The following is a 144,179-nucleotide window of genomic DNA, read 5'->3' as shown; positions in this document are numbered from 1 at the left end:
TTCCTTCAACCCTCACAATTCCAACAAGCTTTATACCACACGAAAGGTCAGATGTGATAATAAAGGAAGCGGAATGATAACTTATTTAAACTTCACAACTGAGGAAGATATAATTATTTCCATTTCACAAAAGAGGAAACCAAGGTTCAAGGAAGCAGTGCATTAACTTGTCCAGGGTTGCAATTAGTGGTATGCTACCTACACTTGTTACCTATACTTCAACACACAAACATATATTAGAACTTTCATAGGCAAAGAAATGTTACTTCTTTATTCCCTTGTTCACTGTTCAAAAAATATTCACTGACCACCCATGATGGGTTAGGTGTCCCAAAGGCTTTAACTGTATTCCAATTCCAGTGGTTACACACCCACACCCACACACACACGCACGCGCACGCACGCACACACTGACTGTGTGGTGCTTTTGGAATGATCTGCAAAGAAAATGTATAATCCATCTGAAATATCAGGCTTAATACTTCAAAGATACAACCTAGTTCTTTCAGTCACAAATATTACTACCCATATCATCTATGCCTTTTGCCAGACCTGGACATGAAAAACTTAGAAGGAGCTCTAAAAATCAAAGAAAAAATGTGCTCTTACTGAGGACATTAAAAATGCTACACAAATGACTATTGAACAGTTTCTTTTACAAGAGTTCCACAAATAGTCTGCTTAATTACTGTAAAGTATAGCAAACTCATTAAGAGTAGGCACGTGGGAACAGGAAAGACTCCCATTTGAATTGCGGGGCCACACTAGTCACCAGTTGTTAGGGCCCTTTAATCTCGCCAGGCCAGAGTTTTCTTGTCTGTAAAACAAGAAAAATCATGGCACCTCAATTATAAGGTTGCTGTGGAGACTGTTGGACGTAATACAGATAAAGCATATGCAACAAAGCATGGCTCACAGAAAATGACCAACAGAGAGAGCAATAATTGTCATTGTCATTACGGCTCTGGCAGTTAGAAAAGCTGAACACATTTTATTTTAATATTTGCTTTTGAAAAGTAATCAAGATGAAGTTGATACCCTACCTTTTTTTAAAATAGTTTTGTGTTAGTTAATAATTTGAGCCTGTGCTCTGAAGTAAAAGTGGACAATAATAAATTATGCTATTCCAATTATATTTTAATATTCCCAGTATAAATTAAGGTTTTAGGTGAGCCAACAGAGCTAACCCAGAGTAACCTGTCTATTATTCTGAAATATGTAGTTGTCTTATCAATTCTACTTTAATACATTTTGCAAAAAACTCTACCGACACTTGTGATTACTATCATAAACTCCACCTTCAGAAGTAAGATTTACTTTTCCAACAGATCTGCTTTTTAAAAATTATCATTAACTAATTTACAGTTAGCACTTTATTTTCATTGGTCTTTTTTGTGATGTGTTAATTTTTAAAAAAGGAAATACAGAATATTATCTTTTACCAATTGCTAAATACATTTATTTTAAGAGAAAATTAAATTTTGTCAAACCTTTTGATTATCTTTGTCATTCCATATGATTTACTGCCATTTTTCCAGAATTTGAAAAACTATAGGCACCAGTGATAAAAATTTAATTGAAGAATTAGTTGCTTTGAAATACCCAATTGGTTAGTCTTTTATGTTTTCTCTTACTGACCTTTCCACATAGTTTTCTCTTATCTATAAAGATATTTTCAGTACTTCTGGTTGAAAAATCACAAGTCACTAAAAAAAACCTTTTGGCTAATTTGATTTAATATTTAATAAGACTAAGACATCTTATTATATTTTTCCTTTTATATGGAACTAGAAATTTATTTCCAGATATTAAAAAGCTATGATAAAATTTCAACTGCTCAATTATTAGAATTTACTAGAATGCTACTTAAAGCCCCTCAGTCCAGGTACTAACTTGTAACATTTCTACTTCAAATTACAAGTCAAACTACTGTTTGTCATGACTAAGTTAATATGCTATATAGATATTCATTTTAAAATAAAAATAAAGGTTGCTCTTTTCATTTAAAAAAAATCCATCCTAATCTGAATTCCAAAAGCAGGAATAACTAATCAAGCAAACTAGAATGTTATTACTAGGGTGCTGGCAAACATGCAGCAGCATTATATAATTATTAAAAGTCTATCACCTGTAAATTGTTTCTTCTGTTTTTTAATTTCACGTAGTTTCATGTAGTTTAGTGTATTTTCTCCACTCTTGTTTTATTAATTTTTTCCACTCTTATAGAAATCAGTTTTGAGTCACAACACAGAATATGTAAAGGAAATGCCAATTGACAATATTCCCAGTTAGTTTACTTGGAAACCCACTCTAATTAAAAGCCAGTTAAATCCTAATTTAAAGGACTTGATCACTATATGTAGATTTTACCACAGAGAGCTCACACTTTTATTGCTTTAGTCTATTGTTTCTTATGTGAGACACTGATTTTTATTAAGTTAGTATAGTTGAGATAGCAGGTAAAAGGTCAGGTTTAAAGAAGAAAAAAATTACCAGAGCCCCACAGGGTTACTCAATAACAACTTTGTGACTTGAACTTTCACTGGAGCATACACTATAACTATAAAAATCTCAAGTGATTTTAGTAAGATCTTATTAGTTTGACTTTTGAGGAACCAACCTTGGTTGGATCAATCTTTAGACTCCAGAATAGTTTCACTTCAAATGTATAATAATATTGGTCTTGACTGGCCATTACGTGTCACATTTAGATTCGTTAGAGGAGCACACATCCCCCAAGTTTCTGGAGCAGGCCCTTCTGAGTCGATGTCTTTATCTTATTTCACACATATCCAATTTATTAATGTGGCCAAAGTTCACCTGATTTGACAGAGATAACTTAAAACACTGGTTGTCAGATGGCATTGTGTTTAGATGGAGTTCTTTTCCTTTTTTGTTCTTTTTAGAATCAGGATTACTTCTAAGCAAAGAATTTGGATTTACAATACAAAGGAAGAAAATCCAACAGAGAAAATCCAGCTACTGCTACCTCAGCAGTAACAAAACTTTTATATGACCAATGCTATACGATCCTAATCACTTTAAAATTTACCATCTTATTGTCTCTTCCAAATCATAGAGGCTGAAGTAAACACACACACACACGCACGAACCAAAGAACTAGAATGCAAACTACAGGAATTCAAAGTGAAAAACCTAAATGCACTCTTCAGCCAAAATCTCTTGAGTGCTACCCACCCTGGAGGACTTAATCAAATCATATTCCATATTTTTTTTCCAATTAGGTTGAAAGCAGTTTGAATAAGGCTACTGCCTATACACAAATGGCACTAATTTTCCCATTTGGTTATAAGTCTTTCAACTTCAGCTGTTATGCCCCTGGCAAGGAAGTAGAGCCGAATTGGACAAGACTAAAAGATTTCGTGGGTTTGATGTGCTATGGATCATGAAGTCAGCTTTGCAAATGGCAGGGACACACTACTGCCTTCTCTGCTGGTGCTAACTCACTGGAACCAGTATAAAAGGGCTGCGGGGATTCAGACTCGGAATTGCTCTTCTGGTTCTGAATTCATGTGGACACAGTCTTACTGGGAAGACCTATGATCAGCCCACATAGCTTGTTTTATTAATTTTCTCCTCACAGTCTCAAATCTCCCAGTACTCGATCCTTTGTCAGAAGTAGCACAGATACAGAAATGGAAACTGGGCCCCAAACTACTTAGCATAAATGTCCCGAAGGCCAATAAAATATGTGTTTTCCCTTTGCTAAAAGTATACTTTGTAATTAATACAACCATTCTTACTTTACTCAAAGGATTGGTGCAATTTTGTGATGTTAAAAAACAGTCCCTTAAAAAAGAGGCATTTCTCTTAAAATGGAAACTACTTATTTAATTAACATTTATAATACATTTATTTTATAAATTGGTCTCAAACATTGAATAGCTTGGAAGATGGTATTTAAAAAACATAAGTGGATAGCAAGTCAGACAATACAGAGTAGGTTGTATATTTGTGATACAGCCATGATTAGGAATTTTCAAATGAGGTTTTTTTCCTCTTGTCTGCTGTATTTTAATACACTCAATAACTACATACTGACTAAAAAGTCAGTTACACAAAAAAGTAGAAAGTGATAGGAAACCTGATTAATGTGGATAAATTCTAATCCCAAACTCTTATTTTTCATCCCTTCCTTGCTGCAAACCAAAGCATGTATGTAGCATAATCAGACTTGGATTTCCCCTTCATTTCAATCCTCTTCAAAATTATTTTGATAATTTTCAGGACTCCTTTCCTCACACAAAATATAGGTGGAGGGAGAGCTGGGAAGTCTCATTAATACAGCATGTACATGAGGACACTTACATTGTACCAAAGAAATAACTGACTTGCTATCCACTTATGTTCTTTAAAAAAGGACACAGTCGAAAAGCCTCATTGAAAATATATTTTACAATACACAGATCAAATTTCATTGTTTCTTATTTAAGATTTACCTATTCTAGATTCAGCAAGGTTTTTTTTCTAGTCTACAGAAGTATATTTTAACAGAAAATAAACTTTCTCAGTCCTAGAAAAACTTTCGAAACACTTGGAAGATTACTCCTAAGGAAACAGTCCGTTAAAAAAATCTAGAAACGGCTGAAACATAATTATTGATTCTTTTGTTAATTTACTTTATAATTCCAAAATTTTATAAAAGAACTATCAAAAACAGTACTTTTTAGGAATTATACCATTATATGTATTCTAACATGTCTTTAAAAGACATTTTAACTTGAAGGTAGATTTTGTCCCTGAAATGCTAATAATTAGGGATTTAATCTATTGCTTTTTTACAGTTTAAATTTGTTAAGAGGCCCCACAGTGTTTGTATGTTAAAACTATCTAAATGCTGTAAATAGAGAAAAACTGCAACTATATGAAAAATTTAATGACACCCACTGTCATTAAATGTCAATGTTCCAAGCCAAAAACATCTTACAAATCTATTAACAAAGAAAATAATCATTAAAGTAAATGGTTTAAAGCACTTTAAATTGTCCCATACAGCTACCAAAAAATGTACCTATAACTTTAATTTTAAGGCAAATCAAGATAAAGATTTTTTTAATTTGAGAAAAAAATCATATGCAAAAACATTCTTCTATTTCATCCAATTTAACAGTGTTCACTTGAGGATGTAAAGAGTTACAAATGTGCATTCTCCTTAAAATTCTAAAAGTAGAGGGTGGGGCATAACTAGGTTTACAGTTGTGAGAAAATGAAGCACACAGTTTATTCTTGTATTGTTACTTATTATTGTATTATTTTGCATACAAACAACTGTAAACCTTTCCCCCTACCCTGTATAATACATAATTTTATGCTACATTTTTATTTTACTTCCTCAAGCATTTTTATAGTTTCTAGAATAGCTATCTAGTCATTACATTGTACAAACACAATATCCTTAACTTTTCTTTACACTGCATTAAAAAAAATACTCAAGTATAAATCATTTTATATCTCCCTGCTTAATCATGTATTTAAAATGTCAAAAAGAGCCAACAACCCATGTTACCAGTCAAGAGTTTTATCTCAGATATACACTTTTTCAGAAAGATAAAATTTCACTCAGAGAAATTTCACTCTGTACTTTTTAAAAGGGCTTCTTGATTTCTGCATACATTTACTTATCATGTAAGCAATAACCACATGTACAGTAAAGTCCAAATATGGGATAAATAAAAAATAAACACCATAAGCTGATAATTCCATAAAGTCTGATAATTCTATCAAGATAAATATAAATAATTTTTTTTATTTTGGGGCTTAAAATTTAACTTAAGATGTGTTTTACATTCTAAGATTAAGAAAGCTGCCCAAATTTTATAGGCCTGTCACATTTTAAAGCTATAGTTCTTACTTAAACCACTGATATTTCTATATATGTCTCTTAAAACCAAGATAAAGGCCTGCATTTCAGTATTAACGTCTGGAGACAATGAGAAATAACCAGGATTAGATTTGAAAAATAATTTAAGTCAGTCCATTTTTAAATTTCTGTCCATGCGAGAACTATTTTAACGCAAGGATAATAAACTCCAGAGAAACAAAAGGTCATTTCCTAACTTCGCTTCAAAATTGCTACGGATTCAGTGAAGGAAGGTGAAAGGCCCCACTCCAGAAACCAGAACTCCGGAGTGCTGAAGAGGGTCTGGCCAAAGCCTCAGCTCCGACCCAGGTGTAGGTCCAGAGCTGTATGTAATTCTTAGTCTCAATACAACTAGTGCAGGGGCAGAGGTGGTCCTGCAGGAAGCCCATTAAGGGGTCATTACACTTAAGTTTTCCTTAACTTCACCCTTCCACAGCGGCGCCAAGGGACCATTTCGGTTGTGTTTCTCACTACTGCCAGTCTTGCTGTAGGACCAGAGACTCTAATTTTAAGTGAAGTACTGCTGGAAAATCCCGATTTTATAGAGCATCGTTTTCCCACCTACATAAGGCGAAAACAAACTCTAATCCTACTACGTGAGGATTTAAAACAGAAGCCCTAACTTCTCTTCACTCTAAGAGGGGAAAGGTGAGTAAAAGTGACAGTAATATTCGAAATGGATTCTCTTCAAAGATTGGTAACTGAAAGCGCTCTCCCATAACCAGCTTCGGGACACACACAGTTCCTTCTTCGCTGTTTAGGGAAAGAGAGCGGACCTGTGACTTCGGAGATCGAGCCAGAGAAACAATCAAGAACTCGAGCTAGAGGAGGAGGCGGTTCTGCGCAGAACCAGGGCCGCGGTGCCCGGGGTGCGCCGGACTCGGCCGCAGCATCCCCGCACCCTCGTCCACCCGCGCGGGCGGCCCTCCAACCCGCGCGCAGACCGCCGAGTGCCCAGGCCCAGAAGCCGCTTCACAACTCTTCAAGGGGAGCGTCCCCGCCCCGCTTCCCGCACCTTCCCGCTTACCTGCGGGTCCTGTAGCTGGGCAGAGGCGCCGCCCGGCCTCACCCAGGCGCCCAGACAGCGGCCGCATCCTTCCCACCCCATAACTCCCGCTGCTCTACCGCCGCCGCCTCCCGAATGGGGTAGGAGCGGTCGCAGCGTCCAGGGACGCGCGCGTCTTTTCCCCACTGGTAGCTGGACGTACAACCTGCCGCCCCCAGCCGCGCCCCAAGTTGTGCACAGGTCCAAGCCGTCACGAAGATCCTGGGGGAATACCGCCCTAGCCCCCGGCCCCGGACAGGCAAGGGCGAGAGCCGACCGCCCCGCACCTTCACCTCCCACACCTGCCGCCGCCAGAGCCACCGCCGCCGCGGCTCCTCCCCAGCTCCGCCCCTCCCCCTCCCCCTCCCCCTCCCCCCTCTCCCCTCCCCCGGCTCCGGCGGTAGCAGCGGTCTGGGGCAGGAAGGGGAGGGAAGAGGTGCTCCGGTCCGCGATTGCAAACCTCGGCGCTGCGCCTCCTTCCTCCGGCCAGGGTGAGAGCCAGGTCTCTCCACTGCAGCACCAGCCGGTGCGGAGCGCCGGAATTTGGTGGGGGAAGAGGCAGCCACGACACTCCCCATGGCCGCTGCAGCCTTTTTCGGGTGGAGCATCTCTCAGAGAGCGCGGAGAAGGTGCCCACGTGTGTGAACCGGACTTAACCGGTGCACTCCCCGAATCCAAAGTTGGCAAATTGCACAGCGGAAGTGCCTCCTAAATCAGAACCCTGTGTTCGTAGGGATCTTCTAAAAAAAGTGGCTAGTAGCATGGGGCTTAAGGTGAAACTGGCAAGACAGCAAGCGAGAGATGGGGGTGAGGTGGCTTTCTGGAGTGGCCTTTCCTGTATCACGGGTCCAGGCCTATCTAGATACCGTCTCCACCACGAGATTTTTTCAGGTGGCCACCGCTCCCAGATTTGATTTTGCCCTCTTTTGGACAACCTGGGTGCTTTGAACCTCTCCACTGGCCCTTCCTTTGGACGGATGAGAGAGCTCTTTGTGAGAGGCATTGGGCTATCTCACAACAAGTTAGTTATTTTTATTGTACTGTGTGGATTCATATTCAGTACAACAGTATACAAGCAGGGAGATTTGTGCCTTCCTAATCCTTTCCACTTGGGTTTAAACTCCTTGAAGTCGGAGGCTGTAAGTTTTAGCTCTTCTCTGCAAGTTTTCAAGTAAACATGAGTGATACGTAGCAGGATGATCACACTATGTGACCTAGTCCTAAATTCAGGCTGTCCCACTTACCCATATCCTCTTGTAAGTCCAGCATGATACCTTGTACCTGGATTGGGGGGGCGGGGGGTGAAGAGCGAAGTGTGTGTGTGTGTGTGAAAGTAATTAATTTTTGACAAAGGTCAGTTTAATTCCCATAAAAAAATTTCCCGGGGTTGGGCATGTGACAAGGCAAGGTTCATAGTGATATTTTATTGGTGGTGGAATATATCCATATGAAAAATCATTTATTCAGTCAACATAAAAAGTCTTCACCGGATGTTTCCTAATCAATTGGTACTTCCTAAAGGCTCCTTTCCTTGGCCAACTATAGAAGGCAAGTCAAATGCAGTTGATATATTGCATAGATTAATTTGCATGAGCACTTGAGCTCAAGGAATATATAAAAGATTCAAGTTTAAAATCTTCTGTATAAAGTACAGTTGTCATTTCCTACACTTAAGTGTATGTTTTGAGTTGATAGGTAAATAGTGTTTAATAAGTAATAGTATTAAGTAGACAGCTAGGACTCTCACTTCAACCTTAAAACAGGTTGAATTCATGACCTCTGTTTTAAAGAAGTAAGAAATCTCCAAGCTATCTTAACTATGTTTTTTTAAGTTTTATTGAATTTATTGGGTGCCATTTATTTAAAAGTTATATGGATTTCAGGTGTACAATTCTAAAATACACCATCTGTATATCATACTGTGTGTTCACCATCCAAAGTCAAGTCTCCTTCTGTCACCATTTATCCTGTTTTACCCTCTTCTACTTCCTCCTATACCCCATTTCCTCTTATAATCACTGTGCTGTTGTCTGTGTCTATGAGGTTGGGTTTTTTTGCTTATTCCCTTTACCTTTTCACCCAACCCTCCTCCCCTCTGATAGCTGTCAATCTGTTTTCTGTATGTAGGAGTCAGTTTCTATTTTGTTTGTTTATTTTGTTCATTGGATTCCACACATAAGTTAAATCATATTGTATTTGTCTTTCTCTGACTGGCTTGTTTCACTTAGCATTATACTGTCTAGGCCCATCCATGATATCATAGAAGCTAAGATTTCCTTCTTTTTTTACGGTCAAGTAGTAGTCAGTTGTGTAGACGAACCACATCTTCTTTATACACTCATCTATGATGGGCACCTGGGCTGCTTCCAGATCTTGGCTATTATAAATAATGCTGCATTGAACGTCGGGGTGAACATATTCTTTGAATCAGTGTTTTAAGTTTCTTTGGACATATTTCCTGAAGTTGAAATACTGGGTCATGAGGCAGTTCCATTTTTAATTTTTAACAGTATCCATATTATTTTCCACAGTGGCTGCACTAATTTGCATTCTCCACATCCTCAGCAACACTTGTTCCTGTATTGATGATAACCATTTGACAGGTGTGAGGTGATATCTCACTGAGGTTTTAATTTACATTTCTCTGATGATTAGTGATGTTGAGCATCTTTTAATATGTCAATTGGCCATCTGTGTGTCCATTTTGAAGAACTGTGTATTCAGGTCCTTTGTCCATTTTTTATTGGATTTTTGTGATGTCACATTTTATAAGTCCTTTATAAATTTTGGATATTAACTTGTTATGAGATGTATCATTGGTGAATATGTTCTCCTATTCAGTGGGCTGCTGCTTTTTCATTTATTTAATGGTTTCCTTTGCTGTGCAGAATCTTTTTAGTTTGGTACAGTCCTATTTGCTTATATTTTCTTTTGTTTCCCTTGCTAGAGGACACATATCAAAAAATTGCTATGAGAAATGTCTAAGATTTTACTGCCTATGTTTTCTTCTAGGATTTTTATGGTTTTGAATCTTATATTTAAGTCTTTAATCCATTATGAGTTTAGAGTTCTGTATGGTGTAAGAAAGTTGTCTAGTTTCATTTTTTTGCATATATCTGTTCAATTTTTCCAGCACCATTTATTAAATACACTATCTTTACCCCATTGAATGTACTTGCCTTCTTCATTGAATATTAATTGACCATAAAGGCATGGATTTATTTCTGAGCTTTCTATTCTGTTCCATTGATCTATAGACCTGTTTTTATACCAATACCATGCTGTTTTGATCACTATGGCCTTTTAGTGTAGTTTAATATCAGGTAGCATGATTCCTTCAACTTTGTTCTTCTTTCTCAAGATAGCTGTGGCTATTCAGGGTCTCTTGTGGTTCCACATAAATTTTCAGAATATTTGTTGTAGTTCTGTGAAATATGCCATTGGTATCGTGGTAGGAATTGTATTGAATTTATAGTATGCTTTGGGTTGTTTGGACATTTTAATAATGGTAATTCTTCCTATCCATGAATACGGTGTATGCTTCCACTTATTTGTGTCTTCTTCAGTCTCTTTCTTTAGTGCCTTACAATTTTTGGAGTACAGGTCCTTTATATCTTTGGTTAAAATTCTTTTATTTAAAAAATTTAATGCAATTATAAGTGGGATTTTCTTAGTTTCTCCTTTTTAAGTTTTGGTTTTATTTTTTTATCTTCACCTGAGGACATTCTTTTCCATAGCTTTTAGAAAGAGAAGAGAGAGAGAGAGAAACATCGATGTGAGAGAGAAGCATCAATTGGTTGCCTCCCATAGGTGCATGGACCCGGGATAAAATATGCAACCTAGGCAGGTGCCCTGAGCAGGCATCAAACCCACAACCTTTCAGTTACAGGAGGGTGCTCCAACCAAGGCACACTGGCCAGGACCTTAGTTTCCCTTCTTCACAGATAATTATTGGTGTATAAAAGTGCAACTGATTCCCTGGCTGGTGTAGCTCAGTGGATTGAGCGTGGGCTGTGAACCGAAAGGTCAGGGTTCGATTCCCAGTCAGGGCACATGCCTGGGTTGCGGGCCAGGTCCCCAGTGGGGGCCATGTGAGAGGCAACCACACATTGATGTTTCTCTCCCCCTCTTTCTCCTTCCCTTCCCCTCTCTCTAAAAATAAAAAAGAAATAAAAATATTTTTTTAAAAGTGCAACTGATTTCTGGATATTTTCTTTATATCCTGCTACGTTACTGAATTCATTTATCAGGTCTTAGTTTTTGGGTAAAGTCTTTACAGTGTCATGTCATCTGTGAATAATGACAGTTTTACTTTTTCCTTTTCAGTTAAATGCCTTTTATTTATTCTTCTTGTCTGATTGCTGTGCAAGGACAGATGATACTACGATGAATAAGAGTGGTGAAAGCACACATACCTATCCTGTTCCTGATCTTAAGAGTAATACTTTTATTTTTTGCCCTTCGAGTATGACATTGGCTGTGGGTTTGTCATATATAGTCTTTAGTATGTTGTGCTATGTTCCCTCTATTTCCACTTTGCTGAGAGTTTTTATCATAAATTGGTGCTAGATTTTATTGAATGTGTTTTCTGCATCTATTGATGTGATTGTGTGATTTTTATCTTTCATTTTGTTTGTGTGGTATATCACGTTTATTTGCAGATATTGTACCAACCTTGCATTTCCAGAATAAAGCTCACTTGATCATCATGTATGATCTTTTTAATGCATTGCTGAGTCTGGTTTGCTAATATTTTGTTGAGGATTTTAGCATCTTTGTTTATCAGGGATATTGGCCTATAATTTTCTTTTTTGTAGTGTTCTTTTATGGCTTTGGAATTAGGATAATGCTGGCTTTATAAAATGGGCTTGATAGTTGTCCCTTTTCCTGAATTTTTTGCAATAGTTTGAGAAGAATAGGTGTTAGTACTTCTTTGAATGTTAAGTAAAATTCATCTGGGAAGCCATTCAGTCCAGGACTTTTGTTTGTTGGGATTTTTTTAAAAAATATTGCTTCAATTTTATTAGTTGTAATTGGTCTACTCAGATTTTCTGATTCTTCCTGATTTAGTTTTGGAAGATTAAATGTTTCTAGGAATTTATCCATTTTGTCCAGATTTTCAAATTTGTTGGCATATAGTTGTTCAGAATATTTTTCAATTCTTTGTATTTTTGTGGAGTCAGTTATTATTTCTCCTTTTTCATTTCTGATTTTATTTATTTGGACTTCTCTGTTTTTGAGTGTGGTTAAAGGTTGTCAATCTTGTTTATATTTTCAAAGAACCAGCTCTTGGTTTCATTGATCTTTTGCATTGTTTTTTTTTTAGACTCTTATTTTCTATTTATTTTTGCTTTGATTTTTATTATTTCCCTTCTATTCACTTTGGGCTTTGCTTCTTGTTCTTTTTCTGGTTCCTTTAAGTGTAAAGTTAGGTTGTTTTTTGGTATTTTTCTTGCTTCTTGAGATAAGCCTGCAATGCTATTAATTTCCCTCTTAGGACTGCTTTCACTGTGTCCCACAGATTTTGGGTTGCTGTGTCTCATTTTCATTTGTTTTTAGGTATGTTTTGATTTCTTCCTTGATTTCATTGTTAATCTATTTATTGCTTAGTAACATGGTTTTTAGCCTCCATGTCTTTTTGTGTTTTTCAGGTTTTTTTTCTTGTGATTGATTTCTGGTTTCATACCATGATGGCCAGAGAAGATGCATGATATGATTTCAATCTTAAATTTATTGAGACTTGTTTTGTGTCCTAACATGTGGTCTATTCTATAAAATGTTTTATGTGCACTTTAAAAGAATGTGTATTCTTGCTACTTTAGAGTGAAATGCTCTGAAGATTCAGTTAAATCCATCTGATCTAGTGTGTCATTTAAGGCTGCTATTTTCTTGTTGATTTTCTATCTGGACAATCTACCCATTGATGTCAATTAGATGTCAATTGGATGTCAAAATCCCCTATGACTATATTTCTGTCAATCTCTCTCTTTATGTTCATCAAGATTTGCTTTATGTATTTAGATGCTCCTATGTTGGATGCATAAGTGTTTATAAGAGTTATGTATCCTCTTGTTGGATTGCTCCTTTTATCATTATGTAGTGTTCATTTTTGTCTTTTATTATATAGCCTTTGTTTTAAAGTCTATTTTTTCCAGATATAAGTGTTGCTACCCCAGCTTTTTAGTCATTTCTATCTACATAACTTATCTTCACAATTCGGTCTGTCCAAGATTTTACCAGGAGTCTGAGTTTAATAGGGTGGGAGTTACTGGGAGGAGGGAGGGAGGGGCAAATGGATCTCCTGTTAAGGGGAGATGCTGGTCAGGCTTTAGGGAAGATGGGCACCACACAACTCAGTCTGTCCCGGATTCTACCCAGACTTTGGCAGGGTTGGGCCACCAGAATTCAAGAGGTTGGGGCCACCTGGAGCCATGAGGGCGGGATCAGAGGATCTCCCCAGTGAGGGCATAGATGCCAGTCAGGTTCATGGGTAATTGGGGGGAATAGCCTCCCCCCAAAGCCCAACCACTCAGTCACTGACACCCCCCTCAGTCTACCCATACCTCTCTATACCCCAGCCCAGGCAGCTGACTCCTCAGCAGGGCATGACCTCTACAAGGTGGTGAGACAGGAAGTCTGAAGGGTGGGGCTACTGCATTCCCCCAGTCCGAAGCCCGAAGAAAGGACATGTTCCACCCAAGATGGTATCTGAGGTGCAGGAAAGTGACTCAGCATAGGAGGTCTGGAGACTGTCCCCTTACCTCTATTCCCAGCACAACAAACTCCAGTCTCTCCTTGTACTACTCTAATCCACTCTTCCCTCCCTCTTTTGGAGCCATAGGTGAGTGGTTGGGAACAGATTGTGTGTGTGTGTGTGTGTGTGTGTGTGTGTGTGTGTGTGTGTTTGTGTTGGCCCTTTAAGAGGGCATTTGTTTCTCTAGCATACAAATCCTGGGTTGAAAATCCACTGATTTTCACAGTCAGATGCTATGTGGGTGCCTCTTCCCTGCTCTGGTGCTGTAGGCTGGGCAGTCTGGCTTGGGGTTGGAACTCCGCACTCCTCAGGGGGAACCTTTGCAGCTGAGATAGCCCAAGAATCTCAACAGCCAGTCAGTGGAATGGGGCCAGCCCTGTTCACCTCTCTGCCACTCCTACCAGTGTCAGTGTGGCTTTCTCTGCAAATCCTTGGTTAAAAGACTTTTGTTCACCTAGTCTTCAGTTGGTTATTCAGGTTCATTGTTCTATATCTTAGTTGTAATTCCAGTTTGGTCCTGGGAGAAGGCGAGTGTAACATCTACCTAGTCGATCAGTGTCTTGGATCCCTCTATCTTGACCATCTTGACCAAGAAATAATGAACAAATATCAATTAACAAGGTTACTGCTAATATAATGTTCCTGATACTTGTGAAAAATTGGCTTTCAAAGTCTATAGTCACAGTATAAAGCAAAAAGTAAATATTTTGCAAATTCTGAAAAATAGGCCATAAGATGTAAAAGACTATGAACCTTAGAAAGACTTCAGTGCTTTTAAATATGTATATATTTAGTAAACCTCTTCATAGAAAACTCAAAATTAAAAGCATTCTTTGAAGTGAAAAAAATACAACTCTAACTTCATCATGGGAAGCATAATATCAAATTCAAATAGCAGTTTTAAAAGTAATATATAAAAAGGAAAAATAGATTTTATTATAAGTGAGTTGCATAAGGCAAGACTTTGTTCAAAGTCCAATAGGAAAAGCTGTCAAATAAGCAAACATAAGCATTTTATTTGTGAAACACAGTTTTAAACTTTAATACAGCAGCCCAGAATAATGTTGTAGAACATGGCATACAGTTGCTTAACTAAAATTATATATCATAATATAATGAATAGAAAAGAGCCAAAGAAAGGATAATTCACCTCGAATAAGAAATATCAACCCAAACAAAAACTACTTTAAACCCATAGAAGAAAAAGTATCTTTTAGATTTCAGTTGGAAACAGCAAGCTGTTTGCCCTGAGACAAATACACGCATCACAAGGAACGCTAAGTTAATAAAATAACCATAAGTGTCCCACACTACAAATTACATTGGCATCTTCAACTTAAACTACCGAAATGTCTGGCCCAGGATATTTCTTGTACAACTCTGTTCACATTTTGCTCCCTAATAATGACAGTATTATTTGAAATTTGAGGCTTTCTATTTGTACCTATAAATAAATTAAGCCAAATTTTCTCCCAGCATCTAGATAATTTCTAAATATATGACTTATAAAGGTTAATTTATTGTTTCAGTTACTAATAATTTGTGTACCTTAAAACTGTTCTGTGTGACTCCACCTTCCTACATAAATGAAATATAGAACAAATGAGATTGGAAGAACTATAATACCATGACAAAAAATAAGTATGCATGAATTATGAAACAAGTCATTAACAGAAAGTCTACAAATGTATTCCTATTCCATTTTAATTAGTTTATTTAGAACACTTTTCCCCTATCAGCAAATATGAATTCTGGTGATTATTGGTATTATTATTATTTAATTGAAGTGGTACAAAAGGCATGAGAAAGAATTTCTTAGAGGCTTTTCTGTCATCCTTTAAAGTTCTGATGAGCTTTAATATGAAAGTTATCAGATAATTTCAGTTTAAGTGATTTACCTCTCTGATGACATTGAAAACTATTTTTAATGTTCTCTAGTGAAAAAACTCTTGCTAAAAGACAGTACAACAGATAACTGCAAAATGTAAACATTTGTTAAAACTAGATGGTGGGTATATGAATATCTGACATTACGTTGAAATGTTTCATAATTTAAGAATAAAATGGAAATAAGAGAATATGATGATAAATAAACATTGAAGTAACTTAAAAATGATTTGTGATTCTCCACCTGTTCCTACACAACCTTTATTTCTAGTTGTCTTCCATTCGCAGACATTTTTTTCCGGCTGCCATCTCATGCTTGCTCCTCTCTGAATGAGAGTTCTGACTGTATAGAGAAGTAGGAAGGAATCTTATTTGGTGGGTGCAAAGGGGGAAACTGATTATTTCTCAAAGAAACAAGACCATGCTTTTCAAAGTAAATATTGCAGTTAAAACAGTGACAAGCTAGAGCTGTTATCTTTTATTTCATGCTAAGTTGGGAATATCATTTTGCATGGTAGTGTCATTTTCTTTAAACTACTAGTTAAAAGTACATTTTATTTCTTCTAACTTCCATAAAGTAGAAATAGGGAAAGAAATATATTTCTAAAATAAACTGAATATGAAAAAATAAGCCATATCCAGTTTGGTTCCTGACATCATTTATTATAAAAGCATTTATAGAAAGCCCTGGTTTTCATTCATTCAAACATGAAATGACATATTCTTGGATTGTACAATTGCTGTTAGGTAAGCATACTCTTACTAAATGCTAAGTCAATTTCCATAATTTTTCAGCTTTTCCTATTCAATCCCAATTAAGGAATTGTCATGAAACTTTTCTTAATTAAAAATGTAATCAATAACACCAACTGCTAAAACATTTCATGAGTTTCTAACATACAGAAAGTTAATCTCTGGCTCAGAAATAAATCTACCTTCTGATCACTAGCCTTGTCCATCTTTGACTCACCCATACTTCGAAGAATCAAAGAATGGAACCAGTACCTAAGTGGGTTCACATGTCTCATGGTATGTCACCATCAATTTGGCATCGACTTTTAGCTGATGACAGTGTCATTTTCAGATTTTACAATCTCTGATTTCAATCTTGCTCCTCTCTTGAGAGCAAATGAAAACAATGTTTTTAAAGGGCTAAACTCAAATTTGCTTTAATTTAAAGAGCTAAATCATTTACATACATTACTCATAAACCCCTCAGCATTTACAGACACACCAAAACATTGTCACAGAAGCAGATAGCTATTTAATACAAAACTCACATCATTATTAATCTTATCCTAAAGCAAAAGATCAATTTACTTCCTCTTACTGAAGACACTGGTGTAATCTTCCTCTCTTTGTGAGTTTAGGTTCTAGCTGAGTAGTGAGATGGAGAAGCTCAAGGATGTATGTGGGATGAGAAAGTGCTGGGAGGAACTGCTCTCAAGTGCTTTTCAGTGGACGTATAAGGAATTGGATCCCCTACTAGAGTCTTACTACTCAGCCAGTATGCTCCACAGACTAACAGCATCAGTGCCATCTGGGAATTTGTTGGTGATGCAGAGTCCTGGGTCCTACCCCAGATCTACTGAAGCAGAATTGCATTTTAAGAGTATTTCAGGGTGTGTGTGTGTGCGTGTTAACATTTGGAAAATACTGAAATGCCAGAGTTGATATAAACTTTTCCTATCCTGTGGTTTTGGTTGCCTGGCTTTTCTTACTGGAGAAAGGCAGGGATCTTCAAGGCACTGACACTCCTGAAATTTTTGTTATGTCCTCAAAGAGGACGTAAGATTCTCCAGGCAAGGGTTTTTAAAGCAACATTTACAAATGGTGCATTGGAATCATAGAGGTAAGAATTCGTAGAGATGTAAAGTTCCCTTGAGAACTCATGTCATCTTTGCCTTTTTTTTATTCTGGAAAAATTTTCTATTGTTCTTCATGGCCTTCAGAACCATATCAAAGGCTCCTAATAGAGGCTAATGGAGTTTCAGGGGGTGAGAACCAACTGCATATGAAATGTGATTGTTTATTGCTATTTTCCTAAAAAGAGAGTTCTTAGTTTTTATCATGTCCTCAAAGGGTCTGCCCCTACCTGGTTAAGAACTGCTGATCCATCTTACTTCCTTCTAAAGCTTAATTCACTGTGTCATTCCTCTGGTGTCAAGTGTTTTATATATATATGTGTGTGTGTGTGCACACACACACTTGCATGTGTATATTTGTATATGTATATATGTATATATACACACACATATCTACTTGAAAACATTTCCTATTTTAATTTAATTCTCATTCCTTTTAATTGTCTACAGCAAGCTGTCAGCATTATGAGTAAAATGTTTGCACTTATGAAACTATTTTTTAAGTGCTAGAAATGTTTAAAGATTAACTTTAACTAAAGATTCTGGAAAGCCTGTCCCTTTGTGTCTCTGCCAACAGTAGCAGGGTGGCCACTGAAGAGTATCAAGTCCCACCTTTAATTCTATCCATCCTTTCCTTGTGCAAAAGGTATTGGACCAATTCCTTCAAGGAATGCATTTGTTAGAGAAAAAGAGAGAAATAAAGAAATGATGGACTCCATAATGAACCATTTTGAATAATGTAAGGTAAATAACGATAAGCTACTTCCATCAGAAAAAGAAAGTGCTAGTACATGCGGTCTAAGGAATTCTTGTCACCAGGTAAGCACACTAAAATAGAATTATTTTTGAGGGGTACAGAATGTCTTAGTTATCCCCTTACTCTGGCTTTATAATGGGTGCAGTGTAAAATGTGATTAAACTTTGGAATAAAGCAAGTCTCCTGTTTTATTTCTCACTCTGTCCCTGACCTTGGATTAAACCCCAACATCTTTATTCCTCAACTTCTCAATTGTAAAAACGACAAAAATACTGTAATACCCGCCTCATATGGTCATTGTAAAACTTAAACATTAACATATATGAGTTGATTGACAGGGTGGAAGGTCCACTATTTCTCTTCGTGTGTGTGTGAGTATGAGAGAGAGAGAGAGACAGACAGACAGGAACACCACCACTTCCGTTCCCTTTCTAGTCCTCTATAGTGGTGCTGCAGCACATCTAATGTGTTAGGTGCTGCATGGAACACATCAAAGACTTTCAGATGTCTTTGTGCTGCTGGTTTTAAGGCTGGAAAAATCAGTAATGTTTGGAACCACATCAAGGATACCAATCCATTCCCACTCTCCATCCAATGAATGACTAGTTAACAAAGACCATGCCAGTATGCATGTTGGATACAAGAAAAAACAAGTTCACAGCCAAGGAAAACGGCACATTCCTTAAATCCCTGTCCAGCTATAAGAAGAGCTAGGATCTAAGCAGATGTCCAACGGAGGCCCAAATAGTGAGTGTGTACGTGTGCTGTAGGAAAAAAACGCAGGTTGTCTTTATGGCCACTACTCACGCTCCATGAGACTGTCTAAAATGAGAACTGGCTGTCTTAAGGGAGACATGTTGACAGACCCATTTATGTTGTTAGGGCATATTTTTAATGGTTTTAGAAAAAGATGCATGAGAAGGTCTTTTTACCTCTGCTAGCTATTTTCTAAATCTTTAGTACCTGACATTTGCATGCATATATTCTTACAGCGAGAGACTAAGAGCTTACAGGGAAGCTCTTTCCGACAGGGCCCTAGCCTCCCTTCGTTCCTGCTGTGTTGCTTCATTGCCTGTTTTCCCACAAGTGAAAAACAAAAGAACTCTGCATCTCCTCTGGTAGCCTTTTAGGAACAAGCAGTGTGTCTTATTTGTCTTTGTTTTGTCAGCCTGGCCCATTTCCAGACATATGGCAGGTCCTCTATAAATGCGAGAATGAATACCCTGATGGCACATGTGCATTTGTCAAACTTGGTGTCCCATGTTAGGTGTTCCATCAAAAAACTGGAGGGAACGAGGGAGGGGGAGACAGACAGACAGACAGACTGAGAAACCCAGGGTTTAAAAAGTGTGACATTTAAAAAAAATATGACTTCTCGGAGCCTTTAATACTCTAACATGCATTGTATTCCCCAAACATTTTTGACTATAGAACCAACTTTCACAAATTTGGAGCTTAACGGGGTTCAGTTTGCAAAACTCAGCTCTAATCCCAACAAGAGCAATTCACAGGTACAGCAGTGGTTCTGTAATGCTTTGTAAATTACAGTGTGCAATATCCTTTCAACCAAACACCAAGAGATTTACAAGTACCAGATTCTCAACAAAATTTAACACAGTGGAATCCCAGCACAATGAAACAATTCAGACACCCCTCTTTGAGTGCATTGTGACAGGATTTCACCTGGGTTGGATATGAATCTGACCAATGTTATTTTACCCAGAGCAAGCTAGCACAAAGGGCAAAATAAAGGAAATGTGTGGCACAATATTTTATCAGACAATGGTGTCAGCGTAGCAAGCGGAGTAATTACAGCTCCGATTCTAGACATGCACTGTACGCTTTTCAAAGAGCCTTCACTCGCCCACCTGGGGAGGACAGTTTGAATTGATGGAATGCCCACGAGAAAGGTGATTGTGTGAGACAAACCCCTGCAGGTGGGGATCTTCTTGTGTAGCAGATTTTCCTCCCGTTTCTTTTCCACCCTCCCTGCCGCCCCTCCCCCTCTCTGCTGTCACCTCTCCCCTTACACTCCCTCCTGCTCCTCAGAGCACCAGAACACTGCACCATTTCTGCCTGTTGTTGTATCAGGGCTGGTAGATATTGCCAAATCAACACATAAAAGATTAATTTAATCGAAGATAACATTAAAAATACGTCACAACTAGTATGGCATGGGCACTGGCCAACTAGAGCTGAGGGCTTCCAGAGCTCTAAAGGGGGGCCTAGAAAAAATTAAAAAATAAAAAATAAAGTGAGGCCTAGAAAGCTCCCAGACCTGTTAGGACTTAACCCATTAATTGCTGAATCAAAGGGGGGGACAGGGCTATAGGAGGGGCTGCAGGATAGTAGCTGTTTCACACTAGTTTTTTTTTTAATAATTTATTTCTGTATTGGAATTCAGTCCATGTGTGTACATACAGGGTGAGGCAAAAATAGGTCTACAGTGGTGAGAATGAAAATTTTTTGTATTATTTTTTTATTTAATTCTTTTTTTTAAAGATTTTATTTATTTATTTATCTTTAAAGGGGAAGGAGAGAGGGAGAGAAACATCAATGTGTGGTTGCCTTTTGTGCATCCCCTGCTGGTAGTTAGCCTGCAAGGAACCAGCCTGCAACCCAGGCATGTGCCCTGACTGGGAATCGATAATTCTTATTCAAGTACAGTTTTCTGTTTTATATTCCCAGCCCTGCCCCCCAGTGCTCCCCACCTCCCTCCCATTTCCGCCCCCACCTTAATTATTGCCCATGTGTCCTTTATACTTATTCATGTGAGTCCCTCCCCTTTTCCCCTATGATTCTCTCCCCTCTCCCCTCTGGACCCTGTCAGCCTGTTCCATATTTGAGTGTCATTGGTTATATTTTGCTTACTTGTTTGTTTTGTTGTTTAGATTCCTGTTAACGGTGAGATCATATGGTATTTGTCTTTCACTGCCCGGCTTATTTCGCTCAGCATAATGCTCTCCAGTTCCATCCATGATGTTGCAAAAGGTAGGAGCTCCTTCTTCCTTTCTGCGGCATAGAATTCCATTGTGTTTCACACTAGTTTTTGCACACCTGTTCATAGCAGTGCATGCCAGGTGCATGTCAGCCCTACATTAGGTAGCTTTTTTTCTGAGTGCCTACTTTGTGCTAAGCCCTGATGGTGGGGCCAGGAGCAAGATTTTTATTCCAGTATCAAATCCTCTAACTCACTGAGCACAGAGTGATCAAAGGCAAATTAAAATGGAGTCATGATTATATCTATTTGTCTGATTTAAACACCAACCTTGGTCTATAATTAGGTTTTAGGTGGTGGGCAAAAGAGAAAATAAGGAAAAAAGAAGTTAAACTTGGGTATGGAAGTGACAAACAAAAAGAAAAAAAAACCCTGCTCCTGAAAGGATGAGCAGCCAGCCTGTGACATCATGGAATACTTTGGCTTCTCTTTGTTTAGTGACGTTCCCTCCTCGCTTTTGGAAGCTTCTTTGCTAAAAACTTTTCCTTAGCAATTTTTTATTGAATATTCAATTTAAATGACTTTGGAAATTATGAAAAATGTTTTTTGAACATCTTTAATTTCAAAAGAAGATAACAATGCAGAAAAGAACCTCTGTTTCCTAATCAGTGTGCAAAAAATAAATTTGTATCCCGTGTACTACAAAGTTATGAAAATGTAATTATTGCTTATATAAAACATAATCCTTTAAAATCTGTTTTTGTTATCTGAAATGTATGTTCAAACTTTCTCTCTCTTCCAGGCAGTGTTCAAGATCCATTCACACATGACTTTTTTGTACTTAGAAAAAAATACCTTGGAATTAATATGTTAAAGCTTTGCTCAAACTAAAGTAAATCACAGACTCAATATTAGTTCACCAACTCGTAATAAATTCTGCTTTTGTTAAGATATCATGTCTTTGGCATTTAGGAAAGGTATATCTACATTAGTATGGTGTCATTCTTCACTGGTATACGGAAAACCTCAGGTTTTCTAAGCCAAGTGCTTTCTCAGAAATATGTTTCTTTCACACTTTGCCTTGTCGGCTTATTTTAAATAAAATCTTTTAAGACCCATTCACAGTACAAGTTTAATGTTAAAGAGCTCTAATCCTGTAATAATGAAAAACTAGAGAAGGAATGGGCCGGAATAAGCCATCGAATGCCAAACCCTTATCAAATGGGATTTCTCTGTGTAGAGAATATCATTTGCCTTTACTTCCTCATTTATTTAAATCTTTTAGAAATTATTCTGAATTATAACAGCTCTCACAACTAGGATCTTTTTCCATTTTCTTTTCTGCTGTTCAGGTATAATTTTATCTATAATCATAATATATCATTTCATATTTGTATCACATGCATACATTCTTCTACGGCTGTCATTTCTAGAAAAATAAACATTTTGCTGATAAGAAATGAGGGAATGTGAGGATTACCTAGCTTTTCAAAAACAAAGTAAGAGAATGGAAGAAAACCCAAGTCATGAACTGAGAAATGGGACTTACAAGCAAAGCTGCTTATGTAGTACTGCATTTCACATTGTGTTGTTCAGTATTTTTCTCTTTTCCGCCACCAACATTAAAGCCACCTTTTCCCCCAAAGACTGGAAAATAAATTTTTTTTTCAGAAAACCAGAGTTTAAAAGGCAGGAAATGTTAAAGGGACTTATCTAAGAAAAAGAATATAAAAATATGAACAGTGAAAGGACAGCAAACTCACAGTTATTAACAACCACACCTAAAACAAAAGCAAACCAAGAGGACAGCTAGATCAGGAGCAGAACCATAGAAATGAAGAACACATGGAGGGTTAGCAACAGGGGGGTGGGAGGAGGAAAAGCAGGGAGAAGATACAGAAAATAAGCAGCATAGATGGTAGGTAAAAAATAGATAGAAGAGAGGGCAAGAATAGTAGGGGAAATATAGAATCTAAAGAACTTGTTACATATGGACATACACTAAAGGGGGGGATGGTGGGGGAGGAGGTGTGCCGGGTGGAGGGGAATGAAGGGGGGGAATTAGAACAACTGTAATGGCATAATCAATAAAATCTATATTTTAAAAAAGGCAGGAACTAGCACAGTGCTGCCATCAGCAGAGGTGGGATTATTTCCCAGGGAAATGGGAGGAGCTGGTCAGGGCTGCAGGACTGCACTCCGCTTACTGCCACACGGAAGGTAAAAGCCAAAGGAAAAGGAAACAGATGAAACCTCATGGAAAGTAAAATGGGGAGAATGGGAGAGGCTGTTTGACTGGTGGCCAAAAGGACCCCTAAAGGTGAGAACAATCCATTAGTAATTAATTACTGGTCATTGAATATCCTGTCCTGCACTAGACACTGGTTAAGAATATAGAAATATAAGCTGGGACCCCTCAATAACTTCGCTTCCAGGTGGTGAACGCAAGTAACCTAGATACAAACAATGGTTGACAGTGTTGTCTTTTATGTTAAAGATCTTATGAGTTAGAGGACTTCAATGAAGTGAGCAATCAGAGAAGACTGATGACCTTTGGGAGCAGGTTAGATTTCAACTTGGCTTTGTCCCCAGACACTTATCTCTGTCACTAGTGATAGTACTCATTTGCACTTTGGGCCTTCGTCATCACAGCCAAATACACATGCACACAGGGATTTCTCTGGAATAGCTTAAATTTTAGAGGGGGACTTCAGAGAGAAAAATCAATGTAGCTGTTATAAAATTCCTAGCTGTTATAAAATTCTCTTTGTAATTTCTTTTATAATTTTCCTCTTTATCCACTGTAGAAGGAAAAAATACAGACAGAAATGCTTTGAATACAAAAATATACCATGGTACAAAACTATTTGCTAATGAATTTGGTTCACTTAATTCTTTGGAATAGAATCAGAGAAAAACTGAACTGAAAGAAATCATAGACACAATTGTATTTCACATTCTCATTTTACAGATGAGGAAACAGAGTCCCCTGAGCTGTAATGAGTTGCCCATGGTGATGTAGCTAAAAGGAGTGAGACTCCTAGTCTCCAGGCTCAGTGTTCTTATCATTGGACCCTAATGTTCCTAGTTGTACTGTTTTCACTCTTAAAATTATATACTTCACGTATTAATAACCTACGCATTTGGAAATTTCAAGTTATGTGACAGTAGAAAGTGCTTGGAGCCAAAGAGCCCTGAACTGGAATTCTGTGTGGCCAAGCTATGTTTAGCTATAGCATCTTGACATGCTCATTTATTCAGTCATCAGATGGCTACTGTGCACTTACCATGTATCTCAGCTACTGTCTCCATGCTGAGGATAAGCAGCAAGCAAAAACTTACATTCTGGTTAAGGGAGGATAACAATAAACAGGTAGATAAACATTTATGATGAGTGATAAACCTAAGAAGAAAAATAAATCTGGGCTAGGGGTCAGAGAATGGCAAAGTTTTGTAGAGTATTAGGAAAGGTCTCCCTGATAATAGCTAATATCTACAACATGCTCAGTGTGCGCTGAGAGCATTACATCTTGTCATTAAATCCTCACATTATGCTGTGAAGTTGGTCCTATTAATATCTCCCCTTTAGATGGGGAAAGGAAAACCCATTGAAGTTAGGTAACTAGCCCCAGGCTATCCAGCTGGTAAGTAATAGAGCCAGAGCTTTAACCCAGTTTATCTGTCTCCACAGGGTCCTCTAACTACTGCTCTCCGCTGTCTTTCAAATAGAGAAACGAGAGCAGCGTGGTCTCTCAGTAGCCGTTTTCTTTCCTCTACTGGACTTGATTGAAAACTATGAGGTGTAGTGTTTTCTCAAAGCTTAGCTCTGTGTCTTTCACAAAGTAGGTTTTACAAGTCAGAATTCTTTGGCTGCAATTTACAGAAACCCAACTAAAGGTATCTTAAGAAAAATAAAGACTGTTTTGTTTCATGTAAGCAAATTGCATGGGCAGGCGTAGAGGGGACCTCAGGGGTAACTGTGGTCAAGGACTCAAATACTCAAATGGAGACTTTTTCCTTCTTGTGTCTCTGCCTGTATGATGACTTTATTCTTTCCTACTGTAGATGGGAAGTGTGGCTGCAAGTTGTAGACTTTAATGCCTAATAATGAACACTTGCCGTATTGAAGAGCTTTATCTGTACGCACAATAAGTAAGCCTCACAGCAACCATTTTGCCCATTTTCAGATGAGGAAGCTGAGGCATGGATATTAAAGTGGCTTACTGAAAGCTACCGGTTAGAAAGGGCTACAAAGTTAGGCAATTTGTTTCAGGCAATTTGCTCAAAGTCAACATGTTCTGCCTTGACTGCATTTTAAAATTAAGAGAAGAAAAGAAAGGTGTGTATGTACTGGGGACAGAATTTATAACACCAGCTTCAACCAGACCATTCACGGGATCTAAAAGCTTTGCTTGACATTGTGGGCTATTGCCATCTCCCTGGCCAGCCTCCTGTTCCCTGCACCACCTGCCCCACTGTAGGACTTTCCCAGCTCTGCACTCGTTTTTGGCCTTCATTCTTGGTACCTCTGCTGGATTCCTACTTAATGACCGTGAATCACTCTTTCTAAGGCTTCTTATGTACACTATTGATGGATGCATTTCATATCTAATTCTCGAAAATTAAAAAAGTTCATACCTAGTAGAGGAAATGGAACCAACTTCCTGAGCTGGAATGACAAGAAGCTGGGCTGAATGTCCCGTGAAGTCATCTGGGAATGATGGGGACCAGTTTTATCCAAAGACTGGGTTGCTTATTTCCAGGCAATCTTCTCTGAGGCCTGCACAACACGTTTAGTTCTCTGTTTCTCTCTTTATGGAGGATAATTTTGGATTGCTGAAAATGTGGACAGTCGTCCAATTTGGCAAAGTACTTTTGGAACAGAACAACCCATGAAGATTCAGAAATAGGTGTTGGGGAGAAGGATAAATCAATGGATTCTGACGGGAATTCTGCAGAATCAGAGGCCACGTGTCTAATTGGAAAGCTTCCTTTGCTTTGTGCTTACTAGGCATGGGACAGTTCTAATTTAGAATTATTTACTCGTTCAGTTCAGCCTAATAGTCTACAACACTGATTTTGGTTTTCTTTATAACATAAACCGTCAGAAGTTATTTTTACAAGAGTCATAATTGTTAGGGGACTACATGGAAATGATTTTAAAATAGCTGACTGAATACATGATTCAGAATGTATTGATCTAATGTGATCAATAATACAGACACTCTCGTGTATCATTGTTGGTGATACACCTATTAAGCAGGAACAGACCAAGCACGTGACCCTCCAGAGGGTAGCACACAGGCAGCATATTGTGGGAAGCTGGCATATCACGGAGGCCCCCTCTGGGCTCTGCTAGATCCTGAGCTCCTTAGAGATGCTGTGTTGTTCATTTCTGTATTCCAACTACTATGGACCACAGTGCCTATCACAAAGTAGATGGTTCTATGTGGCTTGTTGGAATGACTTGCTCCTGCTGAGACACAGTAAAGAAGTAAGATGGTAGAAGAAAAGTGGCCCAAGTTCAAAGTAAGAGAACCACAACTGATGGACAAGTAAAAAGGCAAGGCCAAGCGTGATAGGAAATGAGACTCGAGAATATTTCTATTGTCAATAGAATGAAAGTAAGGCACAGAGAGGTGAGCTTGTCCAAGGTTGTTCGCCTCTTAACTAGTGAGTTTGAACAGTCTGATTCTGTAGTCCATGCTCTCTAGCCCTTGTGATTTCTCATTTGAGCTCAGGTCCTTGCAGGATCCAGGAGTACCTTTGGTGACTCAAGCTAAGTTCCTAGAATGCAGTGGGTAACCCAGGGCAAGCAGGTACCAACCCCACTTGAAAGTGTTTCCAAATCCCTCCCACATTTGTTTTATCTGTAGAAACAAGTTTTCTTACACCCCTTCATTGTTATCAGGATGAACTTGACTTAACAATTGTGAAAAAACTAATGATATTGGAAACCCAGATGTAGACTGGGTATGAGATGAAAAAACTACTGGTAATTTTTTAGGAGTGATAATAGTAGGTAAGAACATACTTTTAAATTTTAGAGACGTACATGGAAACATTTAGAGTTTAAAATTCACGATATTGGGGACTTACTTTAAAATAATTAAGGAAAGAAGAAATAGATAAAGAAAATATGCTAAAATAATTTGTAAAGGTAAGTCACTGATGTGTACTACTTTAGTATAATATTCTCTCTAATTTGTAGTATTCTAATTCTTCACAATAAAGTTAAAATAAAGGTAATATTATGTTTCCTAATTCAGGTGCTATCACACTTTCCCAATTCCTATAGTACTAGAGAGCACACAGCTTGCAGACATAAGAACTATGATTGCATCTACTTCCAGACTGTCCTTAGAATTCAGGGGGAAATGTGCACACATCACTCAGTTCATTGCCTGAAACATAGCACCCAATAGCGTTAAATATTTTTAGCAGCAGTCAAAAAAAAAAAACAATTGCATTCTACTTTATGAGGAGTCTCCACACTGTAGTCAAAAAACCCACCACTTTATAAAGCAAAGCGACACAATATTGTTCAGTGTTTGTTTTCTGTACTTCAGACAGAGGCATCCTGTGGCCCTTTCTCTCTCAAACCAAGTGGAAGCTGCTTTTTTCCACAACAGCATTTATTTCTTTGGTTAGAGAGGTAAAAAAGCCACTGGACAATTTCTGAGCTGTGAGTAAGTAAATGCCAAGGAGGTGATAAAAGCTGGGTTTGTTGAGCAGGCTTTGCTCATTGCGCATTAGAAACACAGTTTGGATTAAGGATAGTGAAGACAGAGAAAGCAGTTGCACTGACATTTCAGCCCATTCCTTTAGCCATGTTCATTAATGCCCTGCCTTTTGGATTCAGGGAACTGCCCTTTGTTTATGGAGAATGTTTATTTCAGACGTGTGCCTTTAAGTCAATTGAAAAGGACCCTGAAGAGAAAGCCTGCCTTTCACACCCCCGCCCCTCCTCAGTGACTCTAAAGGCAGGGCTTTTATCTTCTATCTCCCAGCTTAGTTGTGTGATGCCCTGTTAGGTTGCTTTGATTTGGTTTCTCTGGGAGGCCTGCCAACCCCATCCTCACAGAAGGTTCGAAATGATTGAGATCAAACGTTCTGAGACAGTGTTACATTTCCTTTCCTTCCCCAGGCTTTTCTTTGTTTCACTCCCTGCCCTGTTTTGTCTTGAATCTTCTCTTCCTTTTGTGTAGTAGTGCCTCTACTGACAGAGACATGCAAGGTCATAGAATTATATGCTTTTAAGTGATCCTAAAATGCATCAAATCTAACTACCCAAATATAGGAATCTCTTTTACAGCAACTCCAATCCATGCTAGTATTCAACTATCTCTGGCACACGCTTTATACAACAGAGTTCATTATCACACAGGATGCTAATTTAATTTTTAATTTAAACTTTAGAAAGTTCTTCCTTATGATTTTTAGAACTGTAACTAGCCTTAGTGCTAACTAGTGGAGTTGCACAGAATGTCTATGGGACAGGAAGCTATCATAGTCTCTCCTTTCCTACTTGTCTTCTCTTTCTTAAGATTAAAAATCCTTTTCCTTAGCATTAAGGAGGAATTAAGATGTGAAAGTGGAGGGTAACCATAGAAATGTGCAGACAGATGGGCTTTACATCATTCATTCATTCATTCATTCATTCAACAAATAGCCCAAAGTGTGGTCCAGACACTGTATTACTTTCTTGACATTATTCTGTACACAGAATGTTTGTGTTCCCCCAAAATTCATATGTTGAAATCATACCCCTAATGTTGATGATGTTAGGAGGTAAGGTCTTGGAAAGGTGATTAGGTCATGAGAGTGGAGCCCTCAAGAATAGAAGTAATGCCCTTAGAAAAGAGATCCCAGAGACCTCTTTCATCCCTTTGACTGACCGCATGAAGATACAGCAAGGAGACTGGCCATCTGCAAACCAGGAAGAGTGTTCTCACCAAACAATAAATCTGCCAATAATTTGACCTTGAACTTCCCAGCCTCCATAGCTAAAAGAAATAAATTTCTGTTGTTTATAAGCCCCCTGTCTGTGGTAGCCCAAACGGACTAATGCAAATCGGATGACACTCAGAACTGTCCTCACAGAGTTTATCATCTAGCAAGAAATACAGATGAAAGGTAACTAACCAGAGACAACTATAGGGTAAAATAAGATTGGGTGGTAGGGGTGCTGTTTCTAGGTGGGTGGTCAGAGAGTATTCCTGAGGAGAGAAATATTTGATCTAAGACCTTAAAAAGGTAGAAATTGGCAACAAGAAAGTATGTTTGTGGAGGAGACAGGGTGGGGAGGAGGGGTGGTGAGAGTAGAGGCTTTCTAGGCTGGAGACACAGCAATTGGAGCAGTTCAAGTGCAGAGAAACTCGATACATTAAGGGATTGAAATGTGTGACTAGAACTCAGTGAGCAAAGGGGAGAATCTTAAAAGATGAGGCAGAATCTTATAGGGTTTTGGACTTTATCCTGAGAATAATAAGAAAGCATGGGCGAATGTTAAGCTGAGAAGTCATGGGGTTTCCAGGCATTTTACCATTGTGGCCTCCCTCTTTCGAACAGACTCTAATTATTTACCGTTCTGCTTCAGATGTGGCTCACAGCACGAACCACACGCTCCAGACAGGGTCTGGTGACTACAGAGTGGGCTGGGTCACTGCCGCCTTTGTTCTGGACACTGGATGAATGCATCTCAATAGTGCATTTGCTTGGACGGGCACCATGTGATGATACTGTACCCTGTAGACCCTGTGGTCAACTACAACAATACCTCATTTAGGTTGCGTTGTTGACCTTAGAAGGACTGCAAAGAAATCTCAGGTAAAGTTGAAGATGGCCAGAATTAAATTCCTCTTCTCTTTCTGTATCTTATTCAGCCTTCTTAATTAGCCTAGCTTTCGTTCTGTTTTTCTCCTTTCTTTTATAGTTTTCTCTGATTCTAAAAGTAAATTTGTAAAATACAGAAAAAATATTGCAGAACACAGAGAAATAATTTAAGTAAACAGAGGTAACAGCTGTTACCACTGCTGCTCACGTCTTCCTCTAGGACTCTCTCTCTGCCTGAGATCACTGTCACGTGGTACCTCAGCGTGCATTTCCATTTCCCACCATTGTTATGAGGTCATGAGAATTTATTTTTATTAAATGGCCTACAACATGCTTCTTGTTTGAGGACGTTTAAGGTTTATGGTTTTTTACTTTAGAAAAGAGTCTCATCATATTTAAATATTTGCTTGAATTGCAGAATATTTCCTCAGAGTAGAACTCCGGAAGCATATTTAAAGCTTCTTTGATGCATAGTTACAAACTGCTTTTCAAAACAGTTGACTAAATTTATACTTCTGCCTGCATCATACATTCTAAAAGCTAAATTAATCATCCCTACTGATTAATAGAGGAAAATAGAATTGCATTACTGTTTGTTTTCATTTTTAATTACCAGCAGTGTTAAAGATTTTACAATGGTTATTAAGCCACTTATATTTTCTTTTGTATAAACTGAGTTATCTTTTTCCTATGCATAGTGAAATCACTGATTTTCTTATAAATATGTTACTATTTTAACCTTTAGTTTGTCATAACCTTTAGAAGTATTTATTCCACTCTACTTGAAACTCTTGCTTTTGTTTGTGATTTAAAAGATACAGATAAATGGAGAGTACTGCTGTCTACACCCATACTATTTCAGTGGCACTGTAGTGAAAAAGAAGCTTCCTCACCTGACTTACTTCTCTTTCAGTTTGACATGAGCTTTAAGAAAAGTAAAAAAGAAGCTTTCATGGGCTTCATCCTAAATAAATCTCATATGAATCTTTTCAAATGTAGTTAGAAATAAGTCAGGAAAAGTCAGGAAGTCTTATTTTCTCTAATAAAACTAAGGACTTAAAAATGTTGAGAGTATGTGTTGGGGCCTGCAGAAACTGAATTCCAAGACTTGCCTAAATGTTTCAGAGTGTGTGTTTCATTAAACAGAGTAAATTAATAAGATTCATATAATTCTCTTTTCTTGTCGACCACCATCAAATGGTATTAATTTATTATTTCTTATAACTTTTGTTTAAATTTTCATTTTAAGTGAGTCCCCCTTTGAAAGGATTTTGGGATCAAAGAGTTCAGAACCTATTTTTCTCAACTGTAAAACTGGGATAATAAAAGCTCTTCTTGCACTGCTTTTGTCGGACTAAATACCATGGCGTCCGAAAGTACAGAGCCCGGAGCCAGCACCCTGGGCGTGCTGGGTTAATACCGCTGGTCTCTACCTGCCACCCGCTCTTGTCTCAGACTAGGAGAGACCCTGTAGTTTCTGAGAAAGAGCATGTGCGCATCTGAGTGCAGGCATTCTACATTGGTATGGACCCCAATAGCATGCCAGGCTAATACATGAATGGAAAAACAAGCAAAGGCCGAATTTTACATATTGCTCATTTCATCAACAAACATTCCTGAGAGTCAAATGTGTGGCTAGTATTGTGTAAGGTACTGGTCATACAGAGAATAATAAAACTCTTCCTGCATTAATAAAACAGTAGTAGAACCTCTTGAATAAACTTGTCGACCTAATTTTACCTCTAGGTCTACTTTGCCTGTTCTGCTGCTCCAATTTTAAATTTCCCTGGAAACATGAAATAATCACACCAACCACCTGGCACTGAGGTATGGGTGACACCAACGCGGCAAATGTGCCATGTAAAAATGGCAGGGGAATCAGAGAAAATAATGTATTTCTTGAGTTAACTAAGTATAGAGACAAGGGCTGTTACAGCATGCCACTGTACCATTTAATGCCAGAAAAAATAGCTTACATGTGATGCTGATGAAATATTCCAAACAAGCAAACTCAAATAAGAGTAAGCAATTTAGTCCCAGAGGAATTTCTGGTTCATCTTTCTTGCACAGAGCAGATTCTGACCATTTGACTCTCTGTGAAATAGCCAAGTTTCTTGGAACAGCACTGCTTTTATTAATAAGTAAAATGAACTTTTCTGGACTTGTTTGAATGGTCTTATGATTCACATTTTTGTGTAATTATTTTTTATTGTCAAGATGTGTATTGTTAAGACTTTGCCAAACTGAGAAATTTCATTTTAGAGAAGAATGGCAAAAGAGGAGATTATCTCTCACCTACCTGATTTGTGTTACTTAACTGAATAGGAACTTATGTTTTATGGTCTACAAAATGCCAATTGCCAACAGAGAAGTGACCTGATCTTTTTTAAAAGGCAACTACTTTCTTAAACTAGGAGAAATTCTAAATTGAAGAGTACTTGTAAGAGAAAATGAGAGCTGGTCCTCATCTTATTCCACTTGAGCATTCCCAATCTTTCTCCAGAACCCCAAGATCAAACAAATTTTACATTACTGGTCATTATTTCCAAAAGTAGACTTGACTCAGACACATTAAATCATTTCAACTGGAGGCTCTTTGTTCCTGAAGAAACTATTCTCTTTAATATCAGGTGGGTGTTTGGAGCTTCCCAGTGACATTACCACTATTCAATTACAAAACCACATCCACGGTGAACTGTAGAATAGTACTTTTGTTATCATCATGGTTACACTCTCAGCTTCTCCTCTCTTCTCACCCAGTTGTCTGCATGACTTTCTGGGACCTGCTTGCACAGTCTGGTGGGTAGACCACCATTGGTAAGAGTCACCTGTCCAGTTCCCAAATCTTAGACATTTAGGAGGACATGCGGACTAGAAAAATTAAAAAGAAAAGAACAGGAGGGAAAAGGAAAAAAGAGAAAAGAAGATATAAAAAGAAAAGGAAAAGGGAAATACCTTAGGGTAATATAAATGTATTTTCATTAATTCGGATATTTTCTGAATCTTTTTCAGTGTAGTCCAACACTGCCCCAACAATATTATTTTGTCTCAAGGAAATTTAAAAGAGAAATCTGGGGAGTGATAGAAATCTTTGGCCCTCACAGTTTCTAAGCACAGGCAATCCAGGCCTGTCAAGAAGCATCTGCTGGATTCCTGCTGGTTCATAGGTAAAAGTGAAAGTACACTGGCCCAGATAACACCACCAGCAGTACTTACTGGGTGCATCTTCGAGGCAGTAACCACTCCTGAGATCGTGCACTGAGGTAGGAATTATTATTTCCCACCCCTCCCCTTTCCGATCACTCAAATGCCTTCCAAAATACACACATGTCCAGAGGCACCTATACTTGATTTAACCTTAGAATCTTAAATAAAATTGCTTAATCCAATAAGAATTCAGCTCAGTTGCTATGTCTGGGGGAAAACAATCCCAAATGATCTAGAGCTGATTTGAATTTGTTTTAAACTGTAGCTGTAATTTGATGTACATAGATATTTTTGCTTGGTATCATTTATTAAATATTTATTTTAACTTTGCTCCTTTTGTTCCTTTCCTTTCCAGCTTATTATGAAAAGTATAAAAAGGAGTGCTATTTCTCCCCTTAAGTCACATCTCCTCTCCCTGACAATTTGGAATCCATGATATGAACAAGTGGTTTTAAGAGTAAAGAGTAAAAATAAAGTGAAGACTAGGAGAATTGAAAAATGTTGGAGGAAATAAATTTTTAAAAATTAAGCCATTCCACATATTTATCTGGTATCATTAGGAGGAAACTTCCCGTACTGTTCAGAACATTGCTTTGTCTTTTGTTTTGCAGATGGTTATAGGAAGAGATATCTAAGAACATCTTTGGTTTAATGAAATATATCTTGGTTCTTTCTTACTATGTTATTATACTTTCTATAATTCACCAAGTAAACCAGGAATATATTTTATTAATATATTTGGAATGTGTATAAGAGAGAGAGAAGATGTCATCAGAAAAGGGTGTCTTTGAGGTGAAGAGATTGAGAAGTACAAATTGGCAGCTAAAAAAAATGGTCACGTGGATATAAAGCACATTGTTGGGAATATCGTCAATAATCCTGTAATAACTATGTGTGGTGCCAGGTGCTAGGTGCCAGGTGGGTGCCGGAAATATTAGGGGAAACACATTGTAAAGTATAATGATTGTCTAACCTCCATGCTGTATACCTGAGACTAATACAAAATAATATTGAATGTGAACTATAATTTAAAAAAAACAAAAATGAGAGGGAAAGACTGCCTTTGTAGTGTTGTGATAACAGAGAGGGTAAAAATTATACTTGGACACAGTTTTTCTGTTAAACTGCTGAAACAGCTTTTTGGGCACAGGGAGTTCATAACAACTTATTAGAAAGTAGGAAACAGAAAGTGAATGAAAAGTAGGGTTTCCTTTTGATAGAATTACATCAGACCATGCGGGTTTTATACATTTTTGTTGCTGCCGTAATTTAGCTCATACAGGATCCTCACATTCACTGATTTCTGTTGTATTTGCCATACTCTGGACTATATTTCCAACTGAACACAGAGTGAGACCAATGCAATAATCTGCAGCTTTCTTAGAGAACAGTATAAAATTAAATGTGTTCACATAAACTTCAAAACACAGAGACTGGGTCTTTGTGCTCCAGATTCTGGAGGAAAATGTTAGCTCTGTCCGTTTCTGTTGCTCTGACTCACGATGTGGGTTAGTGTGTGTGTGTGCGCACGTGTGTAGTTTCAGCTGCAGCTCTCTTAAAAGGGGTTTCGACTACACGTGAGAAACGAGAGAATAGCTTTTAGTGAAGATTAACTATAGCCCAAGCACCAACAATTGTCAGTGCATTTGGCAAGGTTAGACTTTACCAGAGACATCCTTGAATGCTGGACATTCAAAGTGCCCTATAAATGTAAATAGAACTGTGAGTGTCACAAAAGCATAATAAAACCTTTAGGAAATATTGTTCTGTTTCACTGATTTTTCATTCAGTTTGAGGGTAGCTCCATGTTTTATAATAATGGTTTTCTTAATGAACCTAGTCTGGCTTTCCTTAAGTTTTCCCATTCCACTGTTGCCATGGTATGCCTTGGAGCCTGAAGCAGGAAGGCAAACTCTAGAAATGTGAGATAAAGGGAACAAATTCTTCTGTATACGTGCATAAGTACATTTAAAAAAATGAACAAGTTCACAAAATCTGAGCCAAAAATGAATACAGAAAAAAGAATGCATGCAGAACAAAAGAGTAAGGATCTATTACACACACACACACACACACACACACACACACTTGGGTCTCTGGAGGGTTTTGGTTACCTTTTTACCATGGAAATTATGTTGGCAGTGTGGGTGTGTGTGTATGTGTGTGTGTGAAAATGACACCATACCACAGATCTGTTACCACTTGTAACATGAAATGTTAGCATTAGTATATAGGACATTGTATGCATTTTAAACAAAAACAGTATGTGATTCTATACAGAGAACTTACAATTTTCCTTCCTAATTTTATAGACATTGTAAGAGAAACAATAGTGATTGAGTCAATAGTTCATTGTAACTGAGAATTGATTTCTGTGTGAAAGCCGAAAATATAACCTGTTTTGCAGCTGACAGAGTAAAAGAGTGGTTAAGAATTCCGACTCCGGATCCAGACCATCAGAGTTCAAATCTTGACACTGCCCTTGGAGGTTACATGGCCTTTGAGCAAGGCGATCAACCCCTTCTTCTCGTCTGTAGGATAGTCATACCTGAAGTACCTATTTCACAGGGTTGTTGTGAGGATTAAATGACTGAAATGTTGCATAGGAGTATTTAGTAAGTGTTAACCAGTATTAGTCAAGCAACTCTGCAGTGCTTGGGAACTCACACTGGACATTGTTTCTTGGGAGGGAATTAGTGGCTTTGTATTACTGTGTATTCTACTGGTTCCTATTTGTACAGAAAACATTCGAGGCTGAGGAAAAAGTTAGCCTGCGCAGTTGGATCCTGCCTGTGTGGCTGTCCCAGATCCGGTCTATCCCTTCTCTGATTCGCCTGGCCTCTGTAGTTTTGGCAGATCTGCTTCCTCATTTTTAACTTGGAGTTTTAACCACATACATTGATTAGCCATTTGGCAACCGCACCCTCCTCTCTTTGTCTGTCTGCTGCAGTGATGATTTCCAGCTTGTTGTATTTCTTTTACTCAGCTCTTAAGATGACTCCCAACAGCTCCACATACAGAGACCTTTGATGCCTATTCTGTCTCCTTTGGTTTTGCCTCCACTTCCTCCAGCTCCTAGCTCTAGGCTGATGGCAGAAAGATGCCTCACAAAACATTGGTTTAGTAGCTTAATCTTCAAACATAAAAAGAGGCTGTCCGTGGTTCACAAAGGCTGAAGAATGTAGCAGTGATTCACACATTTTAGTGTACACCAGAACTATTTTGGGGGTGGGTTTCAAATGCAGATTTCGGAACCCTTTTCCTAGAGATGACTCTGAATCCTTAAAGCAATAACTTAAAGCACCAATGGTATCTTTTTGTTGATACCTTACCTTTCAGAAGACAGAAAAAGGCCCAGACTTTCCCAAGTTACTCTTCTCTATTTTTTAAGGCATTATCTTTTTATCCCTTAGATTTCACACAATTTCAGAATTATCACTTACCTCTTTAGAAAACTGTGCAGTCAGAAGATTTGGGATAAAAATGAAGCTAATTCTCTAAGCTATTACTCTTGAGTCAATTCTTCCCTCCAATTTTCTTTTCTCATGTCACGACCACTAACCTCAAGCCAGAAACTTGAAGAGAAGAACAGAGCTTTCTTCACTGAACAAGGCTGAGTAATGCCACAGTCCCACCTTCCCCGGGGTGCATGCAGCGTTCCACTGTAGCCCAGCCAATACCGGCCTGTTCTGGAAGCTGTCCAACCATCGCCTTCAGCCTACATGACCCGAGTGCACTATTCTTGCCAGATCCCCAGAACGTCTGTCTGTGAGGAATTTAAACTACACAAGCAAGAGTGAAATTTGCTCTTCTTTCCTGGCTTCTCTGGGTTAGTAGGTCTTCCTTTCTGTAACACCGTTATGTGTTGAGTGCCTGCAATTTGCTGGAGCCTGGCTATGTTCTGCAAAAGAAAGACATCGTCTCTGCCCTCCAGGAATTCATCAGCTAGCCAGGAGGTCAGACAAATAAGTGGCTATGATGCAATGTGACTTGCAACACATTTTAGTCCATCCTGAGGATGGACTAAATATACAAAGTGCTCTTTCATATCAGCCACTGATTAACAGTGTCCTTGGAGCCTTTGAGGCTCCTGGGATCAAAGTGCCACCATCACCTAAGCTCTCTTTCCTCATGATGGAGATTCCAGATTACTGATGCATTTCCAGAACCTGACCTAATGGCAACATCTGAGCTCTTCCTTTACTCATCACAAACATACAAAGCTATTTCATCGCACCTCAAAGGGAAACAAATTCTCATCCTTTGAAATCCCATAATACTCTGCTCCAACATCCCTGTGTTACTTACCAAAGTTTACATTGCATTATGGCTATTTAAATACATGAAACTTTCTTATTCACCGAGGTTAGAGGTTACCTGAGGGTCCAGACCGGTCACCTCAGCGCCCTGCACAGAGCACCGTACATGATTGATGTTCAGCACATAACTGAACAAATGAATCAACAGAGAAATCAGCTTATGACAAAAGATCCTGACCTGAAATGTTAGATATTGCCCTGATCTGATCATTTTCTGTTGGTTTTATCTAATGCAGTCCTCCACCTCTGGCCTTGGGTAGGAGTGTGGGACAGAGCCAACCAAATCCTCTTCATTCTGGAAAGATTATAGCAGATCTAAAGAGTCCGTATCTACAGATAACATGATGAAAGACAAATATCAAATGTTCTAATTATTTCATGTTTCTATTTTAGTGCCTTGTTCACAAATATCTGATGTGTATATCTGAAGGCTGTTTTATAATTTACTGAGAAGAAGACATAATAAAAACAGCAGCAGCGGAACTTTCTCCAAAACTGCTCAATTAATGCATTTTACCTTGACCTTGAAGAGTAAGTAAAAATACTGGTGGAAAATACCAGATACAGGATATTTACTTAAGTTTTAAGATAATAGAAAATAATGAAAGGAAGGAAAATTGAGCATTTACATAGATCTTCACCATTTGCTAGACTCTGAGCAAATTGCTTTCATGTAGATTATCTACTATGTGTAGCTACTGGGTGACAATAATGCTATTAACTCTATTTTGCAGACTAGAAACTAGAACTTAGAGAACCTAAGAAAATTGGACAACATCATTTGTTTAATATGTGGGGAAACCATACTAAAAATCCACTTCTGTCCAGCTTCAAGTCCCATCCTCTTTAATGGTGTTGGCTATGTATCAGAGATGTAGCTGAGGCAATCATTTTAATACATTTTCAGTGTATTATAAGTAAAGTTAATAATTTATTAACCTTGCAAATGTAGTCTTTTAGCAGCTGCATTATTGTGGAAAGCTGTTGTAAATATGTAGGCTTGGAATGGAGGGGCCTAATTGCACTAAATTGTCTTGGAAATGCAATATAAAACATTATACTTATGATCTGTCCAAATCCTCGAAAGAGTTATCCAGTTTTAAAACACTAAGCTTGTGATATGGAACCTTCTGGAAGGGGTGCATCAACCTACTGGTAGTCCTCCTCCTCCTCGTAAGGGATTGGCGTTAAGGGGATGGCCTGTAGATTCTTTACTCAGTGACTTCCTTTTTCCTCTTTAACATTCAGTTCTTTTACTTAAAAATCAGAAAAAATATTTGTGTCCACTTCGTGAAGATACAAAAATGAGATTGTGTATATAAAGTATTTATCAGGACATCTGAGTAAACCTTATTCATTTTAATTATTATTATTAAAGCACGCGTATTTGACATTTTCAAATATCAAGCATCTGAAAGTGTCAGGCAGCATTTAGGCAAAATAATATAACTGTGGATAAGACAGATGAAATAACCAATGAGAAAGTAAACAATAACATTTTATTAATAAATAATTATATTGCCATTAATACTATCATCAACTCAGTACATATTTTCTCCAAGTTCCTTGCCTATCAATTACACAAGTTAGAATCATTATCTCCATGCATGGATGACAAAACAGGCTCAGAAATAACAAATGACTTGGCCAAGGCCAAAAACACCTGACAAAGGGACCTGAGATTTACTCCATTCCTGTTCATCCTAAAGTCTATATATTTTTTTCACTACACCCAAGACAGTGTTTTAACCCAGTCTCTAACTCAAGCATTTCCAGCTATTACTCCCTGTATTTGTAGAATGGTGGAGCATGGTGACAGTTTTAGGGAACAAAGTCTTATATAGCCTGCTTGTAAGCAGTTGGGGTAAAGGTAAAAGTATGGTATGCATGCAATTAACTTCTCATTCATGAGTTAATTTACTTATTCAATGAATATTTACTGATTGCATTTCATCTGCTAGGCTTGATTCCAGCCCCTAGGGATACAATATTGAACAAGTCAGATATAGTCCCTAGTCTTACGAAACTTAGATTCTAGTGGGAAAGAGATGCAAAAGCGTAAACCAACAAATACATAAAATAATTACAAATTGTTATGTTATATAGAGGACACAAGGAACTGATATCTAGAATAATGAGGAGGGGTTATCTGCCTGAGTTAGCCCTGTCAGAAGAGCCTCACTGAGTGGTATGCGAGGTGAAAAAGCCCAGGGCTGAGGTTGAGAAGAAGATAATCAGGAGGAGGGTGGAAGAGAGGGAGCTGTGTTATAGGATGTGGAAATGTCATGTTCCAAGTATTCAATAAGATTCTGACTTTCAGGAATCAGAAGGTGACAAGTATGTCCAGAACCGAGGGATATTTCTTGATCTTAGCTGGTTTATAGACTCAAGCTCACCACTTTCTTCTTTCAAGCTCGTTTCCCTGTCCCAGGGATTAACTATTCACTTTTCCCAGATGCTGACTCTCCTTCTTCCAACCGAGGGTCTCTTCTCTTAAAAGTCACGTAGAATGGGGTGTAGTGTTTTGACTTTTGGTTATATCTTTTATTCCTAGATGTGTCGGTTAAGATCTCAGTACAAAACAGATTTTTCTCTCAGGTGTTTTCAATGAAGTGATTTTAATCAAAGAATTGTTTACAGAGGAGTAGACAAAGTCAAAAACTTCAACAAGAAATTTTGGGAATCCATTCCATCCCAAGACTTAAAAAAGAGGAAAATAATGTTATGGGAGCTTAAGCAAACTAGAGTCATGAAGGAAGGTCTGACTGGAGCTGTAATCAATAGAGGAAGTTGTAACCATAGCACTAAAGGTCGGGAACAAGGAAGAAACACCCTTGCCTCTGTTTCCTCCTGGTACCTCCCCTTGATTGAGCCCAACTGGAAGACAGAAGGCAAGGGCATTCGATTAACACAGTTGCAGAGGTTGGTCTTCTATGGCTCATAGCAGGGAAAAGAAGAGTAGAAATAGTTCTGAAGAGGTGTGACTGAAACTCAAAAGAAACCAAATTATGTAAAGTGAAGAGTATAGTAATCCCCCCTTATCTCTAGGGGATATGCTTCAATACCCCCAAAAGATGCCCCAAATCCAAAATTTATTTATAAAAATTCTGTATTCTTTCATGTCTAAATTTCAGTCATTTTCAAAGTACTCTCCATTTGATGCAATACACCTATTGAGGTATTTTTTCACTGCTCAAAACAGTTTTTGAACTCGTCAATTTTTATGCCTTTTAGTGTTTCTGTCATTTTGTTTCACTTCTTCCACAGTGGCAAAACATTACCCATCAAGGACTTTTTTCATCCAGGGAAACAAACAAAAAAAAGTTGCTTGGGGCAAGATTGGGTAAATAGAGGGGTGGGGCATGAGGATCATTCTGTATTTTTGGTCAAAAACTGCTGAACACCCAGAATGGTGTGGGCAGGTGTGCTCGTAAAACACCCATCATGTAATGGGGAAATGTAGTGAAGGTCTTCCAAAAAAATTCAGGAAGGCCAGATGCAGCCTTTTAGAACACCACCAGCTGGTACACTGTTACAAATGGATTCCTAGAACACTTCTCTGGTGGGAGAAGCCTATACTACAAGGGGCCCATCCTTCAGAAGATAATTCCAGTTTGGGGAGGGTCCTCCTTGTATACTATACAGGCATACTTTTTACTGCTTCTCTTTGGCATATCCAAATTACCAGCATCATTATTCTTGTGCTTTGAGGCCATCACTAAGTATAATAAGGGTTACTTGAAACAAGCAGTGTCACACTGTGTCACTGAGTGACTAACGGGCAGGTAGTGTGTACAGTGTGGAGACACAAGTGGGGTAGTGGAAAATTTTATCACACGGAACAGAACAGTGCTCAATTTTAAACTTTCAACTTGTTTATTTCTGGTAGTTTCTGTTTAATATTTGTAGACCACAGTTGAATGTATAACTGCTGTAACTGACATTTTGGATGGGTGAAGTGTGCTTTATCCAGCACAGAATACCCATGGCAAGAGCACCAAACCTGAGGCACCAAATAGGGGGTGAGTGGGAGAGAAATACCCTGATTTTTCCTTTCAATCTGCTGCTAGCACATTCCCTTAGGCAAACTTAGTTGGTTTTATTGCTACTAACTACCTGATCCATTGAGAAGTCACATAGTTAATGGAGGGAAAATTCCAAAGATCTAAGAAGATGCAACCGTCTTAAATAATAACAATTACCGATGTTCATTACAATGAAAATAAATGGAGTCATCTTTTAATAGCTTCCCTTTGTATTAATTTATTTTTAGAGATATTCATACCTAATCTACTTCCCTCTCCCCAAAAAGAGAGGAGGCATTTGGTCTTCTCAGTGGCCCAGTGCTTAAGCCAAGGACTAATTATGAAAACTTGAGGTTCAGTGGGAAATGGAAATTCCACCTGTTGCTCTACTTACAAATGTCTTCACTTGAAAAGGTGGAAGGAGTCCAAGAGCTGGCTACAGAGCAAAGATGTAGTTTTCTTATTTCCAGTTTGCATCAGTTTTTAGTGGTGCCAAACACTCGGTGTGTATAGTAGATGATCTTTGGTGGTCCTTCTCCCTAACCTGGAGGTTCCTAATGACTGATTTAACCGATCACCAGGTAGTGACCATGTTTAACGAAGAGCTGCTCAGGTCAGTATGCACAGACTGCTGTGCCATGTAGTTGACGGTGACATAAGAGGGGAGAGAACTTGGTATTTTTTTGAGTTTTGATTAAATCTAACCCATTAAACACCATGTAAGATAAACACCACTTTGGCTCTAGACCACTATATTAAATACAAGTTGAAGTCCGGATTAAGATAGCAAGCCTAACCAGTCAGAAAATGAACACTAAATGGAAGAAAGTTGGATTGGAAAACAAAGATTTGGTTCTAGTCCTAGGTCCACCACTTATGCACATCACTGTGGAGACCTCACTTCATTCATCTGAACCTCTAATTTCTTAAATTAAAATGGTACAATCTAAGACCTGTGCTGGCCCTACCATATCATGTCTGATTATGTATTATTTCTTCAAATATATAGGTTTAGAGTGGCGATCATAATGCTCAAGCAGATGTAGGAATATTATAAGAACAAGGCTGATTTCTTTCTTTCCCAGAAAGGAAAGAAAAGAGGTTGGGATATAAGGGTGGAAAGCTAGTATTTATACAGCATCCATTACACGTCAAACACTCTGTTTCATATATTATTTCATTAATCCTAATCCCAAATGTACATTTTTAAGTGTTGTTTCCCTTTTCTTGACAGAGTGGAAAATGGAGGTCAAAAGAACTTTGCTATTGTTCCTCTTCCTTTCATCACTGATCTTTTTGGAATATTTATTTATTTTCTCCTTCCCCCACTCACTCAATCCTTACTTGTAGTCTTGAATATACTCTCACCAAGGCACCAAGCTTCTTGTTCAATCCTCTCAGGATTTGTTGGGGTTTACCGTGTGCTCTTTCCCGAAACCCTCCTCTTCCAGGCTTCTTTGACACCTGACTTTCCTGATTTAGCTTCTATAGTAGTAGGTATAAATTTTACATACCATGTAGTTTAAGCATGTAAAGATAAAATTTTATTCTATCCCTAGTGACTTTCGTGTCCATTAGTGGTAAAGAACTTATATCTATCAAATCAGACTCACCGAGGCTTTTCTGTATTAAAGCACAGATCTCTTGATTCTTGCCTTCTCCCGAGACTGATCTAAGCTTTCGGGGCCTTAGCTTTGCCTTTCATATGGGAGAGACTATCTTTTCCAGAATTTGCTTTTGATGACACTCCTGTTCTCTTGCTCTGCACTGTGGCGGCCCCTGGAACCTCACAGCTCTTCCCCTGCTGATTCACTCTCCCCTCACGACAGTTGGGACTGTAATCCTTTCAGACTTCGTCACATCCTCCTTTCATTCACAGCTTCTGCCGACCATCCTGAATCTTCTGTAAAAGGCTCTGCTGGCCTTATTCCATTCTTTAGTGACTGGTCATTTTGAGCTGTTTTCTTTTGTGGCAACCCCTTACGGGAAGACGACTTCTCAATTGTCAGGCATTTTCAATATTTCATTAGATACACAGAACATTTTGGGACCTCTTACGTTTCTCGGGGAAATCTGAAGTGTATGGCAGGTGGGTGGAGAGAGTGGGGAGGGGCTACCCCAGTCCGTGCTCTGCCTAAACATGCCTGGGGAACATTTGCACTTCCCTGCGGGTACTCCATGTCGACAAAGTCCTTCAGGAAATCCACCTGCTGTCAGAGTTTGAAAAAGGAGCATAAGCCCCACCCCCTGTTTTTCAAATGTATCGAGGCATCTCTGTTGCTCGCACAGATTTTGACCCTGAGACAAGAGCTCACACTAGCATCTGCACTCCTTTGCTCTCCTTTCCCATTCCCCTTTCTAGGTTTCTCCTTTCCTCAGGCCAGAAAGGATTCTTGCTTCTGTCTCTATGGTGTAAAAATCTGCTCTTAAAAGATCATAGGTTGTTACAGAGTCTATAGCTAAAAGAGTAAAACCCTCAAGATTCCACCAGACTCTTAGCTGTGTGTGTAAGTGTGTGCTGAGGGAGTTAAAAAAGATTTCCCTTCCAAAGTTCGTGTTCTATCACGGCCTTTCGAGAACTTATTTTGGAACTAAAAAAGAATAATCTTTTTTGTTGCTGAGATTACATCCCCTGCCTTATTCTTTATTACCTTAACACATTAAGCCTCAGCCTCAGGGTTTGTAGTCAGTTATGCTTAAGAAGGAATCAGCAAGAAGGAAAAATACAATACATTAGGTAATGCTTCAAAATCATCTGTTAAAATTATCTTTGGTTTTTTTTTTTTTTTTGGTTTCTCTACATTCTTCTACACTGTCACCATTGGTGTTAATCAAGACATTGTCAATCGACAGCTCTGTTCTTTCTATGTACTTATTTATTTTTAAGATTTTATTTATTTATTTATTTTAGAGAAGGGGAGGAAGAGACAAAGAGAGGGAGTAAAGCATCAGTGTGTGGTTGCATCTCATGTGCCCCCCACTGGGGGACCTGGCCTGCAATCCAGGCATGTGCCCTACTAGACTGGGAATCGAACCGACAATGCTGTGATTCACATGCTGGTGCTCAATCCACTGAGCCACACCAGCTAGGGCTCTATATATTTACTTGTAATGCTTAAATACAATTTTGTACCTGTAATTTTTCACTTCTTTTGGGGGTTATGTTCTCTTATGAGTTACTGTTGAAAGTCAGGGAATTTTTAGCCAGAAAAATACACTTAAGCCTATACATGTTGTCTTAGTCCACTTTAGCTGCTATAGCAGTGATAATAAAAACCCATACTGGGTGCCTTAAACAGCAAACCCTTATTTCTCACAGTTCTAGAGGCCGGGAAGTCTAAGATCTGTGTCTGAAGGGCACCTGCTTCCCGGTTCACAGACCACTATGTTCTGCCTGTGTCTACATGTGGTAGAAAAGCCAAAGGAGCTCTCGGGGGCCTCTTTCTTAAGGGCAGTGACCCCAGTCAGGACGGCCCTACCCTCACAGCCTAATCACCTCCACAAGGCCCCACCTATGAATACAATCACATTGGGAGTTAGCATTTCAACATGTGAATTTGTGTAGGATACAATCATTCAGTCCCCAACATATAGTATGTCTGTGTGAATTATTGGAAGAGGTTCACAGAGTTTCTTGTGGCTGTTTTGTTTTTTGCTATAGCTCCAAGGCCTAAAAGAGAATCTTCTATAACGGAGGTAGTCAGAATCAATTATTTAGTTAAACAAATATATTAATATTTCCACTCTCTTCTCTTTTCTGAATTTTAGCCCATTTTAGCCACTGCCATTCAGATGTCACCTCAGAATCTTAAACACAATATACGCAAACAGAATCATTACCCTTCGCTTTATTTCCAATTTAATTCAATGGTCCTTGCTCTCTCCAAGTTTTTCTGACTCTACCTTTAACATCTTTGACTCCTCCTCTCCCTTTACATTCAATTGGTTTCCAAAGCCTACTAATTCTACCTCCCAATATTTCACAGTTTTCCACAATCTATTGGCACTGTATGAAGAAGGTACTTTTGAGGTCTCTAGCTCAGATAACCCATGAGCTTCAATTCCTCACCCTTAAGACAGGTTTCAAGAAGCTATGTTTAGCCATGGCCAGTGTTGCTCAATGGTTGGAACATCGTCCAGTAACCTAAGGGTTGTAAGTTTGATTCCAAGTCAGGGCGCATACTGAGGTTGTGCGTTCATCCCTAGTTTGGGCATAGGAGTGTGTGAACCCTGGTCCAGATGAATATGTTCCTGGGCCCCAGTGCGGATCCCTGGTCAGGATGTGTGTGAAGGCAACCTTGATGCCTCTCTCATATCAACGATTCTCTCTCTCCCTTCCTCTCCCTCTATTAAAAAAAAAAAGAAGGCACATGAAAATGTCCTTGGATGAGGATTTAAAAAAAATCAGGCTCATCCCTTGCCCCCATGTTGAAGGCTGATTGGATACCTGATTAAAGCTGGACCATTCAAGCAAAATGTAGCTAGAGACATCTAGCTGACAAACTGACAAACTGACAGTAACCAGAGGAGAAGGGAGAGGGAAATAACATGGGAAAAAAGAAAGGGACATAAATGAACATAAATGAGGGACCCATTGATGGAGCAGGGGTGGGGGGTAGGATTGAGGGTGGGAGGTGGGTGTGGGCGGGGTGCGGGAAGTGATGGTGGGAAAATAGAGACAACTGTATTCAAATATCAATAAAAAAGAAAAAGTAAATAAATAAATAAATGATAAATCCAAATGATTATTTTGGGACAAACATGCCAAATAAACATAAGCATCAATAATAATAATAATAAAAACCTGGGCTATTCACATTCTATCTTTTAGGAATTTGGAATGTGGACTGAGAAGTTCTAATTTACTTTAGATTAATTCCTCAAATATAGGATATATAGAACATACAGAGTTCTGAGACATCCACTGTCAATCAGGTGAGGTGAACAGCAGAAAAAGAAGATATGATGAGAGAAAAGAACAAACGGTCATTCAGACAGAAGCGGAAGCCAGTGACTCAGAGTCCAGAGACAGTAGCCCTGGCTCCGATTTCCCAGACCCAGGTTCTTTTCTGTTCCTGAAGTCTGGTGATATTTCTGCAGGTGAGTCTTTTAGGACACCATTTTGTATTCTTACACCCTTTTCAAAACTTTCTCAATTACTTTGTTTGCTTTCTCTGGCTTGTGGCTTTCTGTTATTTGTGGATTATATGTTAAAGCAGAATTTGTTCTGTCTGTTTCAGCTAGGGCAAGAAGATAGATGCTGTATCTCATTGTTAGTTGAAAGGTGAACCTATCATGTCTGTAAATATTAACACAAATTTTGAACTCCCTTGCTCATATGAGGCTATAAAAGAGCTGAAAGGGTGGAGAGCAAGAGGGAATTTATTCAAGGATTTCTTTGCAGGGACTTCAACCTCCCAATATTGGGGCTCTTAATTTCTAAGTGGAACCTGGCTGAGTATTCTTTTAAAGGGGGATCCTGCCCATCAGATAATGCCCCAAGGCATTGCACTTGATTGAAGGAAAATCAAAAACATCCAGAAAGAGAAAAGGCACAGTCATGTCAAGACCATGCAGCCTAAATGTAGCTCAAGCACACAACTTGTGCTTGAAACTCTGGCAGTTATTGGCTTCTGCATTCTGCTATTCTTCCCTGTCTTTATAAGCTTATGGTCATTGAAACAACAGGCGTGGGTGTGAGGGCAGCTCACCTTGTCAATGGGTTAGCTCTCACCATCTGGCCATAATGTCTTAATGGTAGGTACTTGAGAAAGCTTGGTGTGACACCCCAGGCTAATATCCCATTCAAGCAACCTCTGTCCTGGCCAGAACGTAGTTGCATACCCACACCTCTTTCAAGGGAGATGGGGATATATTGACTTTAGCTGGGCTGCTATTTGATCACTTAATACTCTGGGGTCCTCTTGCTCATAAGGAAAGGGAGAACAAAGACTGAGGGCAGCTGGTCATCTCACCCATGATTCTTTTACTAATTCAATTGACCTTACATACTATTAGCTCATTATGCTTGCTAAGGTACAAGTTGTTCATTTCACTTGTTTTCTCAAAAAGTTTCAGTGAGCTTCAATTCCTCACTGAATAAAGTTCAAACTCAATTCCCCTTAAAATAATTTTTAGTGTTTTATTAGACAAATATACCATAAACTTATTTACTTTTCTATTCTTGAATATTTACATATTTTTCTTTCTTTTGCTATTGTGAACAAAGTTGCCTTAGTATTCTTGTAAGTAACATGATTGCATCAGTCACTTTTAGAAGGGCATCTAAAAATTTTTATTCACAGAGCTTTATGGCACTTCATTTAACATGCAGCACAAGCTACATGTTTGTTAATTACTTGCTCTGTGAGTAACACATGGACTAATTCTGCCATGGATTAGTGAGCTAAGAGCTACAGAATCTCAGGTTTATGAATGAAGTTCCAATAATTAAGTTCTAACAGAAAGCATCAAAAGTGAAACAAAAAAGGAAGAAAAGAAAGAACATGGAAGAGCCTGGAGAACTTAATACACCAGGGTTAGTGCAGGTAATTCCAGCTGCTATAACAAATAGACACCCTATTAATGGTTTAACACAAAATAAAACTTCATTTTTTACTGAAGTTGTAGTATAATATTGATTATTGTGTTTGGAGAGAGAAAGAGGGCAGATAGCGATGGCGGTAGTTATGCAGGAGCTGGGCTGACAGAGGCTCTGTTGTCTCCAACACGGTGTCTCCCAAGGGTGCGAATGTCTAGTTGGAAGAGAAGAAAAGAGGGATCGTGAATAAGGCATACCTGATTATTAACGGCCTTGGCCTGGAATTACTAGTTACATGGCTCTATTTAGATCAAATGGTGGCTGGAACTAGTAGTCCCTGGTTGGGCAGCCTCATCTCAGCAGCAACTCTGCACCAAGGAGAGAAGCTGAAAGGGAGAGACAGATGGAGGGCAGCCATCTGTCTCTCCTACATCGGCATTAGCTGAAAAACAAAAAAATGCCTTAAAATCCGAATAGGTCACATGTATGTGGAGGGGAGGGGAATTTAAAGGGGTGTACTTTCAGTCTTCCTCGTTTTCTCTCGCCATCAAAATAGTGTTTGTATATTCTTTGTTTCCCTTATAATTTAGTATGAGTCTTAAGAGTAGCCTCTCTATTTTACTTGATACTTAGGTTGGAAATAAATACAAGACTAGGTGACTGCTGAATTCACAGTTTCTGAATGTGAGTTACCATTGTAAAATGAAAAGAGCCTGGGGTTTTTAATCACACAGATTTGGGCTTACACACTGGCTGGCCACTGTTAATTATGTGCTTTGGTGCAAATAATTTAACATATCTTAGCTTCAATGTGCCCACCTGTAAAACAGGGAGAAGCATTTGGCTAGCATAAGGCAATAAATGTAAAATGCTTGGTTTCAGTGTTTTGCCATTTTAAAGACTTGATCCCACCCAGAATGGATATGTTAGGTGAGCTTACATAATGTTGAAAAATTTATTTTCCTGTGTCACCCACTCTTATTTAATCTATAGCTGGCTCATTTTTCTGGACTTTCTCCCTGTCTAGTAGCAAAGCTACTCATTCTTTCTGCTCTTCTCATCATATCCCTTTGTTTAATGCCAAATCTAACTTCTCTCTGCTAATAAAACCTTAGCTTGTTTTCATCTCTGTTTTAGTCAAATTCACTCATAAGCTCTTCTGAGTAATTCTCCTCTCAACTTAATGCAAACCCCGAAATTCTCTTTTTTATAGACTTCCTTCGTGATTTCCCCGTTAGTTTAAAAAAAACAAATCAATATATACCTATGGCCTTCCTCTGGTTAAATCCCAGAGCCCTTAAAACCATTCTCCTGCTCTCTGCTCCTATCCCATGTTGAGCCTTCTCACAGAGTGTGGAGAGACACTCGGTAGACTGCACATATCGAACTCTCATACTCTGCTAAGGATGTCATGCAGGAGATTTGTTGATAGGCCTTCTTGCATGTCTCTCTGAAAAATGCAATTTTTACTCAGATCATCCTGTTGTAATCTCAGCCTCAAAGAGGATTAATGTAATTCTGACTTTCACACCATCCTCTTTTCTGATTGTTTTACACTGACAGGCAAATAAACACAGGCATTGCTGTCATGGGAACAGGACTATGTCTCAGGCTTCAAACCAACTTTTCCCTCTTCTTTTTTTCTTTCATTTACCAGCGACAGAGGACAGAGACTAAGCCTCCATAAGTGAGCTGCACTAACAAATATCCTGGGTTCAGCCAGGCACTCCTCACTTTCATCTCCTTGCATCCTTGCCACAAACCATTACATTTCCAGTGAGAATGGTGTGTTCCAAATGTAACTGCAAATAGAGTGGGAAAATGAGGTCACTGTAGGCAAAACTGCATACTGCAAACACTTGCTGTTATTTCTGGCTAGGCAGCAATCAAAACCCTATTTCATTGTGGGGAAACACCTCCTGCAGCCCTGTATGTGCCTTGGTGAGAGGTAGGCACACTAGCTTAGATCCTTCTTTTCCAAACAGCCACCTGGAAGCTTGAGCAGGCAAGCAAGGCTTGCCTAATTAGCTGCTCCCACCTGGCAGTGTTGTTTTACACTCTTGAGACACGAAGTGATTTATGTAGTAATAGATAACCAAGATGTACTATCTAAGTGTGCTTATAATTAGATGAATGAATAAAGATCTCACTTGAGCTTTCTCTTGTGACAACCCATAGGATAAATGAACCAGATTCCACTTTGCAAGATCCAATAACATGCCTTAGAGCATAACTAGTTGTTATGTGATTCAGGAGCCACCACATCTGCTGAAGAGTTGGCTGATGAATCCCAGCACTTTGTTTAGCTGACAGCACCCTTGACCTCCTGTCATTGCTGAGCTTTGTGCAGCCAATGGCCTACAAAGATCATACTTATCTTTTATAATCAAATACGTATTTTATTTTAAACAAGAAAATATTTTTAAGAACACAGCTTAAGTGTCCATCAATAGATAAGTGGATTAAAAAACTGTGAAACATTTATACAATGGAATACTATGCAGCAGAAAAAAGGAGTTCCTACATTTTGCAACAGCATGGTTGGAATTGGAGACTATTATGCTAAGTGAAATAAGCCAGTTTGTGAAAGATAAATATAATATTATCTCACTTGTGAGATTAATCTTAGGAATAGAATAAACTAATGAGGAAAATAGAACCAGAGGCACAGAATCATGGAACAGACTGATAGCGGGAAGAGGGGAGGATGGAGGAGGGGGCTATTTGAAAGAGGGTGAAGGGATTAGTTAAAGAACATATATGAATGACCCATACACACAGGCAATGGTGTGGGGATTGATTATTAGAGTTGGGGGCAGGCTGGGTGGAGGGGGGGCAAAAGGGCAAAAAATTGGGACAACTGTTAACAGTATAAACAATGATAATAAAAAGGCGTGCTATAACCTGAAGTGTTATTTGGTTATGTCCAGAGTCCAATCTTCTTTTTCTCTATCAGAATATTTTCATACTAACACTGAGAGCAATGGAGGAATGTACCTGACAGCCACCTTTGCTAGAATATCAATTCATAATTGATGGTATCCCTAGGATACAACTCACAGGCAAACATGAACAGTGACAAAGGTAAGATTAACAAAATGCTTGGCATGCCCCCAGATTTTTCTGTTTTGACAAAATATCGATCTCTCTGGCCTACATCTCACCTGACTACAACTCCATGGGTAACTGGATCACAAAAGACTCCTCTGCAGAGGAAAGAGAGTCTTTGGCTGACGAACTCGGATCCTGAGCCCGCATTCCCATGCGTACCTCTGTAAGAAACACTCCATCAGCATTTAGGATGAATCCAGGCTAGATAAATGTTTTAATTTCTTACTGTAATATTTCTTCCATTTGGGTCATTTAATGTCTCTGAGCCTGGGTCAAAATTGGACTCCAAAAGTGGTCATTAGTATAACCAGCTGTCTCCTAATCTTTTCTGGAGGAAACAGATTATAAAAGGTCCTCCTGGGATTCCAGTTTTCTTCCAGGATAGGATAAATAGCTACTTAAAAGGAAATCCATCTTTTAGGCAATCTGTTTTGCTCCTTTTTAAAAAATTACCTGAGCCCAAAACCAATGACTAGAGTTTGGCTTGAAGAGAATGGCCGCTGTGACTAGAGTTTGGCTTGAAGAGAATGGCCGCCGTTAGAGCAGATTAACTTTCTGGGGTGCAAGAAACAATGCCCTGGAATTTTAAGTGACGTTGGGGTAGTCCTTAAAGCAATTTTGTATCTTTACAGAACATCACAAAAAGAATCATTGGCCGTCCTGGCTATGTTCCTTTGGAATCTATGCCCTGGCTTGCCTGGTAACTCATCTAAGAGGTGCTGCTGGTTGAAAATAGCATTGGGTCTGCCCTGTTCCTGCCTGGTGGGAGCAAACAGGAACTGAGTCCTGTGCAGGCAAGGTCATGCTGGCAGTGGGAGGTTTGTCCTCTTGTTTACGAAATGTTATAAATATGGCCCTGCAGGAAAGCCTGGAAAGAAAGAACTCTGAACTACTCACTGAGTAGCAACAATATTTAAATGTCCACCACACACCCAAAAGGTTGTCTTATTTCCAAAAGGGCCACTTTACACACATACATATGAGACCACCAACTGAGACAGCTAGTTCATTTACATGTGAATTTTAGTGATCGTAGAATGGCCTAAATGTTTAACATTCATCCTTAAAATTTCACTCAGGACACTACCTAGAATCACCTCTGACCCCAACCACATCCCTAGCAGTGTCTTTTACTGTATTTAATTTCACAGTTTTGCAGATTATTTACAGGACTGTCTCTTCTACTAGAATGGGAACTCCCAGAGAGAACACTATTTTTCTTTGCATTTTTATGTTTATACTACACTTATATCTATATCTTTTCATTTTACATTTTTGTATATGTATATAGCACTTAGTAGGTGTTTAATAAGTTGTGAGTTAATTAAAGGAAACCATCTGCTCCCCACGAGGCCCAGTACATGCAGTGTTAGAAATGTTTCAGACACTTGTTACACCTCCCACATTTGCTTACCCAGAGCTTAAATTTAGAGGAGCTTAAAATGGAGGGTAAAAAACACCAAGTCCAAGTAGCAAACATTACACATAATGGTTCTGAAAGGCAAAGAGTTTAAATAAATTACTAAGGCCGCAGCTCTGACCAATGGCAGAGGCAGAACTGGCATCAACTGACTCTTCAGTCGGTATTTTTCAGATGATACATAATAAAACATCATTTTAAAACCAGAAAGTCCTTTCTTTCAGTATGAGTGTTTCTTTGGTTGCCCGTGGCAACTAGGTTCCAGCGGGATCTCTCTCTTTCATGGAATCCACAGCACTAGCTTCCTAGTCTCCTCTCCGTCCCACTCCCGAAAATCCTCCCTTGGATGTTCCGAAAGGGACAGAAAGACTCTCCCTGAGGGTCCCATTCTGATTTCCCACTGGAACATTCGTCTCCTTTCTGTCAAAATCAATTGGAAACAAAATTTAAAGTAATGGGTTTTTTTTTCCCTTTTCAGATAATTTTCTTGCAAATTGGAGTTCATCACCACTTCCCAAAATTTTAAAACAAAACATTTAAACTTGTTTGTGACAGATCTTAGGCGTGAGATGTTTTAGTTGGCTTTTCCTAAGCTGACAACAGTTTTACCAACCGTCCAAACTGAAGACATAAACATCATTTAAACTGCTATATCAGCTATGTTAGGGTTTGGATTCTGTTATAAAGTTGACACAAAAAATGTTTATTTCTATTGAGATTTTTTAGAGTTTCAGCCTAGAAAGAATTCTTTTAAGAGGAAAAAGTTAAGTAGGAGGCCTATCCTCAAAAAAATGTAGCACATAAATTATAAACTTTAAATAGATTAGCTTTAAAAAAAGTAATAGTGACCAATAGTTATATTTGAGGTTATTACGTGTCAGGCATGTTTCTGATAGTTTTGCTTTTAAGCGATTCAATGCTTATACCCAATGTATAAAGTGCTCATTACTCCTGTGCCTATTTTACATAATAACAATAATGTCTAGCACAATAACATCTTCTGAGCAACATCTATGTACCAAATACTAATTTAAGCGCTGCATATACTTTTTATTATTTAACTCTCACGTTGCTCATGAAAGATTAGCAACATCTCTAAGTAAAAAGCCGGGGTCCTGCAAAGCTAGATCCTTTGCCAAAAGCAAAGTGAATGGTGGAGTGAGAGGCAAACCCACTCCTATCTAATTCAAAGCCCATGTTGGGTCCACAAGAGGCAGCTCCCCTGAGGACAGGCAGAGATCTGCGATTCCATCCCAACCCTTGTTGAGGAACTCAGTGAACCTCTTCCCCTATCCTCCCCCCACTGTCGATAGGTTGAGGTTCACACACTGACTTTGTTATGCTTAGGGTGATAGTCACTGTATTTCTCAAGCAGAATTACATGATTACCGTTCCATCACCATCACTGGGTCATAGACCTGGAGAGGGGGTCAGGGTCACCCCAGGCTTCATTCTTGTCTGTGTGTGTGTGTGCTGCTCAGGAGTCTCAGGACAGTGCCTGCTTATGAAACACCACAGAAATGTTTTAACATTTTAAGAAGTGATAATTGTGTAAAGAAAAGGAACGTCAAGTAATAAATTTCATGAAAAAAAGAAAAATCACGGCACAATAACCTAATGACAGGAAGTAATTAACAGCAGCGTAATACAGATACTAGGAGCTTAGTCTCTGGATGCAAATTCCTGCCTCCTCATCAAGTGATGTTGACAAATTGCTCATCCTCTGTGCCTCAGTTTTCTTCATCTGTGGGCGAGGTACTGTAAATGCCCCATTGGTGGGAGGGAGGGGAAGGGACTTCTCAGGCCAGAGAAGAATGTGTGCAAAGTAAAGACACAAAGGCTAGAAAGAGTGTGATGTGCTCAGGGAACCAGGAAGGAGCTCGGGTGGCTGCAGAGACTGATGCACTCGGGAGGGTGGAGGGGGAGAGCCAGGTAAGAGGATCCAGAACAAGAGGAATCTTATTTGCTGTTCTCAGGAACTTGGATCTAGTCCTGTTGACAAAGGATCTCCTCAGGAGTGACGTGTCATAAAGAGAACACAGAGTCAGTGGCAGCAGTGGCAGGATGGTCTGAGGGGATGTAAGGAAGAAAGTTAGCTTTTCATGTGTGCTCACTGGTACTGACATTGGATAGGCGATATCCCTTTGCAGTGTGACACCCGAGACATGCCAGGTAGCAGAGGGCAGCCAGACGGTGAGTCATACACTGTGCTGTGGACGCGCTCTCAACAAGGTAGGCCTGTGCTCCTGGAAGGAGACTCCCCCACACAGGCTTTATGTGTCCCTAACTTGCATTCCCACACCATTTGTTTTTATCTCTGCAATGCTCTCAGCACAGAGAATTCATGTTCCTTTCCTGTCTACCTGCCACTCTGGAATTCAGCAGCCAAGGATAATGCCTCTTCCTCAGGCCCCAGTAAAGTTTGTGAGGCATGGGGTGTGAAAATAGGCAGCAGTGTGACCCGAGCATCGGGTGGAAGCCCTCATTTATGTTCTGTTGCACTTTGGATAAAATCCCAACAGGATTCTTCTTACTTCCCCTTGACAGCTTCCCAACGCATTGGCCTCGAGCCCTGCCCACATAAGGATGTGTCCTCATGCTGTTCCCTCTGTCCCCCTCTTCTCTCCTCCACCTGACTCTGCAAGGCTGGCTCTCATCCTGCATCACAATGTAAGTATCTCCGCCTGGGGAAGTCATGCCTGGTCATCTCCTGCAGTAGCAGGATCCCTCGCTGTCTCCACACCTGTATTCTCCATCACTGTGCCTTTCTGCCCATTTGTAGCAGTTGTGGCAGTTTGTAATTATACCTCCTTTTCTTTAATACACTATCATTCCTTATTGAAAATTCACATGCTTTAGTATGCAAAGCATATTAAAGACCCTGAAAAGACCTATAGTGAAAAAAATGTATTTTAAACTTTGTTTTATGCTGTGTTTATCAAGCTTTTTGGAAGATAGGAACCTCCCTTCCTGACTTGGTTTTCTCCTCAGGAACCAGCCGCAACCTCCTTTGGGACTAGTGTCTGCAGAGCATATTTTGCAAGTGAGAGGTAACTGGGATGCGCTGACCAGGGCGTATTTAATGCAATCACCTAGGAAAGTCATGGCTTCATAAAAGGATACAAATAGAAGACATATTTTCAGCTCCAGCTCCAGGCAGAAAGAAATTCTTCCTTCTGAATATTTAAACAGTCCGTTCCAGAGCCACAGCTGCCAGAGCACAGTGTAGTCTCTTGGAGAGACGGGCAGCACACAGAGGCCACACAGGCACAGCTCAGGCTGGATGAGTCCTGTACTGTCTGCAGCTGTTTCTGGACAGTAACATTAGCCCAGTGCACATGAGGCCACCTGGAGCCAGCACAGTGTGGGGCAAGGGAGAAGCCACTGAGGGCCAGAGAAGAGCCTGTCTCTTTCTGCCACTCTGGTCGTGGGAGCTCTCCTATGGTAAGAGGGGCTGGAGGCCATTTTCCAAGCTCCTGGTATAAACTTGACACATGTTACAAAAATACTCATGACAAGCAATGTATATTTGCTCACGGGGCACAGTCTTTTATAGGAATTCTTGTTGCTGCCTGCATTTTTCTGAAGTAATACCTCTAGGACTACATTGCAAGTTGCCCTAGCTGAGCTCTTTAAAGAAGTCTTCTTATTAGCAGGTTGGGTAGATTATTTGCATAAACTGATATATTTGAGGTTTTATCTTTTGGGTGGGTTGGAGCAGGAGGGAGGGATTTATTTCACCCTTCTCCCTCCATTGTGTCTCCTTCAAGATAAGGAGGTAAATGGGTGGGCTGGGGGCACGACCTTAGGGATTGGAACCAGGTGCCCACAGTGATGAAGGGTTATCTGTGCTCCCCGCTGCTGGGAGAGAGCAGGCTGTTGGGAGGCCCAGGTGCGAAAGGGGTGGGAGGCATTGAACCGGGAGAGAGCTAATTCCTTGGCACACGGCACACGTGCAAACATGTATATACACACATGCACACATATAGCCACATGCATGCACACACACATGATTGTCCTTTGCCTCAGACTACATAGTGTCTTTGTAGCCATGAGAGCTCAGGCAGCAGATGCCATGACAAGTGCTGTAGATGTGAATGTTTGCATCCCTCCTCAAGTCATGTGTGGAAACTTAATCCCCAATGTGATGGTAGAAGGAGCTGGCCTTTGGCAAGTAATTAGGCCATGAGAGTGGAGCCTCATAAATGGAGTAATTTCCTTATCAAAGAGACCCCAGAGGGTTCCTTTGCCATGTTTCTCGTGTGTGGACACAGCAAGAAGATGCCTGTCTATAACCGAGAGTAGGCCTTCACCAGAACAAGCAGATCTGCAGGCACCTTGATCTTACCTTGGGCTCCCCAGTCTTTGCAACAGTGAGAATGAAGTTCCTGTTGCTTATAAGCCCCGCCTCCTGCCCCGCCCAGTGATGTCCTGGTACAGCAGCTCAATGGGCTGAAACTACAGGGCTGCAGGGGAAGGACGTGAGGAGCCTTGTTCCCGCAGATGGAAGAGATACCAGGGACCCACACTGGTGTCCTTCGCCTTTGGACCAGGGTCGTGAGCCGGCAGATGGGGCTGCAAGCCACCATGGTTTGGGTGTTAGTGTTAACTTGCGCTCATTGTGTTTTTTGAGAAATGGAAGAAATGTAGAAAAGTTCAAAGGATAATATAACAAATACTTATATTCCCACCACCCAGAATTCACAATTGTTAATGTTTTGTCATTGTTGCTGCCTATGTTTATTAAGAAATACAAATTTACAGATAAATCTAAATATCTCTTAAATATGACCCTCTAAGGCTCATTACTTTCCCCACCTTCCCAGAGGCTATGACCAAAATAAGCTTTGAATGTATACTTCCAAATCGGTTCTCATTCTTTTACATGTATATAGTAGTATCCATATGCTATCATTTTATTTGTGCATTTAAACTTATATGTCAATATATAACTTTTGCAATTTTTTCACTCATCAATATTAGTTTTGGATGCATTCATGATTATTTTAACTAGTCTGGACCATCATATAAATTCTACCACAATTCATTTTCTTACCAATAGAAATTAAGGGAATAGTCAATTTTATTTATCTACTTACTGATAAAAAGTATATTGCAATGAACATGATTAGATTAAGAGGGGTTTTGTTCTGTTTTTAAAGAAATATACCTGGGTGGAAAAGCTGAGACACAGGGCAAACACGCTTTCAATTTTTCTGTATATTTATCAAATTGTTCATCAGAGTGACTTTAGTAATTTACACCTGTGCCAGCAGTGTGTGCGAGTATAATTTCCCCTATGTGAGTACCAAGGTTTGCTCTTCTCATGCTCTAAAGTTGCAATACTTCAGATATCATAGGCAAAGGGTGACTATACCTCATTGTAGTTTTAATTTATATTTTCCAAATTATAAGTGAAATTGAATGGTATAGAGGCCCTACCCCATTATTTGAAGACTTCGGTGACTACAGAAGGTTAGGTTGGATAGCCAATCCTTTTATGGAATTGGGCCTTATGTAGGCTTTAGTTTTCTCTCAGAGTATCACAAACATCACACCTGTGCAGACATTGCACAAGGTAGCAGCATGAATGAACAATGGAAATGTGATAAGTAAATGGAAGAAGGACCAGTAAAAAAGCTACTTAAATGTCTTTTAGATTTGTTATTTATCATAGATATTTATGATATGTCCATGAATAATATTACTGGGGATCCATAGCTTTTAAAAAATAAGCTAGTGTTCCTTTTCAAACAATTATTAAAAACTTTCAGAATACATTGCTTTGTAAGCAAATAGACTTTTTAAGGAGTTTGAAAGTAATTGCTTTTTTAAAAAAGATTTACTCATTTATTCATCTTTAGAGGGCAAGGGAAGGAGAGAAGGAGAGAAATATCGATGTATGGTTGCCTCTCATGTGTCCCCTGCTGGGAACTGGTCTGCAACCCAGGCATGTGCCCTCACTGGGAATCGAACTGTGATCCTTTGATTCACAGGCCGGTGCTCAATCCACTGAGCTACACCAGCCAGGAATAGTTGGTTTTTAATATTGCTTCTCTGATGCACCTGTTTGAGAGCCCTTTGTATTTTTGTCATGGGCAATAACACTGCAGCTGCATTTCCACATACACAAATTTTAATTAGGGATATAGTCCCAATTTAGTCTATTACTTGGGTTCACCATCCTGAATTCAGAAAGACATAAATATAATATTTCTCTGTTTTCAAATAGGTCTTTATGATTCTCCCTTTTCTTCACATAAAATTACAGAAACTATTTATGTTCATCATAGCAAGTCAAGCAGGATAAAGGGAAATTAACAACAGTATTCATTTAATCCAAAAATATTTATCGAGGGCCCACTGTATTCCAAGCAATCTGGTAAAGCAGGTGGATATAATGAGATAAATAGGTGAGAAATTGGAGGTTCACACCCATTCCTGTTCATCAGGCACTAACTCATGCCCTGGGGATACCAGAATGAGTAAGACACCACAATTGCTCTTTAAGAGGTTTCTACCTGGTAAAAACATAACAATAATACAAGATGGTCTCTACTGGAGAAGAACAGAGTGCACAGTTTTATGGCATCCCTCGGGGAACTGGGGATTCTTGGTTGGTTGGGCTGAGGTAAACACACCAGTGTGCCAGCCTGGAAAGTCTGATAAAATAGTAAGCCCCACAGCTGAGTGGAGTAATCAAGACAGATGACACAAACAGAAGTTGCAATCTAACATCAAAGGCCAGAGTCAGATCTAGTCTCTTAGCAGCTTTGAAGTTTATAATACAGTATTGTTGTCTATGATCACTACGCTGTGCATTAGATCTCCACGACTTATTTTGTCTCCTGGCTACAAGTTTGTACCCTTAAATAACACATCCCTGGGTCCTTTCCCCGTCCCTGCCCCTAGCACCTGGTAACCATCCTTCTACACTCTGTTTTTATGAGTTTGGTTCTTTATGTAAGTGATCTCATTCAGCATTTGTCTTTTTCCGTCTGACTTATCTCACAGAGCATAATGCCCTCGGGATTTATCCATGTCGTGGCAAATGTCAGGGCTGCATTCTTATGGTTGAATAATATGCCCCGCAACTTCTTTATACTTCCACTTATTGAGGGACACAGTTTGTTTCCATATCTCAGCTATTATGAATAATGCTTCAAGAAATATGGAGGCATCTTAAGTGTTATTACCACACAGGCAAAACAATGATAACTGTGTGATGTGGTAGAGGTGTTAGCTAACACGATGGTGGTATATGTAAGTGTATGAAATCAACACATTGTACAACTTAAACTTAAACAATGCCATATGTCTATTATATCTCAATAAAAATAAATTTTAAAAAATGGTCGGGGATGAACTGGAGGCTGGAGACTGGGAAGGCACAGAGTTGGAGGCAATGAACTTGAGATACATAATAGCGAGTTCAGGCAGCAGCTGTAGCCAATATAAGGGTGACCAATACATGTTTTCATGTGTTGTCAGCTGTGGGATGTGGAATAGGACTGTTCAATTAAAGGAGCCCAGTAGGGCCACATGGACAGATAGAGTGGCATGGGTTTGTTTCTTAATGAACGAGTAGCTGGCAGATGAAATGGGGTGCATTACTGAAAAGGGGGCAAGAATTGGCCCAGGCATTGGACACTTTAAAGGACCTGAAGGTCCAGGCAAAGGTGGAAAATATAACTTCAGCCGAGGGTAGGTAGTGGCGTGTGGCAGGCAGAGGCAGGGAATGGTAGGAAGTTCAGAGATCATCAAATTGCTTTAAGTTATGAGAGGACGTGATTAGGTCTATGTTTTAGTTATCAGTGGAGGTGGTGCAGGAGAACATTTAGAAAGGTATTGAAACAGCTCAGCGAGAACAGAAATAAGGGGCGCAAAGTAAGGCATTTGACATGTGAATGGAGAGAAGAGGGGCTCAGAAGTTGAGAAGCATGTCAGGATTCAGGGAAGGAACATCTCTTGTGCTGAAATAACCAGCTGCAAAGAAAATATAAGAATGGAATCAAATATTTCTTACTTCTTTTTATACAACTTCATTTTTTAAAAGAATTTAACTAAATTGAAGAGAATATTACAAGTATAGTGAGAGAAGCATTTTCTTTCAATTTCCTCTAAAGGCAAGAAATACGCAACCACATCAAAATAAAAATTTAGTACAAAAGGTTTTCAAACCTTTAACAGAGGCCTATGTCTGCCCTTGTGTTTTCTGATACAGAGTTTTTTTTAACAAACTGGAATTAATTTTCAATGAAGCTGTAAGCCTGGTAACCTTGTGAATGTGTCTTATATTAGAGATTAAGAACATTGCTCTGAATCCTCTATCCTATTACATATGTGTTAGTGTATGTAACATATCACTATACTGACAGATGAAAAAGAAATAAAATGATAAAAGAATAAATTCCACTTCTTGTAACCTGAATTTCAAATCCTAATGTGGAAACAGTTTCCCCTCTACAACAGTGATAGACATAAGATCCAATGTATTCTCTTAGAAGAACAATTTTAAGTTGCCTCTCACGGAATTATTAATCTTGACATGTGTCCCTGGCTTCAATAAGAAAATAGTTTCCTTAATCGTTCTTTCCCTGAATCTGGCCAACTTCTCTCTCTAATCTGGTTTGTTTTCCACAAGGTTCTTTCAAACATGAAATGCCCACATGTGTGTTCCTTTCTGCCCTTCAGCAGCTGCATTCTCCGCCACATATTTACATAATCTGGTGGCCAGCTCATCAGTCCAGTCCTTCATGTGGAAATCACTGGAGTCCAGAGGCCTCTCTGGGGTGGCACTGCCCTAATTATTTGTATGACATTGCTCAGGGAGCCATGCTTGCTCCAGACTCATTTTGAACTTATCAAGGAAGGATGTGGATGACATCAGGGAAGGATTTTACAAGACTCTGTCTAGACTGCCAAAACAATCTGTGGTGAAAGAAAATTGCGTAAATATGGGCTACCAGGAAACAGTCATTTTTCTTCTCCCCTCCTTGTGGTCTTTTTTTGGTGTGGGACAGAGTGCAGCCTGGGCTGGCAAGTCTGTAAATTATACTCTTTGAATCATGTAATAATAACTCAAGGACCAGAATGATTTAATGCCATATGGTAAGTGAATGTGGGAATCATCTCAGACCAAATAAATAAATAGAAGAAGCAAGTGACTTTGAGCTAGTTTTAACTTACATGTTTCTTCCAAATTTCTTAGCTTTATCCATGGTTTTGTGGGCATTTTGGATAGACACTCCAAGGATAAATAATAGAGGAACAAGTGATGTCCCAGTGTTTCTCCTTTGGATGGAAGACAGTGAGGGCCCTGAACCAATCCATGAAAATATATGAGAATCTCTTCACCTGCACCTTCTCCCCTCGGGGATCTGACAGGGTTCCTGGTCATTTAAATCGGGGAAAAAGAAACCTATCAAGTTCTTCCCATGTTCTAAACAATGTGCTTTTTTTTTTCCTGTCCAGAAACACAAAGATTCACTGTCTTAAGGTGATTATTTGCTTGGTCCAATCCCTAAAAAGCATGACTGGGAGTTTCCTTCATCAACTATCTTTTTCATTTCTTGCACTCAGGCATAATGACCCAAAAAAGAGAGAGAGGGAGAGGAAGGGAGAGAGAGAGAAAGAGAGAGAGAAAATAAATATACTCCTTGAAATTTTAGGTCCAGGCAAACTTGTGCTATGTGCAGCACTTTTCTCTATTTTAAATATAACCTGGGACACAAGAGAGTTGTATTTTCATTTTCGAGGTTTCTATTTCATCTTTGTATGAATTCTCTTCTCCTGACCCACTGGCCATCATATATGTTAGATCAGCCAAATCTTCCAAACCAGCCTATTTTGGGCCTGAACTTTTCAGACACTTACTGAAGGTTATTGACATTCAGATCAGGGATTAAATAACCAATTATATTGCATAAAAATACCTTAAAAACTTATTGGCTTAGCCCTGGCTGGTGTGGCTCAGTGGATGGAGTGCCAGCCTGTGATTAAAGGGTCACTGGGTCGATTCCCGTCAGGGCACAGCCTGGGTTATGGGCCAGGTCCCCAGTGGGGGGCATATGAAAGGCAACTGATGGGTTTTTCTCTCCCTCTCTTTCTCCCTCCCTTTTCCTCTCTCTAAAAATCAATTTAAAAAAAAACTTATTGCTTTAAAACACAATGAATTTGACTATATTTTATGATTCTTTGCATTGGCAAAGACCCGGATGGGTGGTTTCTCTACCTGTCTCTGTCTCCTTGAGGCTTCTCTTTTTTTTCTTTTTCTTTTCACAATTTACTTTTGATTTTATTTGTATTGGTTTTAGGTGTACAGCTCAGTAGATAGATGATGATATAATTTACATGGAGTTCTCTTTCATATTTCTAGTACCCAACTGGCACCATACACAGTTATCACAACATTATGGACTATCGTATTTTTTGGACCATAAGATGTACCTAGGTTTTAGAGAAGGAAAATAGGAAAAAATTTTTGAAGCAAAAAAGTGGTAAAATATTTAATAACAGAAATAACATAATATTTTAGCAATGTAAATGTAAACAGAACTCAATAGCAGCATTAACAACCACTATTCCTCCCAAATTTGGGGGGGGGTGCACCTTATATTCTGAAAAAATACGGTATATTTCCTATGCTGTATTTTACGTCCCTGTGACTATTTCGTAACTACATATTTGTACTTCTTAATCCCTTCACCTTTTTTACCTAGTTCCCCAACCCCATTTGAAGTTTCTTATGAGGTTGTAGTCAGATGACCATTGGGAAACTGATGGGACTTGGTGGGTGGTGCCTTATTGCTCCTCCACAGGCCCCTTTTTACAGATCTCTCATCTTCCAGGGCCTCTCCATAGGACCTCTCTCCCCATCAAGGTAACCTGGATTTCTGATGTGGTGGCTTATGGTTCCAAAATAAAGAAAGCAAAAGCTTCTAGGCCTTCTTAATGTCTGGGCTTAGAAGTCTCAGCACATTACTTTCTTCATAGGCCTCACCTAGATTCATGGGTAGAAAACATAAACTCTATCTTTTGATGGGAGAGACAGTATATATCCGCATGGAGACCCAGAATTCTTTGGGTTCATCTCTAAAGATTAATTACTATACTAGATGAAAGAGAGAGAGAAAGAGAGAGATAGAATAAGGAAGAAGAAGAAGAAGAAGAGGAGTAGGAGGAGGAGGAGGAGGAGGAGGAGGAAAAAAGAATGAATGAAAGAAACAAAGGAAAAAAACAGTGTCACCAAAGTCATGTGTTTAAGAAGTGCCCCTCTTCTGTTGGGCATGTTAGGCAGCATGATTACATTGCAGGGGAGATGATTTGAAGTATCCCTCCTGATCAGATTGCACCTTGTGGAGACATTTTACAATGACTTTGTAAATCAATCTATTCTGGTCACCCTTCCACATCTCTCCTGAAAGTTACCAAGCCTCCTCCTCAGCCTTCATATACAAAGAATTGGAAAGGACCAGCTAGCCTCATTACACACCGCAGTCCTCTCCCACACAATGCGGAATCTTGGAGAATGTGTGAGTTGGATAGGTAGTAGAAGCTATATCTACCTGTAGCTGGATAGAAATAGAGGCAAGCAAGGGTGACATTAGTGTATGCAAAGGCTTCGAGACAGAAAAGTATGTGGTGTGGATGAGCAACAGTGAGCAGCTGGGATTAAAAGGGAACTTAGAATTTAAAACCCAGGGTTTCAGTCACAATCCTGTCATTTGATGGCAATGTGATCTTAAAAAATCATTGGAGCTCTTGAACATCCAGTTTCCTCCACTGGACAATGAGGATGTAAAGCTGCCAACCTCGCAGGTTGTGGGATAGAAAATAAAAAGAAATGCATGTGTAGAGTTCCTTTGTAAAGTCTGAAGTGCTTTGCAAAATGTCAAAAGCATGAGATAAGAGCCCTGGCTGCTGTAGCTCAGTGGATTGAGCAAGGGCCTTCGAACCAAAGGATCACGGTTGGATTCCCAGTCAGGGCACATGCCTGGGTTGTGAGCCAGTTCCCAGCAGGGGACACACAAGAGGCAACCATACATTGATATTTCTCTCCCTCCCTCTTTCCCTTCCCCTCTAAAGATAAATAAATAAAATCTTTTTAAAAAGCATGAGATAAGAGATAGTAGGAATAAGCTAGAAAAGTGGTTTATTACAGACAATACAAAGAAAATAATAGGAAATTTAAGTTTAGTGAATCTGAAAGAAATTAAAAAGCACATATGCTACATAGGTAGCCCAAGTAATACATCTGCTAAATCTAAAATTACGCTTTACAAACCATAATTTAAAAATAAAAAAATTACATTTTACATTGCTCTTAAAGTTGAATTTATACATCTGGTTCTCTGTAAATTATTTTAAAAGTTGTAGTTAGCTAGTGTTATATGTAGTGCCTCTACAATTGTTTTTACTTGTTTTTTTGAGATAGGCCTGTAATGCTATGAATTTCCCTTTTAGGACTACTTTTCCAATGTCCCGCAGATTTTGGATTGTGGTATAATCACTTGCACTTGTTTCAAGGTATCTTTAGATTTTGTCCTTGATCTCTTTGTTGAGCCATTCATTGTTTAATAACATGCTGTCAGTTTCCATGTCTTTGTGTGTTTTTCAGTGTTCTTCATGTGATTGATTTCTAGTTTCATAGCATTATGGTCACAGAAGATGCTTAATATGATTTCAATCTTCTTAAATTTATTGAGACTTGTTTTGTGCATGTGGTCTATGGTAGACAACATTCCATATGCACTTGAAAAACATGTATATTCTTCTGCTTTGGGGTAAAATGCTCAAATATATCAATTAAAGCCATTTTATCTAGTGTGTCATTTAAGGCTGCTGTCTTCTTGTTGATTTTCTGTCTGGGTGATCTATCCACTGAAGTCAATGGGGTGTTTAAACCCCCTGCTATGGCTATATTTCTGTCAGTCTTTCCCTTTATGTCCATCAAGATTTGCTTCATATATTTAGGTGCTCCTGTATTAGCTGTGTATATATTTACTAGGGTTGTATCATCTTCTTGGTTGGTTCTCTTTATCATCATGTAGTGTCCTTCTTTCTCTCTTACTAAAGCCTTCATTTTAAAGTCTATTTTGTTGGAATAAGTACTGTTACCCTGGTTTTTTCCTCCCATTTGCATGAAATATCTTTTTCCATCCCTTTACTTTTAGTCTGTGTGTATCTTTCAATCTAAGATGGGTCTCTTGGAGGCAGCATACATATGGGTCTTGTTTTCTTATCCATCCAGCTACCCTATACCTTTTGGTTGGAGGATTTAAGCCATTCACCTTTAAGGTGATTATTGATAGAAATGTAGATAGTGCAATTTTATTATAAGACTGTTTTCCTCTGTTTTTTTTCTCCTCCTCTTCTTCAACAATCTTATTATTTTTTTTTCCTTCTCTTCTCCTCCTCCTCCTCCTCCTTCTTCTTCTCCCCCCTTTAACATTTGTTGCAGAAACTCCTTCAGCTTTTTCTTTTGGGGGAAGCTCCTTATATCTCCTTTGATTTTAAATGATAGCCTTGCTGGGTAAAGTAGCCTTAGTTGTAGGTACTTGCTTTTCATCACTTTAAATATTTGTGGCCACTCCCTTCTGCTTTAAAATGTTTCTTTTGAGTGATGTGATGCCAATCTAATTGGTGCTCCCTTGTAGCTCACTGCTTTTCTCTTGCAGCTTTTAGGATTCTCTCTTTGTCTTTAAGCCTTTTCAATTTAATTATGATGTGTCTTGGTGTAGGCCTTCTTGGGTCCAACTTGTTTGGGACTCTATGAGCTTCCTGGACTTGTGTGTCTTATCCCTTCACCAGATTAGGGAGGATTTTGGTTATTATTTCTTCAAATAGGTTCTTGATCCCTTGTATACTCTCTTCTCCTTCTGGTATTCCCATGATGCAGATATTGTTACACTTCATGTTGTCCAAGATGTTTCTTAAGCTCTCCTCATCTTTTTAAAAATTATTTTTTCTTCTTGCTGCTCTGCCTCAGGGTTTTTGTACCCTCAGTAATTTGTCTTCCAAATCACTGATTCAATTTTCTACTTCACCTAACCTACTGTTTATTCCTTCCAGTGTATTATTTATTTTAGATATTGCATTCTTTATTTCTGACTGATCCTTTTTTATGGTTTCTATGTCTTTTTTTCATAGTGTTGAATATCCTTATAGTCATTATGCTAAATTCTCTATCTGAGAAATTGCTTGCCTCCATTTCATCTAGTTTTTTTTTTCTGGAGAAGTCTATTGTTCTTTCATTTGAGGTTGTGTTTTTGTTTTCCCATTTTGGCTGCTTTGTATTTTCTATCCTGGTTGTTAAACTAGTCAAGCTATAATCAGCAGCCTAGCTTAAGCTCTACTGGGTGAGATAGATTAATTCCTGTGGGTGGGGATATTGCTTTCCCTTGGGTTGATGCCACCTGGAGAGGAGTTCTGTGCCTGAGAAATATGGTTTCTGCAGTACGGGGAATGACTCAGCACAGGCATCCTGGTGGCTATTCCTTCACTTCTCTCCCAATTACCACCAAACCCAGACTTTCCTCAAGCATCTCTACTCACTCTGCTCTCCCTCTTTCAGAGCCCAGGGTAAGTGGCTGCAAAAGAAATTTTGTGCATTAGCTTTTTAAGAGGCTCTCTGAGTCTCCAGCCATCTCTCCCTTGCTGACAGAAACTCTGCTGCTTTTCACAGCTGTGTGTTATCTGTTATTCTTTCTGGCTCTGGTACTGTAGGCTATGGGGCCCAGCTTGGGATTTAGACCTTGCAGTTCTCAGGGGAAACCCCTGGCCACTGAAATATCCCTTTGGAATTTCAGCTGTCACTCATGGGAGCCCAGCCAGCCCTCTTGTGCTTCCTCCAAATTTCCTACCAGTCTCGTTGCAGTGAAGTGGTTTCTTTTGTCTGACCTTGGTTATAAAATTTCTCTCCAACTACTGTGCAAGTGGTTATTCAAGATGTTATCTCTACAATTTAGATGTAATTCCAGATCGGTCCCGTGAGGAGATGAGTATAGCTTCCACTTATTCCTCTGCCACCTTGGATCTCCAAGTCATTGCTTTCAAGGAGCAAGCATTCATGTTCCAGAGTACTTTTCATCAGGCTTTCATGAAGAGTTAAGCTCAAGGCAAAAAGGAACAGCCCACAGTAGTGGAACCAGTCCCTGGCCAGCTTCGACCATGGCATGGAAAGCACAGGCACTGACAAGCCCAGAATCAGGCAGCTGAAAGCTGCAGCTGCTTTCCTTCTGCCCAGCATTCACCACCACAATCTGCCGCTCCCCACTCACCTACAACAATTGTTTTTAAAGCAGAGAAGGCAGAGGTGATTTATCAAGAACATGAGTTACTACTTTATTTTAAGTTCCATAGGTGTTGACCTTTCAGGTTCTAAGATAATTAGCAAACTTGCACCAGTGTTACAGTTGGCACATATAAGACCTCAACAACAACAATGAATCACAGGAGAAATTGTTTTACAGTGAGCAATTTACTCCTTGTCCTCGACTTGGATGAATTGACTGGTTTTTGACCAGATGTAGTGAAGACACAGGGAGTAAAAAAGTAAAGAAGCTATTTTTCCTGCTTTAGGCACATGGTTCAAAGGGTATGTCTGCACATTAACTTTAGGGCCAGCACTGACACAAGAGTTTTCACACACAAATGGACTGAGGAGTTAGTTGAGGGTGTGCCTGCAGCCCTGTGTGGGTTTTCCTTTGTTTTCTTGATGAAAAATAAAATGCTGTGTTCACGTATAAAGAATGACTCATTTGTAGAGCCTCCTTTGAAACCTGAGGCTCCAGGAACCTTTGTGTAATAATCTCCAGGATGACCAAAATGGTCCAGGGCTGACAAGCATGATGGAGCACCTGCCAGCAGCCAGTTGCATGGGATCTGAGATGGTGCAACTGGTAATGATTCAGCATTTGGGAAAGTGGATCAAGGCTTGGGGGTGTTCCTGCCTTTTCCCCATTTCACTCAAATTGACATTGAAGTTGATGACTCCTTGAACAAGTGAGGATGTCACAATGACTCACGTTTATATTTTATTACCTGCTCTTGAAATATAGTGTAAGACCAGTCCATGGATTTCTCTCTCTTCCATGTTTGGAAATCTAGAAGGCACTACCACCTGAAGAAAGCCTGATACAGGAATCTAAAATAGCAAGATCCAAAGGTATATGATGGACTGGTTCTTGGGGAAAGAACATTTCTTGGCATACTTGACTTGGGAACACAGCATTTAAATTTTATGTTGACAACAAAGCCAGTTTTGAATTCTAGGAGTGGATCCACAGATAAAATGTCCTCACATGTGTCATCTTTGGATTCAAATAATAGACACAAGAATTTCTAAGATAATGCCTTTTAAAAATTACTCAGTTTTTGTTTATATATTTAAAACCCTAGAATGAGAATATCTTCAAATTGTTATTTTTAAAAAAAATTTAGAGGAAATTTTATTTTATTGTTTTTTAACTTTTTTATTGTTGTTCAAGTACAGTTGTTTCCATCCCCCTATCCCCACTAACTCCAGCCATCCCCACTTCTCTCCCCTGATCCCATCCCCTTGGTTTTGTTCATGTGTCCTTTATAGTTGTTCCTGAAAATCATCCCTTTTTCTCCTCATTATACCCTCCCATCTCACTTCTAGTTACTGTCAGTTTGTTTTTAATTTCAATGTCTCTGATTGCATTTTGCTTGCTTGTTTGTTTTGTTTATTAGGTTCATGTTAAAGGTGAGAACATATGGTATTTGTCTTTCACCGACTGGCTTATTTCACTTAGCTTAATGCTTTCTAGTTCCATCCATGTTGTCATGCAGGGTAGGAGCTCCTTCTTTCTTTCTGCCACATAGTTTTCCATCTTATAAATGTACCATAGTTTTTTGATTCATTCATTTACTGATGGGCACTTAGGTTGCTTTCAGCACTTGGCTATTGTAAATTGTGCTGCTGTAAAAATTGGATACATAAGTTCTTTTGAATTGATGTTTCAGTGTTTATAGGGTATAACCCTAGCAGTGGGATTTCTAGGTCAAAAGGCAGTTCCATTTTTAGTTTTCTGATGAAATTCCATGCTGTTTTCCACAGTGGCTGCACCAGTCTGCATTCCCACCAACACTGCACTAGGGTTCCCTTTACTCCACATCCTCTCTAACACTTGTTTGTTGATTTTATAAAGATTCGGTCCTGGCTGGTGCGGCTCAGTGGATTGAGAGACAGCCTACAAACTCAATTCCCAGTCAGGACATGTGCCTGGGTTGTAGGCCAAGTTCCCAGTTGGGTGCTTGCAAGATGCAACCACATATTGATGTTTCTCTCCCTCTCTTTCTCTAAAAATAAATGAATAAAGTCTTTTTAAGAAAAGACTTATTGGTACCACCTACATTATTTCAGTGTCAGTGTTTACTTAAAAAGGAAAGAGGGGGTCTTAGAAGAAAAATAAGTACCTAGTTGTTTGAGAACATAAACGTCTTTTGGACCCCTTAAGACAAATTAAGTGAAATGATAAGATACTAAGGAGAAAACTGCTGATATCAAGTAGAAGAAGAGAAAAAAGGCTGTCTGACCTCCAGTGGCCTCACATAAACTCCATTAAACCCACTATTCTCCTGGTGGCTCTGTGGGATATTGGCTCTAAGAGAGAGAGAACTGTGCTTTGAAAAAACAAGTAGAGCTGTTAAATCAGTCACAGCAGTGATTTCTGTCAGCAGAGTTAAAGTCTAATACAGGAAGCCAAGCCCCTATCCATGATACCAAAGGACTTCCTTCCTAAGGTGACTCACTTGGCACTCTTCAACGGAATGGGCATTTTATTGATCCTTTAAAAAAATCTCCTACTGATTTCTCTTTCCTCCTGTGAGTTATCTCAGGATGTATTTGAAATACAGTGCTTTGGTTCTTTTGTTTTCCTTAGCCTTCTTAAGAAACTTACTCCAGAGGAGACAGAAAAAAATGTGTGTGTGTGGTGTGTGTACAGGCACATACGTATGGACATACATACAGCTAGATAGATATAAGCATAGTCTAAAGTTGCATCTACATGAAGCCCAAATGATTCAGTCAAATCAGTTTGGCATCACTATTTATGCTTTGTCAGTTTTAGTTTTTAAATTGGCATTATGTATAGGAAAAGCCTATACATAAAAAAGAAGTGCTGACTATAAGGAGAATTTTATTCTGTCACATGTACTTTTAATTTGCTCTGTCCATTTGCAACTTAGAATGTTGGGGTAAACCCCTCAAATTCACACATTTATTATGTAGATAGTTCATAGGGATGTCTCATCTATAGTCTGTTTCTGGATTCAGTTTTATTGTTTTTATTTTTAAGCTTTACAGAGAAATAGGAAAGAAAGTGTGCTCGCTTAAAGACTAATTTCTATGTGTAGTATATGATTTTGGGTGGGTCAATGGGTGCTTTGCAAGGAGAACTCGAGGTGGGGTCAAGAAACCTGGATTTTAGTCTCAACTTGGCCTTTCCTTGATCTTACTTAGTGAGTTAACCACTTGGGTTCTACATTTTCTAACCCCATAAAATTGGCCAGAAAGTGAATGATTTTAGGTTGAACATTCTATTAGCTTACAAAGAATATAGAAAACACATGTGGGAAGAAAAAACATAATAGATACCAGTTTACCTATTCCTATTTTTCTTTCTCTGACATTAACCCCAAAGAGAATTTTACAATGGAACATCCATGTTGATTTACACTGAAGAAACCCAAACCTTAGAGACAACTCTTAAGTGCCAATCATGTTGCCTTAACAATATTTTCATACTTCAAGTATGAAACCCTTCCTACCATCATTTTCAGGAAAAAATTTAGATAACATATCCTTTTCTTAACAAATTAAGAACAAGACTGTGATGCCTTCTCTCTATAATCTCTTCATAGGCAAGTCCATCCAATCTCATAACTATTGTAGGCATAAGTATTATTTTTATACAGACATACACCTAAGCACCAAACCAATATTGTATGTGGAAAATCTCTACTTGGAAGCCTCTGTGACAATTTAAATTTAACCTCACCTTCCTGCCAAAATTGCTCTTCCTCCTGGGTTTTGTATCTTAGTTGTTGGATCTGTATGCCAATCATCCAAGTTAAAATCTGGCACTTATTTCTACACATATTTTTGCCTCACATACCACAATCAATTATTTTAAGAATTAGAAAATTGGGAATGAATTCATTTGTATATATGTGTGTCTGTGGCTAAATTATTCTTATTTTCTTTGCAATAAGATGAAAATTTCAATGAACCAAGAGACAGAGTCCAGTTAAAGAATCTCTCATTAAAGTGTATATCTTGTCAAATGCAATATCCCAAATAATTAAATATTACGTACATGACTTTTAGCTCTATGTTTCAGTGTGGAAACTTCTAGTTGTCTGAGTGGCCCTAATGTTGAAATTAATGTGTCTCATTCATGATTGGGGCAAATGACAGAACTCATTAACCAAAACTTACAAACTGAAACTCTGAAGGGAATGTCAGTGCTATAGCTCCCATAGAAGGAAAAGGATGGACTAATCTCTAGATTCCTTTTCTTTAGAAGAGTTTGAAATAGCTCTTCCACTCTCCTCAATGGGCTAATACAATTAGCCCTTACCCAGGGTGAAACCCACTAGCCTTAATCAAAAGGAAAAGCCTTTATATATGTACAACAGTGGATCGCAAAGCACAGCATCTACATCAGCAAAATGGATGCTACTCCAAACCTATTGAATCAGACAGAAAGTCTGGACATGTGTGCAGCGGTCTGTACAGAATATCTTCAACAAGCCCCCTAGGTGATCCTGGTGCACACCAGTCTGAGACCACTGCCCTCCTAGAACAAAGAACTGCAGACATTGAATTTAAATTTACATCAAATCTCCTTCAGTGTAGATACACAAATATGTATCAGAAAGAATATCATGGCCCTAGACCTATTTTGTTAAAAAATAAGTCAACTATTATAACAAGCAAGATTTTTAATCATGTAATCTGTAAAAGAGAATAAAACTTGGATGTGATGGATCTAAATCTTACAAGTTTGGGTCTCCAAAGAAAGGGGCTTTTTCTTTATTTTGCAAATTTCACCATAGAATCCTTTTTTGTAGCCATTTCCTCATATCTATTCTTAGCATTATGGCCTGAATTTATTTCACCATCATTTACAAAAGCCATTTAGTAGTTTCTGAAATGTTCACAGATAGTCATTCTTCATATGGCTACCTAACTTATTTTTCTGAAACTTATGTCAAATCATGTTACTTCATTTTTTCAATATTGCTTTGTTAAAGTTATTTTTACTATTTTTAGTTTTATTGCTGATTATTTCTTCATGCCCTGGGTTTCAAACCTTCTTCCTCTGTTCTCTAGTTTGGTCACAATGGATCATCCACCACAGCCCAAATGTGTGTGTACTTCAACAACTCTGCCTCTACTCATTCTGTTCTGCAAATCAAGTCACCTCACCACACCTGTTAATGTCTATAGCTTCCTCTGTGATACTGTCTCTGATTCTTCTTAATAGAATTAATTTTATTCTTCCCTAATCCTGGAAAGAACAAAATAAACATCATACATGTTAGTTTAGCATCCTCTGTATACTATCCAATTCAATCGTTATGGCTATATAAAGCCATTCTTATGGACCCCATTTTACAGATGAGGAAGTTGAGGTTCAGAGAGATTAAGTAACTTGCCCCGTATCACACTGATAATAACTGGTAGAGACACGGTCCAAACTCAGATCTATTTGTGGTACAGGGCTGATGATCTGCTGACTTACCATGATGTGTCTCTATCTAACTTTTATTTCAATACCTCTTATTATTATATGTGACTACTATATCTTCCATAAACTGCTTGAAGGAAGGTATGAATTCCTTCCTTCTACCTCCCTTGCAACATATATATATGTATATATATGTATACATATGTTTATATATATATATATAGTCAATGCAATGTGTTATGTATGTAAATAAGTGTTTGTTGTTAATTAAATTGAATCCAATTTCTTTTCAGCCAGTTTCAACTGAGATATTTCTCAGATGCAGTAATATCTCACTCATCACTGCATGAGAGGGTGAGGGATCAATGCTGACACTGGTAGAATTTTCTTTTTTTTTTTTACTTCTGCAATGCTGACAATGCTGCCAGTGTATGACAGACATCTTGGCTCAGCTCAGACTTAATAAACTGAACTGTTTGAACATGCTAATGTAATAGATGGCACCCTCTCTCCTTGCAGAAATTGCAGCTTGATTATTAATTATGAACACCTCAGACTATGTGTTTTCTGCAAACTAGAAGTACTTACTTGTCAAAGCTTTTCTTACTTTTCAGAATGAAAAATGAAGAAATGAACCATATTTGTACAAAGGGATGTAGCAATGGTTTTGAGAATTTAATTACTATTGTCAAGCTGCTTAAAAGTGTTGAAGCCAAATAATTGGCTCGAATTTCTGCTTCACATATTCTTTGTACAGGCAAAATAGGTTGACCCATCCAAACCAAGAAGTTTTATCAGAGCAGCAACTGGCTTGGCTCTAGACCTGTGTAATTCTCACCTAGCTTGATCTCTTCAAGAACTGGAGAGTATCAGCACATTTTTTTCCAACTCCCAGCTGCCCAATTAGCATCTCCCTCTGCCCCATCTACACAGGCTTATCAAATGATTGGAGCCCTGACTGACTACATCTTGACAGAAGTTTTTTTCTCCAGACATATCTTCCTTTCCTCTTTATTGGTTTTTCTGAGGTTCTGTCTTTGAACTTACCTATTCTTTTGAAGGACCCAGCAGGCTTCTTGTCTTCAAAGCAGATGCAAGGGTTGAAAGGCTCAACTAACTCATACTGTAAAAGCAAAGTCCAAAGGGACAGAAGGAAGGAGGAAGAATTAAGAGAATTCCAAGAGAGGCCACGGTGGAAGTAGACTATTGATTTTTCTGTAGAGATCAAGAACCATTTAGGAGATACAAGGAGAAGAAAATTAAGTTGAATCAGTAATCTATTTTAAGACGCCCAACACAAATGATCAGAACAAAGAATTTTATTAAGTGACTTGAAATATCATTGGTTGTCGAAGACATAAAAATTTATTTGAAGTCATCAAGTTAACTCCTATTTGTCTAAATCAACGGAATTATTCAACACTCATCCAGTTTTTGAGCATAGCAAGGAACTATGAGGATGAGCAACATCCTGCTTATTTTTACAGCCTTAATTGCTTTCTTACATTTCCAAATGAAGCAGTTCACTTCAGAAAGCCACTCCCAGCTGAATTTCCTGCTCTTCATCTATTTTTCACCAATTTCTCTTCCTGACCCTATTCTTTTACTCACCTTTTTTTCTTAACATCTTTTCAAATTTTCAAAGAAGCAAACACTGGGGCATGGCCAGGTTTGGGCAATAAGCTTAGGGCAGGAAGGTGTGGTTAGGGTGGAGGTGGTAAGAGGCATTCTAGCTCTTTTATTTTTTCATTTCAGGTCTGGGTAAAAATGCAGCCTTTGTATGTGTGGGTGTTTTTCTATGATGCACAGGTATGCAAAACTCTATTCCCTCAAATGACTAACTATGAGTATGCCCATTTTGGAATGGTCTATGAATTTATATGAGCTACAGGGGAAATTGTACACTCAGATGTGATTTCTCATGAGTGCTCAACTTTTCAAATAATGCAAGCAACCAAATTAGTTCACCAAAAAATTAGGAAGATTGATTTTTTATTTGATTTTTATTTTAAATGTGAATAAATATATGCTTTCTTCTCAAAATATTGTTCTGAATGGATAAATGTCTTTATAGACACAAGCCAAATTTGATCCAACTTTGCTTTCATAACATCAACATAATGGAAGTGATATAGTAGATGGCCATACAGACATAAGCATATTAGGGATATAGGCCAGGTACTGAAGGCCTAGGGTACCTAGCAACAGACAAAACTAGGCTGCGACCTTGCCTCCAGGGTGAATTTTCCTCCCTTAGCCTATCACAGGTCATGTGGTTTAGAACCTCTGACCTTTCATATCACACTGGTCATGAGGTTTGGATTCTCTCTTGACCTTTCCTCTCCTGGCATATCACTAATCATGTGGTAAAACCCCTTAGAGGATGAAAAAAGGGGGACCAAAGAATTGCCTCATACAACTCCCATACCAGCCATTGTACAACCACTCCCTTAAGCACTAAGCCCTAGAGCAGGAGTGTCAAACTCATTTTTACCAGGGTACCACATCAGCCTTGCAGTTGCCTTCAAAGGGCTGAATGTAATTCCAACTCCTTAACAGTTAAGGAGTGGTTATATTTATAGAGTCCTAAAATTATTTCGGTTCTTTGAAGGCAACCACAAGGCTGCCGTGGCTCCCGGTGAAAATGAGTTTGACACCCCTGCCTGAGAGATAACATCCAGGCCTCAGTTGTTTCAGCTCCAGAAGCAGCAAGGCCAGGAGGGGAAATACCATGGCTAACATCAGGAACAGGGGCAATGGCTAATGACCCACTGCCTCATGCCAACCAATTGGTAGAGACTAGCACACTGAAAAGACACATCTGGAAAACTGATGAATATTCTATTGAGATTGTCCCCTGAGACCTCCAGATAAAAACCCTTAAGACGAAGGACCCAGAGCATGCTCTTTCTAACACATCCATGCCTTTTCCCCCAGCATGCTCTCTCTCTTTCTCTTGAGCATGCCTGTACCTGTCCTTGACCGCTTACCCCAAGCACATTTTTGTTTCTTTCCTCTAAGCTCCAAGGGCCCTTCTGTTGCTTCTGTAAGTTGCTTCCTGGGTCCATGCAGCCCAGCTGGCTCTTTTTCCACAGCTCACTTCTTCCACCTCTGTGGCTTTGTCAATAATCTTTTGCTTGTATTTGACTTGTGGCTTTACATTCTTTCTTAGCCAAAAGTCAAGGACCAACATCTATCATCTGGTGCCATTTCATCATTAACAAAATTATCCTGGAAATATTAATTTCCCAAGAACAAAGGAGATACTTTGGTGATGTACAGGGAATTTCTAAGACTATGTGCTCAGATTCTATATAGAAAGATGGTTTTAGATGGTCTATGATTTGGGGGTTGGGTGGTTAGAAATGATGCTCCAAAATCAAAGAATGTTGAAGCAGGAAAAGACCTTGGAGACCACCAGGTACAATCTCTCATTTTGCAGACAAAGGTTCCATAGCTCCCAGATAAGTTACTCCAGACAGTCCATTCATGAGAAGCAGAGACAGGTCTGGCTTTTCTGCACTTTTCATTGAGCCACACTCCTTTTCATTCTAGGATGCTATGATTCTGAGCAAACTCCTCTAGGTTTTAAGTAATGACAGAAGTACAATATTGTTGGGTTTTTAACATTATGAAGAATAGTGTGTCCTTTATAGCTGTTCTTGAAAACCCTTCTCCCTTTTCCCCCTCATCATCCCCTCCCACATCCCCTCTGGTTACTGTCAGTTTGTTCTTAATTTCAGTGTCTGTGGTTATATTTTGCTTGCTTGTTTGTTTTGTTAATTAGGTTCCACTTAAAGGAGGGAAAATGCAGGCAACTGTACTTGGACAACAATAAAAAAAGAATAGTGTGAGTGGAATGAATGTTTATCACAATTTAAATTCAATCAGCTATAGTTGTGTTCTTATTTTAATGTCCATATACGTTTTGTCTCCTGCCAAAGTAATTATTTTACACTTATAGCCATCTAAAAAAGTCCCAATGGATTGTAAATAAATATTTGTAATATGTGGGAAACATTCTGATTCCCAAATTCATGACAAATGTCACATAAGTAGTATAAAAAGGATCCATTTCATCTTTTTTCCTTATTAGAAAAGTCAATACATTTTTTAAAGATTTTATTTATGTATTTTTAGAGTGCAGGAGGGAGGGAGAAAGAGGAGAGAAACATCAATATGTGGTTGCCTCTCTCATGTGCCCCACTGGGGACCTGGCCCACAAACCAAGCATGTGCCCTGGATGGGAATTGACCTTTGGGTTCCCATGCCAGCATGCAATCCACTGAGCCACACCAGCCAGGGCAAAAAAGTCAATATTGAATTGAAGTTTTCCTGAAAGTAGATTTCCAGTAGTAAAAAAAAAAAGTGCATCAAAACGACTGAATGGAAATTACCAGGTTGAGTGGAAAAGCCTTGGCTAACTCCTAGGAGAGGACCAATTCCATCCATCCTGATCTTACTAAATGACATGTATGTATTCTAAATAGTCTCTGGATTTCAACACTGAAAATGTCATTTTCTTTTTAATTTTTAAAAATTTAAATCTACTTTAATTGTTTGACATGGCATAACCTGGGGGGGGGAGGGACAAGAAAGCAAATATGAAGTATAGTCAGGGTAATTAACATATTATTTTCCCCAGTTTTAATTCTGTCAATTTGTGTGCATAGATCTACCAAAATTACATACTTCCCTGCAATTTCCTGATGTAGTCTAAAATATTTCTCTTTTCCATAATTTCATTTTTCCTACTTTTCCCTGTGACATCAGAGAAGAGAGAAGGGAACAGAGGGCAACAGAAAGAGCACATACAGAAAGCTTATTCTGTGTTTGTTTGTTTAGAATCAAGATTAACATCAACTGTGATAAGTCATGTTGACAGCATATACTTTTGATGTGCTGTGATTAGAAAGGTACTTTCCCTCTGAGGTCTCTCTCCCCAAAACACACAACCCAAGTCTAATCAGGAAAAAAACATGAGTTAAATTCCTGTTGTAGGGAGTTCTATAAAATGCTTTACTAGTACTCCTCAAATCTGTTAAAATTATAAAAAATCAGGAAATTCTGAGAAACTGTCAAAACCAAGAGTAGCCTAAGAAGACATGTGTATTAAATGTGCTATGATATCCTGATAGAACCTGGAACAGAAAAGGGATATTAGGGGAAAAAATGAGGACACCTAGATAAAATAAGTATGAACTTTAGCTAATAAAAATATGTCAATCTTAGTTCATTAATTGTGACAAATGTACCATACTAAGGTAAGATGTCAATAATAGGGAGAATTGAATGTGGAGTGTGTGGGAACCATCTGTACCATCTGCATAATAATTCCATAAATTTAAAATTGCTCTAAAATATTTTTTTTCTTTCTTACTTTTAAAACACATTGGGGGTTGCCCTCGTTGGTGTGGCTCAGTGGATTGAGCACTGGCCTGTGAATCAAAGGGTCACCAGTTCGATTCCCAGTTAGGGCACATACCTGTGTTGCGGGCCAGCTCTATCCCCAGTAGGGAGCACACAAGAGGCAACCGCATACTGATGTTTCTCACCCTCTCTTTCTCCCTCCCTTCCCCTCTATCTAAAATAAATAAATAAAATCTTTTAAAAATAAATAAAGCACATTGCGACTTTGTACAGACAAGGGAGGAAGGACAGGGAAGGTATTTCAGCAGAAGGTAACGTGTAGAAAGGCACAGACATCATAGCCTACTCCCCTCCTCTCTCTCCATGTTACTTTTGAGGAAACCAAAACCCAGGAGCCTCGATATCCTACCTAAGTAAGATTATTGAAAGAATAATGAAATTGGAAGTAGAAGTCTGGGCTTCATATTGCTTCTCCCTCTTTCTAGTCATTTGACCTTGGCAAAGTGATTAAATTTTTGAAGCTTTTATTTTCACTTGTAGAATGAAACCAACAATTTTTTCTTAATTAGCAAGACTGTTGTATGGATCAAATGGGAAAAAAGATGGCAAAGAACAAGTGGGATTATTGCCCCTTCACACATCCTGAGTGCTCTTTCCAGCTCCTCCCCTTGCAACTCCACCCCAGACCCAGGTGCTAGGTGATTGACTGTTTTTCCACTAATCAGCCTCCCCATGCTGGAACAATGTGCAAAGCTGCAACACCAGCAGTGAAGAACAATGCGCCTGGTCCTGGGCCTCACTGGTCCACATCTACAAACTTAGGGGATGACTTTATTGGGAGTGTTTTATTTTTTTGCCCATTGTCTTTTTTTAATTCATAGTTTTTATTATTTTTAATCACAGTCCACATACAATATTATGCTAGTTTCAGGTATACAACATAGTGTTTAAGCATTTATATAATTTATGAACTAATTGCCTCATAAATCTAGTTCCCATCTGACGTTGTACATAACTCCCTATGCTGTGCTCTACATCTTCGTGACTATATTGGAATGTGTTCATGCAAGTGTATTGTCTGTGGTCAGAAAGCCAAGATTCAAAACTCACATCCCCCACCCTTTGCCGCATCCATTAATAGCTCTATTTTCAGTTCCTTTACCCATAAGATGTGAATTATGTTATTTACTCTACCTACTTCCCTTAGCCTCCTAAATTTAGTATAGCAAATGCCATAAAATAAAGTTTTCCTGTTACCATTGTCTCTATAAGATTGCATATTCCTTCATATCATTAAGCAGTTCTTGTTTAAAGTTATATACTCAGTTTTGATATATATAAGAAGCTAAACAAATGACTGGTAATTTTAAGATTGGAATTTCTGTGTGTCAGATTTCATACCCATGACAAAATCCATGATCTCATTTAACCTTTAAAATTACTCTGATAGGAGGGAATTATTGTGTCCTTTAAAAACTTAGGTTCTGAGAAGTGGCGAAATATATACTTGGCCATTCCAGGCCTTGGCTTGTGCAAATCTGCATACCTCTGTCTGGAATGTTCTTTTCCCTGTTTTCAACAGTTCACTCCCTCACCTGTTACAAGTTTTTATTCAAATGTCGCTTTCTCCTCAAGGGCTTCTCTAACCATCCTACATGAAATTTCAAAGCTTATCTCCACCCCTCTCTTTCTTCTCCCATAGCCCACTCCATTTTTCACTTAACAATTATTACATTTTGATTTTCTAAATAACCTACTTTTACATTTTATTTATTACCTGTCATCCTGATTGTCCCTGCTCCCCCCTTGCCCCCCTCCCCTCACACACACTTACTAGAATGTAAGCATTATCAGGCCAGAGTTTTGTGTCAATTTTGTTTACAGCAATTTCCCCAGAGCCTGAAAGAGTGCCTGGCACGTTGAGTAAAGGAATAAATAAATGAATAAAAGAAAGAAAGAAAGAGGGAGAGAGAGAGAGAGAGAGAGAGACAGAGAGAGAAAGAAAGAAAGAAAGAAAGAAAGAAAGAAAGAAAGAAAGAAAGAAAGAAAGAAAGAAAGAAAGAAAGAAAGAAAGAAAGAAAGAAAGAGAAAGAAAGAATACAGTTTAATACTATTTGTCTTAGGAGGATGGCTTCATGCAAGATGATATGTCATTTGAGGTTTTGTTGATATTGCTGCTGTCTTATTTGTTTCAATGTCACTTAGATTCCTTCATTAGGGATTAGAAGTACAGCCCAGAATGCTCCAACTGAAATGTCAGCTGCCTAAGCTGAGTCATAGAGAAAGAATTAAAACAAAATGAGAAGTCTCTTTACTACACCTTTAAAGAATCACTGACTTACAATATCCCATTTGTACTATGAAAAAAAAACAGGATGAGAATGGTGGGGGTGGAATAATTTTAAGTCTCAAAAAGATTATAGACAGAATTTGCTGGTGTGGCTCAATGGATTGAGCGCCAGCTTTCAAACTACAGGGTCATCAGTTTGATTCTCATTCAGGGCACATGCCTGGGTTGTGGGCCAGGTCACCAGTAGGGGACATATGAGAAGCAACCACACACTGATGTTTCTCTTCCTCTTTCTCCCTTTCCCTCTGTCTAAAAATAAATAAAATAAAATAAAAAGATTAGGGACAGAAGGGGGTGGTATCTGAAGGTTTGAAGGACAATAAGAAAATTGTATTCATCAGGATGGTTTTCCTCTTTTGATCCATACTAGGTTAAGAGATCTAATTTATATAAAAATTCTTTAGATTTCCTGTGATGTGAAAGGAACAAATTATTTTTAAATTCTAAATTTATTAATGTCTTTCTGTAAGTGTGGACTGGGAGGGTTTAGAGAAAGTTTGACACATATACCAGTGGTTTCATATTAAGAATCACTTAGGAAACTTGCAAAAATACAAATTTGGGGGTATTTCAGAAGCCCCACTGGATGGTAAGCTCCAGGAGAATATGGATTTGTCATTGTTGTTCACTGAAGTGTCCTCAGCACTGACAGTGCCTGACACATAGCAGGTGCTCAACGAATACCGTTGAGTGAAGGAATGAGAATCTGGGGTGGAGGAGTCGTGAGAGTTTGCATCTTCAAAAGCCCCCTTGATGCTTCTGCTGTAGGTGGTCCCCCCACTCAAACACACCTCAAAAGCCCTCGTTTCTCATTTCAAATTATTCACCGCTGAATAGTAGAGATGCTACTGATACTGTATGGTTCTGCAGTGCTTAATATTTGTAACACTTTCCTGAATTTTCTTTTCAACATTCTTATTGTTAAAAATCACACACCTAGAGAATATTTAAACATCAACTTGATACACTATTTTAAGATAAATAAGCTTGTACTCACTCCCCAGGTCAAGAATTAGAGCGCAGCCGCCCCCTAGAAGCCCTCCTGCGCCTCCTCTCTCTGCAACAGCCTCTCTCTCTCTCAGGGAAACTCGTAATCATGACTTTTCTGGTCCTCAGGTCCTGACTTTACTGTTTTCCCATTTAAACATGCATCTGTAGACACAATAGTTCATTTTTACGTATCTATAATAGAATCCTACAGTAATTATTATTTTGGGTCAACCTATGTTTGAGCAATTCATCCACATTGCTGTGAATATGTGAGTGTGTTCAGTCTCTTGCTGTTTGCCACTCCATCGCACAAAGGGTGAATCTCATGTCCTTGTTATTATTACTAGAAGTGGAAGTCAGAGTGGGTTTCCCGACCTTTTCATCAGCAAGAGGGATTATGGATATAAATATATAGATACCGCGCAATGTGCTATATATAAAACTCTGCCTTGCCGAGCATACCCAACAAACAAGTTGTGTTTATCAAGTAACAATTTCAGGGATTTGTGTTCATCAACGTATGTATAACTGCTGCCCCAAGCCTCTGAGCAGGCTGAGTTGGTAAGTGCTCTCTACCTCTTACACTGAAGGGTGCGGACACCAGGGAGTGTCTAGAGCTTAATGTGGATGAGCATGGGCTTTGGAGTCAGGCTGCACCCGTGAGACCGCTGCCTCCTGTATTTATTATCTTAGTGCTCTTGAGCTGCTGGTTTACTCCTCCTGAACCTCGACTTTCTTGTCTATAAAGTGAGGATTTAACTAATACCTCATAGGATCATCGCACCAAGTTAAAAAGATGGTGTTTGAGAAGCACTTGATTAATATTGGTCATTCGCCATGTGCCAGGCTCGCCAATAAGGCTTCTAAAGCCTTTATATGTAATTAATTCACTTAACCCTGCTTTCCTTACAGATGAGCAAAGGAAATATGAGAAATGCAAAGGTATGAAAGACGAAAGCAACATGAGATCTGAGTTTCTAAGGTCAAGTGAATTTTATTCCAGTTCTCTTGAGCATTTTAAGATAGCACAGAATAACCTCTAAAAGTGAGCCTTGGAAGTTATTTATGGACATACTTGTAAGGGATGCTATTTTTCAATGTCTTTGCTTTTTTAATGAAGTGACTCATTTTATAAATAAAATTGTCTCTCTTCTGTTGTTTCCTTAGAACAAAGAAAGTTTGCACTGGCAGGTTTACACTAGATCAGGAGCTTCTTTATCTTTTTCTGAAAAGGCATACAGTATAGACCTAGAGCAATATATAAGTGAAAAGAATCAAAAATGAGAGATATGATATCATGAGATAGGTCTTACTTATAACAATAATGATATTTAATATTTATTAGCTGCTCATGTTTGGACAGTTATGAGGCACTGAAGTACACACAATAAAATGATGTTTTCAGATAATAATGTTTGTTTTTCTCTGTATGTTCTTTTTTCCTTTCACCTCACTTAATTAGAAAGTCAGAGCAGAAGGAGCAATGGGACCCGGGGAGGGTCTCAGCAATGAGCAGCGTGCTGCCACATCTCCTTCCAGCTCTCAGTCACTTCACTGTTGTACAGGAGTCTGGAGCTGCCCCCAATATGTGAGCCATGAGCCCCATGTGCTGTGAAATGTGCTATGAATGTGAAATGCACACCAGGTTTTGGTAACTTAATACAAAAATGATGTAAAATATCGCATTATATTGATGATATTTTAAAATAGCATTTTTGATATGAGTTAAAATACAATGTATTGTTAATGTCAAATTTGTGCTAACTGAAATAAATTAGTCAGAGAAAGACAAATACCATATGATTATAATTGTATGTGGAATCTAAAGAATAAAATAAATGAGCAAACAAAATTGAAACAGACTCATAGATGTAGAGAGTGAACTGGTGGTTGGTTGCCAGAGGGAAGGAGGAGAGAGGCACTGGGTGAAAGAGATGAAGGGACCAAGAAGTACAAATTATTAGTCACAATATAGTCATGAGATATATAGTCAGTTTACAGTTGTGAGTATGTGAAACACAGAGTTTATTCTTGTATTATTATTTGTCAATTACTGGACTATTTTCCATATGAACAACTGTACACTTACTTTTGCTATACCCTGTCATCAATAATATTGTGATAATTGTACATGGTGCTGGTTGGGTACTGGAAATATCGAAGGGAACACTTGGTAAAGTATATGATTGTACTTTACCAAGTACATGGTGATATAATCACTGTGCTATACACCTGAAACTAATACAAAATAATGCTGAATGCAAACTGTAATTGAAATAATTTTTTAAAAATTTTAAATAAATAAAGTTTATTCTGAATGGGAAAAACATCAAATTCATGTGTTTCTTGTAGCTTTTAAAAGTATGGCTTGTTGGAAATTTAAAATCACACGTGCAGCTTGCATTGCATTTCTATTAGCTGGTCTAGAACATGGGAAAACTCAAGAGAGTAAAGGGGCAATCTGCAAAGGACTGAGCTTAAGTTCCAAAACAGCCAAATGCAAGAAGTTTAAAAGCAAATTAAATTGAGTTTTTAAGATAAAGTCCTATTTCTTACATGCCTGTGTTTTGGGGTTGGTAGTCATAACTAATGCCTTTGTCCGACCTCTTTTAATCTTCACAGTAGTCCTAAGAAGATATTATTCCTACTTTAAAGCTGAAGGAACTAAAACTGGAAGAGTTAGTAAACTACATCAGAATCGCACAACCAGGTCCTGGAGCAAAGCCAAGAAGCTGCCTCAGAGCGGGCCCCTTTTCCACACCGCACCCTGCGTCCTCCCTCGGCTTCGGCGGTTGCAGTAAAACAGCTACCAAGTCAGAGCGTCTGGGATGTCTAATACACTCTTTGTTCTTCAAAGAACAAGTCAAATTTAAACTGTTGGCCAGGCTGACCTCCATAGATGGTCCAGTGCGTGTTCCCACCTCTGAAAGACACAAGGACAAGACTCGAGCTCTGAATTTTAAATGATGCTGAGGTGCTTTCAGGTTACACGTGTAAAGAAAATAACCTGTATAGAGTAATATGTAATTCTCATGTTTGTACAGTTTCCCACAGATTACAGAACACTTTCACATAAATGTTTTATTTAATGAGAATTGGGAAGTGGGAGAGATTGAGAGACTCACACAGTGTCTGACAACTCACAAGATGCACGAGTCTTAGACCAACCGTCTTGCCACCAGCCATGTTGTTTCACAGCACTCCCTGTAGGAAATCAGCAAAAGTCCTCCGCTCACTCGTGTATTCATTCATTAAGTAGTAGCTGAGAGTCTACAATTTAAAAAAACTTTAAGTATTAGAGCCACAGTGATAAATTTGATAGCTGCCCTTAAGAAATTTTAATAGAAAAGGCAAACTTAAGCATAAATAATGATAATATAATGCACTCCTGTAATGGCAGAGGGAGGGCATAATATGAGTCTTGGCCTGAAGGTGAAGAGAGGGCAGAGGCAGATGGAACACAATCACAGAGATGTATCTGTGGGCCAAGATTTGAGTGAATAGAAATTTCTGAAGTGAATAGAAAAGAGAAGATTCCAAGTAGAGGGAACAGTTTGAATGAAGATACAGGATCTTAGGAGAAAACAGCTAGTAATGCCATAAAGCTGGTACTGTGGGGGACATGCAAGAGAGTGACAGGCAATGCCATTGACAATACGAGCAGACGAGCAGACGCTAGCTCATGGAGAGGGGTTTGCACCACACCCTCAGGCAAAGTCCCTGGAAACTCACTGGAGGGTTTGGGAAAAGAATGAAAATAAAAATCACTCTAAAGGAAAGGAAATGTTTAAGAAGCTAGAGAGAGAGAGAGAGAGAGAGAGAGAGAGAAAGATATGAGACACTGACTGAACTGAGAGAGGAGCTGTGAAGAAGAGCAGATGGATTTGAGAAATATGTGAAAGCAGAGTGCAGATTTGGTGCCAGATAAGGTAATTGTGAGGGCTAATTTTACACATCAACCTGACTGGGCATGGGCTTCCCAGATATTTGGTTAAACAGTCTTTTATTTCTGGGTGTGCCTGTGAAGTTGTTTGCATAAGATTAGCATTTGAATCCAGTAGACTGAGTAAATCACTTGGGTGGGCATTGTCTAATAGAATAGAACAAAAAAGCAGAGGGAGAGAGAATTCCGTATCTTTGCCTGATGTCTTCAAGCTGAAACTTTGGTCTTCTTGCCAAACAGATCATGAGACTTCTCATTTCCCTTTTATTGCTTTTGTTTTATTTCTTTTGTTTTATTTCTTCCTTCATTTCTTTCTTTCTTTTTTCTTTCTTTCTTTTCTTTCATTCTTTCTTCCTCTCTCTCTGATATATATATATATATGTAGATGTAGATATATAACTATATATCTACATATACATAGAGAGAGAGAGACAGATAGACATAGATACACATTTCTTACTGGTTCTGTTTCTCTGGAGAATATGGACTAATACATATATTGAAGGAAAGGGAGAGGAAGAAGGCAATGATGACTTCCAGGTTTATGACTTGGGCACTTCGAGATATTGGGGATATTGACCTATTTCAGTGCTTCAAAGGGAAAAAAATCACTCTCCATTTTTCAGATAATGATAGTTTTTTATTCTCCCCTCTTTTTAGTAAGCACAGATTCATCAGAGATACAGTTATTACAAACTCCATGTATACCCATTTAGTTCTCTTTCTCCAAGTGGGTTTGACCTTGTTGTGTATTTCTCCTTGTTATGCTGAATTGATAGGACTGAATAACTAAAAGGAATTTGGTTTGGTATACATATCATGTTAACTGTGCCAAACACTGGAGAGGAAAAAACGGTTATAAAATCTGAATAGATGGGTATCAGCGAGAGTGAGGATGTGAAAAGGTTGGGCAAAGAGAGAACCTTGTGAGATTTTATCCTTTTCCAATTACACTGAAACTACCATTGGCTCCCAGATCAATGGTGAGAGATAGAGTGTCTAGGGTTTTTGTTTAACTCACTACCTCAAAATCACCCCCTTCTTTATTGTGCACTTGACTCCATTTAAAAGATCAAATGAAGAAGTCTTGGAAAACAAGCACAGAAAATTCTATAGGTACTTGAGAGAGAAGTGGATCCTTATGCTGCTGAAAGGAGCTTGGTCAGCGCTTCACTTTCTAGAAGGAAGTAAGGTTGTTTGTGCATTTCTCTTTTCTCCCTTTGTCTCCTGCTAATGGCTTCCTTTAATGTTATCTTCCCTTTGATGATTTCTCTGATAGAGACTCCAAAGAAGGTCAACAGAGAAAATGAGATGCTCAAAATGCTTCTCAGCTGATTTTACAAAGATCTGTAGGGCAGCACCTTGTGCACAGCAGCTGTACAAAGGTTTCGAGCCATCTAAGGACCAGGAATATTTCCATTGCGTGAGCTACACAACGCTCACTAGCCCTTCCTGCCTTAATGCTGTCTGGTAGGGTGGGGTTTGTACAAGTGAGCACATGCAGCCAGAGTAAACAGAGACCCAGTTCAGAAACTCAATTTTTTTACAGTATGCCCTAGTTTCTGTTAGGAGCTGTATCTCTGGGCCACTAGAGATGGCATAGGAGATGAAAAATGGCTTGCAAACTTTTAATAGCTGTAGAATTGGTCTTCAAACAAAATCTTACACTGAAGTCCAATAGCATAAATCTGATATAAGCTGAAAGCCAGAATAGATCCCGTATTCAGTGCCCTTTATCCCTTGCAGTATCCCCTAATTGAATAAATTGTACTATTAGGGCTCTGTAGAGGAAGTCTGAAAACCATTAATTCAGACAATATGTAGATTTCATTATGTACTTCATAAATTTATTCATGGATAATAATTGTTGATATTTTGAAGCACTTTTATTCTGGATATGGGCTAAGTGCAAATATTTTACATTCTTTAAATAGTTATTTCTTCTCGGAAGAAAGCATGTCTGGTGGATATTACCACGTGTTTAGTTGGTAAAATCTATTAAAATTATTGCCCAAGATGTATGATTAGGGTTTTGATGGATTAACAGTTTATGAACAAGTCATTTGGAGGCATCTATTTCTGGTAATATGACAGAAAAAAGATCCTGAAATCCTCCAGGTACAAAACTTCTAGCAATATGGCGATCGGAACACACATTCACACATACGGAGACAAACACACACACTTTTAAACTAAGGGAGGAGAATAGAAGAAGATAAGAATCCCTAGAGGCTGCAAACAAAGCAGAACAACCCAGTCCACGGAGGAAAATGAACACTGGGGCTGCCGCACCCCCTGAGTGCCCAGAAAGAGCTCTGGGAGCAGGAGCTTCCACACAAAGAAGTTAACCGGCATGAAGAGGACTGTGGTCTTGGCGTGCGGTCGTGCAGGGGAGATACCTTCAGTCTTGCTCACATAAAGCCAAGCGCAGGAAGATTTGTACTTGATTGCAAATGTTGATTGTTAAATTTTCACTAGTTTTGCATACTGGTTGACTTTACATAGGTGGCTTTAAAAAAAAAACTATGGTGAGAGTACTTACACCACAGAAATCCACACCCACACACAGTGTAAATCACGTTTCCTCTTTTTTTTTTCAGACAGTCATTCGCTAAATACTTACCAGTATATCTCTGGCTACTTTACAGTGAAAATCATAACTTACACTAAATGACAGGCAAACAGCACAGGAAAATGTCTACCTTATACTAAGCGCTGGGTAGATGTGAAAAAAATCCATCCTCTGAGATATCAAGGCTTCATTTGACTCTAAACATATATGTAGCCCTGCATGCAATTTTCATGGTTCAAAAAAAAAAAACCTCTGTAAGGCAAATTTTTGAAGTTAAAATTTAAGGTTAAATTTTAAATTAAAATCTAGAAGTGGGTCAGTTGAGGTATAAGATGAATCTAGACTATCTTGTGCCAGAAAGCAAAGAAGTGATCAGAAAATGATAAGGAAACATCAGAATGATGCAAATCAGTTTTAAAGGAACTCCTGGTGAAATCTGGGGCAATTTGTGTCATATTAATACCATGGAATATTAGTTAGAAATTGAAAAAAAGAAACTACTGATACCTCCAACAATATGAATAAATAAATCTAAAATGAATCATGTTTAATGATACAAAATGAGACATTAAGAGTGCATATCATGTCATTCCACCTAAATAAAACATTAGAAAAAAAACTGTAGTAACAGAAACATATCAGCTATTGCCAGGGGTCAGTTGAGGGATGGTGGATTGACTCCAAACGGGCACTAGGGATCTTTTTAGGGTGACGGAATTGTTTTGTGTTATGATTGTCATCATGGCTTCCTCAGTAATATAGCTGATGAAAATAAAATAAAAGGAAAGCTGGCATGACTGTATTAACGTCAAACAGAATGCACTTTAAAGCAAGATACACTACTAAAAAGAAAGAAGGAAACTTCATTATGATGAAGGGATCAATCTGCCAGAGAAATGTTAGAATTTTAAAAGTAGTATTTCCCAAATAATATAGCTTCACCATATGTATAAAACAAAAGTTCTGAGAACTAGAAGGTGAAATAGTAATCTCCAAATCATGGTGAGAGTCATTAATATCTTTTCCACTGGCTTTTAGAACAAATATACTTCCCACACAAAAATCGTAAAGTAACAAACAATTGCTAACAAACTTGACCTTACTGATACCCAGCCACTGCAGAGTACGTATTTTTTCATGTGCATATGGAATATTAATCAAAATCATATTCTGACTCAAAGAGCATTTCTCGACATTTTAGATAATTCAACTCATGCACAGTATGTTCTCTGAACACATTGAAAACTGGCTAGAAAAAATGTTGAGAAGAGAGAAGTAGAAAATTTCCGGCTACTTGTGTAATAAAGAGTATACCTGATCTCTTTTGTTGATTCCCGCTTCATGACACAAAGCTTCAAAAACCCTTGGAATCTCCTGGTAGGATGGTCTTTATTTTTCCTAGTGAGTCACTTTGACTGTACCTGGGTTTATGTGCGTGAGATGACTCATGGTGAGCCCTTAAATAGTGTCAGGGAGCAGCTAGCCATGGCAGAGAAACAAAGCACCTAATTAGAGGGTTAGAATCTTCAGCCCCATCCCCCTACCTCCAGGGAAAGGAGCGGGCGAAGGATTGAGTTCAGTCATGTGGCCAATAATTTAATCCATCGTGACTGTATAATGAAAACTTGACTAAATGTTTTGAACACAAAGCCAGATGCAGCTTCCTGGTTTGTAATATTTTTATGTTTCTGGAGGGTGGCGCATGCACCCCATGGGTGACTCCATGGGGATAGAGGCGCTGTGTTCAGGATTCTTCCTGTCTTGCCCTATGTACCTTTTCATCAGGCTGTTCATTTGTATCCTTTATACAGGAATTATAAATATAGTACTTTCAAAAGCATCATGAGTTGTTCTAGCAAATTATCAAGTCTGAGGCTGTTATGGGAAGCCCTGAGTTTGCAGCCAATCAGACACCAGCACAGGTGGGTTGGGGACACCCAGGATTTTCAGAGAACATCTGAAATGGAGCATCTCTGTGGGACTAAGTCCTTAGCTTGTGGGGTACAGGCTAATTTTGTAGAGTTAATGTAGGAACTGAATTGAATGGTAGAATACCCAGATGAGCTCAGAGAACTGAGGTTGGAAAGTAAGTTGGAAGTTAAGAAATATATCTCTTAATAATTCTTGGTTTAAAAAGGCACTATTTAGTTTTAAGCTATTGGGAAATATTTTGAACAAAATATATAATGAAGAAAAAGCATATCAAAACTTACAGACTGTAGCTAAGTGGTGCTTAGAGAAAAATTAGTAGATAAATGCATATTAAAAAATTGAACATTATATACATGGTAAAGTATTTGACAATTTAGACAAAATTAGAAAACTATAAAAATACAACTTATCAAAACTCTCAAAAGAAGAGCCAGAAAATCTGAATAGGTGAGTATTTATAAAAGACACTGAATATATAATTTAAAACCTTCTCACAAAGAGAACTTCAGGGCAAATCACTTTCAACTCTGCAAACATTTTAAATACAATGTTAAAACTTAAATATTACATAATATATTATACATTATATTATATGGATTATCTATCATATACTATAATAAATATTGTCTATAAAAGATAATATATATAACACAAATCTCACAGAAATTCTTCCAGAAAATGGGAAACAATAGGGATTCTTCTTAATGAATTTTATGAAGACACAATGGTTAAATGTAATGTGGAATCCTGGATGGGACCCTGGAGCAGAATTGATACTAGATAAAAACTAAGGAAATCTGAATAACTGTGAACTTTAGTTAATTTTGATCAGTGTCAGTTCATTATTTGTAACTAATGTAAGATAATGTAAGATATTAATAATAAGGCAATTAATAAGATATTAATAAGAATACTATCTTAATAAGGGGAGGGAGGCGGGGAGCATGGGGCGGGGGGCGGGCAGGGTTGGGAATATAAGACAGAAACCTGTACTTGAACAAGAATTAAATAAAAAAATTATATTAAAAAATAAATAAATAAATAAATAAATTTAAAGCTGAAAAAAAGAATACTATCTTAGTAAGATATCATTAATACCTTATATCTTACTATCTCATTAATAATCTTATTAATAAGAATAAGATATTAATAATATCTTACTAACATAAGATATTAATAACAAGAAAAACTGATGAAGAGGAATAGAGCAACTTCCAATGTACTACCTTCTTAATTTTTCTGTAAATGTAAAACGTCTAAAACATGAAGTCTATTTAAGAAAACAGGAGAAAATAAAAATACTGTGTATAGTAAATACATGGACTATAGTAAATACATGGATTATCCAACAAAATGACAGCCTTTACATTAAAATGACTACAAAAAGCAATATACAAAAGTAGATTTTAAGGCTGAAGAGCATTATGGGAGTTAAAAAGGGTCTGTGTATAATAATAAAGGCTGCAAATCACTAGGAGAATATAGCAGTTCTGAATCATATGCACCTAAAATATAAATTCAAACACCTGAAGAAAAAGTTCACCAACTATCAAATAAATATATAAACCCACCATCAAAATGAGAAACATTAACTCACTTTTCTCAGTAACCTATAGATCACATAGACAATTAAGTCAGCAAGAATATAAAATATTTGAACAACATAACTAATACACTTAACATGACACCTATGATTAGAGGTACCCAGTCACCTGGGATCGGACAGTCTTTTCAAGCACACATGGGGTCTGAAAACTGGCCACATATGAATGGTACAGCAACCAAAATAAACTCTAAAATTTAGTTTCATACAAATCACTTCTCTGGCTCCAGTAGAATTAAATGAGGAATCAATAACAAAAAATAACTTAAAATTCCATGCCCAAAATACTTTTTAAAAAGACCTCTAAATAACTATTGGGTAAAGAAGAAATCATAGCATATACTCATATTATATATATACTAAGTGTGTGATACAGCTAAAGCAGTATTTAGAGATATGAACAAAAATGAATAAAGCAAGAATGTTATAAAAGAGAAGATCAACAAAGCCAGGAGCTTATCTGAAGATATTAATAGCACCAGCAAAATGTCATTAATAATGATCAAAAATAAATATAGAGAGCAAAAACACCAATATTATAATTTTTGAAAGAATACAGTTAATATACAGCAAGTTAAGAAGATAAGAAATTGTCAGGAACAAGTTCATGCCAATAAATTAAAAAATGTATTTGAAAAACTGACTCAAAGACTCATATTATTCTATAACCACTAAAGAAATAGAATTCATATTATAAAATCTTTCCATGAAGAAAACAGCAGGCCTGGATGGTTTTAGAAGGTTAGTTTTAGCAAACTTTCAAGAATCAGATAATTACAACCTTACACAAAGTTTTCCAGCAGCTGGAGAGGAGGACATAAATGTTCTCCAGCTCATTCTGAGGCCAGTGGTACTTCACCAAACTGGAAAAGACAGCATGAAAAAGACTAAAGGTCACTCTCACTCCTGAGCACAGATTTTTTTAAAAAATGTGAAACAAAATGCCAACAAATTAAACCTAGCATTATATGAAAAGGAAAATACTTCATGTCCAAGGATAGCTCATTCTAAGAATGCAAAGTTATTTTAATACTATACAGTGTGACAGTGGAGGGGTGAGTAGGAAAATCCCTGTTAAACTCGCCCTTCCATGCTCAGAGTAAGAATCAAAATTGGGTCTTCTCTCATGCAGAATCACCACACAGCGTTAAGTCCTGTGTAACACCACTCAATATCCCTGAGGAAACAGGATTTTCAGACATTATAATATTATATCTATCTGAGAAATTAAAATGCTATCCTTCTTCATATTTCCTAATTAAAAACCTCTTCCTTACCAGAATTCCAGTGTTTATAGCTCTATCCACAGTTAGAGACTGTTACCTTGATTTAGAGGGACCATTTCCAGAAACCTCTTATTAAATGAGTTGTTATTAGCCTGCAAGCACATACCAGTTTTCTAGATTGCTTTCCCCATAACAGGTAGCTGAGATCTAGACTCTGAAGGAATGAGATGTGCAGGAATGTAAGTTCCAATAGGAAGAGAACAAAAAGAGTTTCAAAAATTTGGGCTCTTCAGGGGATAAATGTGTCAACTTTAGAAAGCACGATTGTGCTGGCACCTTTCTGAGCTCAGAGTTAGAGTCACATGGTAAGTGGGTGTCTTGGCTAGCACCGGTATTCAAAACCATATTTGGTCCAGATGTAGAATCTTCCACATCATTCAGAGGAAGAAACCAACTTAACAGCAAAGGAAGTATGGTTGGTGGGCATGCAATCAAAGGGCCAAATCTCCTCTAGCATCTGCAGTCGCCCAGAACCAGTTGGCCCGATAGAACATAGGTCCACCCAATTGTAAGTACAGCTGAGGCTCCAGCTCCCCTCCAAAGAGGGGGCAACATCCTTCAGAATACAGTATATTCTCCAAATCAACACCACATATATGGTGCCGCTCCCCCAAAGGTAGAACAAAGGTGTGGAAGTAGTAGTGGTCTTACTTACCATTACTCCCTGTGACCCACCTGGACAATTTGTTCTCCCTGACTTTGCAACTCTGGGCAATGCTCATCTAGAGGGCCTGCATCCAGCGGGCAAATGCCTCCATCAGGAGACACAATGAGAGTCTTTTTTTTAAGTATATTTTATTGATTATGCTATTAGAGTTGTCCTAACTTTCCTCTTTTCTCCCTTCCATCCAGTACCTATCTTCCCTCCAGCAATCCCCTCCTTAGTTCATGTCCATGGGTCATGTATATAAGTTCTTTGGCTTCTCCATTTCCTATACTATTCTTAACTTACCCCTGTCTATTTTTTACCTACCAATTATGCTTCTTAATCCCAGTACCTTTTCTCCCATGCTCCTATTTCCCCCTCTCTGCTGATAATCTTCTGTGTGATCTCCATTTCTATGATTCTGTTCCTGTTCTAGTTGTTTCCTTAGTTTGTTTTTGGTTTTGTTTTTTAGATTCAGTTGTTGATAGTTGTGAGTTTATTATGATTTTAATGCTCATAGTTTTTATCTTCTATTTCCTAAATAAGTCCCTTTAACATTTCATGTAATACAGGCTTGGTGATGATGAACTCCTTTAGCTTTAGCTTTACTCTATCCTGCTGGATATAATAATCTTCATTGTAGGTCCTTGACTTTCATGGCTTCAAATACTTCTGTCGAGCCTCTTATTGCCTACAAGGTTTCTTTTGAGAAATCAGCAGATAGTCTTATAGGAACTCATTTGTAGGTAACTATCTGCTTTTCTCTTGCTGCTTTTTAAGATTTTCTCTTCCTGTTTAACTTTTGGCATTTTAATTATGATGTGTCTTGGTGTGGTCATCTTTGGGTCTAACTTGTTTGGGATTCTCTGTGCTTCCTGGACTTGTATGTCTAGTTCCTTCACCAAATTAGAGAAACTTTCATTATTTTTTCAAATAAGTTTTCACATTCTTGCTCTTCTTCTTTTCCTTCTGGCATCCCTATGATTCAGATGTTGCACTTTTTGAGATGTTCCAGAGTCTTCTCATTCTCTCCTTGTTTTATTGAATTATTGGGGTTTTTTTATTCTCTTCTGGTCAACTGTTTATTTCTTCCTTCTGTTCCAAATCATTGATTTGAACACCAGCTTCTTTCCCTTCACTGTTGGTTCCCTATGGATTTTTCTTTCATTTAGTGTAGCCTTCACATGTTTTATGTTTTTGCCATACTCAGTGAATTCTTTGAGCACCCTTATCACCAGTGTTTTGAACTCTTTATCTGATAGGTTGGCTATCTCCGTTTTGTTTAGCTCTTTTTCTGGGGTTTTATTCTGTTCTTTCATTTGAGCCATATTGCTTTGTCTCCTCAATGTGGCAGCCTCCCTGTGTTTGTTTCTGTGTATTGGGTAGAATGGCTCTGACTCCCTGTCTTAGCACACCTGTTAAATTGTAAGGGACAGAGCTTTAGGTATTTGCCAAGGCAGGGCAACCTGCTTCACTGCTTTGTCACTCTACATGTCGGGGAGTGGTCAGAGAGGGGACAATGCCGTTGCCTGGCTGCTGGAGGCTCTCATTCCAGTCACTTCACCCACTCCCTGTTTGTGACTGGCACCCCTCTGGCTGTTGTTCTTGTGGTGGTTCCCAGAGTGGGTGGGTTTTCGTACATTCTAGGACTGTGAGGGCCCTTTAAACAGACTCTCCTGAGAGACTGGCAGTTTCTTCCACCACCCGAAACCCCACCAGTTTTTATGGCCAAAAGTTATGTGACTTTATTTTCCTAGGGCTTTATTTTCCACAGCATGGTCCGGCCTAGGGCTGGGATCACTCACTCCCCAGTTGTCCTTTCCCACTTTTATGCACTGCATGTGAATGTGAGACTGCCCATTCTGTTGACCACCGCTGTGGCCTTGGCACCTCCACACTGCATCCTCTCCTCCCCTGGCTCCCTGGCTCTGCCCCTGCCATGAATCTGGATGAATATGGCTTGTTTAAATTCTTGGTTGTCAGATTTCCATACAATTTGATTTTCTGGTAGTTCTGGATGGTTTTTGTTTTGAGATCAGTTGTGATCCTTGTTATAGCTGTGCAAGGAGGAGAAGTATGTCTACCTATGCCTCCATCTTGATGGAAGTAAGCAAGAGTCTTATTAAACTTTAGGCCATGGCTGCTGCCAAGACTCTTCAGGATCCTTGTGCCAGGAGACCAGCAGGCTAGGGAAAGAGCCATGATCCTGGCCAGAAACACTTACTGTGATGATCAGGAACAGGTGGGGCTGCTGTTACACAAAGGAGACAAAAAGGAAGAACTTGGTATCCGGATGACCCACTGGACACCTCTTGGTAGACTGAAAAAACACATGAAAGCAACCACAGCTTGAAAAGAGCATGGTAACCAGGGATGAATGTCTAAATCTCCTCTCTAGGGCTGTCATCTAGACCAATAGATCTGCTGGCTGAGAACAAGAGGAATGGAGAATAGAAAGTCCATTACTCCTCTAAGACTAGCTTCAGAGACTGTAGTTTGTTCCACAAACATTTCTCAAAGTGTGTGCATGGAAAAACCAAAGAAATCCTGGAGGATGCCCTGGCTGGTATAGCTCAGTGGACTGAGTGCCAACCTGGGAACCAAAGGGTTACGAGTTCGATTCCCAGTCAGGGCACATGCATGGGTTGCAGACCAGGTCCCCAGTAAAGGTACAAGAGAGGCAACCACACATTGATGTTTCTCACCCTGTCTTTCTCTCTCCCTTCCCTTTTGTCTAAAAATTAATAAATAAAGTCTTTATTAAAAAAAGAAATCCTAGAAGAGCTGTCCCCAGGTGGAATGAACTTACGAAGGGGCACTCCCCCCAAACTGGAATTTATTTATAAAAAATTGTGCATTTATTCTTACATGTTTAAACTTCAATCATTTTCAAAGTACTCTCCATTTGATGCAATACACCTATTGAGATGTTTTTTCCATTGCTCTAAACAGTTTTGAACTCATCAATTTCGATGCCTTTTAGTGCTTCTGCTGTTTTTTGTTTCATCTCTTCCACATCAGCAGAAAGCTTCCCTTTGAGGACTTTTTTCATCCAGGGAAGCAAAAAAAAAAAAAACCGCTCAGGGCAAGATTGGGTGAAAATGGAGGGTGGGGCATTGGAAGTCATGCTGATTTTTGGTTAAAAGCTGCTGAACACTCAGTGTGGTGTGCTCAGGTGTGCTTGTAAACCACCCATCATGAAATGGGTAAACACATTGAAAAAGTCTTCAAAAAAAATTCACTGAAGCCCAACGCAGCCTCTCACAACAACAACATCTGGTACACTGATACAGATGGGTTCCTAAAACACTCACCTAGTGGGGCAAGCCTGTACTACAAGGGGCCTGCCTGCCAGAAGATTATTTCATTTTGGGGGGGTCTCATGAAGGAGGCCTCATGTTATATAAAATAAGCAGAAATCCCAGTGGAAAGGATGACTATAGTTGGTTCTGTGGTAGCCTGCACAGACTTTCCCTTTCAGGGCTGAGTCATACATGCCCCTAATGGCTGACAGCTGAAGGCTAAGCCCCTACCTGGAACCTGTCTCAGTCAGAGGAAGCTGCCTTTCCCAAGGCTGTCCCTTGCATGCTGCCTGTATCACATGACTGACTGATGATGTGCAGTACAAAGGCCTAGCCCCTTTTCCTCAGCTCTGAAGGACTGACTGCGCAGCTCCAAATGTGACCCATCACATTTGAACACATTTTGTGACCCATCACAGTTCAACCTTCCCTTTTGACCAAATGCTGGGCCCTTCATTTCTCATAGCTGTTTTTCCTACAGAAGCCCGATAAACTTTGTCCACTCAAATATTTATTGACAGAATGCAGTGCACAAGTGTCCTTCTGTGGAGCTGAGTTGCTTGAGCATATAACATAAAATAGAAAACCTCTCTTTACATAAACAACATATCCAAATCAACATACTTTTATTAATAACAAACAAGCATATGGAAATTTGAGTCAGGACTCATTCAGTCTTTCATTGACAGAAAACACATTTTTATCACCTATTTTATATAAAACTATTTCAAGTTATGGGGATGCAGAGATGATCTAAAAATAGCCTCTAACCATAAGAAGCTTATAGTTAAATTGAAAATGAGAGAGGTATATGGGGAACTTATGTATACTAAAATACGCTTGATGACACAGAAAAAAAAACAGCATGAAGAAGTCAGGTGTGGAAATTCAGATCACTTTAGATCACTACCTTCCTTCCAGAGGGTATATAGGTAAGTCTTTTCGCAGGAAGTGAAGTCTGAGCTGGCACCTGGCAAAAGGTATGAATTGGGGGTGCACCTGAGCAGAGAGAACTGAATGAGCAAAAGTGTCCAAGTGTTGTGACGTGGAGCTAATAGTGTAGGGGATGACAGTAGTTGAGTTTGTCTGGGTTCTGGTTGTTTGGAAGAGAGCTGAGGTGGACAGCCTGGAGAGAACTTGTGACTGTAGTGTAAGGAGCTCTCGATGCTAGTCTGAAAATATTAAATTCAACGAGTAATAAAGAATCAAGGAAAATTCGAGCAAGTGAGTGATGATCTCAGATCTGTGTTTTAGGAAGATTAGCCAATGACCTGTCATCAAGAGATGTGCATTCATTTCTAGCCTCTTCTAGTTGTGTGTTCTTGAATAAATATATAACCTCTCTCTGTTTTGGATCCCCACCTGGAAATAAGGCTGGGGTTCAGCTACTTTTTTTTAAGCAAATGGATGGTTTACTGACAATGAGGGATTACAAGAAATGCTATGCCTATAACATGTGGTGAGAATGTATTGTCTGGTTATTAACAGATTTTTTTAATCTTGATAGCCCCAAACTGTGGGAGTGATCCCTTCATTTGTCCAACCCGAGACCTCAGTAAATGTATTGAGTGTTTCTGTTCAGAGTGAACCTCTTAGTCATAAACATCTGTGTGTGTGTGTGTGTGTGTGTGTGTGTGTGTTGGTGGAGTTAGAGGGAAATGAGAGAGATGAGAGATGTTTTGACTGTTTTTCAATAATAATACCTCCCACATATTATAGGTTACTATGTTCCAGACACAATAGTAAGTGCTTTAAACATATTTTCTCATTTAATCAACACATTAATTGTGTAAGAAAGATTACATTTTACAGTAAAATTTCCTGTGGGAACATCGGGCCACTTGTTCATGTTTCTGCTGTCAAGATGTTAGTAGAGCAAAGTTTCCTGACTATATAATAAAGTTATTCCCCCCTTATATAGTGACTGGAAGATCTGATTATAATTAACTAAATAGTCAGCAGATGCTGAATGTACATGCATTTAACTGATGTGGGCAGAGTTTAATCCCAAGTCAACACCCTCCACATATTAAAATAATGAGAAGATTTTTGGATTCCAGCCTGGGAAAATGAGTAAAGATGACTCATTTATTAATTTGCTGAATGGCAGATATCTGACCTGATGCTGATGCTGGAGGAAATATAATCTGTTTTCTCCTAATGTCAGAAATGTATGATAAAAAAAACTCACGATATTTCTTTATCACACAATATAATATGCCATGATTTTCATCCTGACAGAAGCAGCCAGGTCTATGCAAACCCTTCATTTTCTCTGAGCTTCAGTGTTCTCATCTGTAAAATAGGATTAACACTCAACTTGCAAAGTTATTAGAAATAAGTGTGGAAGGCCCCTCATACACTGCCTGCCACACACTAATTGCTCAGTTAAATCATCTATGTAATCACCTCTGCCTCACTTTCTCTATAAGCAGATTATTATGCTTTTGCATAAGTAGGGCATCTGTCTTTACACTACAACATCTTTCAAATTATTTGATTTCTTTTATCATGAAAAGTGGGGAAATATATAAAAGTCCAACAGAAAAAGCTCAAGATGCTACCTTCAGGCTAAAGTGTAGGGACTTACGAGGCTTCTGTGATGTGACCTCTGTGTAACACTTTTTTCAGCCATCTCACAAGTTCTGTGTCTGCAAACTTATACAGCAGCTGAACTTCGCTACTGTCTCTCTCCCACACATAACGTTCCCTTGTGATACTGAAGTGACTTTTTCTTTTTTCTCTGCCTGATTAATTCCTACTCAGCAGCCATTATGTCCTCCAAAAAGTCCTCCCTCTGCCACCCCAGCCCCACCCTCCGGCTCTATTTGATACTTTCTCTGTTTCCACACCAATCCATGCTTACCTTCACTATGATGTACACTGAATTGTCCCAGATGCCGTAAGTGGCTTTACCAACTGTATCTCCCACTAGATAAGAAGTCTTTAACGGGGCATCTGTGTTCCTAACCTAAATATTGCCAGACTCTGATATAGCCCCTGGCTCGTGGTTGGAGCTCCTCCACCACGTGTAACTTGTTGAATGAGGTGGATGGTTTCTTCTTCAGGGAAGTGGGGCTCCAACTGGAGCACCTCAGAATATAAAGATAAGAAAATCATACCATGACAGTCTAGATTTTTGTTCTGGTAGTGACAGTACAACATACCTTTGGAAAGAAGGAAAGTCTGTCACAATGATAAGTCTTTAATCACCTTTAGTAGTTCATCACAAATGACAGTCAATACAGGGTTTATCTAACATCTTCTCAAAACCATATATTCAACCTGTATATACTCCTTAACAAAAAGTCAAACATTTATGCTAGCTACATAATAGTATTCGATACGGAGGCCCCAAATCACCTTGATTCAAGCTTTAAGGTGGTAGCTCCTAGATTTAAAATAAGGATTTTATTAATAAGTGAATTTATTTATACCTACCTTATTGTTTTTTTTTCTGATTTGTTAAACTTTAATCATAGTTCCTCTGTTGAAATCATTCTAGCCTCAGGGATTGTAACTTTTTTTTTGTTCTTTTTCTTTGAAATCTGGGAGAAGAATGTTCATATTTTTATTATAAGTATCATTTATAATGAAACCAAAACAAAGTCTACACCAAGTTAACAGGCCAAGTAAGGCATTTTAATTTATATTTATAACAACTCAAACGGTTATAAAATGCAGGCTGAAAAATTCAAAGTGTAAAATGCTCTGAACGTATGCAGTTAGGAGAATCTACGTGATCTCAGGCCTACAAATAACTCACAATGATGTTCTCTTGGTTAAAAGCCAGTTTGCTAAATTCTATGACTATTTTGGGGAACAAATGTACTTTAAAGGCCATGTGAAAAATGAACGTTTTTCTGCCCTGTTTACTGCCGCCTGTTCCCTCTTGTGGAGCCGGTCCTGTTTCCCCAATGAGAGCTCTCTTGTAGAAGAGATTTTCTAGAGGAAGGAAGATCTGTCCCCATGCGTGTTGAAGAATGTGCTCTTATTGTGCCATGCTCTCATCACGGCACAAGTAAACACTTTCTATGATTTTAATCTACCGCTTAGCATCCCTGTGACCGCATATGCCTCACTTACTGGTCCCCCTCATTGACTATATCAAGTTCTACTTGAGATCATGTAGACGTAGATGGTGTTGGAATCACCAAGGATAAACTGCAATGCTTTCTGCATGACTTGCCTCCTTTCCATAGCGACTTTAGACACAGAAGTAGGGGCGACATAGTAAGAGGCATATTAGACTAAGAGTGAAAAAAAACATGTTTCTGGCACTTTCTAGTTGTTCTTACCTTGGGTTAGTCTGTAAGGCTTCAAGTGATTGTAGCACCAGTTTAGGGTACAGGCATTTTTCATCTAAGGGGTGGTCACGGCAGTTGACTCCCCAGCAGCACTCCATCTCCGATAGTTCATGCAGGACAGTGGTTTTCAAATTTGGCTGTACATGGCAGTCACCTGGGAAACTCTGGGTGTCTTGGCCACTGATCTTGGGAATCCTATGACCTATGACCAGTTTATAAATGAGCATGTGATCCAATTCTGGTCGACAAAATGGGAGTCAAAGGCTGCAAGAAAGCTTTGGGAAAAGATTTCTTTTTCCCAAAAGTAACACAAGAGACAATGGTACCTGTTAAAGCTCTCAGGTTGAAAATACCTCACAGAGGCAGACAGAGCTGCCAAATCAGACAAAAGTGAAACCAACACATGCAGCACCCCCAACCTCTAAGCTTCCAGTTATATGAGATTATAAATTCCCTCATTGAATAAATCAAATTCACAGTTTTTCTGTTATTAGAAACTGAGAGATTTTAAGTGATTTTCTCCAAATGAGAAATACTGATTACACTCCTGGGTTTTGTAAATCTAGGTTAGTGGTTCTCAAGCATGGTTATGTACTAGAATGAATAGCACCTTTGAAAAAAGACAAAACCTTGAACCCCACCCTAGACCTACTGAATCAGAATCTCTGGGGCAGAGCTTAAGATTCTATATTTTTACTAAATTCATGAGCAGATTTCAACAAAGCCAGTCTGTACACTGGTGTTTGGGAATAACTGTTTTTATAAGTGAGACAGTATACTTATTCCATCATGCAAATAAAGAAGGAAAGAATTTTAAACAGTATCTAATACAACTTTATCACCTCACATATGCAAAACCGGAGACCCAGAGAGGTGAAATCATTTGCTTAAAAAATTAGTTCCTTAATACAAGTACAAATTCTAGGTCTGTACTCACATTTTGGTCTTTCTACAACTGAATGTTTCTTTCATTTTGAATCACTGGATTAGGATATGGGTTTACAGATTATGGACACTATTCTAACAAACCAGCTTGGAAACTATCTGAACTACATACTAAAAGATAAATTAATAGATTGTTCAGCTAGCATGTAGCTTACAGCAGAAACTTGTTTCACACACTTGCTCAGAAATATTATGAGTTAATTCCACTGGAATTTCCTTGCCCTTTGTTCTGCTGAGGTAAAATGTGGTTAGAAACCAGAGGTCTAGGGTGAACATTGCCAATAGTTCAAGCAATGCCTCCTGTCAGGCTTGTTTGGTCTCCTTGTGTTTATTACCCTTTAGATTTGACTTTAGATATTTCCCCCTGCGTTAGGATTCTTTAGCTTTCCACTAAGACCATTTTAGGTCATTGACATCATGTGAAAATTGGCGTTTAGGTTGGGGTTCTTATTCAACACTCTGTAGAATGTTCTTTACATTGTACCACCAGTGAGGAAAATTTGCCTCTACCTAGCCTAATAATAATAATAATAATAATAATAATAAACTGCAATAATGACTATAGTATCCCATTTTGAAGGGTGCCAGAAATAGAATGTCTTCATCAATTAGGTTCATATCTATACGTTAATTGTAAGTGGTTACTACAGTGAAATGACAAAGTTCAGCTTGTTTCTGAAAAGCAGTAATACAGGGTGGGGCAAAAGTAGGTTCACAGTTGTTTATATTAAATCAGACAAGAATGCTGTGTTTCATGTAGTCACAACTGTTAATCTACTTTTGCTTCACTCTGTATATACCTTCTCCACACTTACTACTAAATTTAGTGTTCTCAGGGTGGAACTGTGAGTCCAGACACACTTGCTACGTATGGATCCCTTACCAGTTCAGCATCTAAATGGTTAGTATGTAGGGATCCTGCATTTTCACATGCAGGTTACCTTCGAGTGTGATGCATAGTGGTTGGGGCTGTGTACATAGACGATTCACACTCCTTTATGTCTGATGGATAAATAATATTTGTAAATATATGCATTTAAAACATTAGTACTATTAGTTTCTGTTTTCTTGTTTCTTGGTATTGCCTTTTTCCTCCATTAGATCTAAACTCAAAGATAGTTGAGATGTTGAAGCTCAATACACGGGCCACAAAATGTAGGGAAAACAGAGGTCAGAAAAAGGNGTGTGATGCATAGTGGTTGGGGCTGTGCACATAGAGGATTCACACTCCGTTATGTCTGATGGATAAGTAATATTTGTAAATATATGCATTTAAAACATTAGTACTATTAGTTTCGGTTTTCTTGTTTCTTGGTATTGCCTTTTTCCTCCATTAGATCTAAACTCAAAGATAGTTGAGATGTTGAAGCTCAATACACGGGCCACAAAATGTAGGGAAAACAGAGGTCAGAAAAAGGAACATGTTGAAAATGATGTAAACTTTGTAATAGTAAGAGAGTTAAACCTAAATTAGTGTCTTTTACAGTATGTTCTGCAGGACAATAATTGTGCAGGATACCAAATAAAGTTACATGAAAAAGTTTAAGTGAAAAAATAGTTTGGAGTAATTGAGTTAAACAGGACTTCTCAAGCCTATAATACTCTACCACCCAGTGTGAGTATCCAAAATCTGTTACCTTTACCAGACATATTTGATCATATACTTATTTTTTAGTGATCAATTTGCAGGAGTAAAGTGATATGTATTCATCTGCGGTATCTCAGGGACTACAATAAGGACAAATCAGCTCACTGGTCTGAGGACAAGGGGAGTGGGTTTCTGAATGTTGGAGAGATGAGCAGGAGCCAAAAGGGCTTCCCAGTGTGACTATATCTGCAAACGAGGAGCATTAGAAGGGCCTGTCCCACAGCCTGGACCCCAGATGCATGGGGACGTTGTTCTACAGTCACTCGAGATTTACTGGTGACCCCAGTTGCAGGTAACTTTACCTACAGATTCTTTTTAGAATTTGGTTGAATTTTTATTAAAATGCTTACTTCTATGTAAACAGAACAAAACATAACACACAAACACACATCCTCCCCCACAGGAGTCAAACTCCCAGTCATACCATGATGGAAGTCATTCTGTTACTGTAGTTGACGTCAGGAACTGGTGAGCCAGCTTCCCTGTGAAGGACTGGCTCTCATCCATATTAGCCAGGAGCTGTGTAAGGGGATCAGAAGGAGGCACTTCGTTCTCACTCTGGCTCTCTCCTCCAGCGTTAAAATGATAACCGTCATTCACTGAGCCACGTAACGCACCTCTGTGTTACCCTTTCTCTTTAAAACAACCTTCTGAAGTTGCCATTACTATCTTCATTTTACAAGGGAAGAATCTCAGAGGGTTTATATAACTTGTCTAGAAAACACGGCTGTCTCCCAATAAGCCTGTACTTTAATAAAGGTTGAGAAACAGTATATTGATAGTTGCAAGAGGTCAATAAAGAGGAACCGTTACTCTTGACAGTGTATTAATTTGTCACTATCTAAGACATCAACATGGTAGCTATTTCTCTTTCTTTTCTCCCCAGGTTTGGTTAAAATTCTTCTAAATCCTCTGTTCAGTGGCCATTTACACCAAATTCCTATCAGAGTGATCAAATCCAATATGTGTGTGTATTAGATTGGATAAATGACAAAATATCTAAATGATTCTGTAATCAAAACCTTGCATTTATATGCTGGTAAGCCAACCATGGAAAAAAACTCAAATATAAAGTTAATGCAATAACGATGTTTATGTTTTATTACCCTATAATTATATCATTCCTGTGATTGTTTTTCTTTTCATGCTTGTCTATAAAATGGTGCTGCCTCGACCTGTTTTAAACATCTACATTCGTAGGATTAGGACTAGTGATGTTTTGCCAGTTGATGAAACTGAAGAAGCCAGATGCACCCAACCCACCTTCTTCGATAAAGTCCTTCATTAATTTGACACCTGGAAACCTCAGCTGTTTTCTTTTTGGTGGAATTGCCCCGGTCTTGAAATAACAGTATACTCTTTGTCATGAAACAGGTTATGAAATTAGTTATTGTACTGATTTTTATACTTGACTGCTATAACTTACATTAGTTATTTTATAAATGTTGACTTATTGCAAAGTTAAGACTCATCATTTTTAGAATGACTTATTCAATTAAAATTTTCCATATTATCTTCTTTTCTTGCTATAAATTTTTTTCCTTTCTTTCTTTTTAAAAATTTATTTAATTATTTTTCAAGTACAGTTTTCTGTCTATTACTCCCATCCCATCCCACCCCCTGTGCTCCCCCCCTCCGCCCATTTCTACCCTTCTCAGTTGTTCATGTATTCTTTATATATGTTCCTCTAAATCCCTCCCCTATTTCCCCTGAAATTCCCTCCGCTCTCCCCTCTGGTCACTGTCAGCCTGTTCTCTATTTCAGTGTCTTTGGTTATATTTTGCTTGCTTGTTTGTTTTGTTGTTTAGCTTCCTGATAAAGGTGAGATCATATGGTACTTGTCCTTCAACACCTGGCTTATTTCACTCAGCATAATGCTTTCCAGTTCCATCCGTGTTGTTGCAAAAGGTAGGAGCTCCTTCTTTCTTTCTGTGGCATAGAATTCCATTGTGTATATGTACCATAGTTTTTTGGGATCTCATCAAAATAAAAAGCTTCTGCATGGCTAAAGAAAACAGCATTAAAATAAAAAGACAACCAACTGTATGGGAAAACATATTTGCCAATGATACCTCAGACAAAGGTTTAATCTCCAAAATATACAAAGAACTCACACGACTCCAGTAAAAGAAGACAACTAACCCAATTAAAAAATGGGGAAAGGACTTGAACAGACACTTCTCCAAGGAGGACATACAGAGGATCCAGAGACACATGAAGAGATGCTCAATATCACTTGCTATCAGAGAGATGCAAATTAAAACCACAATGAGATACCACTTTACACCAGTGAGAATGGCTATCATAAACAAAGCAATAAACAACAAATGTTGGAGAGGGTGTGGGGAAAAGGGGACTCTGGTCCACTGTTGGTGGGATTGCAGACTGGTACAACCATTATGGAAAACAGTATGGAATTTTCTCAGAAAACTAAAATTGGACCTGCCTTTTGACCCAGCAATTCCACTGCTAGGATTGTATCCTAAGAACCCTAAAACACCAATCCCAAAGAACATATGCACCCCAATGTTCATAGCAGCACAATTTACAATAGCCAAGAGTTGGAAGCAACCTAGGTGCCCATCAATAAATGAATGAATAAAATTCTTTATTCCAAAAGCACTTTTTACTTGCCTTTATGCATTTTTGCAATGTTCCAAATGCTACCAAAATTTGATTTAAAGTATAGAGACAAAATTTTTCTAAATTTACCAAGATGCATTAATTAGTGGGTGGCTACTTTATTATTTTCCACAAAAAGATTAATTATAGAATTCCTGCAAATGGCAAGTTTTTAGTATGATCACTTTCCTAAAGGACTATTTTCTTTCCTTTTTTTAATTTTAATTTTTATTTAATTCTTGTTCAAGTACAGTTTTCTGTCTTATATTCCCAGCCCTGTCCCCCCAGTGCTCCCCACCTCCCTCCCATTTCTGCCCTCTACCTTAGTTATTGTCCATGTGTCCTTTATACTTGTTCATGTGAGTCCATCCCCTTTTCCCCTATGATTCTCTCCCCTCTCCCCTCTTTACCCTGTCAGCCTGTTCCATAATTGAGTGTCATTGGTCATATTTTGCTTGCTTGTTTGTTTTGTTATTTAGATTCCTGTTAATGGTGATATTATATGGTATTTGTCTTTCACCGCCTGGCTTATTTCGCTCAGCATAATGCTTTCCTGTTCCATCCATGATGTTGCAAAGGGTAGGAGTTCCTTCTTCCTTTCTGCAGCATAGAATTCCATTGTATAAATGTACCATAGCTTTTTGATCCAGTCATTGACCGATGCGCACCTAGGTTGCTTCCAACTCTTGGCTATCGTATATTGTGCTGCTATGAACATCGGGGTGCATAGGTTCTTTTGGACCTAAAGGTCTATTTTCTATCAAGTTTTCAGTAATCTTTTTTTACACTTAGTGAGGTACATTAAATGAATTATGTATACCTGCATAAGTAAAAAGTGTTCTACCTAAAAATTTTTCATTTGTATCTGGAAACAAGAAATTGGTACTAGAAAATATGTTAACCTGAACTGCCCAATTCCAGTATCAATTAACAATATATCTTTTTTACCATGGTTCCAATATTACTCACTATTTTTTAATTAAATTATCTATTAAAACATTTTGAGAGTAAATATTTAACAGTATATATTTTTCTGGCATGAACTCAAAGCAAATCCCTAATAAACCTCCAGGTTTTACTTAAGCTAATAAATGATTAGCCTTTGGCCCAGAGTTATTTTCAAAAGATAAAATATTAAATTTGTGAATAGATATTTTCTGTTAAAGTTGGCCTCTGGGTTTATCTGTTACTCTTGGAGAGGTTCCAGACCCTCCTGGCTTTGACCTTGTAATCCTGTATTTTGCAGTCAAAGCAGCATTGTGTAGGAGCATCCCACGGCTCTTCCTTGACCTACATCTCCCCAGATTCCCTACTCCCCTCACTTCCTCCCCCTCCTGCAGCACTTAGGAGCAATGAGGGTAGATTCATAAATGACTAATCCTTTGATTTCATCATAAATGATGCCAGAGGAACAGGGGCCATGGGCTAAATGTGGAGATGACTGCTCCTCTAGACCTACACTGCTTTTTTTAAAAGATTTTATTCATTTATCTTTAGAGGAAAAGGGAAGGAGAGAGGGAGAGAAACATCAATGTATGGTTGCCTCTCATGAGTTCCCTGCTGGGAACTGGCCTGCAACCCAGGCATGTGCCCTGACTGGGAATTGAACCGCAATCCTGTGGTTCACAGGCCCGAGCTCAATCCACTGAGCTACTCCAGCCAGGGCCTACACTGCTTTTTTATAGTCTATAAATTCTAACATGCTCCCAAGTGTTTCTTATGAACAATGATGCTCAAAAACTGCTGTTGTAGATATCCAGGCTATCTTCACCATACACACTGAAAAAAGAAGTATACTTGGAGACTCTATTGTAACAGTGGAAAATTGTAATGGCGGGAAATTATAACCCACTTTACCATTCTTTTAACATTGTTTCTGTACGTGCTCACTCTGACTAATGTGTAGTTTGTAGATGAACAGCATATTTGTATAAGAATCCTAGGAATTAACTTCAAAAGATACATTCCCCAACCTTCAGGTATCGCAGCTCCGGGAAATTTGCTGATCTTCAACCGTGGAGCCAGGATGATGTGAAGCCGGGATGACGCACACTGGACCGACACTTGCCTTCTCAGAATGGACTGTACTCATCTGTGCTCGTCTGCACGTGAAGAACATTGCAACTCCCTCCCTCGATCTCTTTGTTCTCTCCCTCCTTGTAAAAACCTCTGCCTCCACTGAGAGGTGGAGATGGGCTTAAAGACACGAGGCCTCCATCTTCCCAGAAAGATGGGCTTTGAGACATGAGTCCCCCATCTTCTCAGAAGATGGGCTCTATAACATGAGTCCCCCATCTTCCAGGTGTCCTGCACCTGAAAAGAAACCTCTTTCCTTTACATCAGCACCTGCCTCTTGAGCATTAGCTTTCATAGTGGCAGGCAGACGGACCTGCCTTCAAGTACATGATGAATGGACGATAAAATGAGAAGACCCCTAAATTTGTTCTGGAGAAATTCTACTGAAATATTTATAAAACTATCAAAAATACTTTCAGTAAGATCAGCGAGTGACAAGAAATAAGTATGTACCAGGCTACGACATTTTCACAAGTGTCTAATTTTAAAAAGCTCAGTTTGATTAAACAGTAAACAAAGGGAGCTAGCAGAACACTCAGTATATAGGCAGCACGTAAACATGGTCTACTCTTCCCACTAAGATCTTGGTCAGCCTCTGTGCACCCCAAGCGAGGTGCACAAACTAGCCATTTGCTGACAGGGCACCTTGGAGGCCTGAGCCCCCTCCTTACGAATCATAGGGTTTGGTGTTCTTCTGGGGCTCCAAAGTCAAAACTTTTAGGGCATTAGTTTCAGTGAACTTCTACTTGTGTCCCGATTGCTGGTGTTAAAACAAATCCAGATCTTGGTTTGCTAGCAAGTGTAGAGTTTGGTAAAGAATGAGAACACAGCTCCTGTTCACTGCATCTTTCATTAGAGAACTTGCAACTGCCTAGTTTTCAGTTGAATATAGGTGGCCATAACATTGACTATACCTTGGAAAATAGTTTTTGCTGTCTTCCGAATTAATCCAAAACATATCATGCCAGGGAAATCCAAAACATATATGCTGTGTGTGAAAATAAAAAACTCAAAAAAGACTGACTCTATGCTCTCAAAGAAGTGGTTTCTAATCAAGCAGGAATGTTAAAAGCTTCAAGGTACTTTGTTAGTTTAAAGTTTTGTTTTGCAGTGGCTCTTGGAAAATGCAAGATAAAGTCATAAAAAATAGACATGCTGTGCTGTAGTTCCAACCGACTTGCTCAGTTTTTAAAAATAATAGCTATTCTTTATTGAGTGCTTATCATATACCAGATACTACGTGAAGTACTTGACAAATTTTATCTCATGCAGTCTTCACAGTGATTCCATTTTGCATAGCAGGAAGAAAGCTTTATTTCCATTTTACAAATTAAAAAAATGAACTTAGAGAAGTTATTAGTTGTAAGTCACATAAATAAAAGATGGCAGAGAAAGGTACAAACCCACCTGTATGGCTCCAGTGGTGGAGGCTCCTGGTCCACTACTGGGGAGAGTGTCTGCCACGCAGGTGGGTAGGGCAAACACACCCTGTGTCCAATGCTTCGAGGAGATTAATTTGAATGCAAAATCTTCTCACGAAACCCTTTGGCCACACAGCATGATCTTAACTGGCATGGTTCCAATGATGTGGCAGACTTGGGGTCTGTGGCCACTTGAACTGATGGTAGAGGGTAGGGAAAAGGTGGGCATTTTCAGCCCTTCCCACATTGTGTTGAAAGTGTATGTTTATAATTATAGACCTCCTCTTTCAGACTGTGACCTTTTCTAAGGCATGATTTTTCTTATCTTGTTGTTAATGAAGTCTCACTGTGTCTGACAAAGGCTGTTTGGTATCTGATTTTGTAATGAACCACACAATAAGAGAGGCAGATATGCCAGACCTGCCCATAATATTCATGAAGCCCTAGGCAAAAATGCAAATGTAAACCTCCAGTCTGTGGCCTGTCCCCTTTCTTTTCTCATTCCCTGCTCAGTCCTAAACCAGAAGGACAGTTGAAACTTGGATGTGGGCACTTTAACTCATATGCCCAAGTCTGTCTGCTCTCCATGCAGATAGACTCTATTTGGCCACCTCATAGGCCTGAGTGTGCCCAGCATCTCAGTACCCGTCAGGAGGATGGAATAGATAACTTGTTCATACCGTCCTAGAACAGGGCCAGGGCCACTGGAGCAGAGAACTGCGGGAAGCCGTGTATCAGAGTAAGGTCTAGAGGAGGAATGAATAGGTTTGGGGTGGGCCCAGTCATGCTTGGTACCTTTTGTGCTTAGCTCTGTAGGAAGGGACAAGCCAAAGAAGGCTTTGAATTGCACAATAAACATGGTCCTGAATCTGACCATGACCTACTTTATAGAATGAGGAAATAAAAATTTGGATACTTTACATGTCTCATTCAGGTTTAAAAAACGATTGAAAAGAAGTTCTGGAATCAATGACTTCTAATGTCAAATCTAAGACATTTTCTGCTCTACAGTGCCCTTGTCCCTTTGTGTTTCTATAGGGAAAAACAACAAAATATGAAAGATATTTAAAAGCAGTGAATTCTCTCAGATTTTCTCTGAAGGTTAGTCTGGATTCTCCCTCTGAATATCACTAGAAGGTTTTTATCAGCTTTATAACCTCTGGACCTCTGACCTGTAAAGCAGAGAATGGGGCGGATTGAGTGATAGCAAGTCTGTAAGGGCTTCTGTCTCCGGTGGGGCAGGACTGTCAAAAGTGATGCTTGTTGTATTGAAAGAAAACTGAAGTTTTCTAAGAGCTGTAACCAGATACTTCTTATCATAACAGGTCACTCATCCAAGTTGGTTTCTAGTCGAGACTAGATTGTGGGAAATGAGCGTTTTCTTTCTTAGCAAATGCAAGGAACTAATAATATCAAGTTCTTGTTATTTAATTTATGGTTCTAATTAATTTTCTATTTAAAGAATAACTTTGCCTAGATTCTTCCATTTTAAACATGGAGAAGATTATGTTAAAATGTTAGGGAAGACTAATACTAGTGTTTGGTTTTACTTTAATTCTTTTGATAACTGAAACACCTCTAAATTGAAGGGGAAGATGGGCACTGCATCTCCAGCTCTAGGCAAAATATTAACATGATTTAACAAGAAAAAGAGCAGCCTTTTAGTTTATCTTTTGTTTAATAGGAAAGTGGCAAAGATGAAGGTTATTCAGTATCTGTTTAAAAACTGTGGTTAATAAACACATAACATGAAATCTACCATCTATTTGAAGCACGAATTGGGTAGTGTTGAGTATGTCCATGCTGTTGCACAGCAGACATGCCTATCTTGCCAAACAGAATTTCTACGTCTGGGAACAACGCTCCCTCTCCCCTTCCTCAGCCCCTGGCAACCACCATCCCACCTTCTGGTTCCGTGACAGTGACAGCTTTCGGTGCCTCAGACGAGTGAAGTCACAGAGTACTGGTCTTTTTGTGACTGGCCTGTTTTACTTAGTACAAAGGCCTCAACGTTCATACACGTTGTAGCACATGACACAGAATTTTCCTCTTTTTAAAGGACTGAATCATATTTCACTACGTATGTGATATGCATGTATCTATATATCAATATCTATATATTATATGTGTGTGTATATATATAATGTTTTCTTTGTCCACTTAATCCATCAATGGGCATTAGAATTACTTCTACCTGTTAGCGAGTCTGAATAACAGTTCAGTGAATATGGTTGTACAAATATCTCTTCATGTGTCTCTCCAGTGTCTTTTATAAAATAAAAGAGTGCCCTACCCTTTGCAACAGCATGGATGGCACCAGAAAGCATTATGCTGATTGAAATAAGACAGGCAGTGAAAGAGAAATGCTACATGATCTCACCTCCAACAGGAACCTAAACAACAAAACAAACAAAGAAGCAAAATATAACCAAATAGAGAACAGGCTGACAGTGACCAGAGGGGAGAGGAGGGGGAATTTCAGGGGAAAAGGAGAAGGGTGTGCAGGAACTAGTATAAAGGGCACATGGATAAAAACTAAGGGGGATGGAAATGGGAGGGAGCTGGGGAGCTGGGAGAAAGCTGGGAAGGAGTGGGCTGGGATGGGAGTAAAAGACAGAAAACTGTATTTGAACAACAACTAAATAAATAAATAAAAAATTTTTAAAAAGTGCATAAACACCCAGAATGCCATATCTCAAATTATTCAAATAATAAGGGCTTATTAATATGTGAATTTATATTCAATTTAAATTTCTTTAATAAGCAGAAGTTTAAACTTTTTATACTGATTAAGAAGCTAGTTATTTTAAGTGAGTAGAGTTATCTATCTTACACTTATTTTTTTAAGTGAGTACACTTATTTTCCTAAAAAGATAAAATATAGTTGCATGTATGAAATGTGTATACATAAATATCTTCTCTGAAATTTAAACTAGTGTTACTTATTAGTCTATTATTACTATTATTATATTTATTGAGTACTTACCAGAAGTCAGTACTATACTATGTACTTTACATGTACTTTTGTCCTTTCATCTGCACCCAAGAGAAAGAAAATATTTTCTTTACAAATAAAGAAAATGAAGCATAAAATTTAAATAAAGTTATCTAAAGTTAATTAGCTAGAATGTTTAAACGGAGAGTTCAAAATCACGCCTGCCTGACTCTTCTTAGTTGTTTGCCTTTTATTTTTAAAATCTATCTAATAGAGATCAAAGTTTTACTTTAGTCACCGGTCAATTTGAAGTCATAGTTAATGATTCAATGGAAATGAAGAATAGGTAACATTTACATTATCAATCTTATGAGAGAGATGGCATTTCTCCTGTGATTTTATATCCTCTCATATGACTTATGATGCTTTGGGGAAACCACAATTTTCTTTGACATCTGCTTTGAGCATCCAAAAGAGAATGAGGCTGCTACAAGAATAAAGACAAAGCACTGAGCCTATGTTTGAGAAACATGGGTCTAGACTTGTGAGCCTACTACGCATGTTGTATATTGCTAACCACCATGCAATGAGTAGCAACAACCCTTCAGATGTATACATGGGCTGGAGCAGGACCCGGGAAGGTTTCTAGGTTTCTTCCATATCCCAGCAAGGTGAGCTGTTTCTTGGTCATTTCTCACTCTGCTGTCAGCTCATCCTGGAGGCTAGCTGGAAGCTCTCACTGAGGGTGCTGATCATGTGGGCTCCCCTGCCCTGCAGTCCCTCTGCCCTTTGAAAACACAGCTCCCTCCAGCAAAAGTAAGTCATCGTTTCCTTAGGGAACCAAATCCAAACACTAGATCTTCTCTCCCAGCCTGCAATTAAATCTAGTGGGCAGGTCAGCAGTGCCACTGGGTCAGCAAAGGGAAGAAAAAGGAAGTGGAAGAAATGGCATTTGTTTTTTGGCTGGCCCTGGTGCTCCTCTGAGACAGAGGCTCTGGCAGCCACACAGTGGAGTCCCTGTGCCCTGAATGCTCGTGCTTGCTCAGTGGCTGCCAGCTGGCTCCGAAATTGTCCTTCCCTTCCACAAATCAAGGGCTTGTGGGCTCACTCAGCACTCAAGGCTGAGGCACTTTGCTGGTGGTCTGTTGATGGTGTCTGTTTCCTAATTCACCACCTAGGATTATAATACAGCAAAGCATCTCATTCTTCAACGTGCGTCACAATCACTTACTTGGAGGGCTTGTTAAACAAAGGTTCCTGGACCCCAGCCCAAGGATTCTGCTTTAGCGGGACCTTAGAATTTGCAGATCTAACAAGCTTCCAGGTAATGCAAATGCTGCTGGTCCACAGTATTGGTGGTAAAGGGGGAGAAACTAGTTGAGATAAAGTGTTTAGAGATTATGAAAACAAGAAGGTGACTTAGTGAGGATGTCTAGGAGCTCTGTGGTCCCTTAGACATACAAATCTGCTCCATAATTTGCTTTTAAACTATAGTCGGAGCACTGTTAATTTCAACAATTGAGTGACTAACAAAACAACTTTATCCCTTTTCTAATTACACAAACACATGAAATGCATGACTCTTAAGTGTACAGTTTAATGAATTTTGACAAATGCACACACCCATGTAATCCATACCCATATAATTTCAAGTACATTTCCATTACCCCAGAAAGTTCTCTCATGCCTCTTCCCAATTAATTTCCTCTTCCCCCTCCCCACAGGAAACCACTAAACCATTTTGATTTTTAAAAATTTTTAAATATTTTTAAATTCATTTTTAGAGAGAGGGGAAGGGAGGGAGAAAGAGAGACAAAGAAATGGCCATCAGTTATCTCTCACAAGACCCCAACTGGAAACCTGGCCTACAACCCAGGCATGTGCCCTGGCTGGAATTGAACTGATGACCTTTTGGTTCATAGGTCAGAATTCAATCCACTGAGCTACACCAGCCAGGGCTAAACCATTTTGATTTTGTCAACCAAAGCTTAGTGTTCTTGTTCTAAAACTTCATATAGTATATTTGAAGTATAATACATGCTTTTTTTGTATCTTCTGCTTTGCTAAACATTATGTTATTGATATTTATCATACTATTACATGTTTAGTGGTTATTCCTTTTTATCATTGAGTAGCATTCAATGTATGAATATACTGCAATTTTTATCAATTATCATATTAATGAATATTTTTAAAAAGATATTATTTATTTTTTAGAGAGAGGGGAAGGGAAGGAAGAAAAGAGGGGGAGACACATTGATGTGTGAAAGAAACATTGATCAGTTGCCTGTCACACACGCCTCATTTGAGGAGATGCCCACAACCCAGGCATGCGCCCTGACTGGGAATCAAACTGGCGACCTTTTGCTTTGGGAGATGATGCTCAACCAATGGAGCCACGCAGGTCAGAGCTTGATTAATATTTTTGATGGATTCTACTTTGGGTGTATTTGAGTAAATTTGATATGAACATTCTTGTCCAAATCCTTTAATAAACCAGATAATAGCCCTGGCTGGTGTAGCTCAGTGGATTGAGCATAGGCCTGTGAACCAAAGGATCGCAGTTTGATTCCCAGTCAGGGCACATGCCTGGGTTGCAGGCCAGTTCCCAGCAGAGGATGCATGAGAGGCAACCATACATTGATATTTCTCTCCCTCTCTCCTTCTCTTCCCCTCTAAAGATAAATAAATAAAATCTTTAAAAAATAAACCAGATAATAGGCATATCTAATGTTTTCCAGAGTGGTTGTATCATTTTACACACAGAGGAAAATGTCTAATCTTTTCCACCATTTCATGTTTTCAGGTGTTAAAACGTCAGCCATTCCAGTGGGTATGTAGAGGTATCCCACTGTAATTTGAATTTACATTTTTAATTTAGACTTTTCATGTATTTCATGGCTATTCATATATCTTCCTTTTTAAATTTTTTAAGCCCTTACCTGAGGATATGTTCACTGATTTTAGAGAGAGAAGAAGGTAGAGAGAGAGAGAGAGAGAGAGAGAGAGAGAGAGAGAAACGTCAATATGAGAGAGATACATGAATTGGCTGCCTCCCGCACACACCCCTGCAGGGGATCAAATGACCTAAGTATGTGCCCTGGCCTGGGATCGAACACCCAACCTTTTAGTGTATGGGGTGACACCCCAACCAACTGAGCCACCTACACAAGGCTATCTTCCTTTTTGTTCAAATTTTTGCCAACTTTAAACATTTTGGACTGTTTTGGTTTTATTATTGAATAGTGTGAGATCTTTATATATTATGACTATAAACCTCTTGTCAGACAAATGTAATGTGGTGTGATTATTCCAGCAAGTGTGTGATTTCTCATTTCTTAATGATATCTTTTGATGAGCAGTTTATAATTTTGATGTTCTATTTAATTTTTATAGTGAGAATTGTCTGTGTCCTTTGTATGAAATATTTGAGTCACAAAGATATTCTCCCATGTTTTCTACAAAATTTATAGTTTTAGTTTATTTGATATGTATCAGGTAAATTTTGGTGTATGGTGCAAACTATAGAACTTGTAAATGATTCCCTTTTGTCTTAGCCGCCAGGGATGTCAGAGCCTAGTTTTAAAGTTAGCCATGGCCATTACGTTAGCTTTAGTAGTTCTCACATGTGCAGCTTTCTCCTTTCCCTTACTGCTTATTTGCTCTTTTGATTCTTTCTTTTATTGTATATGACTTTATTTAAGAGGAGCATGTATCCAATTCAATACTAAAAATAAATAGAATTTTCTTATGTATCCTAATAAGTAATTAGACTTAAAGTTAGCTACTTCAAATGTTATTCTGTTGTAGAATATGAAGAGCAGGTAGAGCCCCAGGCAAAGGCTTTAGAAGCAATCTTTGGGCAAAGTCCACCAAACTGAATAAGAGATATTGGGCTTTGTGAAATTCAGATTAATGTCTCCTGCAATCAGGGTATTGTCCAAATGCACTTCCTGCTGCCTGACAAAGAATTTCTGTGATTGTCTCTTACCTGTGTTTGGTTTTGGTCCAAATGCCTAGGATTACACCTTATTCTGCTTCTATTCGGACTTCCATCTGCATAGTTTGTCCAGGAAGATAGAGAAAGTTAAAGGATGTGATTTGTCTCACCATGCCTCATCTCAATGTTTGCACACCTGTGTTTAGGGTATAGTATGAGGAAGAATGAGAACATGAGTCAGATGCCCTGACAATGTATTTCCTCCTAGCAAAAGAAAGATGTGTGTGCTGGCCCACCTTACTTCTAGGTATTGCACTTCTCACACAGAGCCTTGTGTTTATATATTCATTGATGCACAACTATTTTCAGTATATCAGTAAGATTCCTTATAGATTTCAACATAATTAAGGCAGGCTCTCTATCGTGCCAAATACCAATCCTAAAGCTTTATTACCCAGCCAACCAATCTCTCTTCCAAAGAAAATTCAGTAAATGCAATTGAGTAGAAATAATGTTGTTAGAAAGATAATATTAAATCTTCCATAATTTATCAGAAATTAAAAATATGGCCTTTGCAAACATTGGTACTTTATTCGTGATGCATTTCTTGTCACATATCTCAGAGTCTGCTGTGGCATACTAGTATGTCTGGACTTTGCTTTCCATCATTAACTTTGTTTATTTATTGATCATCATCGTCTTGGTAGAAACTTTAGTGTTATGTATGGACTTTCTGGTCTGCTATTTCTCCTCTGCCTTCTTACTTCTCCAAACATTGTTGCTTATATGCATTGAACTAAAAATCTGAAAGCCCTAGAGAAGGTCCACTGATTCTTAAGTAATAGATTTGGCACTAGTCCTTGGAGAGCAAGGAAGCATTATAAAAACAGTGACTTTGAATAGGACTCAGCATCTACCATCCAGAACTATCGGTCAGCTGCTTTTTCTGAGCAACTTACCCTGAAGTGGGACAGAGAAAAGTTACGTGGTTGAAAGAGGCAGGAAATAGAGAGATTTTAATTCCAAAAGCTGAAGCTTCCTTGGGGACTCAGCAGTTGTGATAGAAATAGCACAAAATACATGTCTGTTGTGCTCAAAATTTAGGCAGGTTTCTATGACTAATTTACTTTATCACCTTGAAAAGGGAAGAGGACCATGAAGTACTGTCTACTATTTATCAGCCATTCAAATATATAATTTTTACAAAATCCTTCAGGACATCCCTAGCCATTAATTATTATTATCCCCATTCTACAGAGGGGAACACTGAGGCTTAAGAAGTTTAACTAGTTCAAGTTTACATAGTTAGTAGGACAGAGTTCAGGCCTGGTTCTATTTGACTCCCAAACTCATGTCCTTGCAGAAAAACCATATCGGCTCCTTGAGCTTCAGTTTGCTTATCTGTAAAGGGAAAGAGTGCCACCAGATGACTTTTAGTGTCTCTTTTAACCCTCGCACTCTGTCCTTTTATAAGCATGGTCATAGAGGGTAGGGGTAATAAAAATACACAGTGTGCCTTATCTGTAACAAAATTTTACTTCTAACCTAATGTCACCTTCCTAAATTACAAGGGGAATGAATGCCCAAATCCAAAATTATAGGAAGATTTAAAACCAAAGGGGCAGTACAAATGCTGCGTATTTATTCTCTCCACCCTTTGCCAAAACAAAATAAAACAAAACAAAACAAAACTCCTACACCTGTTGGATCAACATCCACCTAAGTCCAGTTCCAGTCAGACTTCGCTCTAATGAATACTCCCAGGGAGTTCCATCTGGGACATATCTGGCACCAAGAGGCAGAAGTATCAGCCTCCTGACTTCCTGTCAAAATGGAGGCATAGGTAAACACACTTCACTTCCTCACACAACTACAGGAAAAAATTACATCTGTATAGCAAAAGGCATATCACCCATAACCATCAGAAAATGAAGCTATATGGAAGTCTGACAATCAAAGATTTAAAGAAGGCATGTTAATTCTGACAGGAGGGGTAGAGACACAGAGGGAGGTGAGCAGGTGAACAGAGGCAGTGGAATGCGTGGTCCCACATTCACGTGTGGTAGATAAAAATTGGGAAGGATACCTTGGGAGTGAAGGATCCTGGTCCAAAACCAGACCACCCAGCAGCACAGCATTTCAGCACCAGGAAGATAAAAATGCATAATCTCTGGCTATAAAAAACAGTAGGGGTTAGGTGGTAGAAGAAACTGCTGGGTTTTCAGGAAACTCATATTAAAGGGCTCACATGGACTTAGGACTTGGCACAGACATATCTTCCCTGGAATTCAGAACCAGGGCAACAGCTGGAAGTCAGAAGTGGCATATGGGGAGAAAGTAAGGAGACTGGAAATAGGCTAAGTGCAAGGAGACAGCTTCCTCCTCAGGCTAACCCCCAGAAGCCAGACAGCAGCATTGTCCAGTCTTCTAGCCCTCTCCCCACACAGAGCCATGAAACAGTGAAACTGGTTGCACCACCCTGCTGATCACCTGAGGCTCCACTCCACACAATTTACTGCTCCACTCTTCTACATTAGGCCATGCTACTAATACAGGGAGTCAGGGCAGTTCTACCTAATACATAGAAACAAACGCGGGAGGCTGCCAACTTGAGGAAATATGGCCCCATTGAAAGAACAGAACAAAACTCCAGAAAAAGAATTAAACAAAATGGAGATAACCAATCTATTCAGTGTAGAGTTCAAAACACTGGCTATCAAGGCACTCAAAAAACTCACTGAGTACAACAGCAGCATAAAAAGGACTCAGGCAGAAATGAAGCTTACATTAAGTGAAATAAAGAAAAATATACAGGGAACCCACAGTGAAGGGGATGAAACTGAGAATCAAATCAACAACATGAAACATGAAGAAAAAAAGCATTCAATCAGAACAGAAAGAAGAAAAAAGTGTTTTAAAACTGAGGGTAGAATAAGAAGCCTCTGGAACACCTCTGAATATAGCAATATCTGAATCATAGAGGTGTCAGAAGAAGAAGAAGAGCAAGAAATTGAAAACTTATTTGAAAAAATAATAAAAGAAAACTTCCCTAATTTGGTGAAGAAGATAAACATGCAAGTCCAGAAAACACCAAGAGTTGGATCCAACCCAAAGAAGTTGGATCCAAAGAGGACCACACCAAGACACATCATAATTAAAATGCCGAAGATTAAGCATAAAGAGAGAATCTTAAAAGCAGCAAGAGAAAAGCAGAGAGTTACCTACAAAGGAGTTCCCATAAGACTATCAGCTGATTTCGCTAAAGAAACCTTTCAGGCAAAAAGGGACTGGGAAGAAGTATTCCAAGTCATGAAAGACAAGAACCTACATCCAAGATTGCTCTATCCAGCAAAGCTATCATTTAGAATGGAGGGGCAGTTAAAGTGCTTCCCAGAAAAGATGAAGTTAGAGGAATTTATCATCACTAAGCCCTTATTAAATACATAGTCAAAGGGACTGACTTAAGAAAAAGAAGAATTCAAAACTATGAACATTAAAATGGCAACAAATTCACAACTATCAACAACTGAATCTAAGGAAACAAACCAAGGACACAACCAGAACAGGAACACAATCATGGATATGGAGGAAGGTTATCAGCCAGGATGGGGAAAGTAGAGAATGGGGGGAAAGGTGCAGGAATTAAGAAACATAAATTGGTGGGTAAAAAACAGACAGGGGGAAGTTAACAATAGTACGGGGAATGAAAGAGCTAAAGAACTTGTATGCACAACTCATGGCCATGAACTAAGGTAGGGGATTACTAGAGGGAATGGGGGTACCAGGAAGAAGGGGGAAAGGAGGGAAAAATGGGACAACTGTAACAGTTTTATATTTTAAAAGTTCATAAAATAATAAAATTATACAATGTAACAATATTCACATCAGTTATTGAAATTACTATTTGAAAAACTTTATTATCATGAAGTTTCAAATCTGATACTTTCTTTTAACTGACAATGAAGGCTTAAAAATACTTTTCTTATTTTATGCTGCTGCACTTAATAGTGTTTTTGTACTTTGATTGAAAGCATTAGGCTGGTCCAAATATTTCCCACATGATCACTGGGTAGAAAAATGGAACAAAAGGCAAAATGATTGAACGAGGTACAATGCTATTTCTAATGAGGGATAACCAAGATCAACAACCTTCCAGGCAAATGGATAGTTTTCTTTCTGCTCTGAATGCGTTTCTGAACAGAATGTAGCACATAAAATTAACTGAAATTGGGAAGCAAACACTCTTTTGGAAAATCCTTACATGAATGTTTACTAAATATCAGAATAATGTTTACTAAATATCAGAATAAACTGTCACTTACATTTCTGATATACAAGAAACTAATGTGACAATGATAGTTCCCTTCACAAATGCAGTCAAAGAGAAGGGTAATTAGAGGTTTTATATTTGTAAATAAAAAAGAAACTTTTTATTACCCTGTGAGTTCAGTTTCTAAAGGAGTTGTATTTTCTATTTTATTACTCGTAGAATCTTGTCTTTGTAAATGAAATTGCTTGTGTCTAAACATTAAAGTCTTACAATGAGTTGTTGTAATTGTCTTATAAAAAGTGGCATTTTTCTTTTTTCCCCTTTCCCATTATTTGTGAACCTGTATCTGTAGGAGTTTGGCCTGATCAGGAGACCTGAAAGAAAACTTTCATAGCCACGTGCTCTCGGCTGCAAGTTTTACGTGTTCCTGTAAGTGTTCACATCACATTGTATCAGGTCTCCAGAATGTGTCTCAGGATCACTCTTTAATTACTCCTACCTTATGGAGCTAAGTAAAATTTTAGCGTATTATTTTATTATATTTGAAAGAAAACAAAACAAAATGCCAAGTATTGGGGTTTACTGAAAAATATTGGAAAACTAGCTTGAAACATCAAACTGTAAGAAGGAAATCTTTTCTTTTTTCCTGGTTCTAAGTAGGCTAAAGATTTTATGTTGTCATTGATAATTAATCAGATATTTAAGTAGATATTTAGTTTACATCTTAAAATCATCCAAATGATTCAGCTAATTCCTATTCACATTCAAAGATAGTACTCCACTGCAAAGGATAGGAGCTTAACTTGTTCAATTCCCCTGCTGCACAGACTGCCAAACCATGGGCTGAAGACCAGACTTGCCCAAACCCGCAGAAAGCGAGACGATTCCACAGGGCTGAACGGGGCAGCTGAGTGCTTCTGTTCTGGTTGTATGTGGGGACGGGGGGGGCGGCTCACACACAACTTTCTTGCCTTCCTTCCCCGTTCACCTGGGATGAGGGCTTGTTACCCCAGACCAAAACTTCAGAGCCAAGCTTGGAGTAGACTTAGGTCCTGAGAAGTGTGTGTGAGGTAGAGAAAGCAGTTCCTTTCTTAACAACATTGTAAAAAGCTTAGCAGAGTTTTAGATAACATCAGATACTATTAAATAAATATATGTATGCACATATATATTTTACAGTTTCTCTATATGCCATGGGTTAACTGATCTTCTATAGAATAGTTAAATAAAATTAGCTGTAAAGGGTATAAATTTGACTCTAAATCCTTGAATATTGTAAGGATATGAGTAAGACAGTAGTAATTATGTCTTACTCTCTTTCATACCTACTTGTTTAGTCAGTAGTGACTAAACCTTAATCAACTTGGAACATGGTTATTATAAATATCATAGCTAAATATACTAAACACGGAATGAAGGATGAAGCACTGCATGATTTTTATCAAAAGGCAAGGTATTACTCATCTTTCCATTTCTCATAAGTAAATGATCTGAATACTATGCTGCACCTACCCTAAGCTTAAATCCAAAATATGTCATCTTACTTGTCCATTTCTCTACTGAGCCCTATTCTATGGATAAATCCTGAGATTTTCTTTCAAAATGGGTCAGAACAAACCTTGGGGCATTTTACCTTCATGACACCATTAAAAATATTGGATTTCGTTTTTTAAAAAGTCATCTGGAAAGTAATATAAGGGAAACAATTGGGGATTGTCTGACAATTATATTTGTTAACATTATCTGAAGACATTTCAATTTGAAGAAGCAATTCACACTTAAGAATGACATTTCCTAATTTCTTGGAAGATTTTCAGTTTTCTGGTTTTCCATGCAATATGGTGGTTATGATAAATCCCTTACAAGTCTAGCATTGAAGCAAATTTTCTTAAATGGAAGTATTTTTCCTAATATTTTTCTTCCGGTGATAATAGTTTCCATGGCTTCTTTGCAAGATTTTGGAGAGGGTTATAAGTGGCATAAGGCAGAGCTGTAATTATTGAGGGTAAGAGGATATCACAAAGGAGTGCATTGGCCTTGACATTAGGTTTATTTCCAGGTTTGCTCTGCAGAAGGACAGTGTGTAAATGTGCTCACACAGTGTTAGATTTCATTATGTTTTGTTTTGTTTCTCCCCAAATGAGGATAAATTCTCTTGGGGAAAGAGAAGCCAACCACTTTTTTATTTAATTAAGAGTTAAATGAACAGTGTGACATCTACATTTCATATTTACTCTGAAAGTTAAAGCTGCCTCTACCCTATGATTGTGTTGAAATGTTAGTATCTAGATTATAGAAATTAATTTGATCAGAATCATTTTTAGCAAATTTTGTACTTTTGTATTTCAAAGCCCAATCATTTTAAATGTCTTTAAATTTTGCCTTTCCCGTCTTTCTCTTTTGTTTCTTACAAAAAACCCATAAAAATTAGAAAAGAAAATTAAAGGAAACTTCATGTATACCCATCCTCTAATTATGAGCTTTGGGTGACATGATGCTGCTGGAATGGAACAAGAACCCTTTGTATTTTCCTGGGACAGGAGAACTAGTACTACAGGAAAATTATGATCTGAATTAACTCCTTAAAGACAGCTCCTGTGTAAACTTCAATACTAAATTAAACAAAAAATCAAATAACTAAACAATATTATCATTACATAACTTTCAAAAGTGCACATTTTAAGGTATGTATGTATATACATTTTAAATGCAGGGTGTTTTTTTAATTCAAATTATTTCTAATCTTATCTGTCTTGGATTGTCCCAACTTTTAAAAGAATGTGAAAAAGAACCGTTTTACTTTATCTGATAAACACAGAAGATACAGCCTGTAGTGGCAGGGGGTCTGGACCAGGTTCCTTTATAACCAGTGCACCCTCCCCTAGTAAATGGAAGGAGTTTTACTATAGTTATGACACTTAATTTTGGACCTTTAAACAAGTTTTATGCCTAAATTTATATATTGGTCTATCATGCAAAATTAATTTTATAAACCTAGCAGCTTAAAATTTGTTTAGTCCTCCTACAGTTTTGTGGAAAGCAAAGAATTAGAGACGACCAATGATTTGTTACCCACACATGAAATTCTCCCACCCCTCCACACTCACACCAGGATGGTACAGAATTTCTCAGGTATCCAAGGTGTCGCTGATGATGGGTTTTCACTCTGGGGCAATACAAGGACAAAAACAAATGTGACTTCCTTCTGTAAGGTGGCAGAAGGGCAATTATGAATAGGGATCCAGACACCCTTTCTTAGGGAAGAATTCATAGGAAAGGCATGGCTCGGCAAACATCCTTAGCACTCACTATCCATGTTTTTGGAAGGTCTTTGTAAACTCCTACGTTAGTGCTCTTGTTTGAGGACCACTGTCTTGAAGTATCTGTGGTTCCTTGGTGGCCTAAGAGTTATTACAGGCCAAATAAATAGGAAGATGGGCTGTTTTCATGGCCTTGACACTGATGGCTTTTCTATAGTGTGTTTCTTAGTTGTTTTTACAAGCCCCTCCTTCAGGTAGCTAGCATCCTAAGTCAGTGTAGTATTGTGTCAAAAGCCGGGATTTAAGGGTCCAAAAGCATGGTCTCAACAAAGAACTCTGCTCCTAACTGGCTCCATGTCTTTAAAAAATTATTTGGGCCTCAATTTCCTCATTTGTAGGCCAGACTACACAGTATTTCCTAGTGCTAACTACCATGATTTTGGGTGGTACTTGTGTAAATTTGCTTCATTTGTTATACATTTTTTTTGTTTACCAGGAAAATAAAATCAGCAAATTAAATATATGGGGTTTTTTAGAGAAACAGGGGAAGGCGGGAAGAAGTAGAGAGAGAGAACATTTGTGTGAGAAAGAAACATCATCAGTTGCTTTTTGTACATGCCCACGCTGAGGGATGGAACCCGTGACCTAGGCGTGATGCCCTGACCGGGAATGGGAAGAAGTGGCCTTTTGCTCTAGCGGAAGACATCCAACTCACTGAGCCTCACTGGTTAAATGGGCTAAATGTATGATTCTTGAATATAGTTTTTAAAAGCTTCTAAAAATATTTAAGGTTTTTTAAAAAATTCTATTTGAAAATAATTAAGTAGCTACATATTTTAAAAAACTTGTGGATGTGGTATGGGAATTAATGAAATCTGAGAAACAGAGTAGTGACAATTGCTATGGTCCCAGCAAATCCTGTCATTATATGATTTTATGAAAAATACTTGGAAGAAGTAAAAGAAAGGGAGGAAACAAGGGAGAAAGAGGATGGGAGAGAAGAACAAGTTTAAGAAGGATGTATATTTCTAGGTAAGCTAATAAAGTGCCATAGTTACAGATGGCAAATATCAACCCACATAAGAAACTCCAAAAGACAAGTTCAGGCATATTACTCGGTTAAGCATTCACAGATAGATGGTTTAAAGAAAGAATACTAATTATGCAAGTCAGCCTTTCTCACCCCACTGAGCATGAGCTAAAAATCTTCACTGTGTCTACACAGCCAAATGATGTGGAAAGTTGAGGTAATTACTTGGGCAAAGCAAACAGATAAAACTTACACAAAACTTGGGGTACCGAGTTGCACACCTACGCCTGCTGTCTTTACAGATCAAATCTATTAACCTCCTTGTCACATTGCTTATGTTGCTGTAGCCAATCCCGGTGCTGGAATTTTAATTAAGACAGCCTACGGAGAATAAATGTCCCCAAATAAGTGTGGTTTTTCAGATTAGTGAAGAAATGCAACTTTTAAAAAAGTCAATCATTACTTAGAGATAAAGAAAGAATAAATTACTTGGTATTAATGTGAGCAATTTTCTAAGCCTTGTGAATCTTGGGTGTGAGGTATAATACATCTAATAGCTAATGATTTTAAGATTTTTTTAGCCTTATTATTTTCCTGTTGTTATGGTCAATTTTCCTGAAAACTTTTAGTAAGATATAAAAAGTAAAATCTACTTTTGTTCTTCTTTCCTCCCATGTCCTAATCCTTTTTTAAGAATCAATAAAACAAAAATTGTTTAGCCAAATAAAATCTTTAACATGTGCACATATGCATGTACATGTGTGTGTACACATAAGTACACACAAATACATACACCAAAAACAATTATTTTGGAAATGTCATAGTCATAGCCCTGGCTGGTATGGTTCAGTGGATTGAGTGCTAGCCTGCGAATCGAAAGTTTGTTGGTTCAATTCCCAGTGACAGCACATGCCTGGGTTGTGGTTCCAGTCCCATTTGGGGGTGTGAGAGGCAACCAATCGATGTTTCTCTACCTCCCTTGCCTGCTCTCTAAAAATAAATAAATAAATAATCTAAAAAAAAGAAACATCATAGCCATGCACATTAGTATGTACAAAAATGAACCTCAGTTATGCCTTAAGCTGATCCCTTTCTTTTCTTCTTGTCCTACAGTCTAACAAAGAAAGACGGGTCACTCCATTCGGTATATGCTTCAGTGCTCCTTGTATTTCAAGTGCTTTTCTCTAAATAATGATGGCGACTTCATATTTGTGGCTTTACAGAGCACTGTCCTGCCCATTTTCTCTGTTTAATGCAATGAGATGGGGATATCTAAAGGAGAACTGGTTAGTCTCTGTGAACATTTCCTTGTGTTAGAAAAGTTCAAAATATTAAGAAGAAAATACTAATAATAGTTGCCATTTATTGAACGCATTACTACTAGGGAGACTTACGTGCGAAAATCTTTGTTATTCCTCATAACATTATAAAGATGTTTTTTAAATTGTATAGATCAGTAAGTAATGCTCTGTGGTTAATTAACACACCCAGGGACATACAAATGGCCTCGGCATAGTTAGGATTTAAACCTAAATTGATCTTTTTCTGAGGCCAGAAGGACTTGATTCTATTATACACCACCCCTTGTCACTAATGGTTCCTACTCAATGTCTTTTGAATGAAGCCTAGTAGTATTTAGACATTCCTGATAAGTTGTGATAGCAGATGTCAAATCCCTTAGGTAGCTAGGACCAGGGAGAGAAGTTTGGAGATTTTCTGATTGGCCATGAGTAATAATGAGGCCATCTGGGTAATATATAAACCCATTCACACCAACCCCCCCTCCTCCATCACAGAGCACTTTTATTTAGCAGGATAGGCCAGAAAAGGCTTACCTGGCTGCCTGAAAGAAAAGGCAGGTCATAAAGGGCTTTGCTCTAACAGGGGCAGGCGGTTCTACTGCCAGTACAGCCCTGGGAGGGTCTGGTTTTAATGTGTCAGTCCTGGCACCATTCCAACCTGGACTGAGCCACACCACCATAGTAGATCTCAGTGCCCCTGAATATTGCAGCAGGCGGGAAAGCAGGCAATGGGAGCATTCAATCAAACACATGCAGGTTGCCATACTCATTGTTAATAATGGAAGTAATCATATGCCATAGGCATTCTGAGTGCTGGATCGTTAAATCTACGTGCAAATTGCCAAGGGCTATGCCCAGAGATACAACCACAAGCCCACATTCAGACACCGAAAAGAAGAAATGGGAGTTAAATAATGCTAATAAGTCCCACTTGGGAAGCCCTGTATCTGTACTGCTTCATCTGATCACTAGCATCCCTTTGCAGCAGAGTAGGCTGTGTTTTATTCTTCCCTTTTTGCAACTTAGAAAACAGGTTCCAGGGAAAAATAGAATTGATCGAATGTCAATGTATTTAGAACATTGTTCATATTATCTTATTTAACCCCTGAAACAAGTTTGAGGGGAAAATTCTTTGTTACCCTAGTACTGAGGAGAACAAACGTGGGAGAAGTAAGTTGCAAATAGTCATGTGGCTGGTGAGTGGCAGGAAGAATTTAAGGTATTTGTCCTGAGCTCCTCATCTCAAAACCATCTCTATTCATTCCGAAGCCATGTATTTCTCCATCACCACATTCACCACAATATTGAAGCTGGTAGTGGATTTTATTAAAGGAAGTGCGAATTCTCTAAGAATGTCTGAAGTGCGGTTATTTACCCTAAGATGGCTTCTGCCCAGACAGAGGCATGTCCACCAGGAATAAATCTTTCCGAGCACCCTCCACCTGCCCACGCTGTAAAAAACACTGGTGAGCTTGCCAAAGCGAACCCGATGGCTTCTGGAGTTTCCAGCAGCAGCATGTTTCTATAAAACCAATAAAAATAGGTAATCATACCTTTTCAGGTTACATTTTCACTGTTAACAGGAGTAGGGGGAAAATTATTCCATTTCCCTTTGTGCTCTTTGAGGAGCAGGGGTGAAAGCCCAGCTTCCTGTGTTTCGATCTCATACTTTGAACCGTCGGTCAGACAAATTGGTGGTCACCTTCAGGTCCCAACCTGCAGAGCAACCCACCTCAGGAAGCCTCATCATACAGGGAGGTGTGTGTGCCAGACTCCACAAACCTGGACTTGCTAGTGGAAGGCCTCTCTCGCCAAGAACAGCACAGCCAGCAGGGGTGGTGGGAGGTGGGAAGCAAGCTCGGGGCTGCCAAGGGGTCAGGGTGAGTCAGCCCTTTGATGTGGGGTGGTTATTCCAAACACAGCAAAGGTGAGCAAGCGTTTCCTTCCTCTGACTACCCTGACAACAGCCCCTTTGTGTAGGAAACTGAGTCACAGAACAGGAAAGCTTCAGAGTTCCAGGAGAGACGTTGCCAGTCTCTACTGTTACTAAGATGGCTCTGGCACAATACCATCTCAGCCTGGTACAGTGTCAGTCTGGCTTGTGTAAATAAACTGGTTCTCTCCTTATATCCAAAACTTTTGCTCATCAGTCCCCATTCTTAGCGGGGATGCCAACTGAGAGGTGTCCACAGACAGCAATACCCTTCAGCAGAAGTAATGGTTTAAAGGAATCAATTAATGTTAGTAAAAAGGCAATTCTTACACACTTGGGAGATTGTCTTACTTGGAGAATAAAAATGCCATAAAGAAAAGATTGTGAAACCCATGGATGGTTCCAGGAATGCCTGGTTCTTTCACAAAAAAACCCAGAAGATTCCAATCCTGGGTCATGTTGGATCTGTATGGTCAGGTCTGAATGGATCTAGTTCAACACTAGAAAGCAGACAAAAGTCACTCCTCCAGCTACTGGTTTCAACTTCCGGCCAGATTGTCTCTTGGCATTTCAACATGCCTCTTGCTGCCTTCTGTGCTGTCCCTGGAAGCAGGGCCTAGACGCCTGAAGCCTGCATTTCTTAAACCAGTGCCCTTGTTTAAGGTCTTCCAATAGGAGACATTTGAGCAAGATTTGGCAGGTGTAAGAGAAGGCACTGTGATTGCTCTGGTCATAAGGAGAGGCAGAGTCTTTAGCAGATAACAGACCTGAGTTTTTGCCGGTGACTTCTGAGAGGCCTCCTTCAAATCACCCACTTGGGCACCACAGGTAGCCAAGGTGATCAATGGAGGTTCTTTATACTTCCATCTAGAAATTCATTCTTAAGTTTTTTGTATTTTCATTGTATACTACTTTTTGTGGCAATAAACTACAAAATGTGCTTCCCAGTCATGATGGATATTTCATTTATTTGCTCCTATTAAAAATACCTCAAGTTCCAGGGCATCTCTGGTATATTAGTTATATGTATACTTATCTGCTGTACATCATTTACCCAGTATGGATACTGATCATATTTAGGTTGAAGTGTTCTAGTTGATCAGTAAATACAAATGACATACACAACTGAAATTTTTTTTTAAGATTTTGTTTATTTATTTTTAGAGAGGGGGGAAGGGAGGGAGACAGAGAGGGAGAGAAACATCAATGTGCGGTTGCCTCTTTTGCACCCCCTACTGGGGACCTGGCCTGCAACCCAGGCATGTACCCTGACTGGGGATCAAACCAGCAACTCCTTGGTTCCCAGGCCAGCACTCAATCCACTGAGCCATACCAGCCAGGGCTGGAACTTTATTTTTTGATTTAGTTGGCTCTGTCTCAACCTTTTCTGAGCAAAACTAGATGAGAATGATAGAAATGAGCTGAGTTCTTAACAATAGCATCCAAAATTTTGAATCTTCTAGACCAGAGTAAAGAAGTAGGTAAGACTTTGAAAAGAAATGTCATCTCTGTGAATTTTCTTCCTTCAGAAAAATCAGCCTTAAACTTTGTTTCCTCCTATCTCTTTATATTTATTTTATTTTCAATACCTAAACAGTAAAGGAACTACACTTAATTTTAGACACTGCTTACTTGTAGCTCAACACTGCGAGTAAGAGGACCTGTTCTGAGTAGCTTAAACTCTAAACTTTGTCAGTGTTGGGTAAGCACCTAATCAACAGAGTGAATTAGACACTGTGGAATTAAGTCCGACAATGTTGGATGTGCTTTATTTTTGCTTGTGAAGAACACTATGACTGTCAGAAGTGCTCTGTGAGATTGTGAATTATATAATTTGATTCCTTGAATTTCTTAGAAAGTAAGAGGCTAGATATTCACTGCTCATACTTTCATCATGTCTCCTTTTAGGTTGTACCATGAGGTTTTCAGTATAAATCAGAAGTCACAAATGGGAAGCCCAGACCACAGACCAAAGACGACCTGTAACTTTATCTATTCTTTCATTAATTCATTCAAAACCATTTATCAAGTTTCTATTATGTGCCAGACCCTGTTCTAGGCACTGGGGATATAGCCATGAGAGAAATAAACTGGAATCTCTGCCTCTGAAAAGTATATTCCACCATAAAAAGAGACAAGGAAAAAAGTCAAATACATAAAATGCATATATGTTAGCCCTGGCTGGTGTGGCTCACTGGATTGAGTGCCGGCCTGTGAACTAAACGGTTGCTGGTTCGATTCCCAGTCAGGGCACATGCCTGGGTTGCAGGGCCAGATCCCCAGTAGGGGGCCCGTGAGAGGCAAGTAAACATTGATGTTTCCCTTCCTTCTCCTCTCTAAAAATAAATAAATAAAATATTTTAAAAAATGCATATATGTTAGATGGTGATAAGACTTTTCTATCAACATCAAGTAGGAAGAGACATAGAGAGTAGGGACAGGATGTGATTTCAAATAAAATACTCAAGGAAGGTCTCACTGAAAAGGAGACGTTTAAAACAATACCCTAGGGCAGTGAAGGGTGAGCTATGTGAGTATTTAGAGAAAGGCCTTTCCGGTGAGGAAAGTGCTGATGAGAAGGCCTTGAGAGAGGAGAATGCGTTATGTGTTCAAGGGACAGCCGGACAGGGTGAGTGAGCAGAGAGCTGTTGGAAGGAGATCAGAGAGGTGACGAGGGCCTGCTGGGAGCCACAGCCATGGTGAAGACTTGGTAGGTAGATGTGTGTTTTTAGTCAGCCCACTGCTTTAAAATAATTAATTGGCTGCTAACATTTAAAAAAGTATAATTATTTTATACAAACATTTTGATTTCTAATACCTTTAGAAAAAAATAAAAGATGTGGCAACTCTAGATGTACGACACGTCACTGCAGCCACACGTTGAGCAGTCACCATCTCCTTGACATGGTCCCAGGCTCCCCGGGACCAGGTCCCCATTTCCTCACACCTGGCCTGCTCCACTAAGATCTAAAGAGGGCTTGTTTGTACCACCATAAATTAAGTCTTGATTTGGTAGTTAATTTACTAACGTGTGTGGAACGCACTTGGAGCTGCCTTGGTCTTTTCCTAGCTGAAGTCTGAATGGAATGACTCTGGGCTTTGGGGACTTCTGTCCTGACTGAGAGTCCATGCTGCTCTATAATGGTCACCAGCCATATGTATGACAAGAATCACTACCTTGTGTGACAGGAATGACTGTCTCAGGGAAACTACCATTGCAGCGTCTGCCAGCTATACATTCAGGAAGACCCATGGCCCTGGGTCAGTGTGTTATAAACAGTTGTCCTGGTTTCCCTTTGGACTTTCAGAGCTGCCTTTGATATAAGGTGGGGTTTTTGCAGTGTGTGTGTTTGTTTGTTTTCACACCCAGTTAGGTTTTTTGACGGGTGACACTGAGAAATAGAGTTTAGTGATGCACCCATGTGCTGGGTGTGGTGGAGGTAAGTATGGAAAGAAAGAAGGGAGAAAGGCTATTGTTCATTATCAAGTGAAAATAAAGAATGCTTGCTCTTTAAATTTGTGTTACACTTGCCTCTGCTAAGTACCCAGGAACTGATGTGGACTGTTTGGGAAATCGACAAGGCTTAAAAATTATCAGATAACCTCTACCTGGACAGCTTTCTCTTCATTATAAAATATATTTACCCATGGGCTGATGACTCAGAAGCTGTCATATTTTTATCTTCCTAGTTCTGCTAGCCAAAAGTTAGGGTTTAGTCAGCCAAATGCTTCCCAAATGAGTTACAGAGTGTTACGCTTACTCACGAGAAATGCCATTGTACACAGCAGACCCGTCCTGGGGCAGCATCAACTTCTGCCTGGGACATTTAGGTATTTAGTGTTTTATTTTCATTAAAAGGACATGCATAAGAATGATTCTTATAGCTAAACTGCACCTTAATAGGTCCGCATTGAAGAACAGTCATGTTAATGACAGTTCAGAAAGCTCGCTTTAAACACTTTGGAATAAATCTAACTCCAAACTGTTTAAGGTGAAAAAGAGGCATGACTGTTTAGTAATTTCTTTAAAATGACTCAGGAAGATAACTGATTGAACCCTAAAGAATTGGCTTTAATACATGTGTCCTCGTGTGAGGGAAGTACTTATAAGAGCAAGAACTTCACTCTAAAGTGGCTCTAACGGAGGCCCGTAGCTTGCTTAGGAATTGCGGTTTCTCCACTGCAGTGCGGGCCCTGGCAGCAAGCACTCAGAAATTGCCTCCACAGAGTAAACACTGGAACAACAGAATCTCACTGGGTACGGATGGAAGTGAAGGTAACTGCAGCTGCGACTACAGCGAAAGTAAAGCGGAAAACTAAACATTTAGCAAATTTAGACACTAAATTCTTGACTTGAAAAACACAGGGCACGTTTGTTAAAATGTAATGTTCACTATGTCAATATCCTAGGTTGGAATTCAAGAGAAAGAAACTCAGAAATGGAAATTTTTGTGCTAGAAATTTATTGGAGGTGTCCCCAGGAAGTAATGTCCATGAGAGAGTGGAGGAAGCAGGACTGAGCGGAAGGAGAAGCTGATCTGTGATTCACTGGCAACAAAGGCCCCGTGGGAAGCTCTGGTTGGGATGACTTTTCGGAGTTCTCCTCAACTGGGGGAAGCAGTCCCCTTGACCAAAGGCATTTCTGGACAAGGGGTTTATTTGTGAGCTTTCATAAGTGTACTTGGCTTGAATGGCTCAGTCATTTGGTCACGGGAATTTGATCATGAACTTCAGCATCTACTACAGTTAATGAATGTACTTTCTTCCCTCAAAGACAGAAGAAGCCATGGCTTTGGGAATAATGAATGATATGAGGACTTCATTAACTTACCACTATACTGTGAAAATCACAGGAAGAAGTGTGGTACAGTGTGTCATTTGGATATAGAAAACCTAAAATCAAATTGTGACTTGACCATTTTAACTGAGCCATAAAATGCAGCACAAAATGAAAATGCTAGCACCTTGTTCAGAGGGTAGAGAAAACTGCCATTAAAGGTGCTAAAATGTAAAGCTTTTATTTCCTTTGCAGTCTCTCTTTCCCAGCTTACTGTGTTTTTATTTGCTATTTAATGTTGTTCAAAGTAAAGAATAATTTCAATTTGAGTGATTAGCATGAATTTTGCCATTTTTCTTTATATTGATCAACACTATTTTAAAGTGCAAATATAGTACCAGTTAGCTTATACATGTCTGTGTATTCCATTCTTACCAGTACAGTGAAAATGTTGCACAAAACTAACTCAGCTGTGTTATTTCACTTCTTGATAACTCACGTTCTATCAATACTCTCTTCTTCCAACTTACTGATAAGGAAGGAGGGGCTTAATGGAAAAGGAACTGTGAGTTTCTGTAACTCTACCTCTCCTTCCACATCATTATTTTCAGGATAAGCTGGAAATTACATGAGCATAGAAGAATATAATAGGGTTTCTGGTTATTTGTGTTATTTTAGGACACCATTTCCTTTTTTTTCTTTTTTCACATTCAAAGAAAATTCTGGTTTGAACAGTCTTAGCCATAGCACGTTTCCCTTGTACTTAGCTGAATGCCACACCGTCGGCTCAGACATATACTCCATTGTCCCATTGGACTTTACTTACAAAAAAAAACCCTCAAAGATAAAAGTTTTTAAGAATTTCAAAACAGTGTCAGGAGAGTATTAAGCTAAGCCTTTGATGGACACTCTGCAACTGCAAAGACTAGGCTGTAGGACTCAGTAAGGCTTTCGGTCTCCCTGAGCCTCAGTTTTTCCAATCTGTAAAACAGGAGTAGTTATGCCTAGCAAGGGAATTTAAAAGATTGTCAGAAAATACAGAGATGCTGTATGTAAAATTGCTTTGTAAGAAGGGAAGAGAACTAATATTTACTGAGTTCCTGTAGTGGGGCCTACTTAAGCCATTTTAAAACACTTGCCTCAGGACCACTCCCAGCACACTTTAGCCCATAAGCCTTTGTACATTTACTTCTTAGTTTTAGAAAATAATTCCCGTATCTCTAAACCCCTTCACCTGCTAATACTTTTTAATCCTTAATTTCTAGCTTTGATGCCACTTAATGCAACAAATGTTCATTAAGGATCTAATATGTATTGAGTGTGGTGCTAGGGCTCAGAATGGGGTTCAGCTTAGAGACCCCGATCCCCTGCTTTGCAAGACTGGTCAATTACCCCTTTCTTGTGGACTTACCTCTGTTACAGTATGTATCAAAGCATATCCTATTGCCTGTTCGTATGTCTGTATCTCCCCTAGACTGTCTCCTTGATTTACCCAACATATGTCCAGTGCATAATGCTGGTACATAGTAGACACTCAGTAAATACTGCTGATTGACGGAATGAATACTAACCATTATTGGAATGTAAGGTGAAGAGGTTGAACCAGCAGTCAAAGAGATAGTCCGGAGAAGGAGAGAGGAATGGGCTAAGGAAATAAATGTAGCAGTAATCCTTAGCACTGATACTGACATAAATAATAATAAAATTTTACACATAAAAACTAACATTTATTGCACTTTTACTTAACCCAGGCACTGTGCCATGATCTTTTTTATATTATCAAATTGAATATTCTCACCTGTCCTATGAGATGGGAACTATCAATAACACCACCTTTAAAATGAGGAGGGCAAGGGTTCGAATAACTAAGTCAAAATGCTCAAATTCTCTCTTTTCCACAATGAAATCTTCCCTGATTCCCTCACCTAGAAGGAATTTCTTCTTTCTTTGAACTCACAGAATTCCTCCTGCACTGGAATCATAAGTAATATCCCCACTATTTGTGTATGTGTCTTATTTTCTCACACTACACACCCATTAGATGTTTACTTCATCCTTAAACTTTTCTAAAATACTTAGGATGGTATCTTGCATATAGAAGATGCTCAAATTAAGAGATATTAAGTGTATTCAATAAATTAACATATTAATAAATTAGCAAATCTCCAACATTTAAACTTTCAGATAAAAGGTGGCTTTAAGATTTCTATCCTGTCAAAATGCAATGTTTGAAGTGCTGTTTGTGTTCCTTGGAAATTTGAGGCTCTTTTGAAAAGGATGTGAAATCACACTGATTTTTCAGTAATATCACTGCACTTCTCAACTCGCATACTGATGACATCTTAGATACATAGATGTCCTAGGTGTAAGCTGGTGGCATTGCACATTTTTTATTATAAGCCAATAATACAAAAACATTTTTTCATTAAAATGTACCTACTAGTAATCATGGGTATATGATTTACTCATATTAACTCTCAGGTCTAACAACTGGTAAATTCCAATGACATTAAAGGACCGTTAAAGCAAAGAAACCAAATATACTATAAGTCCCAATTTTAATTGGTATGTGACTTATTGAGGGGAAATGAAGATGAGGTTTTGATAGATTTTGGTTAAATTTAAAGAGAAAAGTAGAATCAAACTTTCAACTTTCATAAAAATTACTTTTCTTCCAAGGAAGAAACCTCTTTGGTCTGTGTTATTACTGATGAAATTATATTTAACTGTTGAATCACTGTTGTCCTGTAAACCTGTTTAACATGCTCCCATTAACTTCAGGAGAGGCCATTTGAATTCCACAGAACACCTGTAAACGGGGGTGGCTTTTAAATTCTGACTGCATCTGTGCGCATTTAAAACGAAGTGCCTTATTACTCAGATAAAATTCTCTAAGTCATAAACTACTTAGAAACTAGAATAAGTTGTTAAGTCAGAACCTACGTTAGTAGACAAATTAATTTATTTGGTAAGTAGAAATATGAGTGTTCTAACATGACATAAAAATTGTATATTGGTTAACAATGATTTTGTTTGCTAATTTGTTAATTCAAATTATATTAAGTTACATAAACTGTATATCAAATTATTTACAAATATATATTATATATAACTTGTCTAGCTATACATATTTTTACATTCTATAATATTTAAATTTATATAATAACATATAAGTTACATAATATTCTATAAATGACATACAATATATACTACATATAATTTGCCTAGCTATTGGCCTATTTAAGTTGTTCTTAAACACATACATCATATCAGTGGTTCTCAGCATCAGCAGCACATTAGAATCACCAGAAGAGCTTCTAGAAATACCAAAGTCCGGAACCTACTTCCAGGAATTCAGATTTAGTTGATTTAGGGTAAAACCTGAGAACTATTTTTGTGGCTGCTGCTGCTGATGATGAGTTGCCCATTTGGGGAAAAAGTGCCTTTATTTACTTTATTCATTTTTCTATATCTAAAATGTATCTGAACTACCCATTAGATCTTTTTAATTGAAGTAAAATATATATGTAACAAAACATACAGTCAATGTAATTCAAACATATGGTCAATATAATTTGATGAATATATAGGTGTATATATGTACACACACACACACACACACACATTCACCATGTAACTACCACTCCAAGCAAGATATAAATATTTTTATCACAGCATAAAGTTCTATGATTCCCCCTTAAGTGAACCCCCTTCTCCATAAACAATCATAGTTCTGATTTTTTCCACCATAGATTAGTTTTGCCTACTCTTGAACATAAATGACATCATGGAGTGTATACCCTCTCGTATCTGTTTCTTTCATTTTGTTAATTTGGATGGATCTGTATTGTTGCATCCTTCCTTGTTCTTTTTTATTGCCAGGTGGTATTTCATTGTATGAACATACCATTTTTGCGTATCCACTCTTCAATCAATGAGAATTTCTGTTGTTTCCAGTTTAGAGCTATTGTGAATATGTTGCCATCAACTTGTTTGTGCAAGTCTTTCTGTGGGAATATGTATTCATTGCTCTTAGGTATATACCAGGGACTAGACTTGCTAGATTGTAGAGTATGTGAAGGGTTAACCCCATAAGGATCTGTCACAGATTTTCCCCAAGCAGTTGTTTCATTTCACACTCTCACCAGCGTGTATGAGCAACTCTCATCCAGTTGCTCCAAATTCCTTTGTTGACTGCCTTGGCTGCCCTTTAATTTTCATCATTTTAGTTGGTACAAAATGGTATCATGGTGATTTTATTGTGAATTTATCTTTATATGTGCTTATTGGCTAGCCATGCATTCTCTCTTGTACAATATTCAGGTATTTCGCCCATTGTTTTAACATTGAGTTTTGACCTTTTTATCATTCACTTGTAGCAGGATATTTTTATATTCTGAATGAAAGTTCTTTGTATCACAAACATTTCCTCCCAGTCTGGCTTTACTGTATATTTTCACAATGCACTGGCTTTTAGAAAACTTTCCAACTGCAGCCAAGATTGAGAAAGCTGCCTCCTGCCATAGTTGTAGCTTGTATCCTTCTCCTTCCTCCAGTGTCTCTAGATAAGACATCATTCCCATTTCTTTCTTTATTTTAATAAGCGTTTTTAAAAAATTCTTTCTTTCTTTTTAGAGAGAGGGAATGTGAGAGAGAAAAAAAGAAACACCAATGTGAGAGAGAATTACCAATCAGTTGCCTCTTGATTGAACCCACAACCCAGGCACGTGCCCTGACAGGGAATTGAACTGGTGACTTTCCACTTTGGGAGACCACNTTCTTTGTATCGCAAACATTTCCTCCCAGTCTGGCTTTACTGTATATTTTCACAATGCAATGGCTTTTAGAAAACTTTCCAACTGCAGCCAAGATTGAGAAAGCTGCCTCCTGCCGTCGTTGTAGCTTGTGTCCTTCTCCTTCCTCCAGTGTCTCTAGATAAGACATCATTCCCATTTCTTTCTTTATTTTAATAAGCGTTTTTTAAAAATTCTTTCTTTCTTTTTAGAGAGAGGGAATGTGAGAGAGAAAAAAAGAAACACCAATGTGAGAGAGAATTACCAATCAGTTGCCTCTTGATTGAACCCACAACCCAGGCACGTGCCCTGACAGGGAATTGAACTGGTGACTTTCCACTTTGGGAGACCACGCCCAACTAACTGAGCCCCACTGGTCAAAACATCATTTTTAAACACATTTGTTTCCTACTTGTTCATTCATTCAATAACTTTTCTATAGTGTTGAATTGGGGGCATTATTATTTTTTTATTGATTGGTTGCTTCCTGCACGCTTCCTATCCAGGAAACAAACTGCAATCTAGGTATGTACCCTGACTGGGAATTAAACCTGTGACCTGATTTATGGGACAATGCTCCAACCAACTGAACCACACTGGTCAGGACATTTGTGCCCATTTTTATTAATCCCCTTCTCTTTAGCTGGGGCTACAAATTCAAATGACTGAACTTAAAATATCATTTTTTAAATAAAAAGGAATGTGCCTATTTAACTTATATTTTGTCCACCAGACCAAGATATTTCTTCATTTTGTTTCTTCATTGATCATCTGTGACTTTTTTAGGTTTCTGGAAAAGCAAAATCCTGATAGTAAGCCATTACTAGATGAGTAGTATTTTAAGACAAAAGGCAAAAGCTACTAGACATTTGATTAAGCTGCTTTTCAGATTGACAGCTTAATCCCGTGCTTAAACCTCAGAGCATATGGAAAAGGTAATATGTAATTGTACTGTCAGGTATTTTCCTGTTACTACCCAATTCCCTAGTATTCATAATGATGCACGGTTTTCTAAAAAGTCATTCCATGGACAACTTTAAAGTGACCGTGCTTTCATCTTCAAAGGAAAATGGGAGTTTTATGGTCACCAGCTGATTTTAAGTCACTGTTATCTGCCACTTAGACCTGTGCTCCCAAGTAAAACACGGCCTTTCCATGACATGCATTCAACCTAAGACCACATTTATGGGCGGGGTGTTAGGTTAAGCAAAAGCAAAGTTACTGTATTCACACTGATGTTTCGAGATAATTTATTCCTGGTTTGTTTTCGCTGTAGTTCTCTATGTATGTAAAATAGAACATACTAACAGGCTAGATGATGTGCATGAAGTGACATTTTTTAATGATACAATTATTTTTTTCATATAAAATCATAAGCTATTTCGCTAATGTGTTTTACTTACTATATATTGAATTTGTATTATATAATTTTAAGTGTATTTTATTGATTATGCTATTACAGTTGTACCAGTTTTTCCCCATTTGCCCCCTTCCACCCAGCCTCCCACCCCACTCTCTCAGGCAATCCCCACACCTTTGTCCACGTCCATGGGCCATGCATATGTGTTCTCTGACTACTCTGTTTTCTGTGCTTTCCTTTACATCCCTATGACCATTCTGTAACTACCAATTTGTACTTTTTAATCCCATCAAATTTTTCACCCATCCCCCAGCCTTCCTCCCATCTGGCAACCATCAAAATGTTCTTTGTAACTGTGATTCTGTTTCTGTTCTGCTTGTTTTTTTTTTTTGTTCTTTAGATTCAATTGTTGATACATATGTATTACTATTCATATCTTTGATCTTCTTTTTTAAAGTATATTTTATTGATTATGGCATCACAGTTGTCCCATTTTTTTCCTCTCTTTTATTTCCCTCTGCCCTGCACCCCGTCTCCCATCAGCATTCCCCCACCTCAATTCATGTCCTTGGGTCCTACATATAAGTTCTTTGGCTTTTCCACTTCCTATACTATTCTTAACCGCCCCCTCTCTATTTTGTATCTAACATTTATGCTTCTTATTTCCTGTACCTTTTCCTCCACCCTTCCCTCTCCCCTCCCCCACCCCGCTGACAACCCTCCCCATCATCTCCATTTCTGTGATTCGGTTCCTGTTCTAGTTGTTTGCTTAGTTAGGTATTTTTTTAGGTTCAGTTCTTGATAGTTGTAAGTTTGCTTTCATTTTACTGTTCATAGTTTTGATCTTCTTTTTCTTACGTAAGTCCCTTTAACATTTCCTATAATAAGAGCTTGGTGATGATGAACTCCTTTAACTTGATCGTATCTGGGAAGCACTTTATCTGCCCTTCCATTCTAAATGATAGCTTTGCTGGATAGAGTAATCATGGATGTAGGTCCTTGCCTTTCATGACTTGAAATACTTCTTTCCAGCCCCTTGTTGCCTATAAGGTTTCTTTTGAGAAATCAGCTGATAGCCTGATGGGAACTCCTTTGTAGGTGACTCCTTTTCTCTTGCTGCTTCTAAGATTCTCTCCTTATCTTTAATCTTGGGTAATTTAATTATGATGTGCCCTGGTGTGTGCTTCCTTGGGTCCAACTTCTTTGGGACTCTCTGGGCTTCCTGGACATCCTGGAAGTCTATTTCTTTTGCCAGATTGGGGAAATTCTCCTTCATTATTTTTTCAAATAAGTTTTCAATTTCTTGCTTTTCCTCTTCTCCTTCTGGCACCCCCATAATTCATATGTTGGAACATTTAAAGTTGTCCCAGAAATTCCTAAGCTTCTCCTCGCTTTTATAAATTCTTGTTCCTTCATTCTGTTCTGGTTGAACGTTTATTTCTTCATTCTGGTCCACATAATTGATTTGAATTGGTTGGTTCCCTGTATATTTTTTTATTTCATTTTGTATAGCCTTCACTTTTTCCTCTATTTTGCGACCATATTCAACCATTTTTGTGAGCATCCAGATTACCAGTGTTTTGAACTCTGCATATGATTGGTTGGCTATCTCCTTGTTCCTTAATTGTTTTTCTGGAGTTTTGGTCTGTTCTTTCATTTGGGCCATCTTTCTTTGTCTTGGTGAAGATGTTGCATTGTAAGGGGTGGAGCCTTAGGTATTTGTCAGGGCAGGGCAACCCACTTCCTTGCATTGTGACACTTTCTGTGGGGGAAGGGCCAGAGAGGGAACAATGCCCCTTGCACTGCCAGCCTTCAGTCAATTCCCCTGCTACCCAGAAGCAAATTGGGCCCTTCTGGTGCTAATTCCCAGGTGGGTAGGTTTGTGTACATTCTAGGACCCTGTGGGTCTCTCCAATGAACTTTCCTGCGAGGCTGGGAGTTTCTTTCGCCACCACAACCCCCACAGATTTTTATAGCCAGAGGTTTTGAGGCTTTATTGCCCCACTCTGGAACCCTGGGATGCACAATCTTGCTTCCCATTTCTTCCTCCTGGTTTGTCCACATGCAAATATGGGACTGCCAGCTACCACCTCACCCACCAGGTCCTCCAGCCACTGCATTGCCACAAGTCCTCTCTGTCCCAGTTGCTCGTCTTTGTCCCTCCTACCAGTCTGGAGGAATGTTTCTTCTTTAACTCCTTGATTGTCGGACTTCCATACAGTTCAGTTTTCTGGCAGTTCTGATTGTTTTTTGTTTTTAAATGTGTCCTTTGGTTGCTGTGCAAGGAGGCAAAGTGTATCTATCTATACCTCTATCTTGAGCAGAAGTCTCATGCTGGTTTGGTGGTGATATACCCCTTTAGATTTTTCTTGTCTCAGAAGCTCCTTATCTATCTTTTGATTCTAAATGGTAGCTTTGCTGGGTAAAGTAATCTTGGTTGTAGGTCCTTGCTTTTCATGACTTTATATCTTGCTAATACCTTCTAGCCTGGAAAGTTTCTTTTGAGAAATCTGCTGACAATCCTATGGGAGCTCCCTTGTAAGTAACTGACTGCTTTTCTATCACTGCTTTTACAATTCTCTTTGTCTTTAATCTCTGACATTTTGATTATGATGTGTCTTGGGGTGAGCTTCATTGGGTTCCTCTTGTTTGGGACTTTCTGTGTTTCCTGGACTTGTATGACCATTTCCTTCAACAAGTTAGGGAGGTTTTCTGTCATTATTTTTTCAAATAGGTTTCCGATTCCTTGCTTTCTCTCTCCTTCTTCCAGCAACCCCCTGAAGCAAATACTGGTATGCTTGAAGTTATCCCAAAGGCTCCTTGTACCGTCCTCATTGTTTTGGATTCTTTTTTCTTCTTGCTGTTTTGATTGTTTTTTGCTTCCTTACATTCTGAATCACTGATTTGATTCTTAGCTTTATCCACTCTATGGTTGATTCCCTGTAAAGTGTTCTTTATTTTAATTAGTGTATCATTCATTTCTGACTGGTTCTTTTCATGGATTCCATGCCCTTTTTTCATGCTGTTGAAGTTTTCACTAAGTTCACTGAGCATCCTATAACCAGTATTTTTTTTAATTTTTAGATTATTTATTTATCTTTAGAGGGGAAGAAGAGAGGGAGAGAAACATCAATGTATGGTTGCCTTTCATGTGTCCCGTGCTGGGAGTTGGCCTGCAGGGAACCAGCCTGCAGCCCAGGCATGTGCCCTGACTGGGAATCGAACCGCGATCCTCTGGTTCGCAGGCTCGTGCTCAATCCACTGAGCTACACCAGCCAGGGCCTTATAACCAGTATTTTGAATTCTACATCTAGTAGCTTGCTTCTCTTCATTTTGTTTAGTTCTTTTTTTGTAGTTCTGTTCTGCTCTTTCATTTGGGCCATGTTTCTTTGTCCCCTTATTTTGGCAGCCTCCCTGTGTTTGTTTCTATGTATTAGGTAGAGGTACTACATCTCCCAAGCTTGGGAGAGCACCCCAATGTAATAGGTGTCTTGTAGGGTCCAGTGGCACAGCCTCCCCTATTACTCAAGCTGGGTAATTGAGCTACATTCACTCTGTGGGCTCTGTACACCCTCCTGTTGTAGTTGAGTCTTGATTGCTGTTGGTACAATCAATAAAAATAGCTATAACTTCAGGGGAAAAGGGGAAGGATTCACAGGAACAAGTATAAAGAACACATGGACAAAAACTAACAGGGGTGGAAATGGGAGGGAGGTGGGGAGTACTGGGGGGTAGGCTGGGATGGGAGTAAAAGACAGAAAACTGTGCTTGAACAATAATTAAATAAAAATAGTTGTTATGTATTAAATGTAAAAGGTAATTTAGCTAGCCTGTAGTTTTTAATTTCAATTTGGTCTCAGTAATAATGATAAATATTTCCTAATAAACACAAATGTAATTTTTTTAATTTCCCTGTAAAAACATTCAGATTTCTTTTATTTTCCTGCACATACACATTCCATGAATATGCTGATATATTACAATAGAAAAAATTATTCTAATGATTTTGTACAAGATAATATACTATATAAATAATATATAGAAATAATCATTATATAAAGATATAATATATAAATGAGTCTTTACTTTACAAAGGAACTTGCTAAAAGATTTCTCCTATGTTCCCCTAGGTATGATTTAACTTCTTTGAACTTGTAAAGTCATTTGTGATCTGATTAAAAATTACGGATTTCTTTTTTTCCAGAAAAAGAAACCTGACACATTTGTACATAAACTACATTTTGGATATAATCTTATAA

The sequence above is a fragment of the Sturnira hondurensis genome, unplaced genomic scaffold, assembly GCF_014824575.4.
Source record: "Sturnira hondurensis isolate 20B ecotype Veracruz unplaced genomic scaffold, ASM1482457v3 Scaffold0003201, whole genome shotgun sequence".
Taxonomy (NCBI): domain Eukaryota; kingdom Metazoa; phylum Chordata; class Mammalia; order Chiroptera; family Phyllostomidae; genus Sturnira; species Sturnira hondurensis.
The sequence above is the reverse complement of the archived record's forward strand: the minus strand, read 5'-3'. Positions refer to the sequence as shown.